The 144,179-nt window shown below is 38.8% G+C and overlaps 1 protein-coding gene and 1 long non-coding RNA gene across 2 annotated transcripts; one reads left to right on the forward strand and one right to left on the reverse strand.

The window, feature by feature from the left end:
- Positions 1–19,480: 19,480 nt before the first annotated feature.
- On the reverse strand, positions 19,481–34,940 carry DSEL (dermatan sulfate epimerase like). Its single transcript, XM_079783772.1, has 2 exons — positions 34,576–34,940; positions 19,481–33,541 (listed from the first exon to the last, which is right to left on the reverse strand). The coding sequence occupies exon 2, from the start codon at positions 32,635–32,637 to the stop codon at positions 28,999–29,001; it is 3,639 nt and encodes a 1,212-aa protein (XP_079639898.1). The 5' UTR covers positions 32,638–33,541; positions 34,576–34,940; the 3' UTR covers positions 19,481–28,998.
- A 2,081-nt stretch (positions 34,941–37,021) lies between these two features.
- Positions 37,022–55,676, forward strand: LOC307106683. Its single transcript, XR_013814142.1, has 3 exons — positions 37,022–37,062; positions 44,895–44,937; positions 55,589–55,676. It is a non-coding gene; the product is annotated as an uncharacterized lncRNA (long non-coding RNA).
- Positions 55,677–144,179: the final 88,503 nt, after the last annotated feature.

The raw sequence follows: 144,179 nt of genomic DNA on the forward strand, positions 1-144,179 counted from the left end.
ATACATATGATTGTTTTTCTTTCTATATTTTGTTTGAATATTATCCAGTGTCAGCATGGACTAAAAAAGATACAAACTCTTATTTGAGCTGCAAATAAATGGGACAGATACATTTACTTCTTTCTCTGTTCCAGGTTCCAGGGATAAATGGAGACATCTTTGGCTGCAAGGCAGTCGTACATCATATAGGTTAGTATTAAGTGCTCAGAAGCATGTACAATTCGTTTTAGCAGCACAAAGGGGAGAGCAGACAGCCAGCCTAAAGAAAACCAGAAATCAGGAATGCTTCATGCAGAAAATTGCGGACTTGGAGGAAAATTGGGAAATCTCCAGGCGGCAAAAGAGGGGAAAGAACACTCACCTTGTTAACAAAGTTAGAGAAGAAAAAGCGAACAAGCAAGCAAGCAAGCAACCTGAGAAGCCCAGGTATAGCTTACAGATAGGACCTTTACCTCACTGCCATAGCAGGATTCATTTTTTTTTATCAGAATGTCACTGTTCCTGAGGAAATTAGTTGCCATGGGAGAACTCGGCATCTATCATGATTAAACTACCTCTGATGATAGACTGATATTTTATTTGATTAACAGCCTTTAAATCACAGCTACTTCTTGATTATGTTAGGACTGTGTTATTAAATCTATCTGCAATTACCTGACACCCTGGTATATTGTCTCTAGTGTTTGCTAAGGGAGATTTTTAGTTCCTTCTCTAATTTAAAAAGCATCTGTCTAATCTTGACCATTAGCAAGTTACTGAAGAGATTTGCCTGCCTACTTGTTAATTGTAACCTCCTAAGGAGTCCTTATGAAGCCATTAATTATATCATTAAAAAGTTGCATCAATTTTTATTCCATCAGCAGATAGTTCTTCCTGTCATTTTGCTATAATTCCTGAACAACAAGCAATCATTGGTTACCTAGATATTCAGAAGAAACTGAACATAAGAACATACCTGTTACATTGGACAATATTTGTAACAGCAGCTGCTGGAACAAACACCCCAGATCAGTGGCTTCCTAGCTCACGTCACAGGCAAATGCGGTCAGGGTCTCTCCCCCAGTGGCTTTTCTTCCTTGGCTCTGCTGTCTTGAAGTCCTTTCCTTCTACTTACAAGGATCGATTCCAGTCAAGGGCTTGTGCCTTGGTTGTGGGCACATCCCTGGTAGGGGGTGTGCAGGAGGCAGCTGATTGATGTTTCTCTCTCATCGATGTTTCTCTCTATCCCTCTCCCTTCCTCTCTGTGAGAAAATCAATAAAATATATTTTTTTAAAAAAACAACAACTAGAGGCCTGTTGCAGGAAGATTCCTACAAGAATAGGGCTTCCTGCGTCTGTCTCTGCTGCCCGCCTGCTTCCTTCCCTTCTCCGCCACCCCACTTGCTTCTCTGCAGCTTCACTCCCTTCTGAAGTGCTTGGCTTCCTTCTATGCTGTCTTCAGTATTCGCTCTTCACCTGAATATGCAAAGTAACTGCCATCTTGGTTGGGTTAATTTGCATACTTGCTCCTGATTGGTTGGTGGGCATGGCTTGTGGGCGTAGCGGAGGTATGGTCAATTTGCACGTTTCTCTTTTATTAGATAAGATCTATTATGTTTGATTTTATTTCATTTGCTTAACCACAATGTGGAAAAATTAAGACTTAACCTGGAAAAATAATAGTTGATGTTTCAAGAGAAATATAGTAATCATTGGAGGAGTTACTTGATATAAGTTAAGGAAAATAGTGATATATTTATTTCATTGTACAAAGACTATCAAATTAACAAATGGTTACATAGTGGATGTATGATTATGAATGTGACTAATCATGCCAAAGAGTATTCTTAATTCTAAATAAACAAGCAAACAAATTCTTAGCTAAGGTTCAACATCTTCAGAAAACATAAGACAATACAAACCCTAACCAGCCAAATTTAACTTATTGCTACCAATAAATAACAGGCACTTATTGAGCTAGTGAAAAATATAAAAAATTATTTCAAGAACTACATAAATTCAATGCCTACGAAATAGAGTTTTAACATAAGCAAACACTGATTATACTGGTGATTTGAAATCCTCATTACAGATGGCTTCATCAAACATCAAAATTGCTTAAGCTAGTTCAAATTACGACTGTGGTTCCCACTTTCTATTCAAAATGTCTCTTCATACAGCAGAGGAAAGCAGATGTTGAATGAGAGGAGGGGTGTAAAGGAGTGTTCCCTTCTTGTGATTTGAGTGATTTTATTTTACTGTTGTGTGGTACCAGGTAAAAGGAAACTCAGAGGTCCAAAGGAAATCACTGATGATGGGATTAAGATGGGAACAAGCTCCTCTAAAGCACTTTTATATAAGTATACTTGGCATAAAAGACTATGTCAGTCAAAACTGTCCTGCTACATGACCACCATTATACTGGAGGAAAATTGCCATGCTTTGGAAGACTTGCCTTAAAGAGAAAAAAGAAAACAAAACACAACTAAAAAGAAAATAAAAATATGTTATGGTACCTAAATGTGTATTTGACTGAATACTACCTACATTAAATTTGTATTCAGAAATAGGGAAGATCAATAAAAGAAATATTTGTGTCTGAGTGAGAGAAATTGGGTTGGATGTTAGAAAGTGACTTGATCCTTGATTAAAGACTAAGTCTTAAAAAAGATGTAGGTACTCTGTATTGGAAATTGAGAATATTAAACTTAATTTAACATATGCTATATTTTTATTTTCTAAGTCAAGTACAGTGGTCTTGTTCCATACTTTCCCCAAATGTGTGCACAGAAAACATGTCATTTTTCTAAGAGGACTAGTATTGGCAAAATTATGTTTTGAAAAAAATTGGTATAATAATTGCTTTAGTGAACTGCACAGAACAAGTCAATACATATATTGAAAAGATAATATACATGTGGACTTTACTAAAATAAATGATAAAAGTGCATATTTTCAAACACATGGAAACACACACACACTATTCAATGTGCCCTTTGTATCAGTCATTTTTAGAATAGAACAGTGCAGTAGATATTAGTATTCTCATTGTACAGATAGGGAAACTATGGCCCAGAATGGCTAAGTAACTTGTCCCAAGTCATACTGCAAATAAACAAACCAAACATTAAAATTAAGATTGCTCTTTCCTCTGCACAGTGCTGCTCCAACATCACCCGCATGGACATGAACTGCATTACTCCTTCATGCTAGCCAGAGCCTTTCTTTTTGTACTTGGGGCCATTACAGGTTTGTAATTCCCACTTTATCCACACAGCCTCTCATTAGAGTAAATCTTTTGTACCTTTTTCAAAATCTGTGCCTAGTATATAGTGTCTCTATAAATATTTCCATGGTGGTTATTAAAAGAACAGAGCCCCATGTTGTAGTGGATAGGTCTTAGCTTTGCACCAGATCAGCTTGGGGTTCCTTCCCTGCCTACCATTCATTGGCTCTATGACATGGTGTAAGTTGTTTAGAATTTCTGAGGCACTCTCCTAATTTTTGAAAACAGAATAAAAATATATACCTCACTCAACTTATGAAGCTTAGATCATCTAATGTACGCAAAACCACATGCACATCAATGTGTCATGAGCATGATTTAAGTGTGGGGACCACAGAGCCAGGAAAAAACCTGAGGTATGCAGAACCACTTAGGTACATGAAAATATCTATGAGAATTTTTGTATGGCTGGACCTAAATAATATTTTATTGATACACAATCCAGTGCAATCATAATAAAGAGATTAAGAAGCAACTTAGCTGCAGTGTGTATGTACATGCGTGTACATGTGTGAGTGTGTGTATATGTGGTTGCACATGTGTGTTGCACTGATAGGAGGGTATAGATTTTATCCAACCCATACAGGAAAAAAGAACTGGGAAAAATAAGGCGGTATATGGTAGAAATAAGGATGGAAATTATAATGTATTTTATATGCTTTAGAAGTACACAACTATAACTGACAATCTCCTGTTCACAGATACTTGTCATGGAGCTTGGTTTGTCATCAATGTTGAAAGTCAAATATCCTGGGTGTAAGTTTCTCTCAGGTTCAACATTCTAGCCTCAATTTTTGAACTGATAACTGCCTTCAACTTGCTACATATGATAACATGATTTCCTGGTCATGTCTTTAATCCTGGAAAGGTTAATAATTAAATATAAAGGAAGTCCCAGATTGGAGAGGGTGCAGGCCAGGCTGAGGAACACCCCCCCTCCCATGCACGAATTTCGTGCACCGGGCCACTAGTTAAATATAAAGAAGATTGAATAAACAAATGAATTTTATTATTTAACTAGAGGCCCGATGCACAAAATTCATGCAAGAGTTAGGCCTTCGCAGCCCTGGCTGCCTCAGCCCTCGCAGCCTCGGCTTCATCCGGAAAGTCATCTGGAAGGTCATCCGGACAGTCATTCAGCTGTTCGGCCGTTCGTTCGATTTGCATATTACACTTTTATTATTATAGATGGTAGGAATAGGCAGACGATTTTAATCATTGGAATGACATGCATACATTTGGCATTGAGAAGCCTATAATATTTAATGAAGTCATTCTAGATATTCTGAAAGATCAGTCTTGAGATTTCAATCCAGCTGAATACTATCATAGCATCATGACAACAATTTGGAGAATACTGACACGGTTTAAAAAACTCCTGACTCACTGTGCTGAAATGGTTTTATTTATTAGGTGTACAAGATTTATTTAAATTTTGGGAAAGTTTTGCTTTTTTGTGTCAGCATTTGAATATTTTAAACTATAATTAAATAAACATATTATATGTGAATATACAATTTAAAGTACCTGAAGAAATAGAATTACTAAGTTATCAGTGATATGAGTAGAATAATGAGATTTTGAGTTGAATTTAAAGCTAAGCTAAAGCATTGTTATGATTGTCACTTTAATGAAACAGTGGTAATTTATCTCTCAAATAACTACAGTCTTTCTGTACATTAAAGTTTCTCTGAGAGAAAAATCACTTTGTTGAAAACCCACTTAGATAAATATTAGTTGCTTTTCATTTCTTTCCTGCCTCACTATCCAGATGTCACTGTTTCATATTAAAATTGTTTCATATTATTCTGTAACTGGATACATAAATGGTCTGTATCAACAAAACTCCATGAACCGTAAAAATAATACAACATTTTAAAATTAGTTTCCAAGGGGGCTGTGTCTAACATGATTATGTTTATGGCCCTAATATCTAATTTAATTAATTTATATAAAATGACATTAACAATTATTTTCTTGACTGAGCCATGCTGGGAACTGGCATTTCTAAAGTTAGCTGAATTTGGGTTCAGTTTGGCACATAAACGAGAACTTTGAGCTTTCTGGCACACTGGGGTGAGATGAGACAGGCAGATATTTTCTATAAGGAGACAGCAGGCTGGAGGCCAACAAAAGAATCCCATATTAAAATTTAACATTGCCTGCACCATGCTACAATTTCCCTGAAATACACCCCAAGTGTTAGGAAAAGATTGTATCACATCGTGATCTTTTATTAATGGTGCATTAGAGAATTGAGAGAAGATTCTGTCCAAGTTTAGGACAAATGAAGCAGAGAGAAAATATCAGGCTGCAGGCGTGCAGATAAGATTAGCAACTGGTATCAAGAGAACATGGAGAGGTGACAAATCACAACCGAAAACAGATAAGAATCCCAGTGGGATCCTGAGGAAATCCTGGAAAATTTATCCGAAGCTCTGGAAGGTCACCGAGATCATAGATCTTATAGGACATCAGTAGTCAAATGGCATATTTGTGCTTGAAAGAATAAGTGACTCCAGGAAGGTGGCTCTCATAAGATCATCTCATTATAGGAGCATCCTCATGCAAGCCCAAACAGCACCTAGCATGACAAAGTGGACTATTTAAATATTAGGAACATATATCTTAAAGATAGTGCTGGCATATTAAACATAGAGCTGGAGTTAGCCATCAGAGTCCTGGGCTCAAGTCCTGGATTTTCCCAATTCCATGGCATGAAACAAGTCTCTGAGCCTATATGTCATTTACTATGAACGTAGAGTATCACAACTTACGACAGGCCTGCTATTGCTCTAACAGGTTTACGTAGTCAACAAAACTGTCCTTTACAATAACCTCATGGGTCCATTACCATAACCCTTCTACATCTCCAGAAAATCGAGGGACAGTGATATTTAGAAACTGGCCTGAAATCCTGCAACTGTAGCAGCGGAATATGAACACAGGAAGTTTGGCTCCACCCAAATAGAAATGACTCCCTGCTTTTCTTGGGAAGATTTATTTATTCTTGACCTCAACAACCCTTGGCTGAGTTCCTGAAACATTCACAGTGATATGTTTTACAAAAGTCACAGCCCCATCCTTAATCTCAAAGAGCATGTCATCCCAGCAGAGAAAGGTCTCCTAACCGAGGCCTTGTTCATAGATGCCAGACTTCATTGTGAACATATTTTATAATTTGATAGATTCTGGTGTAAAGGAAAACAAGTATTACTAACAGGTTTGTAAATATTCAGATAATTTTTAATTGTTCTTCTCATTATTTTACATAGGTTAGACCAACATTCTATTTATTTAAAAATATGTAAAGCGGCTTTCATCAGAAATAGCTTTGAAACCCAAAGCTATTGAGCAGAGGTGGGTGGATGATTTGGGAAATGACTTCTTACAGGTCAGTTTACTGATATATGCCCTACTTATTTCCTGTATTTCAAAATAGTTAACATACTATGGATTTTTACCAAGTTTTCTAAAAATTTGTATTTTCAGTTCAACATGAAGGCTAATTTGTTTTTATCCACAACTGGTTCCGACATGTGGAATGAACTGGCGGATCTGTATTCCTATTGAAATGGCCAGTGTGTTGGGCGGCAGAGAGGGCTGATGCCTGGCTTCTCCTTGGGGGTTGAAGTCACCCCTCAGGGAACTGGCAGTAGCCCACCCACTAGGCCCCCAGGAGTAAGTGCTTTGATCTGTCTCCATGCCTAGAGGCCTGTAAGGGCAGGTTCCCATGTGAGGTTTCAGCACTATTTGAGACTGGATGGGACACTGTCTATATCTGGTCATAAGTATTAGGAGGCCACCTTGTCACATTCCTCCAACCTAGGCATTCTTGTTAATAAGGTGTGATTTCAGGTTCCAGCTGTTGATTCCTCTATGGCCACACTCTCTCTTTCTCTCAGAACTCAGCAGAGAAGTAAAATATATTTCCCTCCCTAAATAAAGTTGCCTCCATGTAGAGTCACTTCAGAGTTCTCACGATACTTTATAAGCACATCTATACTAATAAAAGAGTAAATGCAAATTGACCATACCTTTGTGACACCCATCAGCCAATCAGGAGTGAGTATGCAAATCAACCCAACAAAGATGGCAGGTTAATTTGCATACATAGGTGCCAAGCAGTCAGGGGCCTCTGGGTGGTGTGGGAAGGTGGAAAGGTGGCTGGGGGCCGCAGCGAAAAGGCGGCTCCAGGCGGAGCAAAGGCAGTGCCGGCAGCCAGGGGAAGGAAGGCCCATTCTTGCACGAATCTTCGTGCATTGGATCTCTAGTGTAATGTATAACTGTCATATATATGTATGTGTATAAAATACAAAAGTGTGATATGGAATAATTTCTAATCATTTCTAGTTGTGCCACCTACCAGAACAAAACAATGGAAGGACCCCTATGATAGAATCTAATAATTCATCAGCAATGTCAATGATTATATCAAAGTCTTACAGACATGATGAAATGCATGATGACAGGGATAATGGTGCCCATGTAAGACTCCAGAGCCTGTAATAAATATGTTAGGCTACATGGCAAAGGAGAATTAAGGATTCAGATAGAATTAATGTTGCTAAATAGCAGATTTGGAGATGGGAGATTATTCTGGATTATCTTGGTAGGTCCAATGAATCCCAAGGATCCTTAAAAGTGGAAGAGGCTGGCCCAGCTGGTGTGGCTCAGGGGTTGAGCGTCCGCCTATGAACCAGGAGGTCATGGTTCGATTCCTGGGTTTCAGGTTCATCCTCTGTAGGGAGCATGAGGAGACAGTCAATCAGTAACTCTTTCATCATTGATGTTTCTATCTCTCTCCCTCGCCCTTCCTCTCTGAAATCATATATATATATATATATATATATATATATATATATATATATATATATATTTTGAGTGGCCAGATTATTATGACCACCTGATGTTTGTAGGCAAATTATCCATACACTGCATCGTATGGGATATGGAAGCCGAAGGCCTGTTTGAACACCTTTGCTCTCCTCAGTTACCAAGATAAAACGTCTCCAATTTGCACAGGAACACAAGGATTGGACAGTCGAGCATTGGAAAAAAGCCATGATGAATCACGTTTCCAGTTGCATCATGCAGATGGCAGAGTGAGAATTTCATGGAAACAGCATGAAAGCATGCACCCCACATGCATGAGTACAACCCTTCAAGCTGGTGGGGCAGTGTTATGGTTTGGGGCATGTTTTCCTGGCATGATTTTGGCCCTTTAATTCATGTGGAACAACGTCTGAATAGCACAACATACCTAAGTATCATTGTTGATCAAGTTCATCCTATCATGTTGATGGCGTATCCCAGTGGAGATGGCTTCTTCTAACAAGACAATGAGCCATGCCACGGTGCTTGTATTGTGCAGGAGTGGTTTCAAGAACATGCGGGAGACTTTACCTTGCTTAGGTGGCCCCCACAATCACCAGATCTCAATCCAATTGAGCACTTGTGGGAAGAAGTTAAAAGAGCCATCAGGCAGCTGGTTCCACAACCATCAAATCTCACAGAACTGGACAGTGCTATTCATCAGGCATGGTGTCAGATTCCTCGCATCACCTTTCAACATCTCATGGAGTCATTGCCAAGAAGAATCACTGCAGTATTGAAGGCAAAAGGTGGCCCAACGAAGTACTGATGGGGTGGTCATAATAATCTGGCCACTGAGTTTGTGTGTGTGTGTGTGTGTGTGTGTGTGTGTATTAAAGTGGAAGGGGCTGGCCCAGGAAGGAGACTTGGAGAAATGGCTGTGTGAGAGGGACATGCCTCATCTTTGAGGATAAAAAATGGGGATGTGAGCCAAAGAACATGGGTGGCCTCTAGAAAAGCTTGAAAATGCAAGGAAACAAAATTCTCCCCTTGGGACTCCAGGAAGAAATGCAGATCTACCAACACCTATATTTTAGCCCAGTGAGGCCCATTTCAGACTTCTGCCCCCTAATTAAAAGATAATACATTTATTTTGTTTGAAGCCACAAAGGTTATGGAAATTTGTTACAGCAGCAGTAAGAACCATATATGTGTAAATGTACGTTCTCTCTCTCCTCTCTCTCTCCATATATACAGTGAAAATTCTTTGAAAGCACAGAAAAGGGAATACCTCATTCTGTTTGATAGATTACTGAATATTGGCCAGAAATTTTCTATCATTTTAGGTAGTATTTTATTAAGATTTTCAATTATAAGCCTCACAGTTCATAACATGTTAAAAGCTTTATATTCAAGTGCAACAATTTATAGATGGGCAATTTGTGTAACTCAGGTATGTTCTGGGTTTTTCCATTAGATGGTTTTATGTGTAAACTACATGAAACCAAAAGCAATTTGGACACATCTTTTAAAAAAATGTTTAAATGAGCAATATGATTTACAAACTCCACCAAGAACTGCCAAAAGAAGCAAGAAACATGAACACTCTTTAATGCCAGATGTGAAGCAGTTTCTTCTAGCATGAAGTCACAATACATTAGTGACTCAGCAATGTGGCAGCCAGCACTCCGGAGATTATCTCTCTAACCTGCGGAGACAGACTGAGGGAATTAATGAGGTTTGGGTGAGAGTCAACTTAAATGTCTGCACAGAAAATACTGGCATAATATTTCCTAGCAGATAGACACATTTTCAAATTTGGTAATATAAGAGATACTAATTTTCCTTTTGATTATCCCAATAAAGCATTGCCAACTGATCAGGGCACCAAATACAGTTTGCCCTGTACCAAATGTTTGAATTTTTAAAATCATCTTAGTACTTCCATACCTGGAATCACACACACACACACACACACACACACGCACATACTCTAACATCAATGAATCTTGATTTTGCATATTTGTGAAAAATTATCGCCGAAACTGGTTTGGCTCAGTGGATAGAGCGTCGGTCTGCGGACTGAAAGGTCCCAGGTTCGATTCCGGTCAAGGGCATGTACATTGGTTGCGGGCACATCCCCGGTGGGGGGTGTGCAGGAGGCAGCTGGTAGATGTATCTCTCTCATCGATGTTTCTAGCTCTCTATCCCTCTCCCTTTCTCTCTGTGAAAAATCAATAAAATATATTTAAAAAAATTATCACCAAATTCAATTTTAATACAATAGTGTGAATTTTAGTTTCCCATCAAATATCAATACCAGAAAAAAAAAAACACATAAAACCCATTTATTTTATTAAAGTATAACTTAAGTATAAATAGATTTACAAAGTTAATGGTTGGAACTCACTACTGATGAAGGACTGAAGATACATTTTAAAAACACAAAAGCTCTGACTTTATGTTAGATAAATGTGCATTCTGTAAGGTTACTTGATTTACTTTAAATTCTTTTATTTCAGTCTAGTCAGTATACCTCTCTGAGACTTGATTATGAGTACAATGAAATCAAAACACTGCGGTCAAGGTAGACATTAACCTTTATGAGTGGCATTGCCATGTGTCCAATCTAAATTTGATAAATCAACAAGCAAAACCCAAGTTCATCCATCACATTAAAAAACCTTACTGACATACATAGAATTGATTCAAAATGAGCATGTAGGAGTTAGTATGGGGATTAACATTTCACTCATAACCTTTGATTAAAGTTGAACAACTAAAAAGCTATGACTGTAATAATACTTTCTATACTAATTACCCCTATGCACAATTTCAGTGAATAATATGAATAGTTTTTGTGACACTTTTTTTTCCAGTTGTATGTTTTATCTGATTATTGAAATAAGATTGTACTGTCTATGGAGTTTAATAATAAGATTGCTCCAGTTTCATTTTTCTCTTATAGTTCATTTTTTCTGGTAATTTTATTCTTTACATTTTGTTTGATTGTATTTTACAAAAGCATATATCACTGACAATTGGAAATTAAAAAGCAAAACTATCCCTTTCCACAGATGGTTTGAGAAATACTGCCACAAAATCCACCCCATATTAAAGATAAAGGAAAGTAGCCAAGGGACGATGAATAGTTTTTTCACATAAAAATCAAGTTGTATTGTAGCTAAAGGCCCAAAGAATGTTAACAAATATCAAACTGCAACGTGAAATAGTCTTTACTTAAGTCTTATAGTGGGCTGGCTCTTAGCCCTGTCTTATTAAAAACTTAATCACTGCCTGGCCAGTGTTGCTCAGTGTTTGACCCAGGAACAAAGAGCACATGCATGAGGCACATGCATGAGTTCCTGTTTGACCCAGGAACAAAGAGCACATCAGGGCACATTCATGAGTTTCAGGCTCGATCCCCAGTAAGGAGGTGAAGATTGATGATGTTACTCTCTCATCGATGTTTCTACCTCTCTATCCCTCTCCCTTCCTCTCTCTCTAAAAATATCAATAAAAACATATTTTTTAATAAAAAACACATAATAATCAGGAGGAAGACAGATAAAGATTATGCTTTAAGATTTGTAGATAGCATCACCTGGGAGTAATAACTAAAGCACTAGAAACAAAACCAAGAGAGAAAAAATGTTTTTGACCATTGGGTTTGATATGTAGAAACCAGATAAAAAGTTGTAGAAATCAACAGAAGTCTGGTACTTTTTAAACTCAGTGATATAGTTTCAGAAAAGAAGAAATCTGTTCCTTTAAAGCAGGGGTGGGGAACTTTTTTTCTGCCAAGGGCCACTTGGATATTTATAACATCATTCCCAGGCCATAAAAAATTATCAGCTTACAAATTAGCCTGCTATATTTGGTCAAACATTTAACTAATTCACCACTAATGCCTTGGCAGGGCCAGACCAAATGATTTCTTGGGCCTTATATAGCCCTCAGGCCAGGTGTTCCCCACCCCTGCTTTACTAGTAAACAAATGAGATTTGAATTGGACATATATGCATATTGTCACTAGCAGGATGAGGTTCCCAAAAATTCTAACACAAAGCAACACTCTTTTTGCAAAATAGGAGGTTAAGATGGGTATCAGGGTAATTCTGGCCTCATAAAATGAGTTTGGGAGTGTTCCCTCATATTCTATTTTTTGGAAGAGTTTGAGAAGGATTAGTGTTAATTTTTCTTTAAATGTTTATTAGAATTCCCCAGTGAAACCATCTGGTCCTGGGCTTTACTTTGGGAGGTGGTTGATTACTGATTCCATCCTCTTACTCATTATTGGTCTGTTCAGATGTTATATTTCTGCATGATTCAGTCTTAGGAGGTTGTATGTTTTTACAAATATATCTATTTCTTCTAGGTTGTCCAATCTGTAGGTGTATAACTGTTCCTAGTAATCTCTTACAATGCTTTGCATTTCTATGGTGTCAATTATAATTTCTCCTCTTTCATTTCTGCTTTTATTTATTGGAATCTGTTTTTTCTTGGTAAGTCTAGCTAAAAGTTTGTCAATTTTGTTTATCTTTTCTAAGAATGAACTTTTCGTTTTGTCAATATTTTCTGTTGTTTTTCCATTTTCTATGTTATTATTTTTGCACTAATCTTTATGTTTACCTCATCCTGAAAATTTGGGCTTAATTTATTTCTCTTTTCCTAGTTCTTTAAGATGTAACATTAGGTTGTTTATTTGAAATATTTCTTTTTTATTAATGTTGTCATTTAGCTATAAGCTTTCCTTTTAGAACTGCTTTTGGTGCATCCCATGAGGTTTTAAATGTTTATGTGTTCCATTTTCACTTGTATCAAGATAGTTAGTGCTATATCCCGTTTGATTTTTTCTTTCATCAATTGTTATTTCGGCAGTGTGTTCTTTCATTTCCCCCCATTTGTGAATTTCCTATTTCCTCCTGCTATTGATTTCTAGTTGTCTGTTTGGCTCAGCCAGGTGTTCCCCACCCCTGCTTTACTAGTAAACAAATGAGTAGATTTGAATTGGACATATATGCATATTGTCACTAGCAGGATGAGATGGGCAGAGCCACTGGCTGTGAGCAGGAATGCAGTCGGCCCAGACCAGAGCACTGATTGCTGAGCTCGTCTATCTGGTCCCCACTTGTCAAGCCTCACAGATTCTTCCAGCGATCCCCATAAGGCAAAAGCCAACGTGGCTTCCTAGGAAGCATCCCACAATGCTGGGAAAACTAGAAATCCACTTTGGGTTTTTCATTGGAGAATCCATGGGCCCAGGGGTCCTCTGGGTGTGGAAATGTGCCAGGCTTAGGGACCAGTAATGCAGTCAGAGTGAACCTACTCCTCTTACCTTTCTTGTGCTGTCCTCCAAAGTCTCTGGAATTGATGGAGGAGGGGGCGTTTCAAGCACACCCTGCATTCTGGGATTTTCGTAATAGTGTCCTGTCTATGGATTGTTGCTACTTGTTCTTCCTGTGAGAGAGACTGAACTCAGGGACTAGCTGTTTTTGAGGATTGATTTGTGATACCCTGTAGTTGAGGCTCAAGACACAAATCTGGGGGGGGGGGGGGACTTTTTATGTGAAGTGGCTTGCTGCCTTGTGGGCTAAAATTGCCCAACATGAGAAGGTGCTCAAGTCCAAAGCTGGTGGCAGCTCTTTTGGCTAAACTAGAGCAGGAGCCAGAGCCAGGACACCTGGTTCTGGTGTCACAGCTGCCTCCAAAGGCCACCATATTCTCTCATCAACTTTTAGTACAAAACCACTTTCATTCAATTAAGAAAAAACATGAATGCTTTTACTGCAAGTTGCAAATTTCAATCTGGTTATCACAGCCTCATAGTCATAGCTGGAAAGTGAGTTACATACTACAAAGTCTTATAAAATAACATTTCATTGACTATAAGTGACTCCATAAGCACCATTAGCAAGGAGCTTAGGTTAATCTTCATTGAAATATTTGGGCAAAATATTATTTGGTCAATATTAATCTGTGCTCAGGAAGGGATGCATAAATTTTAAATTATTCGATTTTGGAGTGACTTTTACATGAACATGAATGTTTTAAAAAAGAAATAAGAAACAAAAGTGGCGAAGTCAGCAATGAGACCTAGGACTCATCCTCTTCTGCATTGTGTCCCTGTCCTGCACTGACAGTGAGACAGTACTTTCAAAGATGTTTCTTTGACAGAAGTCTGTTTGAATAGGTCGCATCTCCATGCCCATGGTCCCTAGGCTGTGAATAGTTATCATTAGCATATCAAAAACCTTCCAAAGTGTTTGGAAGATTTTGTTTCTTTTATCTGCAGGTTTTCTCTGGAAGAAGCTAGTAAGGATGTATCCTGGGATATGAGTTTTATTTCAAGGTTATTGAAGTATCACAGAAGTGCAGTCAAGTGGAAATCTGGTGAATAATATCCAGAGGGCACTGCTAGCAAGATACTGCAAGAGTCTCAGGAAACTTGAGAAATGATGATAAACATTTTAAATTCAGTTTATCGTGGGGATAGAACATATATTTTGAAAGACAAACCAACACTGGTCCAAGTTTAATGATAAGTTGTAGATTTGTAACCTTCCAATTCACAATGTATACCTACCATTTTGCAGTAATAAGCTAGCACATTCAAGAGAGATTTTGAAACAGATAAAATAAAATTTATATTCAAGACCATTTAGGATATTCATGTGTTTTGGTTTAATAGTAAGCATCAGGGTAACTGTCAGGATATTTTCACCTACTGAATTTATCATTCACAATGTACTGTTAAAAGATAAACTGAGAGATATTAAGAATTTTGAGTTTACTTGAGCAAAATATCGATATGAATTGGGCAGCATTCAATCTAGCAGATAGAAGGAAGCTCTGGAATGCTGTACAAAATAAAAGGCTTCTATAGGCAGAAGGGAACAGGACAAGGAAGTTATACTCAGCAAAAATAAAAAGCAGGTTGGTTATATGAGGTCACTTTCCATGAGGGATGGCAGGGGTCTATCAGGCAGACGACCTAACTCGTGCTGATCAGGTGATTCCTGACTGACTGTTTCCCATTCCGTTTCTGGGCGAGCAGAAACTATAATTAAGATTCAGTTTGGTAATATGGGGTTTAGCACAAGTGACTACTTTGGGCCTGTTGTCTTGTTTTTAACATTACCTAGGTATTATTTTCTGCGGAGCCATACTAGGTGATCATAAAGATTCATTCCAACTCTGAAACTGTTTCTTTCTCCTTGAATACTGCCCATTATTTACTCTTGTCTAAATTGAAAACTCCTAACCAGATAAAGCCGCCTTAAGGTATACTAACTGAAAAGAACATACTTCACTAAAAAATACAAATGAATAAGTGAACGTACATGTTTTCATCACCCAGATTAAGAAAGTAAATATTATTTTATCTTGGAATTTCTGATGTGCCCCTAAGCAAGTTGGTCTTAGTGTCTAAAACTTAGCCATAAATGTGCACACTTACTCTTTGGAAGAACAAGAACACCATCATGGTCACACTAATGTTAGAAAGTCGGAGCAGGGAAAACCACAGAAAAGGAAACCATAGAAAAGCAGGATGAAATTCTGCAGATAAAGTCTGGTCAAATTTCTGGCAGCTCCAGGAAGTAGGATAGCATGCAGCAGACTCCAGGCACTGCAGATAAGGCTAAGAGAAGGAACATTTCATCTGCTGATGACAACAGGAAAGCAGAGTTTGAAGTTTGGGTTACATCAAGTCAACCTTCTAAAACACAAGGGTAAATAAACATCCCTGTAAACTTAATTCTGGGAGAATAGAAGGAAACTTACATTTGAAGAATTAATGGACAAAATTTCCCTCAATTTGGTAAAAGGCATACATTTACAGATTTAAGAACTTCATCAGTGTTAAGCAGAAAAAAATACAAAGAAAACAACCTGTAGACACATCATAACCAAACTGTTGACAATCAAGCTTAAAAAGAACATCTCCAAAGTGGAGATTTTTAAAAAAATACCAACACTTTAAAAGTAAATGTCAGCAATGATATGAATACCTGATGACTTTTCATCAGACACAATAGAATGCAGAAGATATTATAATAACATTTCAAAAGCCAAGAATATTTTCAACCTAGACTTCTATATCCAGTAAAGTTAAAGCAAAATGAAAATATTATCCAATGACAGAGTGAGAGACAGAGAATGCTTTGTCAGTACTTCTGTACTATAAGAAATTCTAAGCAAGTCCTCTAGACTGCAGAGAAATTAGTAATAATATACATATTATGAGCTAACTTTACCTAATTGACAATTTTACCTAATAGTATTAACATATTAAATCTTTCCAAATTTACAGAATATATTTATCAAGTTAGATCATATTTTAGGCATAAAAGAATCCCTAGTGAATCCTCTCCAACCACAATGAAATTAAATAATAAATTCAATAAGAGGATAGAGAGGAAAATTCTAAATATTTGAAAACTTAACACACACTTCTAAATATCCTATGGTTAAACAGTGACTAGTAAGAAAATAATAAAAAATATCTAAGAGCCTAAAAGCACTTGGCCTAGCCATATATGGGTCTGTTGCAATGGACCCCTCTTAAAAGCAGCTCACATAGTGTACTCAGGAGTAAACAACCTACACCTGAGGAGAATTCACTGCCATCCATTCTTTGTCATTGCCATCCATTCTATATGGGAAGCGAGGACAGTAGGAGAATCCTATCCTAAGAACAGAATGTGGAATAGTAAGTCCAGAGGGACAGTGGTTGAAAACTGTAATTCTGATATACTACATCCTCTTTTCTTTACAGCACATGTGTCTTAGACAATAACTACAACCCAGCTCATTGTCTAATTTGATGCTGGTGCTTACTTTGCTTCCTTTTGACCATTGGATGGGCTAAGGGATTAGATTGGGTTGTTTTCTGGCCATTTTAATTTTCTAGATGTTTCCTGGAATAATCTGGATCACTTTCCTTATTACTAGTTCACTTTAGCCATAATTGTCATTTTATAAGTGGTCATTGAAAGAAGGGAGAAAGAAATTAAATGTGTTCCTACTTCTATAATTTATAAAAAGAAAACTCTCAAAGTAAGTCTAATTATCAAATCTCTAAATAACTTCCTCCAAAATTTATGTTTCAGCTTAATTGAATAGATTTACTTGGAACTTAATTTGAACTGAATGGTCAATATCAAGTGCTGAATGAAAAGTTGTTCACATTTTTAAGCTTTTAATGATTATTGCTATTTATTTTTCATGGAAGTTCTGTAAACAGAAGCATTGTTTAATACCACCATTTTAAAAATTGAGAACATGCTATTAAAAAAAAAACACCCTCATTTCAAGTTGTTTTCATAATTATTGAGATGAACAGTTAATTTGCTTATAGGCATTTTACTACAGTTTCTAAATTTTATATCTAATCACCATAGGGTGAAAATACTTTGTTTATTAAAGTCCCTATATTGAATCCTCTGAGAATACTTAGGCCCTTAAATATTGAGAATATTTTATTGAGTTTTTAATTTGTTTCTTCTATTATTTTAAAACCATTATTCTAACAATGGATAGCACTGATAATCCTAAAAAAACAAAAACTCTCACCTGATATTTCAACCCAGAGGAAACCACTATTTACATTTGACCCATAATAATGTTTCTGTCTTTCCCTCTCTGAAATCAATAAAAATATATATTTTAAAAATGAGGTCATTTATAGTTATTTTCTAATTAAATAATAGGAAAAAAATTGTCTCAGGGTTGTCCTAATAAGCTACTACACATGTTCATTGATATGTTTTTTGCATCTGTTGGAATATTTTTTAATGTTAATTTTAGGGTGGTTTTTATTTTGTTTTTAAAATACATTTTTATTGATTTCAGAGAGGAAAGGAGAGAGATAGAAACATCAATGATGGGAGAGAATCATTGATCAGCTGCCCCCTGCACGCCTCCTGTTGGGGATCAAGCCTGCAACCTAAGCATGTGCCCTGACCAGGAACAGGGAATTGAACCGTGACCTCCTGCTTTATAGGTCTACACTCAACCACTGAGCCATGCCAGGTGGACTGGAAGTTTTTTATCTTGATATTATAATTAATGCCATAATGAACATACTTACATGTACATCTTTCCACATTTTTTCTTTTTTGTTTTCCTAGTGGGTAAGATGTTTGAAATAGAAATTCTGGACCAAAGAAAATCTTTGGTGGTGAAAAATAGGATTTTAAAAATATCTGGCAAATATCCAAATTATTTTTAATAAAGAATAGAGTACACTTATATTACAAAAGCTATTGCCATTTATTTACTTTTTGCTATATTTATCGATATCTCTTTTCTTTTTTGTTGGTTTATAAACTAAGATACAATACTGATATTTTGTTCATTTGAATTTATATGATTAATAATGAGATTGATAGTGTTTATATTTTTTGATCAATTGTATTTTTTGAGTTTTGGATTGTTCTTTATACAGAAACTACATTCTACTCCCTATTGTATAAACAAACAAACAAAAGAAACAGTGTTAACATAACCTAAGGTTAACATAAGTGGGTGCCTATTGACTTAAGATATATGCTGGACACACTGTGATAACAGTTGATTTCCTTACTCAGAGATGCCAGGACGTTTGTGAAAGTTAAGTGACGCATAACCCCTCCCTCTTCGTCAACTTTTGAAAGTAGAGAGGCCTTGAAAGTTGGTTCAGCATGATTCTGCAAGCCATATGTGCAAAAAAGGATGAGGCCCAGCATGTTTGGCTCAGTGGATAGAGCGTTGGCCTGCGGACTGAAGGTTCCCAGGTTCGATTTCCGGTCAGGTCACATGCCCAGGTTGCAGGCTCGATCTGGCGGGGGCCTGCAGGAGGCAGCCTATCACTGATTCTCTCTCATCATTGAGGTTTCTATCTCCCTTTCCCTTTCCTTCTTCTCTGAAATCAATAAAAATATATCTTGAAAAAAAAAAAAAGGATGAGAAAATACCTGAAATAAAATTGCCTTCAGAGGGAGTTTCAGGCTGCTAAGTCAGGTTCAGCAGAAATAACTAATAGGTTTTTCAGGGGGTGGGGATGGGTGGTTTGTGCTTAATATGTACCTAATATAGATCACTTTTCTAGACATAATAACAATGGTCTAGTAGGTTGTGCTTTTGAGAATAAAATTTAAGAAAGAAAAAAAAAAAAGGATGGCCTAAAATGAACTGGCTCTTTGTGTATGGGTCACCAATGTGACCTGCACAGAAATAGTATAAGCATGGGATTCTAGCCCCTATACACAAGTGTCATTTGTTGAGTTGGGCAGGACTAGTCATCTATAGTGACACTTTATACCAGTGAGAAGCACATTTTGGCCACATCAGATTATTGCTCTTTCTTCAGTTTATGTTTGGAAGTAGTCCTAAAAGCTTTTGACTAAGTCTCAAGGAATTGTAGACTTCTTATTTTCTTTCCTGTATTTCTTTGTCCCCCCATTTATTAGTAGAGGTAGGACAGACTTTAGGGAGAAATAATTTGGAGCTTAAGATACTAAATGTAAATAAAAGGAAAGTAATAGCATTGTGTTTTAAATGTCCTTTGGCTTCTTTTTCAGTTTCTAGCTAATTGTCATTCCCACTCACAAAAAGTAACCAGCACTGACACTGGCCATTAGACTATGCCATTCCTTCATCATCCACCTGTGTGTAGTCCTTCTCCACTTCACTTATTCTTAAGGATTTCATCTCCTGGTTCACTGTTTTCCTCCACTTCTGCCATTATCATTTGTAATCTCAATATCCATCCAATGTCCTAGTTTGCTTGCAATAATTCCAGAATTAATATATAGTTTAAATAATTATTTTCAATGCTCTTTTAATCTCACAATTATACTAGATATATCTTTGGATCACATTGTACATGGGTGATCCTTCCAATAACCAGATGTCTTTATTGACTCACTTCCTGTATCAGGTGCCAGCCAGTGACCCTCAATCTATGCTCCATGCATGTGGGGGGGGGGGGGGTCCTGAGACATTTTCACAGGGTCTGTGAAACCTTTTTATAGTATTGCAAAACATTTTATTTTAACTCTCTTTCCCGACCCCCCCACCCCCCCACCCCCCCACACAATTCTCAGATTTTCCAGAAGCAGATATGAAAGTCCAGGTGTAGTCTAACAGCCAAACATTTAAGATCATTTGTAAAAAGGTAAAACAGTGACACTCTTTCACAACTGTTGTGCTTTTAGAAAATATAGTCATTTTTAACAGATAATAATGCTCTGCCATATCATGCTATCATGGCATTACTGGTGTCATTTTAAAAATAAACCTATAAATGAGTATTTAAAAATCCTCAGTTCTGAGGTAGAATATATTAAATATTGCCTTCATGCATATAAAGCAAAAAGGTTTGTGAGCACTCAAGAATTTTTAAGAGTATAAAGTGTTCCCAAAAGAGTTTTAGAATTGCTGCCCTAGATTTATTAGCAATAATTGTAATGCCTCAATAATCTCAAATCCATGGATCATATTCTTTGAGCATTGTTTCCTTCCCATATTCTTGCCAGGGAGGATGTCCACTCCAACAGTCTTTGGTGCCACTAGAATCTAAATCCTTTATAACAGTGTCTCCTGGGTTTCTCATGAGCCTCTTTTCTCTCTGTACTGAGTACCTGCAAACAACTGTTCTCACACGCTTTTCTTCTGTCATCTCGCAATCAAACAACAACCATCTGGTCAATCCAGCTTCCCATTTCTTTCACACCCATATGGATACAGCTGAACAAGCAGCGATGAACCAGGGGGTGGGGAAGATGGGAAATAAGAGGGGCAGCAGAATGCCTTTTCAGCAAATTTAGGTCAATAAATGTGGAAAATTTAAAAAGGACAAATTCTTTAAAAACATAACTTACCAAAAATAGGCTTCAAATTAAATAGGCGAGCTAAATAAAATAAGCCTATCACCATCAAATTGTACACATAGTCAAAATATTCACACACAAAAACACACAACAGTCAGCTGGTTTTAAAAGTGAGTTGTAACAAACATTCTAGTATTAGATCACTCCAATCTTACACAAACACTTCTACAGAATAGAAAAATAGAACATCAGCAACTTATTTTATGTGAAAGATATATTGACTTCAAAATTAGACCAGTACAGTATGAGAAAATGACAAATGTTGATGTAAACATCTTCAGTTGATTATTAACAAACTCAATCTAGCTACATACACAAATATAATGATTCACTCTCAGGCTGATTTTATCATAGCCAACCAAGTTTGATTTAATCTCAAAATAAAATATTTTTTTCCTATAATACAGATAATATTTTCACACTAACAGATATAGGCAAATAAACATACAACTATCACAATAAATGCATCAGAAGCACTGAATAAATCCTATCATACATTGATGATAAAAAGTCATTTATCAAAGCAGGACTAGAAAGGAGTATCACCTCCAGATAAGGTGAGTCTATGAAATACACATTGCATCCATTGCTCAGTGGTGAAATCTGGAAGCACTGCATTCATGTGGGAACTGTGCAAGAACACTCACTATTACCAAATCCTTTCAGTATTTTACAGGAGGTCCTAACAAATGCAGTAAGAACATTAAAAAGTTATTGGTAAAAGGAAGGAAATACCATAATTCTCATAAATTACAGTTGCAAAAACATTTATTTCAAAAGAATTTACAAGTCAATTATTAAATTAGTAAGAAGAATTAATAAGGTACAATACAAATACACACAAATCAAATATATTTTCTATATACAATTGAACGTATAATTAACAAATGTCATCTACTGTAATAACAATATAAAGTGCTCAGAGACATCTATCAAAGGATTAATAAGTTTAAATAGGAGAAACATACCATGCTCATGAACAGAGATTAATTAATGTAAAGAGGTCAATTCTCTCAAAATTGATTTAATGCATTAACAATGAACATGTATTGTACTTTGTTTGTAAGCTTTGAGAAACTGTGCAAACTAAGTCTAAAATGCACTTGGAAGAACAAAGGCTTAAGAAAAAATGAGGAAAAAGAAAATAAAAAGACTTGCCTTGCCAGATTTCAAGGCTAACAAAATGACTATAGTAATTAAGACAGTGTGGTATTGTCAGTGGCATTATCAAATTTGCCAGTGGAATAAAGTAGAGAGCTCAGAAATAGACTCATACAAAATAGACAGCCTGATATGTTGTAGTGATAGCATCGAAAGGTAGTGGGAAAGAAAGGGGTTTCAATTTTTTCAGTCTAGGAAAACAGGTTTATTCATAAGGAAAAAAAAATCAGAATCAACACAACAATTAATATAAAGCAGATTAAATCCTAAAATATTAAAAGATAAAAATCTATGGCAGATAGACTCTAAAATGACCCCCATTGTTACACCTGGTATTCATGATTTCATGTAATCCCTTGGGTGTGAGGACTTGTGACTTGCTTCTAACCAAAGCTGATTGGGTGTCACTTCCAATTGAGCAGCATTGTTAGTAGTTTCTCTACTGATTCACTTCCATCCTGGCTTTCATGAAGTAAACTGTCATATGGAGAAGCCCATGTGGTCATGACTGAGGGTGGTCTTCAGCCAAAGGCTAGAAAAGAACTAAGGCTTTTAGTCCAAGAACCCACAAGGAACTGAATCTTGCCAATAACCATAGAGCTGGGAAGCAGATGCTTCTCCAGGTGAGTGTCAGATGCCAGCCAGCAACCTGATGGCAGCCTTGTGAAAGACCCACAGGAACTCTGAGATAATCAGTGTGTGTTGTTTTAAGCCATTAAGTTTGTGGTAATTTTGTTATACAGCAATAGACATCCAATAAAAGTATTAAGAGGTTTAGAGGAAAATAGAGGAGGCTATTTTTAGTGCCAAGACTCTGGAAAAGATTCTTTAATGAGACAAAAAAAAAAAAACCACTATAAATAATAAAAGAAAACACTGACATATTTGCTTACATTCAAATTAAGGACACCTGTGCAGCAAAATAGATTACACAAATTGTAGTACAAAGATCATGAAAATAGAAGCCAAAAAGTTATTCACAGCACATATAACCAAAAAATGTCTATTATTATTAATATATGATAAACTTCAATGAATTAATAAGAAAAAATGAACTTGAAAAATGGATAAAAGACACGAACATGGACTTCATTTCACAAAATACAGATGGAAAACAATAAGGACTATACATGTGCATGTGCTCATGCTCAGGTGCATATAGGCTATATGTCATTAATAATCAGAGAAGTGCAAATGAAAACAAAAATGTGACACCCAGAGAGGAAAGTATTAAAAACGCTGAAACTGTCAAGTACAAGAGGACATCGGGAACAACAGAAACTTTCCTATGATGGCTGGAGTGCCAATTTGTACAGACAATCTGAGAAATAATACCTTGGCATCGTCTAGAATAGCCGAGGGTGTGCTTTCAGCCCTGGATACATATACTAGGGAGGAGGCTGGGGCAGGAGTGGGTACGAAGGTTCCGGGTACAAACAAAACACAGAACATTCTTATATATCAAACATACTTGAGAATTTTTTATACAATGTTGGAATTTGCAAAAATTAGAAATATTCCCCAAATCCATCAACAGGATAAATGATACAGTATGGAATATTCAGAAAGTGGCATATGCATATAATGGAACACTACCATGTTGAAAATAAGTGGCCACCTACAAAATCAACATGCATCAGACAAAATTTTGGGCAAAGCAAAGCAAGTTGCACAATAATATATGCAGTATGTTACTGTTTACAAGAAGTTACAAAACATGAAAATAATCTACAATATGTTGATAAGGAGAGACATGTGTGGTGGCGCTATAAAGACAATCCAGGGAAGGGTAAATAGAAAATGCAGGATAAACATTCACCTCTGGGGTACTTGGTGGAAATAGGAGAATGTGATCATGGGAAGTCAGAATTAATTGTGCATTTCTCGGAGTAGAGGACATGTATACATGTTCATTTTAGTATCTTTTAGATCTTTTATGCCTGGCACCAGATTATAGAATATGTGAGTATATGAATTCTGATGCTAAGTCCCACCTCTGGCCACAGAAACTGATCAGTATCACAGAGGAGGGCTTCTCTCTTCCCAGGTGGGGTCAACATGTTAATGGAACCTATTTTGCATATCCATAATGCCTATGGTTTGATAAACGGGCGCAGCAGAGCAGGCACACTCCAGAATCAACACAACAGTGTTTTCTAATTCACATACAGTGAGCCATAGCAGGATGTGGACAGCAATATCCAAGAAAAACCAATCATAGCAAAGGAATCCCTGTCTATCAAGAGTATGAGCCCCACTCTCACAGGTCTGTGGCACTTGGTCCCAATGCAGAGGGTACTTTTCATTGGGAGGCTGAGTTTCTGGCTGGAGGCTCTGGGATTTGCTCCTGGGACCTCTTCTACAGCCAAGGGAGACAGAAAGCATCCAAGCGTACAAAGCACCAAGCAGAGGATAACATTCTTTTAGTCCAACCCAAATTATATGTGTGAATGACATGTGAGTTAACAGGAAAAACATTATTGTATATAGATTAATTTTTATTAAATGTGCTGGGGAAGTTGAGTGAGAGGCAATAGGAAGAGGGCACATGTCAGTGCTTCTGTTCTGTTTGCATGTCTCTGTGGCAATCAATGGCAGGTGCCATGACAACTAGAGTCAAAGCCTAAATAAGAAAAGAATAGGTGGTGATCTTTATTCAAATTTACCAAAAAAACTCCCTCTTTAAACTACTCTTTCCTCATAACCGCAGTTTCAGAAATAAACCGTGTCAACTACAGCACATAAAAGATTTTCTGATGCCTCTCATCCAGTGGTCATCTCTACCTGCCTGCCTCTCTTCTCCTTGATAAATTTTGAAGTCTCTAGAGATTGCCAGTTCCTTACAGAGTAGGGTCATAGTCCACCAATTTTTGTGGACTATGACCCTACTCTCTGTGCAAGTAATTAACTGAACACACACATTACCTTGATTAGTTCTTCCCTCATACTAATCAATACCTGGACATAGCCAAAAAAGTATGGTAAACAATGAATTAATTGTAAACTCACTCAACATTATTTCACAAAGCATATTCCCCATAGAGATAATATGGGTTTCAAATTTATCTGTAAAATAAGTACCACATTGAGTTCTTTTGAGGATTGTAATGAGATACATGAAAACTTATGGTTCAATTTGTAGCACATATTGAGACTAATTCATGATATATGCTACATCTCTTTAAAAAAAAATCTTCCCTGTGCCAACCTCATGCATCACTGACTTAGAATATCTCAAGCAACCTGCAAGAACCTCTTTTTAGATTCTAAAAAGATTTAGAAAGATCATACTGGAAGATCTTTCCAGTGGCAGGAGGGACAGATCGAGAGCACAAGTACATGATATAGGGATGTTCTTGCCATTTAGTAAGTTGGGAAGATGTATGCAGAAGACAGTGCAAGTCAGAGACAGAACTTGGAAGTAAATTAGAAGAGTAGAGGCAAGGCTTGCCCACCCTTGAATGGTGCAAGTTTAGCGGCTGAAAGTGTAGGACTATATGTCAATATGCACCTGCATCTCCCATTGTCTGCCTTCTCAGCTCCAGACAGAATCCTAACAGTTACCCAAGACCTAAAGAAGAGGGCTATTACAAATTCTCCCAACCACAGTCAACTTGCTTTTAGCTTTTTATTTACCTAGTAAGAGAGGATTCTTATTATACAGGTAGTTCTAATAAACTAGTTTATGATCAAACATAGCAATTTTTAAATCATTGTTAATACTGACTCATAGAAAATTGAATATGATATACTTTATATATCAGAACTGTGTAGGATCTGTGATAATGCACCCCAAACTCTACTGATAAATGACATAAATTACAAGTGGCCAAAAGGAGGGGTACCATGTCCACAGAAGAAGCAATTAAAACATACTTGTGTGTGTGGAGTTCTTGTTTGAATATATTCGCTGAGGGTGATGTGGCCAGTCCTCTTCCATGCCTGGGAATTTGACATAACCATCCCATTCTTGCCAGTCATTTATTACTTCTTCCTGTCTAAAACGTCGATCAAATGTCTAATATATGGGGCCTAGGCCTAATATGTATGCATTCTTGTGTCATCTGCTTAAAACTTGTGCCTCTCCAGGTTTCCATAAATTAAGCTGCATAGATTTACCTTTTTTTCTTTTGAACAGATTCTCCCATTTCCTATCCTTCCTGGAATTTTTATTACAGTAAATTCAACTCTGGGTAGAGCACATTCCATCCAAAATGAGTAATTAACATTATTTCACTTTGGAAAAACAGATTATTATCTCTATATTTACTTATGTTACTTGTGTCAGCAAAACACATTCTTTCAAAGTTTCAAGACTTAATTGCTCTTATTTTAATAAGAGCTTTTATCTCAACTGGGCTGAAGTTTGGGGAAGTTAATGAAGGGATTGAATTTACAGAGAGGACATTTTGTTTCCTTTGGAAGAGTCACATAGTGATCATTGCTGCTTTATTTTTAAGATGATAAGAGTAAGTGTAGAGTCTGGTTGAATTTTTTCCTATGTAACACCCTTAAGAGTGTAGGACCTGGGTGTTTGGGGAGAGTCAGTCACCTTAGGTATTGAGATGACAAGGCAGGGGTCCCCAAGTATGAACATATGAACATATGCATGCATGTTCAATGCCTCTCCACATAGAATATTCCTTACAGGAGAAGCTGCAAATAGGTCTTCCCCTTCAGCAAACTTTCCCTTGGGGCAGGAGTGGGTGAGTTCAGGGACAGGAAAATTCACCTTGACATTGCTGGAAAGGAGGAGGTGCAAGTTAGGATACACTGTGAAGCTCATTTTATTAACCACATCACTTTCATTAGCTATCAATAACATGTTCCCACATTCATTCACAGAACTACTCTTTTTCATTTTCCCCTTCTTTCCTCCACATAATGAATGAACCTGGCTCTCTTCTGCCCATGGGCACATTTCTATAAAATTTTAGAAGGCAGTAGTATAGCCTCCATTCTCTTATTTGTTACCTCCACACATGTCTAATTCTTACCTTGATCAGACCTAATATTACTGCCAACCCAAAGCCTTTTTATTGGATCTCATTTGAGATCCCACATCCTGGGAATTGAAAGCAAACAGTGAGACTCTGACCAATTATGAAAATAGTGTTAACATCTGTGTAGCAATTTTACATGCCTGTTGATAACCCTCAAATAGGAAGGTTATTGTCTTCCTCGGCAATAACAGTGTAGATTCAGGTCTTCAGTTGCCCTCTCAACCTATGTTAATATGACTTTCATTCATTTTGACATTGTAGAGAAAAAGTCACGGGAGCTCCGGGAAGAAAGTGGATATAAGCAGAGTAGGAGTGGCCTGCATTCATTCACACTATATGGGGGAAAATGACAGCCAAGTGAGGCTTCGCTGGAATGGAACATATCCACAGCTTTATCACTCTACAGGCACATTCTGACACAATAACAAACTACTGAGAAAGAACCACTTTTATCTAGGTCAGAATAACAGACTCCCAAGTGTTAGAGAGCTTGGGGGGAACGACAGTTTGCACCATCAGGAAGAAGACTGCAATCTGCACAGAGATTTCATCAAGTCTCCACGCTGCCTAATAGTTTTCATCCAGTACATTGTAATTACTCCACTGGCTTCTACTGGCACAGCATTTGGATTTCAGTGCCTACCAAAAGAAAATGAACCGCATTCGATGACGACTACATTTATAATAAGATGCAGATGGTAAAGGAAACAGATGCTTCTGACATCATCCCCCATTTGTCCACACTGGCAGTCTGTAAACTCATTCAAAGGATGCGAGACAAGTCAGGCAGTTTTCCAATTCTGCTTCCAGTCTAAAAAAAAAACAAAATGCAGCCTGTGGTGGCCCAGCTTCCTTTGAGTCATACGGTGATAATTCCACAAAGAGAAGTTTCATTCTAAGTCTGCATTAGGTTTTAATGCAAAATTAATCATCAGGGGGGAAAATCCCCGAAAATACAGGGAGTTTAGCCATCAGTAAATGCGACTGATTTTGCACGACAGTGACAAAAAAAAAAAAAAAAAAAAAAAAAAAAGGACAGGATGGGAGTGGTGTGATGCTAGCAGCTGTGGCTTCAAGGAGGCAATACAAAGAAAGGAGTTTTACACAGACAAGCAGGTCGAAAATACTCCACCAGCCCTTGGCACCCAGATTATGCAAAGACTGATTCCATTACTTCAAAGTAGAAAACATTAAGGAGGCTGTTTAGGTCAGTTTCTGACCTGCAAAAAACCATATTCCTTCTGTATGTCCATCTGTATTTTATAGAAGGAACCCTATAGTTCAGATAGAAGTTTTCACCATTTCCCCAGTGATATCACTAAACATTAGACACAGTAAAGGATTTATTTTCTTGTGCAGGATAAACATGTTAGAAGACCTTTTATAAAAAGCTAAGGAACTCCTGTAGTCCATCTTGAAAGCAAGAGATGCTTGGGTAAAACAACAACTGAAGGTATTGAGCAGTCTTTGAGGTTCCAGGACACATCAGCACAGTTGCAGATGAAGAGAGTTAAGACAAAAACTTTAAAAATCTTCCTATCTTTCCTGACCACAATAGAACTTCATCCGCACCTCTGTAGTGGAAGCACTTTAGCAGAAAACAATTCAGAAACAAAGGCAAGAAAGTATTAACAAAATAATTAAATCGTGCTCCGCCAAATACGGTGTCTACTTTTAAAATAATCTCTGTGCAAGTAATTAACTGAACACACACATTCTCTCCTCCCTCTCTCTCTCTCTTTCACACACACACACACACACACACACACACACACACACACACAAACACACACAGTACAAGAATAAACAAACTCTTCTAATCCATGTCCACAAACTGGGTTGGAAAGTATTAGTGCAAATTTCTGCTGACCTGCAGCACTCAGTCCATAAACTTTGGATATCCTAGACGGTCCATCAGTGTCCAGCAGATGTTTTCAATCTGTTTAATTTTATCTCTAGGCAAGTTTTGTTTCCAAACATTAGTATTACTTGGCGATATTTCCCCTTCATAGGGAAGATTGAAAAGGTTCGTGGAAGTGGCAAACAATATTTGGTTTAAACTAGCAGGAGACAAAGGGATGCCAAGGAAGGCAAAAATCCTTTCAGTGGTTTTCTGGGGGAAATGCACAATATCTTCAAACTTGATCAGCTGGTAGCTGGTAGGTAGCAAATCTGCGTTTATTCTCAGGGCTGCTGCTGTGTGTGCCAGCCACAAATGAGACAACAGGGAGACTGCGTTAGACTTGGGTTTTGATAATTCTTTCCTTAATGATTCATACTCCGGAGCATAGCCCAAATTTAAGCTACATCTGCCTCTACCTCCCTCTACTTTAAACAGTTTAGCTAAGCGTTCTGGTATATTCTTCAGAGAGTAAAGATTTGGTTTGCTACTGTAGAGCATTGAATAAATCCACGCCCGAGGGTCCCTTACTACATACAATGCCCTCAGCGAAGATCCCAAAACTTCCTGAAAAAAATGAAGCTTTAAAGTCCAGCTCCCACTGCTTAGACTGAGCACAGGCCGTGCGCTCGGGAAATAAACCAGGTGTCTCCTCAAAGCCCTAATGTATTCAGCATCTCTATCAAAGGCGCCTTTCATTCTACTTCTTTGTTCCGACAAAGACTCTCTCCTTTTCGGTTTTCTTTTCTTGTCCTTATTCACTGTAAAATATTGGGCCAGTTTACCCCTACTGGATTCATGCAGATGGATGTTTTGCAAATGCAGTTTTGTATCTTGGACTAAAGACTGCAACCAGCCTCGGAGCAGACGGAAATGCACACTGTGGATATCTGATGCCTTCCATTCGCAGGCGTCTACAAAGGAGTCGATTTCAAATTCTGTTTCAGGGATATCAATGTATGCGGTGGGAACCCTGATGTAGAGGAAATCACTACTGTTGAAAAATAGCTGTTTGAGAATTTCAGCTCCCGAACCAGGAAGTGAGGTAACGACAACATCGGGACGATCAACGTGGTGCCCTTGGGAAGACACAGACTTGGCGCTGGCCTCCATCTCCGTCCTTGCCCATTTTGCACAGATGGGCTGAGTGCAAGTGCTCCACACATCCAGGAGCTCGATAAACCACAAGACAACAACAAGTATCAGGACCCATCGCATTAGCTTTCGAAAAGAAAGGTAAAACCGCCACTGAAAAGTTAAAATCAGCAAGCTAATGCACAAAATCAACCCAATTGCTATATTAAATTTAAACCCAAAGGGGAAAATAACTTTTTCCTGTCTTACGGGCCTTACTATGGCTTGAGAGCCCAAACCAAATCGGGTGATTTGGCCCTGATCAGCCACATTGGCAAAGCCACCAAATCCCAGGTAATTGAATCTTGTGTTCAGGTTGTAGTAGTCAGTTACAATGGAGACCACATGTTCAGTATTGTTGACGTTGAGAGAAATCTGAAGTCCAGAGTTGGAATTATCAGTAAATCTGCAGCTGGAAACATTGACATATGGCCCATAAAAGACATACGCAATTCTGGTGATCGTGGATTCCATCTGAAATGTAACGTTAACAAACTGGGTCCACCGTTTCTTAAATTCAGCAGCTTGCTCTGCTTCCTGTATACTAGCAACGGGGCTACTGCCATGGTGATCAAACCAAAACATTTTGTAGTGTGCATCCCACACGTCCATCATGGCGCCGTTATACTTGTTCATAAACCTGTAGGGGATGTACTTAAAATCAATATCCAGGTTATGAAAGAAGGCACTGACAGATTTTATCGGGGAATCATCTTGCTTCTCAATGTGATCGACAACTAGCAAAGTTTGAGAATTTAGGAGAAGCAGAGCACGATACACGCTTTTCAGTTTCATTGCTGAAGAGTAAGCAGACACTGCCTCCCCACTCACAAAGATCATTTCCCCATGTTGAGAGGCAGTAATGATTTCCCCTGCTGCGTCACCAACCTCCTCACTGGTCCACTTGAGCCACTGTGCACATTCTCCCAGTTGACCTTCCCAGGGCTTGTTACACTGGCTCGTGGGTGATGGCGCAAACACCAATACGTTGTTAAGGTGGCTCAACTTGGGTCCATAGAGAGCTTCGGAAACAAATACTTGCCCATTGGGAGCAAAAGTAAATGAGTTCTGATCTGGATGCTCATGTCCTGGGTTAAAGCTTCTCCACCCATCAATCCAGGAGTATGGCTGAAAGTGAACTATGTCATACACAGCTCGACCACCTAGTTTCCCAGATTTAAAAGACACAAAGGTATTGGTCTGGGTATTTGGCAACCCAGCCCCATAAGTGACAACACCCCAGTTAGGGAATGTGTGCATTTTTGCAGTACCATATTCAGCAGGAGGCTGTGGGGTGAGCTGGGGATCATACCAGATGTATTCAGTGTGAAGAGTGCTCCACCTCTGGGCAGTGGAGGGGACCATTGGTCCATCTTTAGGTCGGTGCCTTCTAATTTGCTGAGCTAACCAATTCCCAGCTCCATTCTTTAAGATGAACTTATCCAAGAAAACCAACTGGCTCTCTGGACCATAAAACCAATTATAATTGGAATCTGCTATACCCACAGTTCTTTGGAAGCCCGGTAAAAGGGTGGCATAATAGAACCAAAAGTGCATTTTTAACCAGTTATTATCCAAGTTGTTGATATTAAAATGGCGCTGGGCCAGGAAAACATACTGTGTGACTGATTTAGCTGTGTAGCTTCCATACGCCACACCTTCATCCAAAGAACCATCGACAATATGATTCAAGAGAAACATGGTCTTTTCCATCACATCTACTACAACTTGTTTCCATAAATTTACTTTAGATTCTTTTTCCACCCCCGTCACCAAAGCCCCGGTGAGCAGTGCTATCATATTAGTAGCTTGGTGGTTATGAAGAAGTTGTTTGCCCCATGAGCGGACCTTGGAATACTCATACATTTCCTCGGTCACCACCCATATTTTTTCCAGGTATTTTTGTCTTCGATGATCATCTAGTAAGTTATATAAAAAGTCAAAGGCAGTGGCAAAGCCTGTTAAGGAATGGCCAACCGGGACCTCATCCCCTGGTGCATTCTCAACTAGCCAGTCTTTGTAGCCAACCATCCTGTCCATATATTCCAAGACAAATTCAAAGGCAACTTTGTCTTCTGGGCATAACAAACAGTACAATGCTAAAGGAGGCAGGTTGTTACCATAAATTTCATTCCACTTGGCAGCAAAGTCAGCATGCTTGGGTGGAGGTAGGTAGTATGTTGGGTTGGACAGCATAACTGTCACTGCGCTTCTGAGAGCTCTGAAAAGGTGCACATGGCTCGTGCGAGACTTTTGTCTCATTGCTTGGATTTCTCCCGCATCGAAATACAAACTTGGATGAAGCATACTTTTCTTCAGCTTTTGGTTGGATCTGAAATCTTGCACTTTCTGTGTCTTAAACTGATCTATGTCGTCTGCAAAAACTGCCCAGTCAGAGTAATTGCTTAGAGATTCCTCAAAAGTAGAGAAAGCAAACATCACTAATGCTAAAAATAAGAAATGTCCTGTAAACATTAGCGCCATGATCCATCAGGGATCCTTTCCTCAGGCAATCATGTCAAACAGAGCGCTCAATGTGGCTCCCATCTGCTCAGGATAAAACACCCATTTAAGGCCTTGATAAAACAAAGACTATATAAATCGCTTATGCTGTGAAATCCAGCTGATCGTTGGCTCCTTCAAAGCAAATACCATTGCCAAAAAGAGAAACCTTACACTGTATATCTGTGTCTCTAACACAGTTTTGCTTCCAACAAAACTTCAAGGAATGTTAAATCCTCTAGTTTTTCCATATCACAGAGCAAACAGTGATATAGAGAGTCAAACATACTATGACTTTAGGATTTATTTCCTTTGCATAAACTTCACATGAAGTATCAAAACACACATTGTTTTAAAAGAAAAACAAAAGGGAAGAAAAAAAAGCACTCCGAACTCCAAATTAAGCCATTCTTAGCATAGGAAACCATCGCCGGAAATAAAGTCCCCAGACGGGAGTGATGCCCTTGTGTGTGTGTCTACCCAAAGAAAGTGACGAAGTACCGAAATCCTTGGGGTGGACTCGGTTGTTTTTCTTCTCAACTTTTTACATTTCTGGCTTTGAGAATTTTTTCTTCTTCGGTTTTGGGAGAAAAACATTCTCAACAAGTGTCCAAAGCCCTACCTGGTTTTAAAAATCTCAAAATTCCTGCCCTCATTTCAAATCTGTCTTTTTCAGGCCTTCTTGCTTATCAGCCTATTATGCCCCAGAGGAAGCATTTCCGTGTCTTCTTTTATCAGCTTCATCTGTACAGCTAGAAAAATCTAATCTCTTCAGCCACCCAGGTACATCTCTTCCAATCATGAAGTAACCACCAGCTGGGAAAGAACACTCCCCTTTCACCAACAATGACGGCTCTTTTCTGTTCCTTTTTCATGACATTCCTTTCTGGGAGGGGGAAAAAAAAAAAAAACACACAAAGAAATTCTCTGAGGCTACAGGCATGCTGGGAGTGGATATAAACTGATATCGCAATTCGTGTACTGGACAGAAATTTTGGAATCACAATAAAATCTGTTATTAAATACAATATAAGTTAATTCAAGTGATTCTTTTTTTTATTACTATTATACTTTTAAATGCACACATTAGGATAACAAAGAATAGTGGCAGATGACAAGCAGCTACAAGATATAACTTTGCCAGACGGTATTTATTTTAACTGTGGCTGGCTTTAGCCATTTTAAAATGTTTTAAGGGGGTGAGGGGTAGTGAAGGGTGGAGGGGGTTCTAGTGTATGGTGACTAAGGGAAGGAGATTTGACTTTGGGTGTTGGGCACACCAGCCAATATACAGATGATGTATCATAGAATTGTACACTTGAAACCTATATAGCTTTATTAAGCCATGTCACCCCAATAGATTTAATTTAAAATGTAAAATAAATAAAATGTTTTTATTCAAATGCAGTTTACCCAGTGAGTCCTGCTATGATTCTTGTTGTTTCAGGCACAAACGACTCAGTGATAAAAAGCAAAAGTTGCAAGGACCTTTTTAGATTCTGGTTGAGGGTTTAGCTTTCATGGGATCAGAAGGTGCCCCTGTAAGGGACCAGTCACTTTCCTCAAAGGAGAAATCATGACAATGTGTGGGAGCAAAGAAGGGCAGGCAGTTCCGCTCCCACCTCTCACCTGTAGCCTCGTTTCCCGTCCTCGTAAGGAACCAGCAGAGGGAGCTCACACCCAGACTTAAGGAGTCCCTGCGAGTCTTCGGATGGGAAGAACCTACCCAAGTTTCAGTCCTGGACAAGTCTCCCCTCCGTGGGAAACGTTAAACCGAGGAGTTTTCCTGCTCGGCCCCGCCTGTTGCATTTTTTAAATACGCTCCCTACCAACCTGCCGCCCCCATCCTGCGCTTCCCGCTCCCCGAACTCTGCCGGTGGTTTGGGGACAGAAGACCCCTCAATGGTCAAGTCCACTCACCTTCGCAGATCCGGACAGGGTCCTCCGGCAGCGCTGGGCCCACTGCGGCGGAGGTGGGGAGTTCGAGAGAACTGCTGCGCGCAGGAGGCCTGGCCGTGCGGCTCCGCGCAGGGTCCCCTGAGCCCCGGACCCCGGGCCCCGCGCTCCCGGAGCTCCAACAGGCTGCAGCCCCGCGCCGGTCCCCCGCCCCGCGCGGACACGCTTGCCCTCGGGGAACGCCGGACGTTCCCGGGCCGCCCGGGACCGCGGGAGGCAGGTCCGCGCGCGCGGAGGGCGCTCGCGGGGACGCCGTGTCCAGCGGGGCGCCGGCGTCCCCAAGCCGCGATGCCCGAAGCCGCCGCCGCCGCCGCCGCTCCTCCGTGCCAGCTCCGGCCGCGCGGCCCGGGGAGGGCGAGAGACAGCTACGCGGGCCGGGGGCGGGGCGGGACCAGACAGGGGCGGAGCCTGGGCGGGACCTGGGGCTGGGGGGGGGCGGGGGAGAGTCGAGTCTGGGATGGGCGGGGCCTCGGGCCGGGGCGGGGCCAGAGGGACTGGGTGATGGGGATGCGGGGCTGGGGCGGGACCGGAGCCGGAGACGTCGGGGCCGGGGCGGAGCCGAGCGCTCTCCTATCCTATCCGGAGGGGCTCGGGGCCCGCGCGTTCCCGGCTGCCGGGGCTGCCGGGCGCTCCGGGACCACGGGATCTCCAAGCCGGGACTTGCGGGTGTGTGAGCGTCTGAAGTTCTCGCCCGCCTGCCGAGTCCCTTTGGTGATGGGGCGAGGACCACTGTAACGGGGCTGGGGGTGGGAGAAAGATGGAGGAAGCTCTGGGCAGGAGGACAAATGGGAGAAGCGGGGGCTGGTGGGGTGCGGCGGTGGGTGTCTGCCATCACCCTGTAGGAAGAGCGAGGGCTGAGGCGGGGAGGGATGACAGGCAGTCTGGCTGAAGTTGCTGGCATAGAGGAAAGCAAAATCAGTGTACCAGAGTAATATGAGAGTGACTTCAGGGGCACAGATGCTAAAGATCAGGGGCAACCAAAAAAAAATTCATTAGCTTTATGGATTGAAATAATTTCTCCGGCAGCATAAATATGGAAAGGTGTGTGACAAACAGGTGGAAGGAGCCTCTTTCTTATTAAAGAAATGGAAACTGGAGTAAAGACCGAAAACGGAGTCCCTTGGTTACTATGACACGAATTGCAGTTCTAGGGTTAGGAAATCCTAAGGCAGCTGTGAATCCTGTCGTACTCGACCTATTGAACTTCTCACAGGTATCTGAGGTTATATTTCCGTGTAAGCCAACCCGAGACCTGACCTCAACTATCACAAATAACAGCAATAATAAGAACACAGGGAAATATGAAGGGTTGCAAATGAACAAGCCCATCCCACTAAAAACAAACAAACAAAAAAAAAAAACAACGAGTGTCTTGCTTAGATCACTTCCTGGTAAAACCAAACAGGAGACCATTGCTAAGAGAATAAATTTCAATAATTTACCTTGGAGGTGAAAAGTGGCCTCTACTTTCTCATCCTTCTATTTTGTCACCTGGGGGACCCCACCACAGTCCAAATGGTCCAAGTTGCTTTTGCTTTAGCATTTGATAACGATGCTTATCCTGTTCCTCCATGCACACATCATCTGCCCAACCACCCTCACTTACTAGTTGAAATTTGTCTGTTGAGATTCTTTTAATCATTCTCGTCTTAGCTCGGATGCTTAAATTCCTCTCTAAATACCTCCTAGGTTCCCTAACCAGAATGAGTCACTCAAGCACTTCGTGATTTGGGTCTATAGTCAGCCCTTAGAGCATTCGTTTTATGTTTAATATTTACCTGACTGACTCCTGTGCTCTGTGCAAAGCTCCTTCAATGTCCAAGCAGTCACCCATCCCCTCTGTAAGCGCTGTATCTGTGTTTGAAATGAGTTGAACCTTTAACAGTGGGCTCCACGTGGAGCATGGTCTCCTCCACTGACATTCATTCTGAAGCATGAGTCTTCCTCTGAACTCCAGAAACAGAACTTCCTGAGAAAGTCTGGCTTGTCCCCCTATGTGGCCCACGATTCAGGAAGATGACTCATGGCTTCCAACCTCGGTTATGGGAGAGCATAGAGCTGGGGGAACGAGGAGCTCAACTGCAGAGATTCCTATAATTTTCTGCAAAGAGGTGCTTTGGAAACTGCCTAGGAATTAGTGCTATAAACAGAGTGAGTAAGTATGCAGACCTTTTCAGAACAAAATGTGTGGATGGCGTTCTTTTATCCTGTGGATCCCAAGTTTCCCATGACACTAAGGCAAGGTGAATCATGGAGATTATTATGAGCACTAACATCTGGCAGGAGAATGTTTTAACTTCCACCCAATCTTTTTTTCAGATTTATTAACATCAATATGTACATTTTCACTTTACAGATGAATGGATTCAGGTACAGACATTGTGGCCTTTGGTTTTGCCCCTTGCATGGGTGCTGAAGCTGTGGGATGCAGCTAACGTCCAGCATCTTCAGGTGAGCTTTTAGGCTAATTCACATTAAGCAGCAACGTCTCCCAGTTATAAGTGTGTTGAAATAAAACAGGAGCTACAGTTGACCAATGCTAATCACAGGCAGAAAGGGTGGGTGGCAAATGGCACTATGAAAAATGAAGGAGGTCCCAGCCAGGCAGCTCAGAAGGTTGGAGCATCGTCCCTATATACCAAGGTTTGATCCTGGGTCACAAGAAGTAACCAATGAATGCATAAATAGGTGGAACAACAAATTCATATTTCTCTCTCTCTCTCTCTCTTTCCCTCTTTAAAATCAACAAATAAAAATTAAAAAAAAAAAGAAAAATGAAGAGAATCTTGTTTTCTGGAAACTAAAAATGGATAGCTGTGATTATTTATTGCTCCTTCAACATGTGAAGATGATACAAAGTTAGTTATAAATAATGCATCTAACCGTAGAAGGGATGAGCTATATGTTATGTTATTGTACATTAAAAACCTTTATGAGTGTGGCAAGAGACACATACACCAACAGCTGCTAAATTCAGAATCCTGGAGCAGTATCTTATTTTATGTAAAAGAAGAACAGTACAGTCTATTGCTCTGGGGAGTTTCTGCTATATACAAAGACCTTAAATCTACATGAAATTTTACTCGTGATTTCAAAGCACTTATGAAAATCTGGTTTTTTTATTTGCATATCTTTCAACCAAACTACCAGCCACACCACTTAAAACAGAGATGACACTTTCTAGACTAGATTTCCCAAGGCAGGGCCTGCTTCCCTCCCTCTCTCCCTTTCTTCCTCCCCCTCATTCTTCTTTTTAATTCTTTAACAGCTAGACCAGAGCCTAGCACTTTCTGTTGAGTATATGTTGAATATTGAATATGGATTGTCACCCTTATTTTATGGCAGAAGAGGAAAAAAAGTCATAAACCTCTAAAGAGCAGAATCAGGAGCTCATTCTCTCCCAACCATGCTCAGAAGCTTGTTTCCATAGGATCGGTGGTTGGAGCTGTGTCTTGGGGTGACTTCATTCAAGTGCCACCTAAGACTAGAACGTCAGCCAACACGATAAGGAGAATTTCTGCAAGAATTCTGTGTCTTAAGATAGATAACTTCAAGTTCTGAGCCTCAGAGCCTAAGATATATACCCCATTGTCTTATAGAGGGATAAAGTGCAAGCAATTAAAACAAACCAAGACACTACATGACGTCCCTTGACTGAAATCTTTTGTCGATGATCTGTTGTATTGATTACCTCTTAATAATCGGGGCAAAGATGTCCAAGAACTGACTGCGGTTCATCCAGCAACTGAGCACGTGCAGATCTCTAGCGCACGGGCTTGCAGAGAACGCAGGCGTGTGAATCTGCGGGTGATCTCATTAGTCCTCCCTTTGCCCGGCCCTTCCTTCATACGGTTTTGGCTGAGAGCTCAGATACAGATTTCCTGAACCAATTACAAGACGAGAGGTGTATTATAGTGATCCACGAGCTCTGTTAAAACCAGTGTTTGCCCCAGCATTTGGGGAGAGAGCAGTGACAGTACAGAAACAGACACCAAACTTAAGCTGCAAGGTTTTTTTTTTTTGCACAATTGACCAGCACTCATCAGCCACACCGATAACAAAGACAAAACCACAGACTCAAAGCAGGCAGCAGAATGTGGAAATACTCTTTCTGCAATTGCTTTGAATGCACAACATCTCAAAGTGACAGGGATTTTGCCGGCAGAGCTGCTAATGAAGATGTGGCTGGGAGTCTTCCTTTAGTTTGTTTTTCCAGCTCTACAGGAGCCTGTCTGACAGTAACCGGATTTTTAAAACTTTTAAAATGCCAAAGCCAAGCTGTGAGGACAGAAGTTTCCCCAGAAGTCCACTACTAGGTGTACCAGTTAATAATGCGGATTTTTTTCAATGGATGGAGTTACACATACGTTGATATGTATGCGATTTGATGTGTATGCTATTTTGTTGTATTGACAACAAGCTTCAAAACTTCATATGCCAAATTTTATGAAGGTGTTAACATCATAGATATTTTTATGCTTAAAAATGTTGAATTTCGTGCCAAAAAAAAAAAAAAAGAGCATTTGCGGGAAGTTTTAATTCATTACTTTATTTTGAAGAAAAGTGCTGCTGAAAGTTACTGTATACTTCGGGAAGCTTATAGTGAACATGCTCCATCTCAAAAAATACTTGTGAACACTGGTTTAAATGCTTTAAAAGTGATGATTTCGATGTGAAAGACAAAGAACGTCCAGGTCAACTGAAAAAGTTTGAAGACCAACAGTTACAAGCATTATTGGATGAAGATGCGTGTCAAACTCAAAAACAACTTGAAAGATTAAACGTTGCTCAGCAAACAATTTTCGATCATTTACAAGCAATGGGAAAGATTTTAAAGGAAGGAAAATGGGTGCCACAACAACTGAACGAAAGACAAATGGAAAACCGAAAAGTCATCAGTAAATGTTGCTTCAATGGCATGAAAGAAAGTCTTTTTTTGCAACGAATTGTGACTGATGATGAAAAGTGGATTTATTTTGAGAATCCCAAATGCACAAAATCATGGGTTGATCCAGGTCAACCATCAACGTCGACTGCAAGGCCAAATCGCTTCGGAAAGAAGACAATGCTCTGTGTTTGGTGGGATCAGGAAGGTGTGGTGTATTATGAGCTTCTAAAACCAGGTGAAACCATTAATACTGATTGCTACCAACAACAAATAATTTGAACCACACTTTGATCATAAAATGACCAGAATATGCCAGAAGACACGGCAAAGTAATTTTGCTTCATGATGACGCACCATCACACACTTCAAAACCAGTTAAAGACACGTTAAATGATCTTGCCTGGGAAGTATTAACCTACCCGCTGTATTCACCAGATGTTGCTCCTTCAGATTACCACTTGTTCTGATGGATGGTACACACACTTTCTGAGCAACACTTCAAAATGTATGAAGAAGCAGAAAATTGGGTCTCTGAATGGTTTGCCTCAAAACAAGGAAAGTTCTATTGGGGCGGTATCCACAAATTACCTGAAAGATGGGGGAAATGTGTAGCTAGCGATGGACATAACTTTGAATAAAGCACTTTTGAGGTTTCTCTTGAAATTATCATGTTTTCTTTGATTACAAAATCTGCATTATTCACCAGTACACCTAGTAAAACCTTGTATTTTTAAATGGGAAGCATTATTACTACCACATCTGCTTGTATACAGTTTTGCTCTTACCCTGAAAGACAATTTTAGACAAAGGGAAACTGACAAGGGGAGTAGAGATGGGGCTCTTTCTCTGTCCCCTCCCTGTCTTATCCCAGGTTCTCAATCCCAAACCCCAGGGACGTTTGGCTCCTCAGAAAACATTTAACAGTGGAGAATGTGTTGATTGTCTCAGCTAGGGCATGGGGGACTGAAGGCATGTGGTGGGCAGAGCCAAGGATGCCATTAAACATCCTCCAGCCCCATCCCTACCCCCAAGCAAAGAATTATCCAGCCCAGGATGTCAATACTGCTGAGTTTGAAAAACCCTGCCTTAGCCCACTGATTCTAAAAATCGATGATATGTGAATTGTTGATAATTGTTTGAAGCAAGTCCTGAGGGCTTTCAGTCACCATTTTGTGGTTAGTCCCTGAGCTGCTCTTATTCATGTATTTACACCTGGCTTTCCGTTGTTTATCAGGTACTGGGTCCACATCTCTTTGCTTGGTCAAAGACACTCCTAACACCAGCTATTTCGCCTCATCTAAGAGCCTGGGCTAGGCTACCAGGCACAACTGGCAATAAATCAATTACTACAGAACAGTTTGGGAAGAAGTGACTTTAAGGTGATCAGGAATGCCCTTCTGATGTTAAAAAAAAGCAAACCCCTTCACACACAGGCAAACACATCCACGCACACACAGGCACACCTCGACCGCCTCTATTGTCAGAATTCTCTCCTGTAGGACAATATTTTCACATTAAAACCCTTGGACCATCAGTATAAAAAAAAGCCCAGTGTTTTGATAAAAATGTCAATTTCTCAAATGGATTAATACTCCGGGTGTGTATAACCCAGTAGTCTGCATCATTCCAGTGCTCCTCAGATGCATGCCACTTTGGACAGTCACTGTTCAAAGACAAGGACTTTCATTCTTTTCCTCTTCCATACACATGGCGGGGAGGGGGGGGGGGATGTGTCTGAGGGACCACTTGGCAATGTGACAGAAACATCCTCAGGCTAGCAGGAGCCCAGGGACCATTGAGGGAAAGGAGTTTATGTTCCAGAATAATCCAGAGACATATGGGGAAGGACTCTGCAGCTAGTTTCATTATTCTCCATGCTGATTGTTGGCTCACACATGAGAGAGTGAGATAAATAGGATTTATAAAATAGAGGAGAGAAAATTTGATACAGTCTGGGCACAGTGGAATTTGTATTTCACATTTCTGGGGGCAAATTGATTAAGTGGACGTCAGCAGAGGAGTTTGTCCTGGGTCCCTAAGGGGCCAACGCACAGTTCTTTAGGAATTCCCCAGAAAACAGTGAGAGTTTAGTTGAGGAGCAGAGGTGACAGGCTGTCTTTGTACAATGTCAGTCAATAACCTGTCCTTGGTGCTGTCACTTAAATGAGATCAAGCCCACACCCCATTCTTCCATAGCCATCCTCACTGGAAAGCCTTTGGGAAGTTAGGTTCCTCCCTCCCTCCATCCCAGCCCAGGAGACTTCTCCCCCTGCTTCTGAGCATTGACTTCAAGCTTCTCTTGCCTTGAGGATCAGCTTTACCAGATCATCCTGGGGATATGACTGAACTTGGCACCCTCAGCACAGGTGTATATTGCCTTGACTCTATCATCAGGCAGAAAGCAAGTATCCTTTTTTGGATTCCAAATTCAAAGTCTCAGGAGAGAAAGAATGATTGCACAGCATGGTCAAGGTTCCATCATGACTCACACAGGGATGGAAAGTAGTTCAGGGTCAAATAGTTCAAACGTTGCTACAGGGGCTGACATTAGTGGGTTTGGAGTACCAATCATCATAAGAGAACAGAGCTGGCTAGTACCTAAATTTTATCTACCATGAAATGATAGACACCAAAGGGTGGGCTCCTCTGAGAGGAGTGTAGTAAGCAGTGCACTGGATGGTGGGTGGAGGTTAAGGTGAAGGTGGGACAGGAAGAGGGAAGGAGGGGGCTGGTACACATCATTCAAAAATACCCAGCGTTGCATGCTGACTCCTCTTCCTTATCAGTCTTTGGAAATTATTCCTATGACAGAAATTACTAAATTTACCTAATTATAAGAATCACCTAGAAGGGGTTGTTAAAAGTATACAATGTGAGACTGGAGACCCTACCTTAGATTTACAGAGGTAGAATGGGAATGGGGATACAAAGAATTCATATTTTTAAATGTCATTTTGATTATGCAAAATTGGACAATTGCCTTCAGAGAGATAACCTATTTAACATATTACCAGCTGCTTACAATAGAACATAAATTAGTTTTAGATCTAGAAATCGAGTTTGATAGGGAGAGAGGCGAGGAATAAAGGTATACTTGAGTGGTTATAGAGCTGTGCTATACAATATGGCAGCCACATGTGGCTAGTGAGAATTAAATAAAATTAAAGTTCAGTTCCCTAATTGCACTAACCACATTCCCAGTGTTCAGTAGCTACTAGTGACAGCTATAACATTGAGCAGCACAAATAGAGAGCACCCCCAATGTTGCAAAAAGTTCTATTGGGCAACATTGTAGAAGCCGCTAGCCAAGAACAGAGAAAGATGCCACAATAGTCATTTCTGGGGTCCCCAGGGCCTATGCAGAGGAGGTAGGTGACTATTGTGTTGATGATGATGTTGATATATTAATGCTAATGATAGTAGCTGACACTTATTAAGCATGTATTAGCTGCAAAAAGCTTTCTGGTGTAACCCTCTGAACAACCTACACTCTAACCATGGTACAACACTGTCTCACTAGGTACTGGATGTGGGTGAAGTCAGCCAGTTGACTGTTGTCATGTGGAATATAGGGTCCCGGGTAGCCAGATAGTCTGATCTTTTCCAAAGAAAGACAGAATTCTGGACTGTGTGTGTGTGTAAATAACCTGATTTTTACAAATGGCTTAATCTTTTTTGAAAACACTGTGAAGTCCAAATAAAACATGTCTGTGAGATGGATTTAGCTCATAAATGGCAAGGTTTTCACTTTTGATTTAGAAGCTGAAAATTAATTTCCTGATTTTACTTTAGCCCAACCCCACCCCAGGAATTCAACTTCCATTTTAATGCTGGAGAGAAAAGTACCATTCTTTCTTATCTTAAGTTATCTACTGCTATAACCCTTCTCAGACTGGAATAGTCAAAGACTAATGATGTATTCAAACAATCATATTTATATCTACAGAAATGTATTACACTTTATTCCCTTCATTTTTTCAATAAATATTCATTAAACGTTCAGTAGCACACTGTGCAGGGCAGTGTGGGAAACCTCTATGGGGGAAAATATTCCTAGTCAAATGGAGCTTATAATGCTCTGGACAGAAAACGCATAATAAAAAGACAGAATAAGTATGAGTTATTAATTCATTTGTTTTCTGTATTTTAATCATTACTTTATGAGATTTAAATGTCTTTGAAGGATCCTCCATATTTTGCTGTCCATTCTTTTCAAAAGCGCATTTAAATTGAGGAAGATGAGAGATTGGTAATGACTCAGGAATGGGAAAGTGGATAGGAATCTTGATGTTGTAAGAGATCTCCAGGATGTGTGGGTTTCTGCAGAGCTGAGCCCCCTCTGTTGTAATATCCGGAGGGAGCCAGGCAAGGAGCGAGCTGGCTGACTTCTGCGGAAAGAATCCTGGAACTTGTCTTGCTGACCTGTTTCTAGACTTTCCAGCACAGCCAGCCAGAGACTTCCTATAGACACTGAGGGAATTCAAAATCAACTGACGTGGTCCTTCAGCTATTGGTCTGGGGACCCTTGGGGATGAGAAGGAGCTCTTTTCCCTGTAGCGGGATGCCAAGCAGACCAGTGAGAAGGTCCAGTGCGGAAGAACAGGTTGTGTTGTTGCATACACTGCATCCTGGGCCAGAGCTTTTTAATAGAGGTCTCAGTCAAACCCAAAATACAAGATGGAAATCCTCTCTCATTGGTAATCCTTTTAAACATAATACAGAGAAAAGAAGTGGACAGAATCATGTTTCCTACAATGTCCTTGATGATAAGGATCACCAAGGACACTTAATTCCTCTACTGGAAATGCAGATTAAGGGGCTGGGGTGAAATCAGGAATTTGATGTTCTTGGTAGTCACCAGGGACTTTTAGAAGAAAAAAAAAAAGAGTAGAAGGAGAAAGAGTGGTTCTCTCCTGGTAATGGTATGACTCACCTAGTGCTCATGGCTACCCACCGAGACTTTGGAATAGAAGGTCCCGAGTTTGAGTCCAAGCTCTGAGGCTATGTTATAAACTGCTGTGAGACACGGGGCCAGTTACATAGCTTTTCTACATATAGATGCCCTCATCTGTAAAAAATGGGGTTGTAGCATTACTAACTGCACAGGGAAGTTGAGTTCAAATGACAAGACGCAAGGAAAGCCCTCAATGCTGAACTTGGGTGATTCTCAAGCAAACCTTTTTATAGTTAAAAAGCAATGTTATGTACTTTGTCTCCTTTCATTCTTCTAGCAATCATGTGAACAATATATGATAAAGTCAATGTCATATACTAAAACACCGAGGAAGAGAAAATGTCATATCTGAGGTGTCCAGCAACTTGCTTTCTGAATTGATCTAATTTTAAAGACAGAATATTTTAAGCCAACATCTCATCCATTTCCCTAATTTTACAGATGAAGAATCTGAGGCCCAGTGAAGGAAACAAATATTTTCAAGGTGAGAGACAGACAGACCAACAGCTGGGACCAGAGCCCAGGTTTTTGTAGACAGATCTGCAGTCTTACCATTGCATTGTTGAGGATGTCAAATTCAATGACAGGTATTTTAAATTTGTTTATTTTGATATTAAAAAAAATAACTTCCTAAATAACTATTCTGTGTGCATCTTCAGATAAAGCAGTTTACACTTTATACAGTTTAATTTTGCACCAAAATTCTTTCAGAAACCTTTACAAAACAGGTTTCTGTCTCCACCAGAAGTTCTTTTTTAATCAGAATCTTGATAAGGCATAATAGCTTGCATATCAAGTTTACCAATAAAATTTTGAGAACTGGCTAATTGAACTCGTAAGTCTTTGAGCCTAGATATTGTGTATTTTTTTTCTTGTATTCAGAACAGTTCCAGCCAGAATTTTAAGCACACTTTTTACTCAGTTAACTCTTATGAAATTGAACTGTGGTGGAATCAGACTATGGTAAAATGTTTTGATTATATAAAAATCTGTGAAGCACATGTATGGATGAGTCATTTCCAAAGATATCATTTACAAAATTTGAACTGAATTAGAAGCGCAATTCTCTGGCCAGATATATGTGTCTGTCTGGAGAATATATATATCTATATATATACTAGAGGCCCGGTGCACAAATTCCTGCACAGGTGGGGTACAGCTGGCCCAGCCCCAATCAGGGCGGATTGGGGCTGGGCCTGTTGGGAGGAGGAGATGGCAGGAAGTTGGCCGGCAGACCCTTCCCCTGAATGGGGTGGGGGAGGCCAATCGGGGGTCAGCAGCCCAAGGAGGTTGGGCGGCCAGCCCCACCCCCAATTGGTGTGTGTGGGGGGGTGATCAGGGTGGTGCTGGCTGGGGGGAGGGGCCTCAGGCAGTTGGCTGGCCAGCCCTGCCCCTGATTGGGGTGGGGGGTGATCTGGAGTGGAGCTGGGTGGGGGGAGGAGCTTCAAGAGGTTGGCTGGCCAACCCCACCCCCTATTGGAGTGGGGGGGCAATCAGGGGCGGGGCCAGCCATGGGGAGGGGTTGTGGGCTGATCAGGGTGGTGGGGGCCCATTGGGGGAGTGGCCGGCCAGGGGGAAGGGCTTAGGGGGGAGTGGCTGGCTGCCCCACCCTTGATAGAGTAGGAGAGGCCAATCAGGAGCGGGGACAGATGGGGGAGGGGCCACAGGAGGTTGGTCAGCTGGCCCCACCACCTGATAGGGCCAGTTCGCTGGCTGCAGTGAGCGTCATAGAGACTGGTCGTTCCGGTGGTTACAGCATTCCCGTCGCTGGCTTTTTATATGTATAAATATGAGAGAGAGATTGGAGAAAATTAGCCTTCAGACAAATGGAATCTGGTCTGGTCTAAGAGAGATGGGAGAAAAGTCCAAATATCATGCCAAGTCTAAAGAATGTTAGCTTGGATATTACTTATCTATTGATGCACAACAAATTATTCCCAAACTTGGCAACAAAACCAAATGTGTGTTTATTTTCCCTAGTAATTTCTGAGGATTAACAGCTGGGAACAGCTAAGCAGGATGGATCTTGCCAGGATCTCTCAGGAGGCTGTTGTCAAATGTCTGTGTTTTAACCACAGTATCTTGGGTGAGGTGTGGTGAGGCCAGGCTTGGATCAAGAGAGAGAATGGGTGCAGGCCAGTGTGGCTCTGTTGGTTCATCTCTTATACCAGTGGTGGGTTCAATTCATGGTCAGGTCACATACCCAGGTTTTGGATTCCATCTCCAGTTGGGGCATGTGTGGGAGTCAACCTAACCTCTCTCTCTCTCTCTCTGTCCTCTGTCTCTTTCTCTCTCTCTCTCTAACCCTTTCTCTTAAAAAAATTCAATAAAAGCATATCCTTGGGTGAGGATTAAAACATTTTTAAAAATTAAGTTAAAACTCATGTAGATTCGCTTTTATTGTTTCCATTAAAATCAATTTAAATGCCATCCTTAATGTTATTCAAAGTCAGCGTGTATACTATTTACACATAGATTTAATATTGCTCCTTGTCCTTAATTAGTTCACCCTCTAAAGGGATGGGAACCAACTTAACCGATATGAAGACCACCAAAGTTTTAACTTGAGCAAAGGAAGTTGCCTTGCAGTAAATTATCATCGGAGCCCCTGCCAGGACCTAGTACCTTGTGTTGAGGGGCATCTGGATCATGATTTAGAGCTAAGGCTGTGGGATTCTTTCCACAGTAAGGTCAAGAGAATGGAACAAGAGGTCACCTGTGAAGTGTTAATTTTGAAATTATTTTCCACGTACCGGTTTGTACTCTTCTTTTGGCAACTTATAAATGTGCTCTTATTTTTTTTTGTAGCGGAGTAAGGGAAAGTAACCACAGCAAGAGCCTCAGGGAAATAGGGAGCCTCTTTCTGAACTTTGCTGTTAGTTGTAGAGTTTCCAAGTCTCCTGAAGTAAAGGTAGATTCTTATCCTTCTCCCCTCAAACCGTTTCTCTGTTATAAAGTAATTTAAAATCAGGGATTGAAAACTTCTTAAAGATATAATTTAAAAAGAAAGCCTTAGACAACTTAAAAATGGATCCAAATGATCACTTTTTTTTTCCATTCATTTAGTTAACTCAATTTCTATTATTCTTCTCAGAAGCCATTATCTTTGCACTTCAGACTTGTGCTATGAATAGTATTATTCAATGTGCTTTTAATTTGGACTCACTTTTGCTTCTTAAGTCTGTATTATTTTCTAAAGTATGAGACTCAGTGTGGTTCAAAAGCCTCAAATATTTTATTCCAGTTTTTTAACATTGCTATTTAAAAATGTTAAACCTTTTTTGTATTATATAATCAAAAGACTGCAGCAAAGGTAAAAAAGACCACAATTTCCTAATTTTCTACACATATATTATTTTTCGATATAAAAGACTTGTTAATCTGTAATTTAATCAGATCACGTGACCTTTATGCTGTTGATTTAATTGCATCACTTTGCCCTTCTGAAGATCTAAGAATTTTGGATACTGGTAAAATTAAATAAACTTTTAAAAGTCAAGTGAATTAGAAACAAATTAAACAATGATTTAGAGACCCTTGAGGAAAACTGCATCCACCCATAAATATGTATTTTTTAAATTAATCAAACTCTTTACTTTTAAGATAACCATCTTATTCTGCAACCATATAGAATATTTGGAAGCTAAAGAAAAGAGCTTTGTGTAAGTAGATTTAGTTTTTAAAAAGTGTTTCTGTATAGTTCCACTGTTTGGATGTTGTTATGTAACTATTGCTTTCAAAACTTTGCACAGTTAAAAAAAACTTAAAGAAAAATAGTCTAAAGTTAAATGTATAAAGTATGATTTTTTATTATTTATAAATTTATAAGTATAAATTTATAAAAATTAAATGTATAAAACTAAATTTATGAAGATTATGTTTTTCCTAATCAAAAATTAATATTCTATAAATATTTTATATTCAATCTATTGTTAAATAATATAAAAATATTTAAAAATCAGGTTTTATGTCACTATTATTTAGAATCTTTTACTTCACAAAAAAAAAAAGTTGACATATTCCAGTTGCCTCACATGCTAAGACCTTGTTGTAGGGTGTATAGAAAAATGCAGCTGTATGGGAAGTATTTCATGAGCTTCATAGGAAACTGGAATTTTATTCAAGATACCATGACGATCTGAACTTAAGACTTACTGACAATTCTGACCTTCATTTACTGGTTTTCTGCCATTATTAGTCTGTGCCTCTTAAACTATCAACTAACTCAGTCACTCTGTAATGGCTTAGGCTTACCTGATCTTGAACTTCCCACCCCTAGATGTCACTGAGGCAGTCTGTTTGGGGAGCTCTATAGCCAGTGTTCGCATGAATGTTCTTTACTAACCATGCTGGCCAGTCAGCTGTCAGCAAGTGAACAGAGGTCTGTGGTCAAAACGTGACTTGTCTGAGAGCCAACTTGGAAGAGGCCTGGATAAGCAAACTGATTCTTGACCCTGAAATTTTAGAACAGGAAGGGACCTTAGTGATAATGTTAGCTAACTGCTAATTTTGCCCTGGGGAAGTGATCACTGTTTCACTTGCTGACCATATCATCTTCATAGAATTCAAAGTCTAAACTAATTCTCTTCCCAAGGCTGCATTTGCAATGGAAAGTAGAAAAAGAGATTACGACTAATGTGTTTCTGTATAGATCCATAGACACGGATGCATGGAACAGACTGAAATTTCTCATGGGCAGGGGGGTGGGGGGTGGGGGCAAGGAGTAGGGGGAGACAGTGGTAAGAGCTTAAACAAAGAACTCATATACATATATGTATAACTAATGGACACAGACAATAGTTTGTTAAAGGCCTGGGGTGGGGCAGGGGCTGGGAGGAGGAGGGTAAAAGGGGTGGGGGTGGGGGGGACATCTGCAATACAACAATAAAATTAAATTTAAAATAATTTCTTAAAAAGAGATTATGAAAAATAGAGAAGTTTAGGAATAATAGCAGCAGTAGATTTTTAACTAAGCATTTGTTAGGATTGAAGGAGAACCAGTACATATATGAGGTAAAGACTACCTCACAGTTAGACATTGGAGTAAGGGCAGCAGCAAAGGAAGGAAGGACTCAGACCTTGAGACACACTCGGATTCAGCTCAAGGCCAGTGTGCTCCTGAGCAAAGCACTGGAATCGCTCATAATGCCATCTGTAGCCTTGCCCAGTTAATGCTATTAGGGGTAATAGAAGTAAATCTATTATAGGAAATTGTTCCTTTGGAGCTAATTGAATTCTAAAGGGAGGTCATGCTAATGATTACGATTTATGAGATTCCAGAATCATTGTGAAGTTGGTAATATTTTTTATAGCAGATCCATTTCTGAGCTAGTCAAATCAATTTGCTGAGTGAGATTAAAGAAGGAATGGGAAAGGAGAAAAATTGCCATTGGATGTACATAGCAGTATTTATTTCTCTTTTTTAATATAACACCAGGACATCTGTATGAAAGGAGAAAAAAGTGAAGAACACACTGGCAATTTTGCATCAACAATGTTAATTTTATAGTTCTTTTTTCCCCCACCAAATTGAATAGATGTTTTAGTATTCTGGGAAGCTGTCTGTGTAACAATATATATTCTAGTCAGATCAGTTCAAACAAAGCTCTAGTCCATGCAGATTTTTAATGTGGTGGCAAAAGGGTGTGTAACTGAGTTGCTTTAACAATTATTTATTGCATGGAAAAGATGTTATCAATAGCATGGTAGATATGTTTTCAATAGAGTTAAGAGATACCCAAAATGAGTAAGTCCTGGTTACTGTCCTTGAAAAAGTCACAGTATATTCAAGAAAGAGAAATATAAACAAATAATTACACTATGTGGAAATAGTGCTGTATTACCAAGCTAGACCTAAAGTGCTGAATTAACCATTGTATTTTGGGATTGAATCTACACATTATGCCTGAGGATGAAGGATGCAAAGTTAGCAAATACATTTTAGTAGCTAACTGACATTGGTAGTAGCTTCTCAGCATTTATGAGCACAGTAATAGAGTCTACCAAATGATGAATTCATAGATAAAATCCATAATCACTGCCAGAGAAATTAGAAAACACAGCCCCAAACTGAAAATCATTCCTAAGGAAAGGCTCTGGATCAGGCAAACAAATGCAGAGATAAAGAAAAATATAATAAAAATTTATTATTTTGAGACAGAAATTGAACATGCGTGACTTATTCACTCATTTACTCATTCATTTCTTATTTATTTAATGTCAATAAAGTACTTTAGAGACATCACATACTTTCAGGAGTGAGACAAATAATTAAATGTTCTAAGGTGTAAGAATACCTACTCCATAAAATTATATTATTTTTCAAACACTTTGCTGTCCAAACTGAACAGGCAATATTTGACCAGGGAGCTGGCCAAATTTTTATCATCTGATACAGAATCTAAAAGGTTAAATAATATAAATGTTACAAAAATGTAAATCTAACAAAAGGCCATATATAAAGAATCTACTTGGTTTTTTTAAATGACAATAAAGAGAAGGCATTGACCTTGGTCAGTGTAAGAAGCGTTAGAAAAAGTTGGGAGTGTCCACATGCATGTTGACAATGACATCAGATTGTGTGTTGAAACATATTCTGGGGAATAGCAGATAAGAATATGAGCTTAAATGCAAATGTCTAATTTCCTCCCTCCTGAGACTTTATTAAAATTTTTAGAAACAAAACTTTTTTAAAACACAAGGTCAGGGAAACTAGAGAAAAGATAAGGGGAAACACAATTTTGAAATCTGAAAAATAGATGACTTATCAGACTTGAGGAAGCTATCCTGTAACTCTCAGTGCTGATATTTTTTATTTTTATTTTTTAAAATATATTTTTATTGATTTCAGAGAGGAAGGAAGAGGGAGAGAGAGATAGAAACATCAATGATGAGAGAAAATCATTGATCAGCTGCCTCCTGCACAGCTCACACTGGGGATCAAGACCACAACCCGGGCATGTGCCCTGACCAGGAATCAAACCCTGACCTCCTGGTTCATAGATTGACGCTCAACCACTGAGCAACACTGGCTGAGTAGTGCTGATATATTTTTTTAAGTGAAAAAAAATCTAAAGTCTCAGGGAAAAATAACATTTAGGTTTTTAAAAGATGCAAATATCATGGTAGAACATAGTGCGATGGGAATAAATGACCATATGTGACCTCACATGAGTTATTTACCTCCCTCAGTTTTCTCAACAGTGGAAATAGATGGAGCCATCCAAAATTATTCAAGGTAATTATGTGTGCTAAAGCCCAAACACAAGATTACCGATAATGTTGGCAAAGAGTATGCATTATATACATGTTAGTTCCCTTCTCTGACCCCTTAGGATCAATTAATAGCTGCTACACCTATTATAGTAGATTAATCGATGTACATGCTAGGATAACATAAAGAGGACATGGGTCAAAAAGTACATGAGATAGATCATTTCTCCTGACCACATGCAAAAGGGAAAAGACTGCAGGATACTCAAGGCCTGGTTTTCCTCTCAATGAACTGTCATTTTTGGCAAGTCACATAGTTTCCTCTCCTGAGAAGCGAAGCGTTTGGGTCACCTGACGCCAAAGTCCCTTCCAGCTTTATGGAATTATACTGATTAATAATAAAGACAGATTTCTCTATAGATGCTTGGATTTACTTCTTAGCACATGAAGGTATAATTTAATTCTTATGTTTATGTTATATTCCTTAAAACCTGATTTTGGTTTTATGAGATTTTCAAAATCAAATTTACATAATGTAGCTCAGAAGTACATAATCCATCTGTTATTCTGATCTAGCCTGAATTTTTTTTAGAAGTCCTCATTTTTCATACTTTTTATCTAGTAATATCACCTTATGGTCACTGTAATGATTTTCTCAAGTTTCTTGCACAGGGACATCATGAGAAATATAATGGAAGTTACTGCTCTCTCCTCATGCATTCAAGTAACTCCCCAATATTCACCCTGCCTCACCGTTAGGGACAGCCTTGCTTTCCTCCTCAGCAAGCACTTTAACTCCCTGTTTGACCTCTTTTAAACACTTTCTGCATCTGCCCTCATCTTTATGTCCCTTCCTTTGGGTCCAGGGCCATCTTCCTTTTAGGATAAACCATTACCTGTGTCCCTGCTCGCTCACATCTCCTATGGGACTTTATTAGTTACCACCTCTCTCCAGTGGGGCACAGTAACGAGTTTACGAACTCAGGTTCAAAGTCAGCCTCTACCACTACTTGCTCTGCAAACTTGGGCATGTTATTTAGAATCTCGTGCTTCTTTTTCCACAGCTGTGGAGTATGATAAAAAGAAAACTTCCCTAGTAGGCTAGTTGGTAAACATTAAATGAGATACTTGTAAAGTACTTAGAAGAAAGCCTCCATGAATATTGACTATAATTTTACCTTTGACCTCTCCCTCTCTCCCAGATTTGTAACCTGGACATGTCAGCATAGAACCTGTTCCACCATAAGTCATGTCTTTGCCTTTCGTTTCTTTTGGGGAAGCTTCCCCAGTTACTCCTTTTATTCTACATCTACTAGTAAGCTTCTGAAGAGTTGATGTTTGCTGGCTTTGTGATAGATTTATCACAGAGACCTACTGATTTTACTACCTATTTCTAAAATGAGTCCTCTCCTCCCTCAGTGCCTGTGCTAATGCATGTTTCTATGATCCCTCACCTGCTCTATGCCAAGAACCTCATACTTGCTGGGAATAGAAGTGCAATTTCATCCTAAAGAAATATATAATTTAGTAAAAGAAAAAAAAAGTGTATTAAGAAGATAAAAATATGGCCAGACATATCTACAATGTTAGCTTTAAAAAAAAAAAAAAGAAATATACAGCTTGAGGACCTTTTATTACTAGGCTAGAGGCCTGGTGCACGGATTCATGCACTGGTGGGGTCCCTCGGCCTGGCCTGTGCCCTCTCATAATCTGGGACCCCTTGGGGGATGTCAGATAGCCAGTTTTGGTCTGATCCCCACAGGCCCGATCCAGATAGGAGGGAGCCGGATTCTATGTGTTGAGCATCTGTCCCCTGGTGGTCAGGGCGCATCAGAGTGACGGGTCGACTGGTCGTCCAATCGTTCAGTAGACAGGTCACTTAGGCTTTTATATATGTAGATAATTTTGAAAAACAAGCACGATGACAGATGCAAATGCTGGAAAGCATTCCATCTTACTTGTTTATTTATTGAGCCAGGAGGCAAACATGGCTGGATAGTCTGAGAGTACTTTTCATTAGAGAGACATAGTGCTTCCAAACATTTTAATGCAATTTGCCCTGAAAACTTAAATTTTAATTTCATTGTTCTACATCCCATGATGTTTATTTAATTTTGTTACCAAATAAATGGGATATTTATTTATTTAATAAACATCCCATTTATTTGGTAACAAAATATATTTACTGTTATGACTGTTTGCCATAGTATATAATGCAGAATACAGAAAGTCTTCACCAGAAGATTAACCAACAGATCAATGTTATAATTTTATTAATAGTTCTGTTGTGAAGAATAATTTTAATTGATTTTTTAAATTATGTATCTTTATAACATTAATGGCTGCTTTAATGTCAGATGCACATTTGGTTTTCCTCGTCTTGAACTTTATTTAAATATCTTTTTAGAATCCTCATCGTGTTATTTCTGTTTTTATAGATTAACAAAAAAATTCCTAAAATTAGTGTTCTCTGTTGGATCGCTCTGTTTTCTCCACCCATGCATTAAGCCTTTGAAATATAAATTTATCTTCTAATGCTTTAGTGAAATGGCACTGTTGTAGTAATTAAGTCATTTAGATTATCCTTTCTTGGGTAATATGAGGCCCCCTCTCCCTGTTCTTATCCTGTCTATCCTCTTATTACTTTTTGAATTCTTCATGTTGGTTTATTTTATTCATCAGTTTATTTTGTTCATTAGATTCCACATATGAGTGAGATCATGTGATACTTTTCTTTCTCTGACGGGCTTATTTCGCTTAGTATAATACTCTCTAGGTCCCTCCATGCTGTCTCAAAGAGTAAAAGACCCTTCTTTATTACTGCTGCATAGTATTCCCTGGTGTAGATGTACCACAGCTTCTTTATCCACTCATTTACTGATGGGCACTTGGGCTGTTTCCAGATCTTGGCTATTGTAAATAGCGCTGCTATGGATATAGAGGTGCATATGTTTTTGGTGTTTTAAAAAAGATACTTTTAGAGCACTTTTAGGTTTACAGAAAAATGGAGAGGAAGGCCCAGAGATTTCCCATATACCCACTGCCCCAAACATGAGCAGCCTTCTCTGCTCTTAGCATCTTTTATTAGAGTTGCTCAATTTTTGATAAACCTGCATTGACTCATCATTATCGCTCAAGTCCATAGTTTACCTTAGGGCTCCCTCTTGGTGGTGTATATTCTATGGGTTTTGACAAATGTATGACATGTATCCATCATTATAGCATCATATAGAATAGTTTCACTGCTTTAAAAATCCTCTGTGTTCTACCTCTTCATTCTCCTCCCAGCCCCACCTCAATAGCCAATGATCTTTTTACTCTCTCCATAGACCTGCCTTTTCCAGAATGTCATATTGGAATGATAGAGCATATAGTGTTTTTGGTTTGACTTTTTTTACTTAGTAACATGCATTTTAGGTTCCTCGATATCTCTTCATGGCTTGAAAGCTCATCTCTTTTTGGTGCTAAATAATATATCACTATCTGAATGTACCACAGTTTATTTATCCATTGACCTACTGAAGTTACATCTTGGTTGCTTCCAAATTTTAGCAGTAATGCATAAAGCTGATGTAAACATCCATATGCAGGTGTTTGTGTGAATATAAGTCTTCAACCCCTTTGAGTAAATAACAAAGAGTGCAATTCCTGGTGCACATGGTAAAAGTGTGCTTAGTTTTGTAAGAAACTACCAAACTCCAAAGTGGTTGTACCATTTTGCTTTCCCACTAACAATAACTGAGAGTTCCTATTGCTCCACATCCTCACCAGCATTTGGTGTTCTCAGCACTCCAGATTTCTGCCATTCTAATAGGTGTGTTAGAGGTATCTTGTCATTTTAATTTGCATTGCCTTGATGACATATGATGTAGAGTATATATTATCTTTTCTATTAAACCTGTTATTATCTCTGTACATTCTAGAGTTAGAGATTTACTTCAAGGAATTCTAAAGGAGTATCCATCCTGAGAGTAGCTCTCAGCATTCAGGAGTATAACAAGAGCAGACCAGGTATGAATTTCTGTTGGGTACATTATATGTCACAGTATAAAACTTTGAAATGATTTTATTTAGTGTAGGTTTCAGTAATGCATAAGAAATAATTTAGAGCCAGCACACAAGCATTAATTTTAAGCAGAATATTTAAAGCTAGTGTACCAGATGGAAATGAATATGCTCTATTTTTATTTTATATTTTGTAAATAAAAAAACTCATATATCTATATATCTGAGTTCCCTAATAAAAGGGAAACATTTCTATTGACACACAATTTGCCTAATGTACACAGAAATCTGTGTCAAGAGACTAAATTTAGAATATGATATATCAGAAAATATCCTCAGTAGTTAACTATCATCTTCATTCTTTTTTTTCCCCCTCTAGCTTATGCAGTTGTTCAGAAAGAAAAAAAAAATAACATTTTGGCCAGGATCACTGCCCATGTTGATTGGAATTGTCACATGTTGTAATTGCCCTCTCTATGTTCCAAACAGCAATAAAATTTCAAAGTCATCTATGACTTTATGTCAATGAATATTGTATTTCCTCTGTTTACAAAGGTGCTATTTTTCTGCCTTTAATTTCTCTTGAGTTAAGTGCAATTGTCTCAAAGTCCCCAAATCTGTCATTTTTCAAATTTTGCTCAGTAAATTTTGCAGTTTAAAAGTTATTTTGTTTGCAAGTTTGAGAGCAAGATGCTATTTCTCAACGCCCAGAATTCTTGATCACATATGGTTCTAGCTGGATACATTTGAGTTTTCAATTAGGTATGTAGGCATAGTAAATTATGCATTTATATTACCTGTAATGCTGAATATCTGCACCTTGAGATAATGGTTAGCCCCTGGTGATAATTACACAACAGATGGTTCTTCCTGAAGCAGAACAACACATATCATGCAATTTAGCCATGAAGAAAATGAAGAGCGAGGCTATAAAAATAAATGGAGATAGGCAACTGATTAAGTGCAGAGCGTAGCAATATGATGCGTCAGACACAAGCAAACATTCATTTTTCCTCCTGTAAATTTGGTTGATTTTCATAGCAACATCATCAGTAAGGATTTAAACAAACCCATTCTGGTTGTGTCTATCTTCATATGCAATGTGTACTTGTGAAAAATCAAATATTTGTTTAATCTAATTTTGCCAGTTTTCAAAATATGATCTTAACTATTTTAGGTTACTGAAACATAACCAATACCTTTTTAATGGAGGGGACTCAAAAGATCTTTCTTTTACCTGAAAATGTTAAATTTTCAGGTAAAAGCTCTTTTTATCAGCTTTATTGAGAAATAATTCACATACCATAAAATTTACCAAAGTATCCAATTTTATAGTTTTCAGTAGTTTTTATGTTCAACACCCCAAAAGGGAGCTTGAACATTAGTAGTCACTCCTCATGCCCCAGAACCATTCAACACTTTTCCCTTCCCATCTATAGACAAGCAATCTCTATAGATTTGCCTATTTTATACTGCATATAAATGCAATCATACAATATGGGCTCTTTTTAAACTAACTTCTTTAACTCAGCATAATACTTTCAACTTTTATTCATGTTATGGCATGAATCACTGCCTCATTTATTTTTATGGATGAATAATTCTCCAATGTATGGATAGACCCAACTTTGTGTATTACTTAGTTGATGGACAATTTTGGCTATTATGAATAGTACTCATATGAACATTAGTGTACAAGTTTTTGTGTGGACATAGTTTTCATTTCTTTTGGGTACTAGCTAAGGATAGAACTGCTGACTCTTATGGTATCTCTAGTTTAAAATTTTGAGGAAGTGCCAATATTTTTTCCCCAAAAGCCTCTGCATCATTTTCTATTCTCACCAGTAGTGTTATGAGTGTTCCATTTTGCTCTTATCCTTGCCAACACTTGTTGTTGACTGTCTTGTGGATTTTCGCCATCCTAGTGAGTGTGAAGTGGTTTGACTTTGCATTTCCCTAATGACTAATTGAACATATTTCCATGTACTTTTATATATTGTGATTATTTGTATAACTTCTTTAGGCAACTCTCTTCAAATGCTTTGCCCATGTTTTAATTAAGTTATTTGTCTTTCTGTTGCTGAGTGTTTGTAAGAGTTCTTTGCATATTTCAGGTACAAGTCCCTTATCAGATATATGAAGGCAAATATTTCCTTTATCCTGTATGCTATCTTTGCACTTTTCTGATGATATTCTTTAAAGACATTATATTCGATAATTTTGGTGAAGCAAAATTATCTATCCTTTCTTTTCTTCTTGCTTAAGTCTTTTGGTGTAGTTTCCATGAAACCACCATCTAACGTATGCCCACAAAGATTGCTCCTTTGTTTTGGTGTAGTTTCCATGAAACCACCATCTAACGTATGCCCACAAAGATTGCTCCTTTGTTTTGGTGTAGTTTCCATGAAACCACCATCTAACGTATGCCCACAAAGATTGCTCCTTTGTTTTGGTGTAGTTTCCATGAAACCACCATCTAACGTATGCCCACAAAGATTGCTCCTTTGTTTTCTTTCTAAGAATTGTGTGATTCAGCTCTTATGCTAAGTCAGTGATCCATTTTGAGTTAATTTTAAAGTACAGCGGGAGGTAGGAGGTCTAACTTCATTCTTTTTCATGTGGCTATCACATTATCTCAGCACCATTGTTAAAAGCACACTCCCTCTTGAATTGACCATTGCATCGTGATATATAGAACTATGAGGTTCTCACATAAGAGTTTATATAGTGAGATTAGAACCTAAGTAGAAAATATGGTGGCTGTGCCCAGTGTTGGCCTTTTTCTTCCCAGATCCAGTCCTTTCCTCACTTTTTTTTTTTAATTGCAACAGAGCTAAGCCTTAGCAATTATGCTGCCCAACTTCGTAGGCCCCCATGGCTAAGTATAGTCAAAGGCAGCAACGGACCATAACAGGGGAGGAAAGGACCAGATTCCACTCAGTCCTGGGCAGCATCTCTGGCTGCAGTTACATTTCCTTTATGTTCCAGGTGTTGATGGACCAAGTGCCCGATTCCCATTTCTTCTTGGTCCTATAAGACTGGCACCACTCCTTTAGTCTAGTATAACTTTGTCTTTCCTGCCCAGGGATGGCAGTGGCTTCTTCCTTTTGTTAATCTCTAGGTAACCTCCTTGTCCCTAATTTGGAGTTTTAGTTCTTCTATGTAATCAATACCTGGTACTGAATTCCTCTGTATAAAGTTCAAGGCCATCCTTATATATGGATAAAATTAAGTCCTATGGAACCAAGTTTATGAGTCTAAAATTCTAAAGTCAAGCCCCCCTTAGCACCTACATTCATTATATTCAACGCTATTAAGTAATTATATTACTAAGTAATTATGAGCACATTAAAAATATACAGTTGAAGGTCACAGACCTTCCAGGCCTGCTTCATTTGACAGTTTACTGGACATGTGTTTTGTAAGTGAACATTATATTGAATACTAAATATGCAAATTATTTTTTTAATCATTGTTCATTTGGTTAATAAGCTCAGAAGAGATAAGGAAATATCTCTTCTAGGGATACAGCTCTTCAGTTTAACATATATATTTTTTTACTTAATAGGAGTATGTGTATCAACTTTAATATGCACATTTTTCATGTCAAAATGTGCTGGTTTTATTATTAATAAAATTATATTTTATTATGATATGTACATAATATATAAATGTATGGAAGAAATAGGAACTTCACATGATATTGTTAACATAAAAAAAACCACATTGAAACCTGTAAAGAATTTTTGGAGTTATTTGAGCCAAACTGTCGACATATGCCAAGAAGCAGAATGTCAGGTCAGCATGTGAGCCCTTTCGTCCACACTATTTAGTTATGAAATTTATTACAAGTTTAATATAAGGTATACAGTGATTTTCTTCATTTTTACTAATTTAATGTATTTACTTCTCTTTTCAATTGTTTAATTTTCATTTTTACATTTAATTTCTATATTATCTTAGAAACATAAAAATACCAAAAAAATTTTTTTCTCTATAAAATTATTTTAGGTTAATATTTTTTGTAAAAATTATGAAAGGGAATGGTGATTATTATAATTATTATCATAAAATCTGTGACCTTAATTTGATATTAGAATTCAAAATATAAAATTACAGCTTTTTCTTAAGGCTATAAATTTTAATACAGGGGCACAATTACTTTTTCTATTTTATTTTTCAATCTTAGTTGACATACAATATTATTTTATATTAGTTTCAGGTGTACAGCACAGTGGTTAGACATATTTATAACTTACGAATCTTTCTTTTTCCCCCAGTAATTCTTTTGTAGATAACAGTAGGCAGCCTCAAAAAATAATCATTGACAATTGCTTTGCAAAAATTGTTCTTAGAAACATTTTCATTACAAGTGTTTTTAAACACTCCTCTACATGCATTGCAGAATGGGTATAACAACTGACTATTCATTCAATACTTCATTCAATTTATACCTCTAGAAATATATTAGGAAAAAGAATAATTTAGAAAAAAAAGAAGTTTGTTTTTAATTCCCCCATCAACCTACATAACTAAGATTTAAAGAAACTTTTTTTTTCCAAAAAACATTTAAACCTATTTGATTTTATACCTTTAAATATAACCATTAAAATATACCATCAAAAGAAACTTAGCAGCAAGTCTTGCTGGTATTTTCCCACTGGAATATAAGTGTAACAATAATGATACATTTGAAAGCCACTATCTTTTTTTTTTAATGGATCAAATGATCATTTTGCATTTGAACTTGCAGTTGATTAGAAATGCATTCAACTGTTCATTTGGTGAATAAGCTCAGAAGAGATCAGGAAATAACTGCTTTAAAAGCACTAGTAGTGGTTTCATTGAACTCAATAACAGGTTTATAAACCATTAATTTTATAACTCAATCACATCTTACAAGATGCTCAAAGATTTTAAAGAAGTGTGACCACTGCATTTAGGAAATATCTGATCCCACCTCTGCCACCACATGGCTACTTTCCCTCCATCAAATCATCCCCCTGCCCCCCTCGATTCCCTTACCTTAAGTGAAAGATTGAACAACAAATTTAATTTTTTTCCTAATTTGAATCCTTTTATATCCCACTAGACTTAGCTGTGCTAAAAAGTTATTGGTTAAAGAAATCTCTGAAGCAGAGACTCTTCAGGTGATTTTCTAAGCTAGATTCTTAAATTCATCCATTTAATTTATCCATAGACCCACCTGAGTAAAATCTATACTCCTGACTTTTCTGCTTCCACTTTTCCCATTGTGTGGTATCACACTAGGAGCAACATGTCTCCTTTTGTTATTTTTAACTAGATTTTTTTGACTCTCCACTTAAGCCTCAGATGGAAATTCTTACTCTGACTAGAAATGTTTTACTATTTATCTTTCACTCTGCTTAGAATAGTTGTAATTACATTTTGAGCTCTTGGACTTTCAAAAATATTTACTAATCACCAAATATGTCTGAGGCACTAGCGACAAAATTTAAAAACAAAATAGTGATAGTTTTTTTGGTATCATGAGCTTAAAGCCTAATATTTGTGTAATAAATGGTACTTGGAAGCTATGATACCTACTCTAGAAGTCAAAGACTAGAGGAGTGATGTCCTTGAGGAGTGATAATTGAGCTAAATTCTAAAGGAAAAAGAGGAACTAACTAGAGAAAAAGGGGGAGAAGTCATTCCAGGAAGAGGAAGTGAAGGGCAGAAGGTCAAGAACTTCAGTGCCTTGTGTGGCAACAGCACAAAAATAAGGACAGCTGCACACATTATGATGCCACTAAAGGCAAGAACCTTGAGGGTCTCATAGGACATGTTTAATATTTGGGTCTGTAAGAGCAGAGAAAGTGATCAGGTAGGGAGATACTGGCTGATGCTTGAACTTGCCAAAAATCAGCCTTACTGAATTAGAATGGGTGTGTGAGGGTTTTCCACTGTCCGGGTGGGAAATCATGGTAACTTGACTAGAATAGGACAGTTTACATGGATGTATGGAGAGCAATTCTAGGAAGAAAAATTTATAGACAGAGAAGAAACTATCAAGGCCCCTTTGATAAAGTCCTTCTTGTGACTCATTGTCTCTAGATGGGACGGCAAACGTTTGTTTAGGGAACATGAATTCTTCTCATCTCCCTGTGAATTGTCTTACTTTCCTTTGAGGTCCCAGATCTTGACCTCCTCCATAATCCGGATTGACATCTATACCTCATTTTACATTACTGTCTTTGGAATTTTCATGCTTCTGTGAATTCCCCGTGCATACACATTACACTTGATTTTCTCCTGTTAATCTACCTTATTTTATTTTAATGCAACCAGCCATAAAAACCAAGAGAGAAACGGGAATTCTCCCTTCCCCCACATCTTTAAATTGAGTATCTCATTACTGTTCTAACCAAGCTAGAATAGCTTAAGGGTGAACTCCTCTCTTAGCTTTTTCTCTCATGCCCTCCTGAAACTGACTACTTATGAATGTCACCTCCTTTATCCTGTACATCTACCAGTTCTTCCGAAATATTTTTCCATAAAATTATTTTTTAAATTTAAATATTCTTTCACAGAGCAATCCTATTATTTTATCCAGAATTCCTCTCAGAATTATGCTTCCAAAGAAGCAAAAGTCCAGGACACGTGGATAATACTTATACGAATGTTAATCATAGCGTTATCTGTAGAGGTAAACAATTGAAAATGATAAGGATTTATTAATAAATTTGTTTAATAAATGTAGCCCATTCCGACAATGGAAATTTAAGTAGTCATTACAATCAGTGCCTTGAACTATTCAGCTGACAGGGCTATGGAGGTGGGGGTGGCATTCCATGATGTATTAAGTGAGAAAAACAAGAGGTAGCAAACTGTATATACAGTATATTCTCACAGTTACACACAATGAAAAAAATAACCTTATACACAAGCTGGTCAGTACATTTGTGTATGTGTTTGCACGAGTACTGGAGAAGATGCCAAAGGCCATAGCAAAAATGTGTGTGTGTGTGTGTGTGTTTAATTGATTAGAAGTTTGGCGGGAACCAGGGCAGCTTCAGAGAGGCAGGTGGTGGGAAAGATGAAAAGAAGGCAGTTCTGACTTTAGACTTTTCCTGTAGTTCCCACAGTATCTAGCACACAGAAAAATGGTGCAGGAATACAGAGCATCGTATTTAGGTTAACTGTGGAGTGGGAGAATTCTATCCACAGTATTCTAAATGTGTGCATGTCCGTTATGCACGTAGGGAAGTACTCCCTGGTGACAAGGATAAATGTAGACTGATTTTATTTTAAAATAGAAATAGTCTAAAATGTATTTTTATATCTTGGTTCGAATTTGGCATCTATAATGAATTATTTTCTAGAGAAAAATAATATTACAGCTCGGCCAAATAATTTAGTTGTGGAAAAGAAACCCCTTAGGGACCAATTAGCTTTGCCCTGTTGGATGGTGGAAAATTATACCATGAGGCTGGGACAGTCCTGACTTCCTCACCAATATTGGGCACAGGGGACAGTTGGTGAGAGCATAAGCCTTGGCACCAATCCTTCGCCATGAGATGAAGAGGAGGAGGAAGGAGAGACAGAGAAAGGGAAATCAAAGCAGCCCACCATGATGAGGCTCAGGGTGAATGACTATGGAGTGCTTCAGGTGTGCCAACCAGAGTCTTCGAGAGACAAACGTATGTTATTTCATTTTACCTCCCAAATAAAAGTGGGAGTGGATGCTATTCTCTTACCTATTTTTGTAGATGAAGAGACAGACTGTTTAGTGTAAGTAACTTGCCATACTTCACAGTCAGTAAGGACTAGAACAGGTTCCCAGGCTGCTGATTCTAAAATCTGTGAATTTGACCACTACGCCATCTGATACTTCCTATATCCCTTTTGTGTGTTTTCTGAGCTGCTCCTATAAATTTTTAAACTAGTTTATTGGATTTTTGAAGTTTATGGCTTTGGATTTTTTCAATGGTCCCAAAACTATGTTCTACACCCTCCTCCCTCACCCCCAGCAATAACTACTCTCAATGTTTTGAGATATATATTCTTTCTCTCTCTCTCTCTCTCTCTCTCTCTCTCTCTCTCTCTCTCTCTCTCTCTTTTTCCCTCTCTCTCTCTCTCCCTCAGTTGTAAGTGGTTAGAGTTGATAGGTTTTCCACAGAACTAGTTCTCACCCTGCAGGAAGCCAGTCCCCAGAGGTCTGGAGGAACTATGGATACGTGATGGAGACCTGTACTGCTAGGACAGACAGCTCTGTAGGGAAGGAGGGAAGGACCTTGGTGGTCAGGGGACTGTATGAGATCACGTGGTGGGGGTGGCAGTTGACACCAGCATGTGGGAGAAAAGGATTTTGGGTAAACAGAGGAGCCACAGTCTTCTGCATGCTTCCCAAAGGTTAACTTTCACTCGTATGCAGACTGGATCTTCACCTACTATTAAGCTACTGAGTTGACAAACCCAAACTTGAAAACAAGTGGAGAAAACTGAACAGTATCTCTGTCAAGGAGTCCTTTGGGTACATTTTGAGGTTTAGAATTTCCATATGAAGAAGAGGGGAAATCTACCTTTTTTTCTCATACCACTCCATCCAGTCTTAAGGAAATTTATGCAGAAAGATGTCTTCTTTTTTCCCTCCTTGGAAAGTCAAGTGATGGTTTGATGATTTGATTATTTGACTGTGGATGGTGGGCACACAATGGAATATACAGATTCTGTATCATAGAAATGTACACTTGAAACCTATATGACCCTATTAACTAATGTCACCCCAACAAATTTAATAAAAAAGAAAGTCAGATGACAAAACACTGCAATTAAGGCTTTTAAATCCTTGTTCAAAAGCAATAATTAATTTCAAAAGATCAAATATGACCCTTGTATCAAACTTCTCAGTGGCATAATAATACATCACTTTTATCTCTCAGGAACATCACAGTTCTTTTGACAGACTTTGTTACTTCTTTAAAAAAAAGTTCTTTGGGGCATCAGTTTAGTTGTTAGTTAATTGTCATTTTGACTATTTTTCTCTTTTAGTCCCACCTCCATTCACTTGTAAAATGTCATTTGGTTAACATCCACAATGTCACTCATTCATCTCCCAGTGACTCTTCTTCTTCCTTGCAGAAACTCGGGGCGGGGGGGAAAGGGGGGCCACAGTATCCTCCCTCCCACTGTCCTCTCTGTCTCCATCTTTTCCTATTCTAAGCCTACATTCCCAGAGCTGGCTGCCAGATTAATTTCCTGAAGAGCATGAATTATTATACCACTTCCTTGTTCAAAAATATTTAATGTCTCCCCATTGCCTATAGAATGATGCCCATATATATTAGTCATTCTTGTGTGCTGTACTCTGAACCCAAAACCCCATTTAAATGGTTTTCTCATTATTTGCACTTATACAGCACAGACACTGGTCCTACTGAACTATAAGCTATTTAGAATTGAAAGTAAAATTTCCCTGTCTGTGTGCTTTTACTCCTGCTGTTCTTTTTGTCTGGGGTATCTGTTTTTCTTTTGCTTAAACTGTAATGCAAACTCTTCCTTCTCTCTAGCTCAAATGTCATATTTAACATGAACTTTAATTTACATTTCTAAACTGAAAAGACAGTCTCCTCCTTTGCATTCCCCTGTGCCTCAATCCTGACTCTCTCTAGTGCATAGATCTAGCATTATAAGTAGCCTCTATTCCTGTATACATTATTCAGAAGTGTATTGTAACTTCTTATGTTCATATATTATAACCTGAGAGCTGGAAGAAAATGCCATTTACATATCTGCTTTATTCCTTAGGATCCCAAGCAACAAATTTATTGTGCATGTAATCAGTCAGTGTTTGGTGAGAAACTGGATTAATCAAGCAGGTGAATACACCTCCTTGTAACTACACAGTATGCCAAATCATTTAATTGATGCAAAGAAAACCAATTTGCACCAGTTTTTATACAAAAGACAAAAACCAAAAAGTCTACACTTCCATTATCACTCTACTAGGTTTTCTTTTTTTTTTTATTCACCTGAGGTTATGTTTTGTTTGTTTGTTTGTTTGTTTTTGTTTGTTTGTTTTTTAGAGAGAAAGGGAGAGGCAGAGACACACAGACAGAGAAAGAAAGAAATTGGATGTGAGAGAGAAACATCAATTGGTTTCCTCCTGGATGTTCCTCAACTGGGGATCGAACCCACAACTTTTTTTATTTTTTATTGATTTTTTACAGAGAGGAAAGGAGAGGGATAGAGAGCCAGAAACAGCGATGAGAGAGAAACATCGACTAGCTGCCTCCTGCATACCCTCTACTGGGAATGTGTCCGTAACCAGGGTACATGCCCTTGACTGGAATCGAACCCGGGACCCTTCAGTCCGCAGGCCAACGCTCTATCCACTGAGCTAAACCGGTTAGCGCCCCACAACTTTTTGATGTATAGGACAGGATGATGCTCCAACCAGCTGAGCCACCGGCCAGGGCTTTACTAGTTTTTCTGATCATTGGTCCTGGAAGAAAATCACATCAAACAGGACCTAAGAGCTCTTACTTCAGCCTTTTGCTTCCATAGCTGATTGGATGAAGTTCAAGACCACATTCCGGTGTGACTGAAATCACTGCTAACAGAACGGCCACCCGGCACTGGTGGCTCTCATGAGTGTGACATTTGATGTTCCTGAGTCCAGTCCATTATTTCATTATGACTTAACCAAATTTGTGTCTTACACACATACCACATTCTTGCCTTGGTTTGGAACCTGTAGGCCTGCTTTCTATTTCTGTTTTTGCTTTTAGTTTGAATTTTTTTAAATAGGAATAGAAGTGATTAGCATTGAGCGAGGCAGATATTAACACCTCCAAGAGGACAGTTCCCTCATTTGGAACTAGAGAACTGGGTGAGAATTTGCTTTGGAGTTTGCTTTACTCATTTGCACCATCACTTCTCCGAATCTAAGGTCCTGGTGAAGAGAGAAATAAATGTAAACAAAGGGGATAGAGAGTTGGAAGACAAGTTTGAGGAATAGAGAGCTGCAATTATATGTGGGGCTGAATCCTGGCAGAACCATTTTTTCATAAATAGCTTAGTTTCTTTTTCAGTCAATGGGGATATTTACTGGCCCTGATCTATGTCTTCTGCGTCATGGGAGACTGAAGAAAATTCTGTGTTATGGGAGACTGAAGAAAATTCTGGAATTATTGGAAACGTTCCAGGTATTGTTACTCTTCCTCAAGGTTGGATTTTGTCCCAGTCCAGTGATTACTGAACATTTCTCTCGTGCACCTGGGACAAGAGCAAAAGATCACCTGAAGCCTTCTGTCTTGCGTCTTTTCCTCCTTTCTCTCCCCCTCCCTTTTGCTATCCATTTAAATTTGTGTACCCAGTACTTTGCTGCTCACAGGGCACATAAAATGAATGCGATACCCTTTGATTTTAAAAATTACAGCCTGGAAGGGAAAAATAACCTCCTAGCTCATTACCTGGTAAAAATAAGTTACAGTTAGGCCGTGGCATCTCAGTTGAAGGTGTTGTCTAAGAAACAATCCCGAGAGGCTTGAGCTCATTTACCAAGTGAGAACAATGGGAGAATGTGAGAGCCCAAGGTTTCTCCCCAGCTGAGGTTACAGCAAGATCACTTGGGATATATATATATATATATGACATTTGTATATATATTTGGAATATATGCATACTAGTGCCGAGTAGCTCGCTGCTGCTTACCTCAGCTGGCTGCGGGGCCCACAGCCACTCATAGCTCTCCACCGAAGTAGCTCACTGCTCCGCCCTCCTGTAGCTCTCTGGGGCTCCTAGCTTGCCGCCCTGCCCTCCTGCTGTTTGATCATTACGGGTCACAGCATAACAACCATTTGCATATTACCTCTTTATTATATAGGATTATCTGTATGGATAGATGTGGAATCTTATACTTTTATATATACATGCACTTTCATATGTGTATGTGTGTGTGTGTGTGTGTGTGTGTGTGTGTGTGTGTGTGTGTGTATACAAGAGAAGTAGCAGATCTGGGCAAATAATACCATCAGATAAGAGTTGCATTTGCAATTGATACTCTCATAGTAAACCATTTTAAAATGTCATATCTGTGCAAAGTCTGTTATTATAACAAATCAACTGTGGTGATAAGTATTTAAAAAGGTGAGTTGCCATTGAAGATAGAAATTCCCTTGCTCTGTTTCAAATTACAGAGGATCCTGGGAGGAAATGCACCATTAAAAATGTATGTTAGAACCCTGTGTTTTGATTTCCAAAAATAGATGCTGACACTGTTATTGAGTTAGGAGAAATTTTATACTACAATGAATTACACTTCTAATCAGAGACTTCTTTGTTAGTTTCTTTAATTTTTTAAAAGTTTAATTACGTGATGACTCTTAATCTTTCTGTACATAATGAAATATATTTTCTTCCTCCTATTCTAATTCAACTATCTTTTTTTGTTCTTGGTGAAAAATACTTCCAGAATTCACACTTCAGGGGGACTTGAGACTATCCTGCCTGCATCTTTTTCACCCACTTATTGTTAGCAATGATTAGACCACAGGAATAGGTCTTTCTTCATTGTCACCCACAGGCTTCTTACAAACTGGGATATATATGAAATAAAATGACCTCAATCAGAGAAGGACTACTGTTTAATACAGGGCATATTACTGCATTATCCATATTCAATTTGACTTTTTTACCTCATTTTTATTTATATGTAACTCATAAATTTATGACCTTCTACAATGAGTAATATTGTACCATGTTATTAATATTAATACATTTACTTATATTTTGTTTAAGCTTTGTATTATTCTTATAAAATACCAATTACACTGAATTTCTTAATTTAGTTAATTTCCATTCCCAATCCTTTTCTAGTTCTTGATAGCATAAGCAAGGAGATTCTGAACCCAACATATGTAACCAAAACATGCTACGACTTGCCAAAATGAATATGTCATCAGGCTGGAATTCGGCTGCTGTGGCCAAGATCTGTACTCTGTTTATATGACATAATTTCCTTTTATGATTTCATATTCACTCTTCTGTTTTTTCTTAAACCATGCAAGTAGGTTGTTTTTTTAAATTAATTTTCAGGAAAAGGAATTTAATTCTTCCTCTAATTGAGTTTAGGTTTTTGCTATAAATTTGACGTATTGCTTTCCAAAAAGACATCTGCTTGATTAATTCAGCTTACATTTTGTATATTATAGGACAGGTGTTCCCATGACTACTGGAACAGAGAAGAAAATCTCTATCAAAAAGGTAAATTATTTAATTTATTCTCATATTTCTTAGTGGAATCTTAGCAAAATTTTGTTTCATGAAGCCCAACATATAATTACTTATCTCACTATAAAAAGTTGCTAACATTTTTTAATGCAAATAACTTTTTACATTTATATTGTCTAAGTTGCACTATTACTGTACATTTATTTTTTAAGTATATACACACATTTTACAATAAATTTTATATTTGAACAAATGTTTCTCTTGGCATAACATAATGATTTTTAAAGTAATTATTATAGTTAAAAATGTTATCAAAACTAAAATAGTTTTTTGAACATAAGCCCCTTTTTTATATATAATAATGAATATGAGTGTGTCTTTAAAACCAGTTAAATTTGAAACATGCTTCTCCCATATTAATCTCTCTGATTAGCTTTCTTCATTATTCATTGTGGGGCAAAAGTAGGTTTTACAGTCATTCATATGGAAAATAATGCAATAATGAATGAATAATAATACAAGAATAAACTCTGTGTTTATCATACTCACAACTATAAATGTACTTTTGCCCCACCCTGTATTTTTATTGTAATCACTTTGCAATAATACTGAAATTTTGCAAATACTCAGAGAAAAATCATAATTTGCTTGACCTAGATAACTTTTCAAAAGTATTTGACCAAGAATCATGTAACTACCACTATTTGTTTTAATCCCCAAGTGGAATTAAATAGCACTAAAGTCATGTTGCTGTGTTCCTTGGAGTGTTTAAAATTGTATTCATTTTTGTATATATGTGCATAGGTATACTGTGTATATATATATATATATATATATATATATATATATATACTGTATATATATATATTTATACACACACACACACACACACATATATATACACACACACACATACATCTGAGTATGTGCACTTACTTATTTTACTGTTTAAATTAATATATATGATAAGATAAGCAACAAAACATTAAAAAAAGATTCCTGACTAACAGTATGTATCATAATCATGATTTCAATTACATTCTTTGAGATATGCCAGCTATTCAAATTACTTATTTCCTTACAGAGGACAAATCCAAATGCTCTATTTAGGACTGTGTATTGTAAAATCTAAAATTTTCAGTGTTGCTGTGGCAACTTTGAGCCTCACAGAGCCCAAAAGACTTAGCCAAGAGTCCCCTGCTATCACCTGATCTGCTCCCCACTCAGCAGGAAGGTCTCTCCATCAGCTAGTTTCCCAGCAGCTGGACCACCTGCATCCCACCCAGTCCTCAACCAAATGGGTTTCACGCCCCATTTTGCTCACAAGATTATTTAAACCAAGCAATTTTAACCTCCTGAGAGAACCAAAGGTTACCACCTCTTCTTGTTACTACAAAGCCTGACTCCCCAGCCCTTGATGATTCATTTTGCTCCCAAGTATAACCCTCCCTGGCCCTGGATAGTAGGTGGTGCCCTCCTTTCTGGGCTGTGAGGCTGTGTGATGAATAAGCCACTACCGATCTCAACTGTCCAAAGTCAAATGTTGTAAGTTTGTCTATCTCATATTATTTAGGGTTCGGGATCACTCCTTCACCGATGGGGTGAATAGAAGATGATCAGAACAGACTGGTAAATAAGCCTCTGCATATTTTTGAAAACTTACGCCTGAATAGAGGGCCACCTTACCTGTTCAAGGAAGTGAAGCAAAGGCTCAAAGATAATCCTAAGGTTGCCCCCCCATCTGGCATGACTACCCATACAATACAGTCTCAGTACAGACTGGATGGTCAAAGTCTTGAATTTCTATACTTTGAAACATAAACACAAAATACTTTATCTGAAAAAGTGTAATGTAGGTTGATATTAATTACCTGTCATCACCATACAGGTCATCTCATTGAAGTACTCATTGACTATTTAAATTAGAGCCAATCAGATAGCCTGAGAACTCTCTCAAGGCAGTCGAGGCGCACAGTCAAGCTCTATGTAATTAAATGTGATCACTTGATTTACAGGGTTGCTGGCTATGCCAGCTAAATTTTGGAGGATGTACAAAACGATGATTAATTCATTTTGGAATAATTGATCAGGAGCCATTTTCATTTCCTACAACAATTTATATTATAGGTGTTGGGGAAAATAAATAAAAAGAAACCTGCCAAACCAGTAAATCCTGTCTACAAAGGTAAAAAAGAATTAAACCATTTTATTATCGAATAACCGTTAAACTAGACTGTGATACACACAACAGGAAATCTGATAAAGAGATTGCAAAGACAGAAAGTAATTTCATCCTTTTATATAGCCAGACAGGTACAACCCATTACAAACATGTTCTCAAGATAAATGACGTTATCATCAAGTATGACAAATGGACAGCACCACTAGGTACACATAGTTCATTCTAGGTTCACCTGGCAATTGGGGTTGCTACCTGTGTTACCTACTTGTTTTTACCCAAAGGAAAAATGAAATGTCTCTCATATCTATGGAAAGCAAGTCCTTGGGACTTGGAACCAGATGCCTAGTTGAATCCCCACAGAGACAGGCAGAATGGGGCTTTGTCTTCCTTGATGTTTACATTTCAAAGAGATGGCTCCAAGGCCCATAAGGAAAAGCATTCCTGGGTTATAAAACAAGCAAGAGGCTTATTTAGCTTTCTGAAAAGGGTTACATGCACCTTCAAGGGATGGAGAAAGAATTTACAATTTCTACACATTTTCTAAAGAAAATTCTCTGAGCGAATGGAGAGGGTTGGAAAGTCTCCCTTTTATCACCAGGGAAAATTCTATGCTTTAAAAATGTATTAACCTTTGTATAGGGCAAAACAATGATATGGTTTCTTTTTGCCATGTCTCGAGTATAATAGAGGTGAATGCTTTATCTTTTTTATAGTAGATGGCAGAGGGGGGTCACACAATTAAAGTGCTATCCAATCAGATAAGATAGGTGACAGATCCCCCTTGCCATCTGGGAATTGTTATCTGCTTTCCCAAGATATTATTTCTTCCAACTCTGAACTTGGTAAAAGCCTTTAGGTATAGTTTCAGTCTAATTATAAATATCACCAGATAATCCTGGTCCCATGCAATTCACTGTGTAACTGAACTTTGGCTGTTGTTAGGAAGGTTAGTCTAGATCATACCAGTGCTGAAATCCCAGTAGCTGAAAACCACTTAGTTTCTTCTAGTTCATGTTCCATGTCCATTGCAGGTCAGCTCAGGGGATCGGTTCTACATGGGCACTGGGGAACTCAAGATCATGGCGACCACACAATATTGTAAGTGCACTATTTGGAATACGTGGTCTCCTTATTTGTGGGTCAGAAGAGATAATAAGGAAAGGATCACCTGTCTGCTCTGAAACTATCTGGCTTAGATGTGAGCACATGACTCTGGCCACAGGCCACTGGCTGACACTTGCTCTGTGGCCTCACCTGACGTCTGGCTGGGCAGTATGGTAGCCTGGATGTTGGATCTGCCCAACCCCCTCTCAGTTGCCTTTCTAAGAGCTGCCCAGCCTTGTCCAGCATCCAGCCTCCTTCCCTACAGCAGCCTGTATGCAGTGACTGCTTGATGAGGGTGAGGGGAAAAGGTCCAAGCTGTTTGATTATTCCAATTCTGCCATCTCTGAAGAACCATCACAGCTCCAGAGCCTCACAGGGTGGCTGAGGCCATGAGCATCTCCTCTGTGGACCCTTTCACCCCTTCACTACAGGAACCCATCCCAAGGTACATTTCCCAACAAACTGTGTGCAAGCCAATCTTTGAGGCAGAGTCTGCTCCCCAGGGAGCTTGACCCCATCTATATTACAATCATCAGAGTGCTTCTTAAAAATGCAAATGACTGGCCTTGATCCCAGGCCTGCAGAATTAATATCGAGGGGTGGAGGCTGGAATCCGCATTATTAAAAATCACCCCAGAAAAGTATTTTCCTCATTCAAGTGACACTAGCAATGACAGTTGCAATTACTTTGATTATATACAAAATTGAAGAGTTGAAGGGGGTGGGGAGGTGCTCGGAGAATTAAAAAACCTCTTGCAGGCTCTCCTGTCAAAGTCATTTATGCTAAAATAGAAGATGTCTACAAGTGAACTCAGTGAGTAATAAACAAGCTACTTGCAGAAATAAAGATTTTAAATCTACAGACATGAAATGCAGGACTGTTATCAATTCTATGAGCCACGTTAGCATATGTGAAAATAGTTTTATATCTCACACCCCTGGTGCCTGAAATGTCTCACGGTAGCCACTTCCCTTCCTCAGTGAGCTTCAGAAACTGTGAACCTGAATGGCCAAATGGCCACTGCTGAGCTGAGTCAAATCAGCTTTTGAAGCCATTACTTGACCCTGAGACTGACATTATCAAAGTGGATATGTAACCAAACTCTTTCTTTCACATTAGAGATAAATTAGTTTTTCCATCCTTTTTCTTCTTGTTCAGATCTAAATGGGAACTCCAAATGTTCTTTCTTATTTTATCAAGAATGAACCCCTTGCCCTAGCCAGTTTGGCTCAGTGGAAAGAGCATTGAAGAGTCCCAGATTCAATTCTAGTCAAGGGCATGTACCTCAGTTGCTGGCTTGTCCCTGGCCTGGACCCTGTTGGGGGCTTGTGGAGGAGGCAAACAATCTATGTGTTTTTCTCACATCAATGTTTCTCTTTGTCTTTCCCTTTCTCTTCCCCCCTCTCTAAAAATCAATGGGGAAAAAACATATTCTTAGGTGGTGATTTAAAAAAAAAATGAATGAACCTCTTAATACAGTCAATAATACTGCCACAACTATGTATGTATAACACTTTGTAAAGTGTATGATTATCCAAACACTATGCTGTACACCTGAAACCAAAACAAAATTATTCTGAAAGTAAACTGTAATTAAAAAATAAAAATAGAAATATATTTTTTAAATTAACCTCTTAATGATACACACAAGAAAATTAGAAAATGATAGAACAGAGAATTAAAAGATGTGGGGGGAAGGAGGATTAACCACTTAGGCACTTAGGCACTGTCTTGCTAAGACATGTAGAATGAAGCAAAAGGAAAAAGTGTATGCCTCCTAAACTTTTATCAATCCTCCCATATTTTAAAGCCAAATGACCCCTACAATTAACAGACACACCTACATAAAGACCCACAGTGCTTGTGCAATCTGTTTGTACCCCATTGTTGATGCTGTAACCCTGCCTGGCCTGCTCCAGGGATTACGGGCTAATTTGAAGTGTTCCCCTTGAACACTAGGACAAGCTCAAGTGACTTCCCATTGCGCCATCACTCTAGTTGTTAAAACCAACAAATGACCCATTTCAGTTCAAAATTTTCTCATTGATTTTGAGTTTAAATGTTATATGACACTAGTAGCCCTGCACACGAATCCGTGCGCCAGTAGCTCTCTGCGGGGCCTGGCTGCTCTGCACCCACTGCCCAGAGACTCTCCGCGGTCCAGAGGCCCATCCGCGGCTGAGCGAGGAATGCTTGCCTCATCGCCGGTGCAACGACGCAAGGGTTCCACACCCCGGCCTGGCCAGAGGCCCATCTGCGGCCGGGCACAAGAGGCCCTCTGCAGCCAGGGTGGAATGCTTGCCTCATTGCTACGGCGATGAAGCAAGCATTCCGCCAGGCCGCTCACGCTGCCCGCTCTCAGCAGCTGCTCCTCCCCCCGGGACTGGGCGCCACCATCTTTGTGATGGAGTGATAGTTAATTTGCATATTACCCTTTTATTAGCTAAGATTATTATTTTCTGATTACTGTGTTTTCTGACAGCCCCTAAAAGTATGTATCTGAGAGGAGTGGCTTTCTCCCTTCTCTCATCCTGATCTCAGCTTTTCCACAAGGGATCATTGCTTTTATACACTGGTACTCTCTCAGTTATACATGTGAGCACCCTCTAATTTCTGGCATTTGCCTTATTTACAAACCACAGTGAAGTCTTAGAAAGGACACTGAACTAGGAATAAGAAAATCTGGGTAATGTGTTTGCTCTGGAACTTTTTATCTGTGTGAACTTGGAAAACCATAGACTCATTTAGATTTAGTGTTGTTTTTTTTAATTTATAAAATGGGAATAATTATAGTTTGTGTATTACCCTCAGAGTATTGTTGGAGAATTAGATTAGTTAAGGTGTGTAAAAGCATTCACAATAATGACATTGATATGTGCTTGTTATTTATATTTGTTGGGAACATGTTTGATGAAGGTGTGCATGGAAGAAACATATCCCTGCTACATGGCCAGTGGTTGCTAACTGAAATGTCATCTTCATTATTTCTTCCTCTTTTAAATCCATATGTTCCAATTCTCATGTCTGCAGACCAATAAAAGCTAAGATTTGTGTGCCAGTACTGGAGGCAAGTTTCTGAGAGCGCGCTTCCCTAACCACATATGTCGCCACCTGGAAACTTGTTAGAAATGCAGACTCCCAGACAGCATGGCTTGGGCCAGCAATGTGAGTTTCAGAAGCGCATGATTCAGATGCGTCCCAGTGTTTGAGAACCACTGGGCTGGAAAGGGAGGAAGGAGACTCCCACTGCCACTCTGTCTTCAGAGCTAGAACTTTGATTTTGTTGTTCAGAATTCTCACAAAATTACTCTCTGCCTTTACGTTTAATCATTCACTTCCAGGCCACATCTTGTTTCTTCTATTTTCTTTTTATCTTTACTGAGATATAATTAACAATTAAAATTGTAGGATAGTGAAGGTGTGCAACATGATGAATTGATGGAGGTATATGTTATGAAAGGATTCCCCCTGTTTTATTTTTACTATCCTGTCATTTAATGGTCTGCTTTTTTCCTGTGAAAATGGTTGTTACACAGCAATCACCCAGAGCATTTGGGTAAAAGTAATGATTCCTGGCTTCTGTCTAGAAATAGGAACCTTTGGCAGGAACACCTAAACTGGTCTCAATGAAGTCATTCCTGCACGGCCATTTGAATCATGCAGTTAATAGAGTGAGTTTTTAAAAAGTACACAACAACTGCTGTACACAGCTACAACTTAATTAGCTGTTACTCATCAATGCTTACTCAATGCCTGGTTTTGCTTAATGTGCTTATTCCATAAGAATTTAAATTCTCATTGACAGGATTAGCAGGTTAAACATGGAAGATTAAATACAAGCTATTATGTTTCCTTCCTCCCCCCAAATCCACTGAAACTAAATGAGTGAACAACAGAGACATAATCCCATAGGAAAAAGAGAAATGAAGATGTGGAAACTTTGGATTTTGGAGTATCGATGACAGCTTTTCTTCATAACTGCAGTTCAGAACCATGAGAGACAGTAATAGGGTGGGATCAGCTTTCTTATGGGGAAAAAAAGAAAAAAGCTGTGTTGGAGAAGAGGTGTTAGGAGTGCAGTGAAAACAGCTAGCTCAGTGTCCTTTGAGTAGAAAGGGACACGCAGAGGGCAAACACAGCTCGGGGAAACTCACCAGGCCCCCCAGCCAGCAGACAGAAGTGGGTCCTCTCTGCAGTCAGGAAGAAGGGCTGGCCAAGCACCCCCATCAGATAACTCACATCCTCTTCCGAGGGAGAAGTGAGGCGGCCCACAAGGGAACTGTGTTGTAGCTCTAATGGGGAGGGCCCACTGAGGAAACACTTACTCCAGGGATATGTTGTCTTGGCTCTAACCCATTGGGTTTAACTTTGATCTGATGTCTTCAGGTGACTTTGTCCCTCATGATAGGAAGTGGATGGTGGGTCAAAACAGTTCTGCTTCTACCTTTCACGAGGTGGGTCCATCCAAAGCGATCTTCCTAAGATAATGGGTGAATGACTAGATTTTGCTCACAAAAGGCTCTGAAATAGGTCAGGGGAGCACGTTAAATACACAAAATGCACATTAATTCCAAGGCCACTTCTTTTTCAGGCTGAAATTTCACTCACTGTTCTGTTTCCAAATGACATCCAGCCCTATGGCCAATAGCATCCAAGTAGTGAGGGTGTTTATGGAATAAAAAGCCAACAACATAAAAATGTCCCATATTTGAACATAAGCTCCCTCTGTTATCAGATTCTGAAGTTGTGGCTCAAGTCCAAAGATCAAATTTCCATGTATGAACCATTTTTTCTTGAAGGGCCATGGTCCTGAATTGCACTGCAGAAGATAAAGAAATTTGGATTTTCATCTCTTACATATCATTAAAACCAGTGGGCTTCTAGCACATTCTGTGTTCAATGATATCACATCAATGAAATCATCAAAAGTGGGAATGTTGACTGGATGGAAATCATCAAATGTTATAAATCAGACACTTTTGTTTGTTTTTCCTCTACAACAGTAAGTTGACCACACAATTAATTAATACAACTATATTATGATCCAAACATAAATTTCCTTGCTGGTAAGGGGGTGGACTGCACGATAGTCTATTCACTGTAAAAGCAAAAGACAGATACAAGGTTTTAAAAAGGCATTTTTATAGCTGTTTCCTGTTGTTACTAGCTACAGGTGAGGAAAGAGATGAAATTCTCTCCCACAGTGGGGTAGCGGAATGTCTTTCTCAAGCCATAGTTGTAGGCCAGGAAAAGGGCAGCTGGCAGGTAGCCCCACAGACAGCGCGGGAGAATGAAGGCAGGAACAGGAGAGTGGCCAAAGTGAGTGTCTCATTCCCAGTAGCCCGACATTTTTACAAACTCCTGGAGTTCAACTTATCTCCTCCCCTTGAATTGGTCCTTCTATAACTTCATCTCTTTCATTTCCCACACGCTGAAGCATTTCCGACTATGGAAAAGTCACAATACTAGGGATTTCTTTTGCTGCCTTAAGAAATGTGTTCTGAACCCAGCAGGCTCCAGCATGGGCATCCTTGAGAGCTTTACGCAACTGTAATATTGCTTCTTGTGAGAAAAGATTTTCAAATCAAATCCGACCATTAGAAGATTAAAATATTGGGGACTTTTAGGACCCTGTGAAAAAAATACCTAGTACAATCCTCAAGGCCTATGGCCCACAGAGTATTAGTTTTGAGGCGCATTGAAAGGAAGAAGGGGTGCTGAGTGAAACTCCGTTAATTCTTCTAGCAGGTGTTACACAGGGTGGGACAAAAGTGGGCTTACAGTTGTGAATATTCGAAATGCAGCGCTTATTCTTATATTATCATTTATTAATTATTTTCCATACAAATAACTGTGAACCTACTTTTGCCCCACCCTGTATATTGTAAAAAAGCCACAACAAATAAAACTTTGCAATATAAGTTAAAGTTGAAGACTTCATGAACTGCACCACCCTTCTGTATATTATGTAAACAAGAGTTGCATTTTACCAGGATCTGGCAAAACAATGTTTCCACATCACTCAGCTGCTGCCACTGTGCAGAATGTTATGTTGCTTTTAGTGTAGTGGGGAAACGTGTTTAAAACACCCTGTAGACAGAAGGCATCTCCTATGGATCTGTGCCCAATTTTTAGATTAATGGTGGGGACACCCTGGTGTATGTGGGCATGTGCATTTGTCTATTTACAGATTGGGAACAGGTAAATATTATGTAACTACTGCTTTCATACTACATATATGATTGGAAATGGCCCATGCCTTCATGGATTGTGTATGACCATAGTACACTCATGCAGGGCAGTTTCTATAAAGGAGAAGAAAGTACTAATTGTTCTTATTAGTTCTTTGATTTTTTTTTTTTAATCTTTGGGTGTTCTGAAATGTAAGGTAGTCTGGAGACTTAAAGTGGGTTCTACTTAGAAGACATGTAAAATATTATTTATCTAGTGGTTATCACACTTTATCTTGTAAGAAAATCCTCTTCCCTGTTTTCATTTCTTAAGCAGAAGTTCATTTTGTGAAACTGATCATCAGAACTTTCCTCCTTGAAGCAAAACGAGGACTCTGTGGATTTAGCCGCCCATCACCCAGCTTCCCCAGGAGCCTTGGGCAGCTCCTTTTCCTTCCACTCCTCCTGCCCCTCTCTGGGGTCTCAAGACTTGGGACTTACAATCTACAGATCTAGGAAAATCTCAGTTTAGGAATGGAGAAACTGAAACTTAATGAAGCAAGAAAATAAATAGGGAATTTAAAAAAATTTTTTCTTTGCTCATTGCTTTTTCTCCTGCTATGGATTCTCATATATTTTGGGGGTACAGGATACTGGGGACAAAGTTATTTGACTGAGATCACTGCTTACGGTAGCCTTAACATTCCCCTCAGCTGCACTAAACTTTATACAGATTTCTTTCTGACTAAAACTTACCATTGTAAATTCTTTCTCTGCCCCCTTAGAGATATAAATCTGTTTAAAAGCCTCCTCCTGCCAGTTTTCAATTCAGAAATATCTTTCGTAAGGACCTGAGAGCCATCCATTTGAAGAGCCTAACTTCAGAGGGCTTCTTGCTCTTAAGTTGTAAAAGGACCTCCTGTCATAAAGATATTTAAAAAGTTTACTTTCTCTTTGGGAAAAGCCAGTTAGCAAACACACTGGCGTGGGATAACCCTCCAGCCCTTAGGTGTTAGTGGAATTGAATTTGGACTCAGCATTGACCTCTCTCCTCTATTGCAATAGCCTTGAATAAAGTCTTCTTTACCTGTTTAACTTTGGTGCAAATTTAAAGCTTGATTCTGCTACTTCACTTAAAATTCTTTTATCTATCATCTATCTGTTTATTTACTTATATTTATTATGTATTGATTTTGGATGTACAGCTTAGTGGTTAGATAATCATATACTTTACATATTGTTCCCCTGATATTTCCAGTACCCTCATCTGGCACCATACATATTTATCACCATATTATTGACTATATTGCCTATACCTTACTTATTTCCCTGTGACTATTTTGTAACCACTAATTTGTGCTTCTTAGTCCCTTCACCTCTTTCATCCAATGCCCCAACCCCTCTCCCCTCTGGCAATCACCAGTTCTCTCTCTGTATCTATGAGTCTGCATCAATTTTTGTCCTTTAGATTCTAATCTTATAGCTATATAAAATTAGATCTATAAAATGGGGGTTCTAATAGTGTCTAATTTCAGAGGTGTTCTGATAATCAAATGAAATAACACATGAAATGTCTTTAGCACAGTGCCGGCTCATAGGAAGTACTAGCAATTATAATAAGATAGTGTCCCCAAATAATTTGATTATCAGAATTCTTTCTCCTTTCATTGCTGTGCTAACATTTCAGGTTCATTATTCAATTAAGCACATTCCTCACTATTTAGGGATATTTAGCTACGTTGTGAATTAATCTTTTCACCTCTCATGTTAGACTTTGCCCACACATGGCTCTTTTACGGACAATTAGCGCTTCTCTGTTTGGGTTACCTCTGCCAGCTTATTAACACCTCCCCAAAGGAGACCAAGGGATGAGAAAGATATAAAACCCTAAAACAAAATTGCCTATATTGCTTTTGAGAAAAATGATTCTGAGAAATGTAATGTTGAGGTTTCTGTCTCTTGATACATTTCTAGCTTTTTTCCCTGTTAGCTCCTGACTAGTCTAGTGGCTTGTTGGCTCTAGATAGATAACAGATATATATAATTCTGGTAATCAAATTATTTGGGGACACTATCTTATTATAATTGCTAGTACTTACTATGAGCCAGGCACTGTGCTAAAGACATTTCATGTAATATATATATATATATATATATATATATATATATATATATATATATATATATATATATAACTTACTTTTAGTTGGGAAGTGAGGGTTTTTTTGGGACTCCCTCTCACTTGAGAAATTTAATTCATTACTGAAACCTTTCCGAACTATAGAATTCATCTCTAAAATAAACCAAAAAGTTGAATAAATAAATATGCATGTTTAATGAGTTCATTTCAACTGGGCCTAATGGAGCACAAATAAAGAGCTATTTTTTTTTTAACATTGCCGAAGTTCAAACTCTTTGCTTCCAGGTTTGAAAAGCCATAGTAATGCACAGATAGACTTTATGTGGCTTTATTAAAACTGCATTTTAGTGATAACATTTTATATTTGTTGACATTTTTAAAAATAGTAGCTTAAAAATCCATTTACACTTTGATGTTTTTTATTGTTTCAAGACCTGCTAGAAATGCTGTTAGCCAACACCTGTTGAGTGTAGGTTAATTAGATCTACTGGCATCAACAGGGAGATTAAGATCCTGCAAATTATTGCAGTGCTCTCTGCATCCCATCTTTAACTCCTTATTTGAGTTTTAATGGAAAAGACTGCCTATCAGAGATTAGGAATGAAGAATAAGTAGTCTGTTTTACCATCATTATTTTTTTCTGCCTTCAGAAATATAAAAAATACATCAAAAATACATCCAAGAAATGTTTTTGGACACTGTTTTGCCTTTTGATCCTTTCTAGTCAAAGACTTATATTAAAGTACATTTCAGTTGGTTGTGCTGGTAAGATTTTTAAAAAACATGCTATACAAGATAAGTGGGGGAGGAGGGAATGGCATTGAAAAACAATACATTTCCTGACACATTGAATACCGTTTAAAAGAGCAGCTGATTCTTCGGTCTACCTGGTGGGTCCTCAGATGGTGTCTCAGTGATGAGATGTAGATCTTCAAGGAGCTTGGATAGGAGTGTAGAAGTGTCCCCTCCTTTTCTGGGAGTTCTTAAAACTGATATTCCAGTTCTTAAAGCAAAAGGGACTTAACAGTGTTTTTTAGGCCATATCTTTTCTGGAGACCCTTAATGCTCTTAGATTGTCTTAGGAAAACACTGTGATGACTAAATTCCAGTTGTTTATTAGCATGTGAATAATACAGTGGGAAAATATGGGTATAGTGAGCCAAAGACTCTTTTGCTTAAAAATAAACCAAAAATGTGCCTATTACAACATGTTACACAAAAGCCTCATTGGTCTCTGTGAAGTCTTAAGCAAGTCTTTGTGGGAGGAAAGAATATATTCTTCTTGAGCTATGGTTTTAGAACCACTCAGGCTTGGAGGGTATAATTAAAGGTTTTTCTCTCGCTGGTGTCAGTCAGAGCTGGGCTCCTAATGGAACATAGACTTGAATTCTCTATGGAGGTAAAATAGTAACTGGCTAAAATGTATAACGTGATCAACTTATTTTACATGAAAAAATGCTCAACATTACTAATCATCAGAGAGATGCAACATAAAACCATAATGAGATACTACTTCAGACCTGTCAGAATGGCTACTGTCAATAAATACACAAATAACAAGTGTTGTCAAAGATGTGGAGGAAAGGGAACCCTCATGAACTGTCTGTGTGAATGCAGATTGGTACAGCCACTGTGGAAAGCAGTATGGAATTATCTCAAAAAATTAAAAATGGAACTGCCTTATAACCCAGTGATTCCACTTCTGAGATGTGGAAAGACTAAATTGAAAGAATATATGCACCCTTATGTTCATTGCAGCAGTATTTACAATAACCATGATTTGGAAGCAGCCAAAGTGCCCATCAGTAAATGAGTGAATAAAAAAGCTGTGGTAGCTGAAACCGGTTTGGCTCAGTGGATAGAGCGTCAGCCTATGGACTGAAAGATCCCAGGTTCGATTCCGGTCAAGGGCATGTACCTTGGTTGCGGGCACATCCCCAGTAGGGGGTGTGCAGGAGGCAGCTGATCGATGTTTCTAACTCTCTATCCCTCTCCCTTCCTCTCTATAAAAAATCAATAAAATATTAAAAAAAAAAAGCTGTGGTAAATTTACACAATGAAATACTACTTGGCTGTAAAATAAGAAGGTAATCTTACCTTTTGTGACAATATGGATGAACCTGGAGAATATTATGCTAAGTGAAATAAGCCAGTCAAAGAAAGACAAGTACATATGATCTCACTCACATGTGGACTATAATGAACAAAATGAACTAACAAGCAAAATAGAGACAGACTCATAGATAGACATCTATTGGAGCTGGGGAGGGGAAAGCAGGGCTGGGTTTGGGGGTGGTAGAAAGATTGAACAACAATAACAACAAAAATAGAAAAAAACTCATGGACATGAACAGCAGTGTGATGATTGCTGGGAGGGAAGAGGTTAGGCAGTGGATGGAAGAAGGTATAGTGGTGATAAATGTTGGTAGAGAGACTTGACTTGGGGTGATGAACACACAATGCAATCTACAGATGATGTGTTGTAGAATTGTGCACATGAAACCTGTATAATTTTGTTAACCAGTGTCACCTCAATAAATTCAATAAAAAGGAAAAGACTGAAGTTGCTAAAGGAAAATGATATACTAATTAATTAAATTTGATTGAGCTTCAACAATAAAAATATTTTAAAAAGACTTGTTAAAAGTTACCATAATGAAAAACCATGATTGGTCACTTCTGATCTGACAATCAGCTAATGTTTTAGATCACAGACACATATATTTTGAATATAACTATAAATATCAAAGTATTATGTAATATATAGGAGTGTCATAATATCCCTTTGCAATCTAATTTTTTTGTGATTGCATATATTACTTATAGATAACAATATCCAGCATTCCATTTACAAATATGATAGCATAAATTCTGTAGTACTGAAAGTATTTAAAATCACATCCATTGGTACTTTTATTTAAAGAAATCTTCTTGCCGAAACCGGTTTGGCTCAGTGGATAGAGCGTCGGCCTGCGGACTCAAGAGTCCCAGGTTCGATTCCGGTCAAGAGCATGTACCTTGGTTGCGGGCACATCCCCAGTAAGGGGTGTGCAGGAGGCAGCTGATTGATGTTTCTCTCTCATCGATGTTTCTAACCCTCTATCCCTCTCTCTTCCTCTCTGTAAAAAATCAATAAAATATATTAAAAATAATAATAATAAAAAATAAAGTAATCTTCTATATACTTTCTTCAACATTTTGAATTGTTTATTTTTGTTCCTAGAATTATGCTTATAATAAATTATCTAATAGTCCAAAGAGATAGGAGTGAATGAAATAAAGAAAAAAGGTAGATGACGAGCCTTATTAAAAATATCATTTGTCTTTCTAAAAACACTATTAAAAATGTCTTCATTCTGTTATAGTTATATTTCCCTGTTTTATTATCTCATTTGTATTTTTATGAGCCTAACTCTTAAATGTATAGGGTGTCCCAAAAAATGTATACACATACATTTTTCCATAGCTCAATTAATGGTTTCTTTCTTTTCAGATTTAACCCATTGGAATTAATAATTATTCAAAGTGTGCATACATTGTTTTGGGACATCCTGTATATTCTTCATCTCTATCAAATTCCCAAATATATATTTATAAGAATTAACACAAACTTCTACAAATGTGAAGGGTACTACAAAGTAAGTTTTATTCAAACTTAATTTGTAAATCTCACCCAGGACTTTTTTTCCATTAATTTTAAATAAAGGGTCCACCATTTTTTTTTAATCACAGATAGCCTTGGAGGGATCTTTGATTCCCCTTCTCCAGCATCCTCAAAATCTACTTTGTAAGTGATCAGATTCCTTGCTACATTATTAACTCTTTTGTCTCATTTGTTATTTGACCTGAGCTATGGTGACAGTCCTCCGTGTAATTCATAGTCTGGACCAAACTGGCCCTTAGTGCTGACTGCCAATGCTGCTCTATTTCCTGATCCCACTTCACCTTTACTATCTCCTCGATACGGAATCACTTCTCCTCTCCTCTTACGTCCCCAAACCATTGACCCATCCTCACTTCTAGGTCCTGAGTGGGTCTCCTGTTTCAGCTCATAAATTTTCTCCTCCTTCTCTATCTTTGCTAAAGGTCAGTAGTGCTTCCGTAAGGCTAGCCCTCCATTTGTGCACCAGATCCTTTCTCCACGAAAAGACAGTGCTCTAGAATTCTCTCTTATTTCTGCCGTGCAATCAGATTGTCCTTCATGAACATGTCTGTCCATAAAACACTTCAGTAAATTCTACTTCCCTAAGAAACAAATAAAAGATTCCCTCTTGACCCAAGTCCTCTCAAGCTATTTCCCTATTCTCTGCAAAACTTTAAGTTTGTGTTTGCTGTCTCCAATTTATTTCCTTCCATCTTTATTTAAAATGATGACTTAATTCATTGTGTAATCATTATATTAGTGGGAATAAAATAACAGGAAATGCAATTAATAATTATTTAAGTTCTGTGTAAACTTGGACTGTCTCATGCAAATGATACATGCTGAATCTTTTAAAAAATCTACTTTAATGATGCTTAATCCTCATTATTCTCCCAAATTGCTCTTGTCCAAGTCAACAGAAGCCTCTATTTTGCTAAGTTCAATGATTCATTCTCCAGTTGTCTTCTCACTCGACCCTCAGCAGAATTTGACACACCGGATCACTCTTTTCTCCTGGAAGCATTTTCTTCACTATGCTCCCAGGACACCAGCTCACTTGGTTTTCCTCCTCACTGGGTGGTCATTGCTTCACCTCTCTGCCTGTTCTTCACCTCCCTGACTGCGTTAGTCTTGGAGTGCACCTACCAGTAGACACCGTTCTTGAGCCTTCTCTCATTTCTGTCTACCTTCACTCCCCTGGTGAGCTCTTCTGGTCCCATGGCTTTAATTGACATAATTAGGTTAATTAACCCTACATTTAAATCTCCAGCTTGTCCTTCTTCTTTGAAGTCCAGACACCTTAATCTACTTACCCAACATTTCAACTTGGATTTTTAGTAGACATATAAAACAAATGGCCAAAACCAGATTCTGATCTTTGTACCCCAAATCTGCTCTCACTGTAGACTTCCCAATTTTAGTTCCTGACAATTCCATCCTTCCAATTGTTCAGGCCAAATCATAGATTTGTCTCTGGCATCACTCTTTCTTATATATCCTGTATCTGCCCACTCCATTCCAAAACTCAATTTTTTAAAAAAAAATTTACTCTTTTAACCATTGTGCTTATAACATTCTAATGTATCTCTTTTATTATGATTATTTTATTACTAGAAGCCCGATGCATGAAATTCAGGCAAAAGTAGGCCTTCCTTCCCCTGGCTGCTGGCATCGTCTTTCCTCTGCCATCCCGGACCCAGGCTTGCTTCCCTCTGGCTGCCAGCAGGAACCTGGGACATGGGCTGGCTTTGCTCTGGCTGCCAGCAGGCACCCGGGACCCAGGCTTCCCTCTGGCACCAGCTTTGTCCAGAATTGCGGTACAGAAGGACATCCGGTCATTTAGCATATTACCCTTTTATTATTATAGATTTGTGTTATACTTACATATTATATGTTATTTTAAGTTATTATTATATAAATTACTATTGTACAATTAATCATTTAGTATTATTATACTGACTATCTAGCTCCACAAATATATGAGATCTCTGAGGATATTTTAGATTTGTTCATTGCCCTATTTTTAGGGTTAGAACACTCCCTAACATAAAGTTGCCACTCAATAAATAATTGTTCAAAATGTGTAGATGGATTAATAAAATTATTCCCCATCACTATTTTTAAAAAAATATATTTTATTGATTTTTTACAGAGAGGAAGAGAGAGGGATAGAGAGTTAGAAACATCGATGAGAGAGAAACATCGATCAGCTGCCTCTTGCACACCCCCTACTGGGGATGTGCCCGCAACCAAGGTACATGCCCTTGACTGGAATCGAACCTGGGACCCTTGAGTCCGCAGGCCGACGCTCTATCCACTGAGCCAAACCGGTTTCGGCTCCCCATCATTATTATTCATAAAACTTAATTTATCCTTTTTCTCATATAATAAATTTGTTTAAATAAAAAATCTGATCAAATTTCTCTCCTACTAGCAACTAAAAATGAGGCACAAACTCTTTAGCCTGCAAAGAGAGTTAGTTTTTAAATATGTAAGTACCCATTTAAAATTCTGATCTTACCTCTGTTTCTATATTCAGCACATATACATTTCTATATGTCCACAAACATATCTGGTATTTTTTTTTTTGCTTTGGCTCATGTTGCTTTTTTTGTTTTTCCTATATAATGACTTACCTCTATTTTTTCTTGTTGTCAGACAGTCTCCACATTTCCTAATATTTCCTCTAACCAAGCATTCATTAGAAATAGCCTCACCTTCCCCTTTATTCCCAAAGTAAGGCTTTTGCATACATTATATAACATATGTGACAGCACCCTTTGAATTAGAATCATTTTTATATGTGCTCTTCTGTGCATTAGATTGCATAGATCTATCATTGAATTTAATTGTCTCTACCTTTATTCTAAATCTCCCACTTTGCCTACTGCACTGTTTCATACAAAAAGCTCCAGAAACATTTGTGACATGTAAATATATCAAGATCTGATGGATTTAATTAATATCTATTCAAAGCTCTTTTTTTTTTAGTTCCAGTGACACTGAATTACAGGTTGTGAGGCATAAAGCTGGAATAGTCTTACATTTTTAATCTCAGCAGAATGTGTTTCCCATAAGTAATTTTAAAAGTATAGTATTTTCAAATCCAAGTTACATAAAAAGGACCTTGCTTTTTTTTTTTTTTTTTTAAGAATTAGATGCCCTAGCCAGTTTGGCTCACTGGATAGAGCATTGGCCTATGGACCAAAGGGTCCTGGGTTCGATTCCAGCAAGAGCACATAACTCAGTTGCAGACTCCTCCCCTGCCTGGGCCCTGGTAGGAGATCCTGCAGGAGGAAACCAATCGATGTGTTTTTCGCACATGGATGTTTCCTCTCTCTTCCCCTCTCTCTAAAAATCAATGGAAAAATATCTTCCAGTGAGAATTAAAAAAAATAAAAGTATTAGATACTTGGGTCCACAAAATTATTTTGAAAATTTTTTTTATGAAAGGGCACAAAACAGATGGTGTCATGGAGTGTCATTTGCCACTTCTCAGGGCAGAAATGCAGCGGTGCTCCAAAGCTTTGCTGCATTCACCAGGAATTGGTGCCACGCCAAGCACAAATGCTTTAGGGTAGCGGTTTTAAACTTTTTTAATTTATTTCATGGCACACATGTACTGATTGATATCCTAGGTCCTAAGTTTGGTTCTAATGCTTCTCTCTCTGCTGTATAAAGCAAGCCATTTGCCCTCTTGACCTCCACTTCCTTACGTGTAGAATAATGGAATTAGGTTAGATGAACCTATGACTTCTGCTAGGCTCTGAAATACCAACATTTTCTGATAAAGATAACCTTCCTTATTTTATTGAAAGAAAATCCCTGGATCAGTCTGTAATTAGAAACTGGGCGGTCTTATACTTGATGGCTTTGACGTTGAAAACCTTTGTGCAGGATATCTATAAAACAAATGTTCAACTCCCCTCTGGTACAAAGTTAGCAGAGAGCAAATCTTTTATTAGTTTGCCTCATAAATTTTCTTTGTGAATTTCACCCCATTTTATTCTGGGTATTTAGTGAAAGTCAAGTTTCAGCAGATAAGCTCATGGCTCCCTCAGCGGTTTCTCATTTGTGGATCTGTGATGGAATACGCACTTGACCTACGTTTATCTCTGTATGTAGCTCAGCTTCAACATGGGCTGCACAACCGTTCCTGACTCCCAGAGCTCCCAGATCTAACTACTGACACGTCTTCCCACTGGTAAGGAAACTTGCCTGGGCACCTGCACCAGGAGCGCTGGTCAGATGTCCTCAGGTGTGTGGCCCATGGAGCACAGTCCCCATTACACTTTGATGTGAGATGAATGGACATTACTTTCTGAACACCTTGTAATGAAAAGAAAAATCTGTAAGTTCTGCAACTTGCCAGAATGTCTAACATTTATAAAAGATAATACAGTTTATTCATTATTTATAATAGAAAGCGAATGGTGCCATAAAGTAATAATCAAAATTACATAGCACCATCACAGCCACACATTTTTATGAAACAAGTGTGAGTTGGGATTCCCCCTTTCCACTGCTATAGTCTGTGCATGTTGAGGAGGGGGCACTGGGAGGGGGATGGTTAACCAGCTACCACATCAATCTTGATTCTATCTGGACCAGAGTATTAACTGCTGAGCATCCTTTAACTTGCTGAGGAATGCACAAAATGTCTTCTTTTCCATTTCCAAATTAAACAGTTTGTATTGCAAGCCATAAAATATATAAAAAGCAGTAATAAGCATGTAATATGGAAATGGTCTTGACTATTGTTTTTTATACATTTAGGATAAAAAAAAATTTGATGTCTTTAGCCACCAGACCAACCAGATTCACAGCGATATATAGAGGAAGGTTGAATGTTGTCGTTTGAGATTTGAAAACCTTAGAGAGGTGCAGTTGGGACATGAACATCACAGGGTTATTTTTACCTCAGTGACAGCATCGGGCGGAATAGGGTGGCAGTATAGTGTGACAGGGGCACAGACGACCCTTTTTCCCACCTCTCCCCACTCCAAAACACAAGTGACCTATCTCCTGACTCAAGAGCCAAATATGGGTATGAGTCAGGCATGTCTGGTTATGTGAGGTATGTTAGTTGTAATTTCCTTGGCAGAGGAGGGATTTAGTTCTACACTCCTCTCCTTCAAAGTTATTATTAATTAATTAAATGTTACAGTCCTTTAGGCCAAATTCAAAGAGCAATGTCTAAGAGTTACTGCAAACACCATGAAATTTAGCTCATGGCCATCTCAAACAGCTTACATGAAAGCCTCCTTTCCTTTTGACACTGTTTTCCATTAAAATTCATGTGTGGAGAAAGGCATTAAAATGTTTGTGGTTTTTCTAAATGGAAATACGACTAGGGCATGATCTCAGTTCTGGAAGAAACTACTCTAAGATTCTGGAAAAGTCATAAAAGCTCATTTCCCTTGCTCTTTTCCTCTAGTAAAGAAAGGAGGGGCAGACAAAATTTTCAAAAGTGGTAACAAAAATCTTTTCATTCTTAGCAAATTTTAAAAATATCCTTTTCTCCTGTAAAATATTTCTATAAAGGTGGCTTAACCATATACCTCTAAGGTTTAAAAAAAAATCCCAAGATATCTTTTTAAAGCCTCTGGTGAAATCCCCACTATTTAACCATGCTCACATCACTTTCAAAGCTCTTCCATAAACAATTCTTGATGAGTAATAATTCCCAAGAAAAGTAAATGTGTTTCTTAGTAATTCATTAGTGTAAATATCATTCACTTCGTTGACATATCAGTTCACTCCGTGTCTCTGATTATCTATGTATAGCATTTACTAGTGAAATTACAGGCTAGCTCTCCGTGTGTTTGTGTGTGTGTGTGTGTGTGTCTGTGTGTGTGTGTGTGTGTGTGTGTGTTTATGCTCCCCTATGTTTACAGATGATAGTAAACAATTTTAGATAAATTAGTGGCTGGGGGCCAGGTGGAATGCAATGATGGATCACTAAAAGAACTACCCCAGAAGAGGCAACCAGAGGTATGATGAAAGATAAATACATATTAATGCACCCTTCAAAGTACCTTACTCCGGGAGCATTCACAGAATTGTTTTCCGCTACAGCGGTTTTATGGTGCTTTGACTTGTAGCTAACTGCACAGTCACTTAGTGCTTGGGACAGCTGTTCTTTCTTTGTGAAAATGTTTGGATCCCCAGGAGAAGCTCAAATTGAAAAGTTTATTTACATCACTGAGATAAACCCTTTGTAAAGTAAACAGGGAAAAGAATCCACAATCTACGGTATTATTATATTTACTACCAGGCCTTATTTATTTAACATGGGGATCAAAATATAGATTCCCTTGCAATTATTATTGTTTGCCATTCTGAAATAATGCCCATTTTTCTTTAATTGGGAAGCACATGTCATATTGATTTATTAGGGAGAAATGTCTGCCCAGAATCTTAAAGTGCCTTAAGTTATGTTTCTAGTAGAAAACAGAGCTTCTACATGTCTATCTGCTAACTATTCCCAGAAACTTGGAAAATTAGTAAGAGAAAGTCTAAGTCAGAAATGAATATTTTATAGACAGGCAGCCAACTAAGAGTAATGCCAAATGAGATAATTTTGCTATTTTTCTTCCTCCTTTGGAATCATTGAATAACTCAAAATGTACTAACACTAAAGACTTCTGCATCTAACTTCATTTTAGCTTTCAATCACATTATCTTAGCTTGTATTTCACTTCAATACATTTTTATCAGAGTGCAATATTTTGGTTAGATATATAACCTTGCATTTTAAGAATTACAGACAAAATGGAGAAGGAAAAATGCCTCTAAGCTACACAGTCTTTGCTTTTGTTGGATGTGACACAATTTGCAAACAATCCAAATGACTCATATTTAGACTGCTGAAACACTAAATCAATCTCTCTCTCTCTCTCTCTCTCTCTCTCTCTCTCTCTCTCTCTCTCCATACACACATTCTCTCTCATTATCTTCCCATCTTTCTTTTTCTTTTCCTTCTTTCTAAGTCCTCTCATACTCATAAATTATTTTCACCCAAAAAATACTCACAGTGTCTGAGTAAATACACAGATACATGACAAGAGAGTCAAGGAGTCAATCAGAGAGAATAAGAAGCACTATAAATCTTAGAAGAGTTACACCTGTAAGATTATTACATTGTCCTTTAAAACTATTTTTGTCAGATTGTTTTTATGAAGTTTTAAATTTTGTATTTTGTTTCTAATTCTTTTGGGAACAATTCTTCAATCTCTATATATGAACTTTAGTTTCCCAAGTTATTTTTGTATAAAGTTGAAGACAGTTGTTAAAATTCAAATAAGTTTTGATAAAATACTATGCTTAAAATTTCCTTAATTGATCTGCTAATTCCACTACATTTAATTACTATTATGTCCACTCCAGGCTTGGGATCGCCAACTCTGCCAAACCTACTTACAGTCAAGTCAGCTATACTAGTAGCCAATCCTCTTCTTCTTCTTCTCTTTTTTTTAAACTGCATATAAATCCCAGATTGGTTCCTTATAACAAAATGCTAATTACAACTGTGGTTACAGAAAATCTTTCATAGATCATTCTGAATCTGGTAAAATTTATTTTTGGAATCCTAAGACTGCCTATAAAACCAATTAAGTGCTTATTTTCTCCTGTTAGTTTTATAATGTACTAAAGTCCAGAAGTTTTAAACTAAAAATGTAAGCATTTGTCTTTAGATTGGTAGCACTAGTCAACTTTTCTAGGTGAGAAGCAAAGTAAAAAGAACATGAAATGGTTTAGAACCATAATTAAGAATTTGGTAAAATGGGAAATTCCTTAACCTTCTCAATAGTAACAATTTTAGACTCAGATTAATCAAATCTGGGATCAACCAAAAAACATTTTGAGTTTACTTTCTACATTTAATTCAACAAATAGAGATCCTGTGTTCTAGGATCTCTGCTAAAAATAAGGGACCTTATTTAAAGGGACCTTATTTAAAGACCTTTGATATGTTAAAAAAAATGCATACAAACAGAGCATCACAGGTGGAATAGCATCATGGAGAAACTAAACTCTAAGTTAAAATGTGTTCCTAAAGAGAGAAAGAATGAGAGTATAAAAGAGTATAAGGGATCTCATGGACAAGGAGAATTAATGAAAGATGAATAATGGAACACACTTTCATAAACATTGCCAGGCAGAAGAAATCAGTATAAATTTGGAGCGATGTGATATTAATGTGATTTTATATTGTTTTCTTTTTTAGTATATATATATAAAAAAATCTGAACTACTAACAGTAGGTACCATTGATGATGGAATAATTAGAGTAGCATTATCAGTAATTTTGATCATTATTATAACCAGAAAAAAAACCACTATTATCTTTCCATAGCTGCTTTAAATTATTTTTTTAATTTTATTGGTAATAGCTAAGTGAATTTGGGAGCTTTTTATAAGCCAAATTATAATAAAAATAACACTTGTGTCTATTTGGTCAAAATAGCATTTATGTCAAAATAGAGTTTGATGTTCATGGAAACCAAATAGAAAACTATGACCTTTTGACTTGCTGAGAGACAGGTAGTTCTCTTTACCTGGAAAATACTGAACTCAGTCTGTACTCTCCTCATTTGAAAAACTAATGTGTGTCATTTTATTTATTTATTTATTTATTTATTTATTTATTTATTTACTAATTCAGCATTATTAAAGAGAGAGAGAGAGAGAGAGAGAAAGAGAGAGAGAGAGAGAGAGAGGGAGAGAGAGAGAGAGAGAGAGAGAAGAAACTCTGTAGAATGTGCTGGGCAAAGAATGCCCCCCCACACACACACACACAAAGATGTCCACATCCTAATCCCCAGAATCTATGAATATGATACGTGACATGGCCAAAGAGAATGAAGGCTGTAGATGGAATTAAGATCGCTAATCAGCTGACAGTGAGATGGGAACTTTATCCTGGATGATCCCTGCAGGCCCAATTTTATCATGAATCCTTAAAGTTCAAGAGGAGGGAACAGTGTGAATGAGAGATGGTGATGTGAGCAGCAGAGGGGTTGAGCAAGGGGATGGGTCAGCACTTCAAGCTAGTCCAATTTGTACAGGTTTTTCGTGTTGTGATTACACCATCTGTGTTCACTAATTGTGCCCATTGACTTAGGATCCTGCCTTCCCACAGGGACTAGGAAAAAGGGGCTCTGTTTCCCTTGATGCTCACATTTAATGGGATAATTCCTGGGTCCTTCAGGAAGACATTTCTAGGTTGTAAAGGGGTCAAGAGCCATTAAAAAATAGTTAGGAACAAAGAAAAATGTATAATATTTGTAAAATAAATGCTTAGATTCAGGATCCCCTACAGTTTGGTCAACCTGAGGGAAACATAGTGGCCATCTGGTCTATTGTTAGTAGATTCTCCAGATTCTCTGCTGCACATGGAATGCAAGCAATGTCCATTAATAGGTCCTCATGAAGAATTCAATGCCTTTTTATTTACCCACAATATTCATCTTGACATCTTAAGCTTGAAGGTAAAATGAAAAAGAAAGTGAGAGTTCTGGGTTTCTCTATTGTTCAAGATATCATTTCAAAATAGTAGAAGTACTGGCGATCTCACAGACAGAAACTGCACACAGTCTATGCTTCATATGAAATGAAGTTTAAATTCATCTGTGAAACAATGTGCTGAGGTAAGAAAAATAGATGAGACAAAATGCAGAGCAATCACCAACCTCCGACTGCCCACAGTGATCACAAACCTGGTGGAGTTATTGTTTCTTTCTGAATTTGAAATATGTCATATGACTCGTACAAGAGAAGGCATTACTTAAAAAGATGCCTATGTTGGTGGAATTCTATGATATTTTATTTGGCATGTGGAGAAGAGAATAAAGACTCCAATTCTTGAATTATGTGGAAATCATAGAGCAAAGCACTAAAGAAATTGAATTTCAGTGTTATAAATCCAAGGTCTGAGTCCCACCTGTATCTGATACTATTCTGTGAAATTGGGCAAATGAATTAAACCCACTGTTTCTCATTTTTTATCTGTAAAATGGAGATAATTTTGACTCCATCTGGTCACTTTGATTTATTCCCAGTGAACTTGCAGCAATGCAAAGAATTCTGACTTGCACTTCAGTGCCTTTGCATTTGCTATTCTCTGTCTAACCTCTCTTACCCGACACCCACATGTTCACTCCCTAAGTTCCTAAACGCCTTTATTAAAATGTTGCTGCTTAGAGACACCTTTTCTTATGGCATTATATAAAATGTAAACCATACTCCTCAACTTCCTGTCCTCTTTGGCTGATTTGTTTGTTTTTACCACATAATTATCAGGTAAGGGAGAAAAGAATACTTTTCACTCTGCCCTTTTAGGTTCCTGGCTGAAACCCCTCCTGTAATAAAAAACAAATAAACAGGAGAAAACAATCAGAAATTTAATAACATGTATACTTTCTGTATACATGGGGCATAACCAGGAAAACTAAGTAAATGCCCCAAATAACCCAATCTACCACCTTAAATACCATCCCCCAGATAAAGACACACACACACACAAAAAGATGGTGGTGAAGGGAGACAGTTATGGGAGGTGATCAGAGAAAGCACAGTAAACCAAAATAAGGTTGTCATGCAGATTGAGGTCAATGCCTTCTCCATTGATATCAGTTTCTGGATATTGTCTTTCTACTCTTCCTTATGTAGAGAAAGAGACACCCTTACAAATTAGGATTTCTCTAATAAATGTAAACATCTCTTTCAAAAGGGTAATTACTACTCAGTTTTCAGAGCTTCTCCTCCATCTTCTCTTTCTTAAAATAACCATCTCAAGATAATCCTCGTGCCAAAGAGGCATATTTTAGGGTGGTATATTCTGCTTCCCTTCAACTATCTAACATACAATGTGTTTTATATATTTATTCTGTTAATTGTTTCTTCCCACTAGAACATAAATTTCCTATTGAAAGGATTTTTGTTAATTTGTTCTCTGTAGTATCCTCAGCATTTGGAACAGTGCCTGATAATTATAGGTACTCATCCAATAATTGCTAAATGAATACATCCTTCAAGAGTTATACTTGTCATTAATTGCTCTCTCAGAAACCAGACATCCAGGGCTTGTGAATGTTGTCCTGTCTGAGTATTTTATTTTTCTGTTGCAACATCAGTTGAAATAAATTGATAGTTTAACTTGAAAGGTGATTTGTCTGAAAGCTAACAGAAAATCACTATAGTTCTTGCAAAACATGCCTTGCCCACTTGGCTGAATCTTCATTATTATCATGATATCCATCACCTCATACTTCTTGTACTGTTTGTACTACCTGTCTGACCCTAAGAGACAGTTAAGTGTCAGACACTGGAGCCTATCTATTACCATGTGTCAATAAACTTCCTGAAATCCTTCTATTTTAAACTGATGGCAATTCCATCAACATACTCATATAGATAATGGGACTCTATAAAATACCACCATGACCTGCAGCAACAATAACACAAAAAGATGAAGTATTAATCACTATATTCAACTACATTATTTGTTGGACATCAATACCAGCAGGAAACCAGTAGATCTAATACCATATTGGAGCTAACTTAAGCCAGCATTCCAGTGCTCAAGGAACACCATTCCTGTCTTCATCCCATATACATACAGGTCTTCTTACTCTCATGTCTTCTCATTTTATTCTCTTCACTTCTGCTCCATTTTAAATTTATCCAATGTGGACAGAAGGAGAGACAGTGAATAGGAATTTCAGCTCTTGGCTTTTTATCTTCTATATTCCTCTTGAATCCATTTGCATAGTCTGGCCCAAGATAGAAACTTGCATATTTCTCAGGCACTGCTCCTACTTAATTTTATTTTCATTCCAACCAGGATTTTTAAAGGTGTGTAGCAGACACGGACATTTAATTCTGCAGCAAGAGACAAAGTTTGCCAACTTGTTAATCAAGGGAAGATTTCAGAAGTTAACCAGGGAGAAGTAAAAGTTGGTATCCTCTTATGGAAAGGGTCTGAAATAAACAAGGGCTCTAGGACCTCTGAATGAAGGTTAGGGAAGAATCTGACTACAGCTAGGAACAATTTCTTTTTTGGCAGAATATAACACTAGGTTCACATGAACACATGAAAAAAAAGCGAATAATCAAATTCTTACATAACCTCACCATAAAATATGGCAATGTAGGGGAGGCAGATTTTTACCTCTACCTTCTTAGGGTATTTTGGTTGTGCATGAAAATTAAAAGAACATAAGACAGATCAATAGGAGGAAAGCATAAAAATTTATGTAAGTTAAACCCTAAATGTTTATACTAGGTTGAATTAGAGACAATTATGGGAAAGACAATTTTCGTCTTTTATCTGGAAAGCTATTTAATATAAATATACCAGGAGGCTAAAGGGAGATAAAAATTAACAAGGTCTGTTTGTACAAAATTCTTTTGGCTTAGACTCTCTGTAGAAGAATGTTTTGTGTTGTTTTCCTGATGCAGGAGGGCATCTTCACATGAGAGTGTTTATCTCCTGTTTCAGGAAGAAAAGGTGAGATTAGAGCACTCTTCTTGCATCTGCTGTTTTTTAAGTGCCTTTAGCTCAAAGTCATCCTTATGCCAAGTTGGCACATTTTGGGGGTGGTATATTCTACTACCCTTCATCAACAATAATAGTCATATATAAAACTTTTAAATCAAGAGTTATCAAGTGCCTTCTACATCCATATAAAATCTTATTGATGTGTACTCTTGAAATGTTTTATTTGCAATCTGTAGATTCCACATGCCCCAACCAAAAACAAAACAATACAAAAATAGTTTTTAAATACCTTGAGTGAGTTTTACTATTAATTAAACCTCAATTAATTTAATTTTAAAGCAAGCTAATGAAATAACATAATCTCACAGTAGAGTGAGATAAATGAAAATAAAATATACCTGTTTTCAAGTACCTCATGAGGTTGGAACAAAGCCAGATTATATTTTTTAAAAGTCTGTAGAATAGTTGATTCTAAAGCAATGGTTTTCAAATGAAGAAAAGCTAGATTCCCTCCCTCATTAAACCCTATATTAGCCCTAATCTAAGAAACATGGAAACCTAGCAGCTCTGAGAGAAACATCTCCCCCAGTAAACACATGTACTCATCATAAATATTGATATATAAATTTGAAATCCAAGGGCTTGATAGAACACGTGTTGAAAGCCATGGTTCTAAACCAGTCTTCTTTCTTACTTGATGAAAGAACCAATATTCTTTTAAAGCCACCATAAGATTATGAGACTATCAAACAGTCTTCAGGAATATGTGCATAAGGAGTTGTAGAAGGTCTGTAGCCTTTGGCCATTTGCTTTGAGTGTGAGAGTCTTACACCTGCTACAAAGAGCCTTTCTCAGGTGTCAGGTGTCAAGTTAAGAGGGTCAAGTCTTTCCTATAAACACATTCCAAGGCAACTAATTAGATGCCTGCCTGATCCTTGGGGCATACTCTCTAAAAGTTGTAATTCTGAAGTTTGTCCTCATTTTTGTTGGTATATTCCCATTCTGGTCCCTTAAAATTATGACATTTTAAGTCAAAGTGTGTACTAATCATCTAAAGCTAAATATGCCATAAAAAAAACAAAACTTGGCATCCCTCTAAGTTAACTAAGTTAAACAATGGGCAGAGAATAGTGAAGGGATTGGATTATGCCAACCCAAAATACACATTTTTGGCATAAAGATTTTTTTGAGATGGTTATATTTAAGAAATAGCAGACATAGCAAAAGCTCTGAAAACTGATTTGAAGTTACCCTTTTGGAAGAGACACTTACATTTCTAAGGGAAATCTCTATTTGTAAGGGCATCGGAGTTCAAAATAGTGTTCCCGTAATGGTAAAATGTGCAGAAGTTTCTTCAAATAGAACTGGAACACTTTGTTTTTTAATGTCAAATCTGAAATGGCATTAATTGAGATATAAAGTGAACCCTGTAAAGTATACAAATGCCTTATCTCTGCAAACAAATTTTTAATACTGATGTTTGTTTAAAATATAAATTTTTCTTTCTAAATAGCTCATGGCAGGGACGGGGCATGCAAATTATGTACATGTACGGTGATTTAGTGTGCTGTCCAGTCCTCTATTGTGATCTTGGGAATTTTAAGAATTATTGACATTTCTTTATATCAAATTAAAATGACTCTCAGAAAAAAATAAATACATCAGAGCTTATTTCCTCCAAGATCCTTTGCCACCCTTGATCCTGGTCCTCTGCTTTCAATCTTCCTGAGACAGGACCACAACACCCTAGAAGGTAATAGATAACTTTGATTATTATTTTTTTATTTTTTATTTTTATTGATTTCAGAGAGGAAGAGGAAGAGAGGGGGAGAGGGAGAGGGAGAGGGAGAGGGAGAGGGAGAGGGAGAGGGAGAGGGAGAGGGAGAGGGAGAGGGAGAGGGAGAGGGAGAGGGAGAGGGATAGGGAGAGGGAGATAGAAACATCAATGATGAGAAAGAACCATTGATCGGATGCCTCCTACACACTTCTCACTGGAGCTCTAGACCTCAACCAGGGCATGGGGCCTGACCAGGAATCAAACTGTGACCTCCTGATTTATTGATCGATACTCAACCACTGAGCTACACCAGCTGGGCTGATTATTTGTGTGTTTTGTTTTGTTTAATATCATTCCCCTCTTGAATCAGAAATTTACCGTAGTTATTCTTCTTTAGCAAGAAAAAATAAAACAAAATTCCCTTACCATGGTAGCCCTTCAGATATTCAGATAAGCATTCAGATATCTACCAATGTTTCAGCTATCACTCTGTGAAATACATCACCCTTTCTGCTTTCAGTGAAGGAAGATCCAGCAGACTCAAGGAAAGCTTCTCGTGTATATATTATACATGATAGGGGGGCCTTACCAGGAAAAGCTGGGGCCACTGGATGTTTGTCTTTTTGTTTGTTTTTATCATAAAGAGTCCTCTGCAAGGCCTGGCAAACATTTGTTCACCAAACATCTGCTCTTCTCATCTTCCTGTAAATTGTCTTCCTCCCTTTGAAGCCCCAGGCCCCACCCCATGTCCTCAGCTCCACAGGGCCTTGCTGGACAGCCTTGGAGTCTCGGATTTTATGGGGCTCACATACATTCCAAATTAGTTTTTCTCCTGTTAATTTTTTTTGTTTGTTTTTGTTTTGTTTGTTTGTTTTTGTCAGTTTAGTGATGAGACCAGCCAAAGAACCTAGAAGGGAAGAATGGAATGTTTTTCTATGCTATTCCAGGTGTGATAAGATCTATGCACAATCCCTTTGGAAGGCTATGAGTTTGATAGTTGCTGGCACAGAACACTCCTCCAGACATGAAATGAATTCTAGCTTTCTCCAAGCCAGGTCAGCATTAACAGTTACTACTGTGAAAATGGTGTTCCCCATCCTGTGTTAGGACAGTTGATTTTTATATCAGATGCACCCTTATTACCTGAAATTTGTTGCTTTCTGGTCTTTGACCCATTGATTCACTCATTAACTTGACACACATTTATTGATTACCTTTACTGAATGTGCTCAGATCAGAGGAGCCAGGCCATAGTAGTGAGCAAGAAAATCACCGTCCTTGCTCTGTAGCAATGCATTTTTATTGGGTGGGGATGGCTTTTAATAAATTTACATGATACATCATTCAACTCAAATTCAATTCAAATATCACTGCCACAGTGACATGGAGGATGGGGTAAGGACCTTTGACAAGGAGATCAAGAAGTTCTTCTAGGTCTTGAAGTGATATTGGAGAAAATGTATTCCAGCAGCAGTGAGCATTCCAATCAGAGGCCCTGAGGCCATAAGGAGCACAGTGACTTTGAGTAATTGAAAGGAGGCTATTGTGACTTGTGTTTGAAAGCTTGTGAAGCTGGCAGGCTCACAAACTCCTGTTGAGTTTTGTGACTGTAATTAGAGCAGAGGAAGACCTAGCCTAAAAGCAATTGTGGGGTGAGGGTGGGGAGGGGCCTGAATGAGTTGAAGCTGAAGAGTAAAAAGATCTGATTTGCATTTTACACACACACCTCTGACCTCTACCACAGGCTGACATGGGCCTATTGGTCCAGGCAGGCTCCCGCCCCTAGTGAAATTTCATACTGTTCCCATGCATGCTTGCTGTATTTCTGTGCTGGAAGAGGTTTTACCAGTCTCTGTTATCCTATATAATAAAGAGGTAATATGCAAATTGACCATCACTCCAACACACAAGACAGCCGCCCCCATGTGGTCAAAGATGGCCGCCCCTATGTGGACACAAGATGGCCACCACAAGATGGCCAGCAGTGGAGGGCAGCTAGGGGTGACCAGGCCAGCAGGGGAGGGCAGTTGGGAGGGATCAGGCCTGCAGGGGAGAGCAGTTGTTGGGACCAGGCCTGCAGGGGAGGACAGTGAGGGGTGACCAGGCAGGCAGGGGAGGGTAGTTACGGGCAATTGGGCCAGCAGGGGAGGGCAGTTAGGGGCGACCAGGCTGACAAGGGAGGGAAGTTAGGGGTGACCAGGCCAGCATGGGAGGGCAGTTGGGGGTGACCAGGCCTCCAGGGGATGGCAGTTAAGGGTGACCAGGCCAGCAGGGGAGGGCAGTTAGGGGCAATTGGGCCGGCAGGGGAGCAGTTAGGCATTGATCAGGCCAGCAGGGGAGTGGTTAGGGGGTGATCAGGCTGGCAGGAAGAAGCGGTTAGGGGCAATCAGGCAGGCAGGCAGGTGAGCAGTTGGGAGCCAGCAGTCCTGGATTGTGAGAGGGATCCCAGATTGGAGAAGGTGCAGGCTGGGCTGAGGGACCACCCCCCACCCCCTGTGCATGAATTTCATGCACCGGGCCTCTAGTGCTGTGATAAATTTGTGAGCCTAAACAGAAGCTCACAATTTTTAGTTCCCTTCTATTTTGTCAATTTAAAGAGTTTATGGCATCTTGGGTTAGAGCTAAATTATTTTTCATGTTTTCATGGAAGCTAATGAAAAACTTCTGCATGTTTATTGTTTTGTCTTTCTGACTTATTAACTATTTCAGGTTATGGCCCATACAGTGAGGCAGATGTTTGGAAGTGCTAGCTCCTACTAGCCAGGATTTGTGTTTTGATGTCTTGAGTATTTCTGCCCCTTTCAGAAAAAGGACATACCTAGTCTAGCCCTCTGGTTCCAGGAAGAGGATGAGGCACACGTGGAGCAGAGCTGCGCCAGGAGAGACCACCAGGAGTAGAGACCCTATGTGACCAGCAGACAGATAAGTAGGCCCTTCAGAGATGAGCAGAGATACTAGCACCAACCTTCAAGTGCCTGAGAGTGAATGTTTATTATTTTCCTTTACTGAATTTTGTAACAGTTCATTTTTACAGCAATAGTTACCTGATACTTAGTGGGTGAGGACCATGTATTCCAAATGATGAAGAATTACCCATCTATGCACCAGTAACACCCAAGAAAGATATTGCCTCCCACCTATAAAAGAGGGGTAAGGAAGAGAAGGTTTCCCTGATAATTAGTAGTTCAGACTGGAATTCCATAAGATATATAATTTGCAGTTTGCATATATGATCTTTGCTTAGGAATTAGTTACTGAGATTTTTTCCAAACAAAGGCACCTAATTCAAGTATCTAAAAGCTCAGGCCAAACTCTAAAGAGGAAAAAAAATCACACACATTTCACTGTTGTTTCCAGTTACTCACTTACTTGCCAATAATCATTTGGGCTTAAGAAGAGACATAGGTTTAGTGTTGTGCAACTGTAATGCCATAAATAAATTGCTATGAGAGTGATCAGGGTGAAGTTCCTGGCAACCAAGTGTTGCTATGGGTATTCTGTGCTCTCAGAAAAGTTAAGGACCCAGGAAGGGATTGTATTTTGCCCAACAGAAGGTCAGTGGTAGAGCCAGACTCATTGCAGAACTGGCCCCATCTTGCTTATTGTGTGTCTTTGGTCTTAAAGAGTCTTTTGAAGACAGTGTTAACTAAGACCTCTTAAGTGTTTTTAATATTAAGATATAATAAAAAGAATATGAGATCCTCACAATTGAAAAGAGAGAAGCGATATGCACATTATTATTCTTGCCACTTTAGAGGCCATATCTTATAGGTTGCTTCTGCCTAACTGAGGGGAACCTGGTTTTTCAGCTCTGCGGGGTCGGCAATTTCATGTAGCATAGATTGATTTTGTTTCCTCAAGTGCCCTGTTTTTCCATTCATACTAAACAGATTTATGCCAGAGGAGTAAATGGATTAAAAGACAATGGAGACATAGCTGCCAAGCCAACTGGAATTAATCACATCAATGGTCCATTCATTTTTGTCCAGTATGGAAATAATATGTGGGAAACCAAAGCAAGACAAAAAGATAGCTTGATTAATATAAAATAGAACTAATACAGTAAATGCTTACTAGTGCCATTCAGTGTTTTAATGCTCAATCTATATTTATCTAACCCAGTGATGGCGAACCTATGACACGCGTGTCAGCACTGACACGCGTAGCCATTTCTGATGACACGCGGCCGCTGAGGCAGCCGCATGCCGAGGATGAAACATTTGCTGCTCCTGAGGATGAAACATTTGCGAAATAATGTTTTTTCCTCAAAGTGACACACTACCAGAGTTATGCTCAGTTTTTTGGCGAAGTTTGACCCACCAAGCTCAAAAGGTTGCCCATCTCTGATCTAACCAATCCCCATACCAAAGCTACGATAGAGAGATTGCTATTATCCCTAAAAACGAGGAAGTTAAGGTGCGGTCTGATTGAATATTTGTTCTTTGTCACAGAGCTAGCAAGTGTCAGAGCTAGGACTTGAACCAATGAGACAGATTCCAGAATCAACCCTTTATTAAGAGTTAGTTGATGCAGAGAGTTGTTGAATCAGGTTAGGCCAACTATTTTTAGTAGGTCTTTATCTCCACCAAGGTGATGTATGATGTGACGGTAACTGCTAGTTGCTTAGTCACTACCCATTCTGACATTAAGAAAACCGGGTTTTCTCTGGGGGTAACCATGTGCCTAGCTGCAACACTCTGTCCCCAGATTTCTTTGCAGCATGGTGGCCATGTGACACCTTTTGACCAATGAGAATTCAATCTATGTGCTGGGCATTTTTCAGAAAATTTTGATTTCCTTCTTAGCTTCCTTTTCCCACCTGAAATATAGAAGTAAAACTGCAGATGGAAAAGACATCTTAAGAAAACTAGGATAAAAACCACATAGTCAGAATGACATAGATGGAGGACAGAGTGATCTGTGACATTAATGGCAGGATAGGGCTGATGGAGTTGTCTTTTCCAATTTCTTCTTGACTGCCATGTAAAAAAAAGTAGGTAACACTCAGTTTAGTTATGTCTCTACAGACAGATAGTGTCGGCCCCCCTCACTTGACTGTGAGGAGTTCGAACTCTGCTTGTTTTATTATCTTTGTTCCCCCAGAGTCTAATACACAGCCAGGCAAATAGTAATTGCTCAACAACATTTCCAATTTGTATTAAATGGAGACTGCCACAAAAAGAGAATACTCCCACCAATATGTGGTCACTGGGAAGGACACAGCTTCTGCAAATAGATGGAGCTATTGCTAGGATCACATACTGTCACCTTGAAGGGCCATAGTCATTGAGAGAGCAACAAGGAAGGCCTGTTAGCAAGAGGATGTGCCAAATGGAGGAGCTGCCCATGGGGGTTTAAGTGGGAGTACCATTTTTGTGTCAGGCCGGGCAGTGTTATTATTCAGGATTTTCCAGGCAACTTCACAATTTCAAAAGCAGTCACAATTTGTCATTTCGAGGGAGAGCGCAGATCCTTAATCTTTCAAGATATTTCATATTGATGCAGAGTAAGGAGAACCACACTTGATTTTGTGACTAACTTGCTCTAGGCACTTTTCTTGCATCGTCTCATTTGATCCCCACAGGGCGCATTGTATGCATCTCAGTTTATTGACTGGGAGCTTGAGGCTCCAAGTGTCAAGGTCATACATACAGCCGGTAAGGAGTATCTTGATGCTAAACTGAGGCTTTATGGGAAGCCCGCAGCCTGCACCAGTTGGCCTCGGCCCTCACAGTTTACCTCATGATAAACTGGAGGACCACACACCCCAGACATGGACTCATGACAACGTAAAGACCCACCTGCAAGATATCCGTCAATGCTCTGCTTGATGTAGGGGCAAGGGACGCTGCACAGATGATGTGTGTGCTCATCCCCTTGCACTGACCACAGGTGTGACCAGCTACTTTAGAGGTACCGCTGGATTGAAGGGAATCATGTTTTATTCAACAAAACATAGTCTTTTGTAATATAGAGACTCATTGAGAGTAGTGGTAATTTTTCCCCAGATAAACTCTAGAATGATTTTCTAATATTTAATTGTTTCCATCTTTTAATTTGACTACAGGTACCATTTATTCTGATTTTGTTTCATAGTTTATAGATGTCTCTAACTTTACATTCATAATTTGAATATTTTTCTCAAGCTGTGCTTAGGTAGGCAGTTCTCCATCCTTTTCTGACCACATTTGGGACTTTTCTACTCACTTGAAGACTTAGTCTGGCCCCAGACACTAGGTAAATCCTGACCTTAGGGAGAGAGAAAATGATCGACAGTATTGCTCAGAGGACTTCACCGTAAAGTTCCTATGGCCATGAACTGTCAAAAATAGGGGACCCAAGTTCTTCATCTAGGAGACCCTCAGATTCTTCAGGTCTCTTCTAACTTTTGTTCTTCTGGTGATTGATTCTTGTCTAGTTTTGTTTATTTATATATTTGATTCATTATTGTGTGTGCACCTTGCAGGACTATGGATCTTTCCTGTCTATTTTCCATCCCCTGACAGGTGCCCAGGGCCCTGTTATGAGCTGACAGAGTACCCAGTCACACCGTTTGCTCACTGGCTTGTATCTCTCAGCCCGCCTGCTCTGAGATTCTCCATTGCTCTGCTCTGTCTACCTGTCAAGTCCCCTCTTTCCTTGTATTAAACTTTTCAAGATAATTAAGCACCAAACCCAGAAATACGGCACAAATATTAAAGGTTGGGACATGAAACCAAAGCAGGGTTCAGCAGCAGCAGTGTCTCAAAGTCTTGCTCTAGCAGGAATCTCGGCTTTTGTTTATTTCATACTCCCTGCTTCTACCTCACAAAAAGACAGAAGCATAAAGTAAATTGAAAACTCCATTAAGGGAACACAGCACCTGAGGGAAACCACAGCTTTGAAGAACAGAGGAGAGGCCATCGACGTCCATCTTGCTGACCCCTTTCGGATGATCGGTGCTGCACTTTATCCGAGGACTATCTTGAGGATACCGGAGAAACATTCACTTCGCACGCTGACCTAGGGAGTTGGGGGTAGGAAATCAGCGATAAAACCTAACAACAGTTTTTCCCAAGGAGAGCATAAAGGTACACATAAAATGAGATATAATCCAACAGGGAGACCCAGGGAAGGAGCTTGGAAATAATTGAGGCTAAACTGAAAGGGGGGAAATAGTACCTCAAGAAGAAACATTATTGTTGATACAAATAAAAACCAATTAAAATTAAAAAATGAACAAATTACTAAATAGAATAAAATATGTTGGGGTTGTCAAATAGCAGGTTAAATATATGTTATTGGTGGGGGGATGGGTGAGGAGGGTACAGGCTCAGTTGAACTCTCCTAAAAAGGTCACTGCTAATTCAGCATTACATTCAATGCACAGAGAAGCACAGAATGCGAGAAAATGGAAAGTGTTTCAAGATGATAAAAGTTTGGACATGGTTGCTAGAAAATCCCATTTTGTTTTTTTAATTTTATATATATATATATATATATATATATATATATATATATATATTCCTCTTCTAATCTTTTTTTTAAGTGAATATATATTGCTGGCTCAGTAGAAACCTAAGTTTCCTTAGAGATCACATTGAAATTCTATATATGAAAAACACATTTTTGTGAATAGCACACATCTCCTTTCACGATATTCATGCCAAAATTCATCACAACATGAAAAAAAATTGGCTGACTTCTGTGTATTTTACAACAGGCTGCATTTGCAAGCACATTTTCACGGCCTCATTCTTGGAAGAACGGCATTTCTCTTCAACAAATATGATCTGGCAGAAATGTTCTTAGAATCTTAATTTAAGAGGTGTAGAAAAGAGGCACAGGCAGTCCGGTTAAGTGACAATAAGAAAACAATTCTGGCTAGATAGGGAAATGAAATCTCAAATTCTTGGCTTCTTGCCCAGGTTCTGAAGGCTCATGCATTTTAGAACAAAATTAAAGAAACATCATTTAAATAAGTGTTATACTAAAAACTATCCTTGGGCAGAGGATTAGGACTCTCTGGCTTCAACACTAACTAGGGGGTGTGCCCCTGCACAAGTTACCTGTCTTCCCTCCTCTGAGAGTTCAGCGGGGTTACCTCTGAACACCTCGTGGGTTGAAAATGGTTCCTCGCCTTTCATTCCCACTGGAACTATCAACTGCAAGTCTCGATTGCTATTAATATTCTTATTTAATAGCTATTTCTTTGCAATTATTTTCCCTCTATCCTTATTCCGATTTAATTTCTCTCTATCCCAAATAGTGGTGCCATATTCAACTCTTCCAGTACTGTTATTATGGTATAAGTTCTTTATTAATTAAACATTTAATAATTTCCTAGTCCCAAGTGTTGAAATACAAAGGATATCAACGTTGCTTTTCAAAAGCACTCCCCCACTGTTCTTATATTTCATCATTCCTACACATGAATAGACTTAGTGTCCAGTTCTCTTTACTCTTTGTTTCTTGAATATACAACCCATTTGTTAAAATTCTTGATGAGGCGTCTTCAATCTTCACCTCCTGTTGAGTTTTCCTTTTTAATTTGTCTATCCGAGTCTTCTTTGTCCTTCAGTACTTTGTTGGAAACTCTCCTAAGTGCCAATTTCTCATCACACAAATGCTTTTTCTGAGCTCTGTGAGCATTTTTTAATATATTTCATTCAAAGGTGTAATTATGTTTTACCTTGTGGCATATTATTATTTTATTGTTATTCAGATTCCTTTCCATTGAATAAAAGCTCTGCTTTTCAAAACTTTTGGGAAATAATGTATTCCATTAAGCTAAACTTTCTGGCTAACTGGAGATTCCCCCCTTTTTGCCTTAACCTTTTCTTATTTTAACTATTGTGGATCGAAAATAGATAATATACAGGGCGTCCCAAAATATGTATACACACTTTGAATAATCATATAAAGACAATGCTTATTAAAATACATTTTATTTTCAAAATGTAATAGAATCAGCTGTTAAAGTGTATATACATTTTTCTTATGTTTCCATGAATTCTAAAATAAAAAATGATTATTGATTAATTTTCTTGGTGGCTTCGTATAACAGCTATTGATAAAAGTTTTCTAGTATTATAAGGTTGCCTAAAATTATGATACTGACTGATAAATATTTGTCTGCCATGTAATTTTATTTGTTTCCATTGTAAATTTTTATTGGTAGTGTGCGTTTTTATAGCAATCTTTCTCATCACCACTAATTTGCTAAGAACTTGATAATCAGATATCCATACTTATTGTTTGCCTAAGCACCATGACTATAGTGTATTCCTGTCACTAGAACTAGGACACATGGTAAGCAATGAATCTATATTTGTTGGGGTGGTGGGGAAGCAGACTGCAGAGAGAATAATGAGAATTGATTCTTAAAAATGAAATTCAAGGTGCATCATGGGTCTGATAAGTATGGAGTGTACATTGGAAAAACCATTTTGCTACTGAAAAAGAAAATGTACCATCCCCTTTGGCTTTGGTTGGCTAAACGTGTGACTTTCACTTATAACCCCTCTGAGTCAGAGGGTTATTCTAACACCATCTGCTCTGTCTGCTTAACTCATGGGGTGTTGTGATGAGCAGATAAAATAATTCACGTGAATGTCCTCTGGAAAAGAAAACATTATATAAATGTAAGATATTCAGGCAGGGAGACTGAATAGCTCATTGTATTATCATAGACTATGACATTTGATAACATAAATAGCACTTGTACTATCAAACATTGTATATGAAAAGATCAGCAGTGCCATGCAAGATTTTTTCCCCAAATTTGGAAACATTAGGTAACTTCACTGAACAAAATAGAAAACCTGACAAAATGCATATTTATTGTTCTGGTGATATATAATCCCGCTGTTGACAGAAAAGGACACACCGACTGGGAAGCTGACAGGACTCAGATATAAAGTATATGTTGCAATCACGTAAAACAGAAAGAGATTTATGCAAAAAAATCTCATTCTCCTGACACGACTGATAAGAAGGAAGGAAAACCTGAACAAATAGATAAGGACTCTGGTTTGGAATAACCCAGCTAAGTCACAGTGACAGTCGAAATGGGAAAAGCATCGTCCAAAAAGATGATTTCAGCTGAATGATGATGTATTTTGCAGAGATTTGGCATTAATAGGAGCAAATGCAACAGTCTGAGTCATTTTTTGAAGAAAACAGTATTAGTGTGAAAAGAGAATGCATGTCCTTTAAAATAAATCCAAATGCATGGAACAAAGCACGCCTGTGTCACTGACTACGTCTCAGCAACACTGAATTATGTTCATGCTGAAAATGCAGGTTTCTGAGACGTCAATTTCAAGGTGCTGGATTAAAACTTAATGTGGTAGATTGAAAGCGCAAATGAGCTGGGCTCAGTTCCTGAGGTCGCCTGGCTTCAGGTTGCCTCGCGTAATTGTCATGCAGATTCTTCATCTGCACAATGAAAAAACTGAACTCTTGTTACATGCATGATCTTGTAAGCAGTCAGAAGGTTAAGAAGTGAAGGGAGCCTGAGACCACTTTAATCTATAATGAGGATTAACATATTAGTTATGTGGATACAGAGCAGGCTAAGTGAGCTCCTGGAGCAGATGTAGGTTTTCAGCATCAGAGACAGGGGTGCTCTGGAAAGCCTGCAGGGAGGTGAGGAGGGTGTTTGTGACCGCATGAACTCAAAACGATGGGTAGCTCTGGTCAATGTAGCTTAGTTGGTTGGGTGTTGTTCCATGCACAGAAAGGTTTCCAGTTCAATTCCCCATCTGGGCACATGCCTGGGTTGAGGACTTGATCCCTGGTTGGGGAGTGGGGGGATGGGCGGGGGGCGGGGGAGGCAGCCAATCAATGTTTTACTCTCACATGGTTGTTTCTCTTCCTCCCCATTCCCCTCTCTCTCTAAAATCAATAAAAACAAAACAAAAGGTAAATATCCCCGGAAACTTCAGGCAATGAGGGCAAAGAATGTGGGGAATAGTTTTCTACACATCTTGAAAGATGGGGTGACTTGGGTAGTGTGTGTAGGTGAATGCATAGGGGAGCAGCTGTATTTTTTCACCTCACCAACATAACTAGGAGGAGTACTAGAATGTTCTGCTGTTTTTTCTTGGTTGGTTGAGCCAATCTTTGCTAACTAGGCTCTCGGGAAAGAGTGTCGATAAAACCCAATGTGCAGAAAGAAAATACATAACAGACTTTCTCTACCTGTCCTAGTCAGGGCAGCAGGTGTGCAATCGGTGCCTAATCCAGCAGCAGCCTCTCTCTTTTGATGGCAACCAAGCAGACATTTGTGGAAACTGCAGCTGAAACTGATGAAACAAACAAATAAACACTTTCTGAAGGCATGACAAAACAAAGCAAACTTAACAAGATTGAAATCTTTATTTGGGGTATTTAAAATCCATGCCACAGCCTAGGATGGATGCAGCAATAAGAGGACAGCATCCATACATGAATTAAATAACAGAGAAGGAGTTTTTGTTTTGTTTTATTTTTATTATTTTTTACATGGAACTATTGGTTAGCCTCACCCAGGGGAGTTTTTCTCACTTAAGACTTTCAGGGAGAAACATAGGAGTTACTTTCCAATATATTATGACCTCCTCACTGTTAAACTTTTTCCCTACCATTCATAATTTTACTGAGAGAGAGAGGTTGAGAGACAGACAGACAGACAGATTCAGAGAGATGCAGAGAGATTCAGAGAGAGGTACCCTCCATAAGAAACTCACCTGAGAGAAAATGTCATTGAAACAATGGCACAATTTGTATGCATTGTGAAGAAATATCTCAGCATAACACTAAGGATCTCAGAGAATGGCAGGCTGAAGGAGATTATGAGACTAGCAACAAACTCCTCTATAATCTCTAAGCCTAGAGTTCTTCTTATTCTAGAAGTCATTAATTTAGGGTGGGGGTGTACATCAGCAAATGAATGCTTATAAATCTCTCCCAGAAACAAATATGTTTTATGTGTTTTGGGTATATATGAACTATGTCTATATCTCTATATTATTGTAGTTATACCTTTAGAGTAAACCCCGATTTTTCGGACCTCAATGTAATGCTCTTTGGATTTAACAGACAAAATTTATGGTCCATATGTCATATTTGAAAATTAACACCTGTTGATTTTAAAATGCTTTTAACCAAGATTTGCTTATAATTAGGTTAGCAGGTTATTTTGTTGTTGTTGTTGTTGTTATTATTCACTGTTATTTTTCACAAATTTTAGTGAATAGGCCTTTAGAAAAAATTGTAGTAATTTCACCCACATAAGTAAATATTACATATCTACAACTATAGTCTAAATTTAAATCCAAGAGTCAGCACTCATAAATAACGTTCAGCTAATGATTAGCAGTGCTCACAGATCATAGTGCACTGTGGGCTGTAATTGGCCTGGCATGGCTTTCTGCAGCTGTTTTAACACATGCTGGCCAATGTTGCATGTGCACTAAGCCACGCCCCAGCCATGTGCATTTGTTTACTTATGGTGCAGGCATTTACAGTTTATAATTACTGTAACACATATAGAAAACCTTTGTGAAATTAAACTTTTCATACAAGTTAATTTTAATTACAAAAACATGACTACGTAAGTAAAAATAGGTAAATTAAATTGGTAAAGCCGAAAGTCATCTATAATAACAAAAGTATAATATACTAATTAGACCGGACCTCCTTTCCGGATGAAGCCGGGGCTGTGAGGGAAGCCAGAGGGAAGCCAGTGCTGTCAGCTGGGGGAAGGAAGGCCTACTCTTGCATGAATTTCGTGCATTGAGCCTCTAGTTATACAATAAAGTAGGTTTTCCAATTTTGCTATTACACAGTACCACAGACAGGGTGGCTTATTAACAGCATAAATTTATTTCTCATGTTTCTGGAGGCTGCAGGTCCAAGATCCAAGGGGCTGGCAGATTCAGCATCTGGTGAGAGCCCCCTTCCTGGTTCTCTCTTCTCCAAACTTTGTTTGTATTACAAAACATATGTAATTGTACCATATGTATAGCATTTTCTTAGTTTGTCTATAATTTTGTTAGTTGATTAATAGAATATATGTAGTTTACATATAGATATGTCTATTAATGGACAGTATGATTCCATTTATCCTTTGGGTTTCTTTATTAAATCCCAAATTTAGACTCTTTGAGCTATGCTAAAGTGAATAAAGTGGGCAGCATCTGAAAATTGTCACAGATTTTCATACCTATAATGGGAAGAGGAATACATATACAGCATGTTTTTGCTGGATTTTGTATTTTACTAGGTATGATGCATTATTGCACAGGCCCAAAGAATCACTGTTTTGCCAGTTTGAACAGCTGAATGAAAAGTATCAACTCAGTCAATAGCCACAAGAGTCAAACCAATTGTGTGTTTTGTTTTTTTATTCAGAGTGGGTGTCATTCCAGAGAAATAGTTTTTAAGGCTAGATCATAAATTCTGTTTTTTTATTTGTTTACAAGAGATGCATTTATTTTTTAATATATTTTTTGTTGATTTCAGAGGAAGGGAGAGGGAGAGATATAGAAATATCAGTGATGATAATCATTGATTGGCCCCCACTGGGTATCAAGCCCACAACCCAGGCTTGTATCCTTGACTGGAATCGAACCCAAAACCCTTCAGTCCGCAGGCCGACTCTCTACCCACTGAGACAGACCAGCTAGGGCCAGTTATTTATTTTTAATAAAGAAATGTATTGTTTTGTTGTTGAAAGTATTACAGATGTCCCTTTCTCCCCCAATCGGCCCCTTCCTCCCCACTCCTGCCCCTCCCCAGGCCTTCACCATACTATTGTCTGTGTCCAGGGGTTATGCATATATGCATATAAGTTCTTTGGTTAATCTCTTCCTGCCTCCCACCCCTACCTTCCCTCTGAGATTCCTCAGTCTGTTGCATGCTTCCAAGCCTCTGGATCTCTTTTATTAGTCAATTTATTTTGTTCATTAGATTCCACATATAAGTGCGATCCTGTGATATATGTATTTCTCTTAAAACTAATCAACTAGTGATGTCCTATTCAGCCTTTACTAGACTATATAGTATAATATATAGGGTAATGTGTAGATTATGATCAAGCAAAATAACCCTAATAACCACTTCTGTTGTTTTCCTTAGGTTTGAGAATAAACCTTTAAAACTTGTTTATCTGTAGGATTCAGCTACTCTCAACAGAAATACATTCCTAACAGAACTTTTCCTTTTCTGTGTCCCATTAAATTAGCAAAACACAAGAAAAATGCTAATTAACTTCAAAGACATGGAAAACAACATTATCTGTGTTTAAAAGGACAGTGCACTTGAACAAATGAAATAACTCCAAGTTTATTTTACTCTATTTATATTCTTTCCAGTCAATAAGCAAGATCATTTTGCAGAACATGTACTCCAGATAAAACCCAAATTCCTTGGGTACAATTAAAGATACATAGTAGGCTGACCCTCAGCATTCTGCGTGAATTCTCTGGGCAGCAAATCACCTCTGTGAAGCAAGGGGACAGTGAGTCAGACTGCAGTAAAGACTGTGGGGCTATGCCTGATGAAAACACAATGAAATAGGGGTGAAAGGAAAGTGTCAATACAATGTGAATCGAGAAATGATGAGTAGAATTAGTATAGTCATATACTCATAAGTCATCATTTTACCAAGGCTTGTGAAAGCCTGTTTTTGAGATGGCTTGTGAACCCTTTGTAAGAATCACTGATGGTGAACCAACTTATTAAAGTAAGAACCCATCTATTCTGGGTAAGTCAGACATTGACGTCTTCCTGGCTCTTATAAAGAATGTTGAATAGAGTTCTTTTCGCACCTCTATAGAGTTAGACTATGAAAGCAAGCTGACTTAGACATTTAAAAGCCATTGGTGCATTCCTGGTGTGAAGGAAGAGCCAACTGTAGATTGAGGTTAAAGATTTAACACATTGGAACAAACCAAAGCTGAGCAAGAAGACAGAGACTAAAGATTGAAACAGATATTTACAAGTTATAACAGATAAACAAGTCAAAAAGCAAACAAGGTAGTAAACCAATCCTTAAATTCAGTCAAGGATGTATGAGTGTCTTGCTGACATGTGGATTCCATTAGGGTTCTATAATCCCATCACCAGAGATCATCATCCTCTGTGTCCTCAAGTGACAATATTTTAAACCTAGTGTCTGACTCTGATCATAAAAGTGAACAAGTAAACTTAATACCTTAAGAATATGTATCCTGAGAGGGATATTTAACAAATATCTGAGAGTATGTTCAGCAATTATGTAATAAGTCCTAGTCAATACTTCTGATTATCTACAGGTGAAAATTTTTCCCCGCTTGTAAATAACTCACTGAGGAAATGTAAGAAATACTTCAGGAACATTATGACTTTACCACCTGGTCATATTATAACATTTTGGATTAGAAACATTTATTCCAGAAAAAGGAAATATTCATTTTTTTTGGAAAAACTAACTGTTGACTTTTCTACAAGTACCTTATTGACCTACAGTTGGAGTTAATGAAAATGTCTAACTAAGGTGCTTCCTAAAAGAGAATCAGCATGATTTATTCCAAAAAATTCTGGCAATTTGTTAATTGTTTTTGCGCCTCAAAGATTGATTTCAAACCCAAGGATGTTGTACTAGTACTAAAATTGGCTATGGGTTATGGGAAGGGGACTCAATAAATGTGCTAAGATTTATTTCCATAATTATGTTGGTTGAATTTGACCCAAGATAGCTCATGAAATTGAGTCCCCTAATGGAGTGTAGAAGATTTTGTTCCCTTAAGGAAATTCTTTTGACCATTTCTAGGAATTAGTAAAACTGGGAATCTGGCCAAATTTGATTAGTTAGCCCAGTTATGATGTCAGTACATTGTAGCCAGTCAGTAAACCAATGAAAGACAGTGTGGTATGCTGGAAGGAACATGGGGATAGATGATCATTGCAAGTTACTCAACCTCTGTAAGCCTCAGTTTCCTCCTGTGTGCAATGGAGGTAACACTGCTTGTACAATGTGGTAGGCACAGGGCATGTAAAAGCCCTCAATACATTGGGGACCCATTGGAGACCCATTGAAACAGCTGTGCTTTAGAGTCACTTGGGAGAGCTTTTTAAACACACCTTTGCCCAGGCTCTACCCCAGACCAATTATAACATAACTAGAAGCCCGGTGTACAAAATTTGTGCACGTGTGGGGTCCCTAGGCCTCGCTGGCAATCAGGGCCAATCAGGGCCAGGCCAATCAGGGCCCAAAGACTGATCAGGGCCCAAAGGCCCTGGCGGGGTTGGGAGAGGAGGTGATGGTAGCCAGGCCGGGTGTGGAAGGAACAGATGCCAGATGCTGATGCTGCCCTCAGCGCCCCACCACTCTACAGTTCCCTGCCTCGCCCCCCTCCTTCCCTCAGTGTTGCACCACCACCAGGGGCCTGCTGGCCATGGGAGGGCTGGGAGGAGGGCCAGGGAAGGTTTCAATCCCCAGTTTGGAACGTACAGGAGGCAGCCAATCAATGATTCTCTATCATCATTGATGTTTCTATCTCTATTTCCCTCTCTGAAATCAATCAAATATAATGTATATTTTTAAAATGAAAGTTTTTTTTAGAGGAAGAAAGGTAGGGCAAGGGAGCTATTGACAGGGGGGCATTTGAGATCTTGCTCTCATTTCAGATAGGACAACATAAGATGATCCTCAGGGGGTGACAGGTGAGGAGTTGCAGTGGGTGGAGCAGGGCACTGCGGGCTGAGGAATGGGCTGTAATAACTGAGAATATCAGTGACAGTGACACAGAGAGTGTGTTGGGGCCATCGCTGGGATCATTCATCCCCAAGAGGTTTTGATTCCAGATGGGAGGAGAAAGATGGAGATCAGCAGGCCTTTCTTAGCCTAGAAGGTGACGTGGGCAGCAGGAGCGGACTGCCCTGCTTCCCTACAAATGTAAACATGCAGTGTAACTGCACATGGACGTCAGTCACATGGCCAAATCAGTGCCCAGCCAGCACTGGTAGCTGTGTCCTGCCACTCTCTGGCTGTGCTGTGGCGCTATTGGCTAGGGGGGAGAGGGGGATGAATCCACATCCCCAAGCGCACACAGTATGTGAAGGGGTAGGCAGGAAGCCAGAAGCTGGAAGGCGGAGATGACGTGGCGCTATTGGCCAGGGAGGCTGAAGCCATGGCCCCAAGTGCACATAGTATAGGAAGGGGTGGGTAGGAAGCCAGAAGCTGGAAGTCAGAGCTGAGGCGGCCCAGCAGTGCTGCATCTGCCATGGATGGGGAGCAGCTGTTGGTGCGACTGGCTTTGGAATCAGAGGGGCTGACCTTCCTGCACGTCACCAGTGAGTCCCTGCGAGCCCACGGTGCACCAGCCAGGCCAGGCAGGGCCTGGGGAGGCCTTTCCCACCTGAAGCCATTCTTCCCAGGGTGGCAGCATCAGCCATTTTTTTGTTTTTTCATGTGTGTTTTTCCCCCCCCCCAATTATTTTTTTATTGGAAAGCAAGCTCTGGGCTTGCGGTTCCTGGGATCCCTGGGCCACAGCATGTGCCTCCAGGCTTCACTGAGCCCCCCTCCCCCTCCCCCTGCATTGAGTGTCTGGCCCCTGGTAGTCAGTGCACATCATAGTGACTGATCTGCTGGTCATTCTGGTCGTTACACCATTATGGTCGCTGGGCTTTTACTATATAGGATGCCTAGGAACCAGTGACTTTTCAGTACCTAGAACTTTCAAAAGTGTGCTGGGTAATTCTAACGAGCAGCCACCATCTACCTTAGGAAGGGATTTCACCTGTAACTTAAAGGAATCAAAGGGCTCATCACCCTAGTAGTTCTCCAATGCCAGTCTATACACTTTGGCATCAGAATCTCTTCGGAAGCACATTAAGTGTATACACTCTCTCAGCTCTCTTCAGTTACTAAATTAGAACCTTCATGGGATTGCCTTTAAGCCTGTACTGTTTACAAGGTCCCCAAGTAATTCTGCTGAGTCATAGCTAAACACCACCCAGGCAAAATGAGTTTCCCTGCCTATTCTCATCTTACAAATGAGCAAAGGGAGATCCAGAGGGCAAAAATGATTTGTTCCAGGTCACCTAGCAATTAATGACAGAGTCATAACAACCCAATTCTCCAGGCTCTCAGTCCAGTTCTATTGCTAATACATTGTTATTTATACTGTTGTGTTGATTTAGATTAAAAAATAAGATTTGTAAAACCAACTCCTGAGTGCATTAATATGGGGCTTGCACGTGAGCACAATGGTTGGGGGGAAAAATTGAGTCCTTGATAGTCAACAAAGTTTAAATTGCTGAAAAAACAGCAAAACAAAACAAATAGTACTGCTTCAGAGTTGCAAATTAGCAAATTCTTCTGAATCAGCCTTCAACTTCACTGGGTTTCCAAGGAAAAATTTGAAAAGACCAAATCACATCACTTTTTCTTCCCCTTCTTTGCTGAACAATAATTCTCCGTAATATCTGGATTTGCCAGGTGCAGTGATAAGGTTACAATAAAGGCAGTTGAGATCTCCTTTTAGTGATCAAAAAGACAAAGTCTTTTGTTTCTTTGAGATCAGCCCATCACACCCTGCAGCCAGCTCTGCTAGGAAGATTGACAGATTGCCTCATTCAGACAGGCTGTTGAAGAGATAGCCTAATAGCCAGTGTATATCAAATCATTTTCAGACAGCAAGAGAGAATGGAGTGTGATTGTTGGCACCTACTGCAATTTGCATTCATGTCACATCTGAAGGTGCATAGGAGTGAAGATCGGGACATTCAAGATCAGAAGTAATGGCTGGCTGAAGTGTTTGGGGAGGAGAGACCAGAAAATTTTATGTTTATATATCATTTTACCCTATATCCTCTGCTAGGTGAAGGATAATACATATAGTGTCACCAAAAATGTACACACATACTTTGAATAACTATAAAGGCAGTGTTTATTAAAATACATTTCATTTTCAAAATTGAGTGATCAGCTGTTAAAGTGTGTATACATTTTTTGGGACACCCTGTATTTAACTATCTTTAGGCTGCACCAGAGTTACTTGAACCAGTTTGTTCTCACAAAGAAATATGAGGAACACACTTCTAGTGTAAGAAGACAAACAAACAAAATCATCTCACCAGACAGAAGGAAAAATTAGAATTTCATCCAAGTTAATTCATTGCTTTGTCTAAATTACTGCTAGAGAGATGCCATTTGGAGATATAAAGCCTGGACTAGACAGCTCTAGATTTACAAAGATGAACTCAGGAAACTTTTTTAGTATACACCGGCTTTCTCACAAAAAGATTGCAGACTTGGACTATATAATTATCTCACCTCAAAATAATTGAGTATTTTTTGTTAATGACTGATTTATTTTTTACATCAATTATGAGATGCTCAATTTACTTCACTTAGAAATATCTCAATGCAATAGAGAGCTGTATTTAAATTTTATGATAGACTTATTGAAACATGAAAGCATAAAATGAGTCAATGTGTGACTTAAAGGCTTCATTCATAAAATAAATATAAAGAAACATATTTAGAAATATACATATATATATGTATACATATATATTAATAGCCTGGGGGAAAAAGAAGATGGCAAACTAAATATACAGTATATATACATTATTCTTAAGTAATTAAGTTGGATTAATGAGGCAATTAATTAAAGAATAGAAAACTAAATTTAAAAACACACTTCTTTATTAAGCATGCCTAAAGGACTGCCATCTAAAAAGTGACAATATTTTTTCCTGGGAATTCTGTGTCACTACTACTAGATATGTTCCAGTGGTGGGGGAAAAGATAAACAAATTCAATTCTATAAACATATAAGATCTGTATTACCCTTGTGCTGAATTTTTTTCCTTGAAGCAGTAACAGTTATGAATTTGTAATGAGTTGAGAAAAAGCTTTTTCTACTTTTGATGCCAATATATTTTAGAATTGGAACTCAGATGCACAAAATAGAAGACAGAAGATTTCAATATTTTGATTCCCCACCCCACAAAAAAAAGTTTATCAATTTGTTTTGCCCAAGAACTGCTAATCATAAAACCTGTAAAATTTCATGAGACAAGGAAGAAATGGGTGCTATATTGAGATCATATATCTGTTTTGACTGTTATTAAACTTTACTGTATTAACAAAAATAACAAAGATTCCTCTTCCGGGATGGGATGGGGCTGGCTAGTCCTACCTCGCCACCCACACATCACACCTCAGGTGAAGAAGAAGCTCACTTTAGGAAGATTGTTCCAACTCTGCTGCTCTTCTCACACCAAAGATCTGCATTCTTCCACTCTTTCCCTCTCTCCCTTAAAAGTCATTGCATACAAGGGATGTTTTAGATGGTAGGCATACCTATGTGAATTCAATAGGCTAGAAAACGGTGTGTTTAACAGAATTTCTGATTCTTTCCAGAGACTTTGAGGTTTGAGAGCAATGTTAAATCAAAGGGGCAATAAAGTTCTAAAGCACTTCAATTTTATTAGTGCATTGCATCAAAATTCTGTGTGAAAAATCAAAGTTTATCGGGCAAAAATGCCATTAATCTTAGTGAAGCAGCTCAGAGGAGGAAGATTATAATGTTTTCTTTAAATTAGCTTTTTTAATGACCATTTTGAGCCTGTAAGTGCTGATTCTATATTATAATTGGTCAAAATCTGCTTAAAGAAACAAACAAACAAAAACCAGATAAATTAGCTGAGACTTGAAAGTAATTCCATATGCATTTTGTTACTGATGTCTGGTCTAAAATTTTTCCATTGCAGAAGGTAAAAATCTGGAACTTTTGCAGTATCTCTCTAGATGTGAAATGCAGAAATCACCTTGGAAAAGCAATAGGGTAGTGAATATATTACTTACAAGGTACAAGGCCAATAAAACATTTTCATGTATAGCACGAGTACCCTATATAATAAAGAGGTAATATGCAAATTAACCATCATGCCATCACAAGATGGCTGCGCCCACAGTGTAGGCAGGGTTCCCATAACGAGCAATCAATAGGGACCTGAGGCTGTCTGGAGCCAGGCTGGAGCGGGGGACTGAGGCTGTGCCCCCTGCCCAGTGGAACTTGACTGGGGACCTCAGGCCATGCCTCCCACCTGGCGGGGATTGACAGGGGACCTCAAAGCATGACCCCTGCCCCGGTGCTGGGCTGGGGGATCTCAGGCCGTGCCCTTTGCCCTGGACTGGGGGACCTGAGGCCACACCCCCAACCCCGGCACTAGGCCAGGAGACCTCAGGCCGCACCCCCACCCCAGTGCTGGGCCAGGGGACCTGAGGGTGCACCAGGGGACCTGAGGCTGTGTCCCCCACCTGGTGTGCACCAGGGGACCTGAGGCTGTGCCCCCTCGCCCAGCGGGGCTTAACAGGGGTGGGGCCGGCCAGGTCTGGATCTTGCCCAGTGGGGATGGGGCCAGCCGGGTCTGGGTCTTGCGCGATTTTGAGGTGCGTGCAGGAACTTGACTCTGGGTCCTGTGGCGTGCCCCAGACTCTGACAGGAGGAAGATTTTCATATGCATTTTACTAATTTTCTTTCATATCTGACACTCCTATTATAGAGAAGGACAAATAGCAATATTACAATATTTCCTCTAATTAATTCCCTTTTAATGTGCATGAATTTTGTGCACTGGGCCACTAGTTTTAAATATTTCTTTAACACACATTGTCTCACTCTTTCTTTATTTTGCATTGATTATTGTCTCACTTTACTTATAAAATGAAAACCATAATGTATGTTCTCAGATGTTCCTGTTAGGTGGTTCACATCCAATCCCATATCAAATGAACTCTTATCATCGCCTGTCCTTTCCCATATTGCCAATAAACAAAACAATATGCACCCAGACCTATATATTAGCATTTCAGTGCATTCGATGCTGATATTCGTCAGAATTATCTCTTTCCAGAAATTAGACCAGAGGGTAATTCCACATTTATATACTAACTAGAAGCCCAGTGCATGAGATTCGTGCACTCGGGGGAGGGGAGTGTCCCTCAGTCTGGCCTGCACCCTCTCGCAGTCCTAGAGCCCTTGGGGGATGTCCACTTAGCACTGCTGTGGAGGCAGGAGAGGCTCCTGCCACCACTGCTGCACTCGCCAGCCATGAGCCCGGCTTCTGGCTGAGCGGCACTCCCCCTGTGGGAGTGCACTGACCACCAGGGGGCAGCTCCTGTGTAGAGCATCAGTGCGTGTCATAGTGACTGGTCATTCTGCCATTCGGTCGATTTGCATTGTTAGCCTTTTATTATATAGGATCACAGACCCATGGTAAGGGAACCTGCATTGTTGAAGACACGTGAGATTGAAATAAAAACAACCTTGCTTGGAATGCTAGTCCTGCCACTTACTGACTGGGACTTCTCACGCTCACTTTTTTTTTGCCTTGAACTCTACTATTTTCTTTCTTTTTTATATATATATATATATTTTTATTGATTTTATTACAGAGAGGAAGAGAGAGGGATAGAGAGTTAGAAACATCGATGATAGAGAAACATCGACCAGCTGCCTCTTGCACACCCCCTACTGGGGATGTGCCTGCAACCAAGGTACATGCCATTGACCGGAATCGAACCTGGGACCTTTCACTCCGCAGGCTGACGCTCTATCCACTGAACCAAACCGGTTTCGGCTTGAACTCTACTATTTTCAATGTTAATAGGAATTCTACCACTAATACACAAAAAATGTTTAGTGTGGCATGACTATGTTCCAGACAGAAAACTAAACTCTGGGAGGCATCAATGTGCAGGAGAGTTAAACCCACCAGCTGCACACATTTACGATTAGAGGAAGACTCAGACAATCATAGAAGTTTTACAAGGGGAATTTATAAATATGGGAGTTTGGAGTAGGCCCAAGTGACATTGTTTTCTGAGGAAAGGAAATAGTTCCACAAGACAAAAAGTATATTAAAGCTGAGACTTGAAAGAATGAAAAAAGATAATTAGGAGATTAGAACTTTGAGTAGGAGATAATGTCTCCATCTGATGAATATAAGTGTGGCAAATTCGAGGTATAAGAAGGAATAAATATATCCAGTTTAGTTTGTGTACAGAATTTTTAAAAAGATGGGAATATATTGGAATGAAGAGAAATACGTTCCTTTTATAGTTCTTATGAGGATTAGGTATAATGTCTAAAAAATATCTACCATGTAATAAGACTGCATAAGTTAATTAAGATGGTCATTACACAATCTATTGCATGAAATTAGGATTTAAACTAGAATTTTAATATAATTTTGGAAAATCTATATAACTAAAGACCATTTAAACCCACTTTAATTTAATACTGTGACTCTAAACCAATATAAATCTACTTAATATCTGTATTAACTAAAATAACAATGTAAACTCATTTCTAACTTGGACTCACATTCCTCTGGAAAAAAGGATTTTAAAAAAGGATGAATGAATTTAAAAGCTAATATAATACTGCAGAATTCAAATAACTCATTTTACCAATATGTGACTAAAATAATTTAATTGTTTTCATGAATTTCTTGGAGCAAATGTCATTATAATTATCATTTATGTGAAAACGAGAGATTAGAGCTGTCAGTGGGTGCCATGTGAGGGAACAAGCAAATAAACAAATATGCAATTTCCAATGCAACTAAATTATATAATAGAGCTAATCTGAAATTTTTAAGTGCCCATTTTAAAAAAATCCAATATAAATGAACAAAACTACAAGCTTCTCCTGCAGACGATTGATTTGAGTTTCTAATCTGTCTCCATCTCTGTGGCATAGCACAGGGAGCACATCTGTAGATTGATTTGCTGAGTTTCACAAAGTACTAGCACTGACTGTCATTGGAAACAAATTTAACAATTCCCTTTTGCATTGTAACATCCCTTCTGTTTTTCTCTTTCCCAGCCCAACTATTAAAAAACACTCCACACGGTTCTTGTAACATTTTGAAGGTGTTTATAAAGCTATTAACAATCCTTTCAAATTTCTCCCTCTAAAGTGATTCACTTTTACGCTTCCTTTGGAAAACAATATTTCACATTCAATTTTATTGCCAACAAAACATCAACACTAGCTTAGGCTTTTATAATAATTAGAACCCAAATTACTTTGAATGTTATTAAATTAAAGAATTTTAGAAGAACTGGATTACTAAACCAGAATCTATTTTTAATTCCAAACCCAAAAGAACATCATTAAATCTAAGATGGCATTGAAGATAAAATGACTGTCGATGGATGATTCAACATTTCATAAATTTTAGTTGGCTTATTTTTACATTAAAAGTAGTATAAGAAAAAGAAGTGAAATAATTGAATAGATTGTTTTCTTACTTGCATTGTAAAATATTAAAGTAAAAAGGATTGAAAAGATTAAAGACAGGCAAAATAATAGTATTTCAGAAAAACTGTATCATTTAAACATGAGGAAGTATGACTTTAAGAAATTAACCTACTGGGGGGAGGAACCAAGATGGCGGCATAGGTAAACACCTGAACCTGCTGCTGTGCACAACCATATCAAAACTACAACTAAAAGACAAAACAGATATCATCCAGAACCACGGGAAGGCTGGCTGAGTGGAAGTTATACAAATAGAAGGAAAGAGAAAAGCACACTGAGACTGGGAGGAGGTGGGGAGGTGCAGAAGTGAAGTGCAGAGGTATGGAGGCGTGCGTGCGGAAAGGGCTGGCAACTGAGTACGCTGTTATCTTTTTCAATCTGGAGGGAGATATAAACTCCCGACTGCTCTGAACTCCAGTTCCGGGTGAGACTCTGGGGACCCAGACTCATATGGGGAGAAACTGGACTGTCTGGCATCAGGCCAGAACATGAGGGCGGCTTTCTATCAGAGGTACTTGCAGCAATCATTGTTCCTGCATGGTGCCACGGGACACAGAGACCCAGGGACTTCTTTGGGGCAGGGCTGATGGTCAGCCATTGTTGTTTGCTCCACCCTGGTGATTCCCTGAGACCCCGCTCCACCCAATTTACAACTCCACCCAAGCTGTGCACAGAGGCTTTTGCATATGAATGACCTGGCCTTTTGCAATCTAAAACCTAACAACTGCAGCTGGGCCAGAGAGCCCTAGAGCCTCCAAAAGAAGGCCCAAGGCTGGACAGCAGCTTGCATTGCTTCACAGCTGGGACTCAACTGGGCACCTCCAAACCCCAAACAAAGAGGAGGAATCTTCAGGTCTCTCTGTAGCTCCTGCTGGGTGGCCTCAGGCAGTGGCTGACTTTGCACCTCCTTGGAGATCCAAGAGCCAGTGTATCCAATGGTCAGAGTGAGACCATCCAGATTACAACTCTTCACATCCATAAGAGACACACTCAGAGGGCAGACTCAGTGAGTGCCAAAGCCCCACTGAAGCAAATCTTGCCCCATAAGGGTGTCTCCAGCACAGAAGTTATCCCATTGTAGACACAACTGATCCTCACAGCCAAATGACCTAGAGGTCAATTCCTCCCAGTGATACCAACAGAATCAAGGTTTAACTACAACAAGACTGTGCACACAGCCCACAAAGGGGTGCACCAAGAGTGTCCACCTCAGGTAATTAGGGAGGCTGAGCCACTGGGCCCTATAGGACACCTAGCACACAAAACCACTCTATCAACACAGGGAAGCAGCCAAAATGCGGAGACAAAGAAACAGGGCAGCAAACTACTGGATATAGAGTTCAAAACCACGGTTATAAGGTTACTCAAGAATCTTTTAGAAACCGCCGAGAAATTTAGTGAGACCTTGAAGGATATGAAGGACCAACTAGAAATTAAGCATACACTGATTGAAATAAAGAATAATATACAGAAATCCAACATCAGACTAGAGTATCCCAAGAATCAAGTCAAAGATTTGAAATGTGAAGAAACAAAAACACCCATCCAGAAAAGCAAAAAGAAAAAAGAATCCAAAAATATGAAGATAGTGTAAGGACCCTCTGGGACAACTTCAAGTGTACCAACATCCGAATTATGGGGGTGCCAGAAGAAGAGAGAGAGCAAGATATTGAAAATCTATTTGAAGAAATAATGACAGAAAACTTCCCCACCTGGTGAAAGAAATAGACTTACAAGTTCAGGAAGCACAGAGAACCCCAAACAAAAGGAATCCAAAGAGGACCACACCAAGACACATCATAATTAAAATGCCAAGGGCAAAAGAAAAAGAGAGAATCTTAAAAGCAGCAAGAGAAAAACAGTTAGTTACCTACAAGGGCGTATCCATACGATTGTCAGCTGATTTCTCTGAAACTATTCAGGCCAGAAGGGAGTGGCAAGAAATATTCAAAGTGATGAATAGCAATAACCTACAACCAAGATTACTCTACCCAGCAAAGCTATCATTTAGAATTGAAGGTCAGATAAAGAGCTTCACAGATAAGAAAAAGCTAAAGGAGTTCATCACCGCCAAACCAGTATTATATGAAATGCTAAAGAGTATTCTTTAAGAAGAGGGAGAAGAAGAAAAAGGTAAAGATAAAAATTATGAACAACAAAGTGACAACAAATACATATCTATCAACAAGTGAATAAAAAATCTGACGAACAGAATAAACTGGTGAATATAATAGAATCAGGGGCATAGAAAGGGAATAGACTGACAATTCTTGGGGGGGGGTGGGGAACGGGGTGTGGGGTGCGGGAAGAGACTGGACAAAAATCGTACACCTATGGATGAAGACAGTAGGGGGGGGGTAAGGGCAGGGGGGGGGGTACCGGGTGGAGGGGAGATATGGGGAGAAAAAAGAGGAACAACTGTAATAATCTGAACAATAAAGATTTATTTTAAAAGAAGAAATTAACCTACTTCCAAAATTAACCTACTTCCTATTTCTATAAGACCAATAATGATTAAAATCTTAACTAAACCTGCTCAAAATATTGCCATCAGTAAACAGAGTGATCAATTTGATATCTAAGATGTTTTTAACCCCCAAAGTAAACCTAAGCCTATATACATATCTATATACTCATATATTCAATAATTTTGAAATCAGATAATGAATAATTTGAGTCAACAGAAATGCTTTGGGGTTCAGACTATATAAATTTGTTCTTTCCCATCTTTTGTGTGTGAGACCTTTTAAAAACATTTTTCTTTGGAAATAATTTAAAACTTACTGAAAATTTGCAAATAATAAATATAGCTAAGCACTGGAATTTGTGTGACTCAGAGGAAATAAGTAGATAGGAATTTCAAAGTAAGGAAAGGTAGACAAAAAAGTAGTGAGGAGGAGGAGAGAATGAGAATCCAGAGAGAATCATGCGGGCTATTTCTAAAATTGTGAGGCCCAAGTTTTGTTTCATTTTGTTGTTTTTTGGTGTTTTGTTTTGTTTTTACTAGAAAACTACCAAGTTAATGGAAATTTAACTTTTTTAGATTTTTTATACTATACTTCATTTTTGAGATTTGGTTGCCTCTTCAGTAAAGATTTTTATCTTGCTTTGGTTATACTTCGAATGAAGACAGTTGATCCCTCATTGGCCCTCCTATGAAGGCTCCAGCTGCAGGAGCACTGAGCCAATTTGTTAATTTCAAACCTACTCCTTCTACCTGAGACAGAAAGTTCCCAGAGCCTCCTACTCACACTTTTCTATGGACAACTGGCCTTGGCATCTCCGTGGATTTTGCTGGAATGAAGTTATGCGACTCTTCCCTAGACAAAGGTCATACGGATCAACAAAGCTGACATGCACAATTAGCAAAGCAACAGTAGATAATAGTCCCTCAAAGGGAATAATACTCAATTCTTTTCTAGTTCCTACATCTAATATGGCACTGCGTTGTGCTCCTGTGTTCAGTAATTCCCACTAGACAATGGATTTCCTGAGGACAGAGACTGTGCCCTATATGGGTTTGTGCCCTTTCAGTAGCAAGAGCTTTCCCTATAGCGCATAGAACCTGGGGAAAGTTTATACTGTACGCTTTCTGCCTTCACCACTCCTGATATTTTGGTAAAGATTATAGTGAACTGAAACAGGTGTCACAGATGGATTTGAAGACAAACAAAGCAAGATAAAAACAACTGGGAAGGAGGAGATTGTGGAAAGGCCAATTGTTAAGTGCATGGCCCCTTGCCATTGTCATTTGAGAGGATGGTATTTGTGGTGTAGAGCAGTCAAACTAAAAAGAAGCAAAATCCAGATGTAACTATTTCTTTTCCTTTCTCAAATGCTTGCAACTTAACATCCCACAAAACTCAGAGGATAGAGCAATAGACCTGATTTATCATCTCCCAGTGTCTTTAATACCTGCTGCCTTGTAGTGAATTATTGTGGTGTGAAGCGCATGCATGTGTGTGTGTGTGTGTGTTTAGCAGTTTGAGTTGTTTATTTCTATTTAACATAATTTCTCTTAAGACAAAAAAATTAGACATAAAGAATTGACATAAATGTTCAGAATTGTGGATTTATGAAATAATTCTGAAATCTCCAAAGAGCAATTCAATATACTCATTTGTGCTAAAAGACAGGTAATTTTTCATTTGACATATTAGTTGGGATGCTGCATACTTGTACTCAGGGGGTACATTTATCATAAAAGATAGTGTGAATGGAAATCCCTGGGTTAGTACAACATGGTAGCCCTAGGGTTTTCAATAGAGCCAATAAATAGCACTTCTTTTTCCTGTCTGAATTATGAACTAATTGCTAAATAAGAAGCAAACAAACTAAATAGTCAATAGATAGCTAATGAAAATTATCACTCTTGTAACTTCTGAAAGCTAAGATATAGAATGTAACTCAGGGCAGAGTTGATACTAAGAATATTTAACAATTCTAAGCCAAAGGCTTGGGTCACCCAAATGGTAGTATCCAAGCATAGTAGCTGTACGGTCATACTGGGCATGCCTGTTGAACATCATCTCTATGTCAGAATGGCATTGCTCAGTCATACCCACCAGAAAAGTAAAGTAAGACAAGCCCCCTACCGTGGTCAGTGTGGCTCAGTTTTTAGAGGGTTGGCCCATGCACCAAAGGGTCATGGATTTGATTCCCAGTCAAGGGCATATACCGGGTTGCAGGTTTGATCCCCAGACCCATCTGGGGTGCATGTGGGAGGCAACCAGTCAATGTGTCTCTCACATCTCCCTCTCTCTCTCCCTCCCTCCCTTTCTTTCCTTCTTTCCTTCCCACCCTCTCACTATCTATAAAAATCAATGGAAAAAGAATATCCTCAGGTGAGGATAAAAAGAAAAAAAAAAAAAAGACAAGCCCCCTGAAGAAAGTTTACAAAACAGACACATCTTACCCAGTTACATATTGGTCCTTGTGGAATCAGATGGAGAAACAGATCAAATAATTCCTTCCTCTATATCCAGCCCCTCCCAGGCTGCTCAGGACTCTGGAGAAATTAACTCCACCCAGCCAAGAAGGAGGACCACCGACTTTGATCAAACAATCATGATCAAGCCTTATCTATGAGAGGAATAAAGGCTGAGACATGAGCTTAGAAAGGCTTAAGAAACATCCTGCATCTAGAAAGGAATGTCAGGAGAGGGTAGGAAAGTATTCCTTCCTAAAAATATCCAAATTCTCATCTTTAATGCTAGGACATATCTACAGCCTGGATGAAATAAACATAAAAGCTAGGGAAAAACTAATCCAAAGGAATGGAACATTGACCATAACTATACTTGGCATGTTCTATTGCTTGGACATTGATTTGAAATGAACACAAATATTCTTTTAAAAAGATTAAATTATAGCAATTTTATCCATTACTAGAGTCCCTAAAATGTTGCATAGATATCCTAATATATAAAAGGCCAGGGTTGTAACCACTGATCACCACCAAAGGCTGACCAACCTGGAAGTCCTTCAGTCAGTGCTGGGTTGCTGTGGCGACCCAGCACAGACTGCCCCACTGCAGCCTGGCAACCTAGCACTGACTACCCAGGGGACTAAGACCCAGAGAGAGAGGCAGGGTCTGATCCACAGCCTCAGTGGCAACTGTTGATCAATACTTGCCTCTCTCTTTCTCTCCCTCTTTCTTTCTGAGCTTCACCAGCAGCCAGGCTTTTCTTTCTCTCCTGACCTCTGCCAGGGCTGCTATTCAGCCCCACCTCTCTGATCAGGCCCAGAGATAGGCCTGGAGATACTGACTGGCATAGGAACTGACCAATCAGAACCAAATGTGGGTGCTATGAAGAACCAATGGCTGTCTAGGAGGCAGAGCTTTTGACACTGACTGGAATGGACATCGACCAATCAGAACAAAATGTGGGTGCTGTGGGGAGCCAATGGCTGCCTAGGAGGCGGAGCTTCTGACGCTGACTGGCATAGAAACCGACCAATCAAAACCAAATCTGGGTGCTGTGGGGAGCCAATGGCTGCCTAAGAGGCAGAGCTTTTGATGCTGGCATAGAAACCGACCAATCAGAACCAAATTGGCCAGCAGAGGAGGGCAGTTGCGGGGGAGATCAGGCCAGTACGGGAGGGCAGTTGGGGGTGACCAGGCCTACAGTGGAGAACAGTTGGGGGCGATCAGGCCAGCAGGGGAGGGCAGTTAGAGGTGACCAGGCTGGCAGGGGAGGGCAGTTAGGGGCGACCAGGCTGGCAGGGGAGGGCAGTTAGGTGATACCAGGCTTGGAGAGGAGGGCAGTTGGGGGCGACATGGCTGGCAGGGAAGGGCAGTTAGCAGTGACCGGGCCGGCAAGGGAGGGCAGTTAGCGGTGACCGGGCTGGCAAGGGAGGGCAGTTAAGGGCAATTGGGCCCACAGGGGAGCAGTTAGGCATCAATCAGGCTGGCAGAGGAGTGGTTAGGGGGTGATCAGGCTGGCAGGGAGAAATGGTTAGGGGCAATCAGGCAGGCAGGCAAGTGGTTGGGAGCCAGCAATCCTGGATTGTGAGAGGGATGTCTGACTGCCCATTTAGGCCCAATCCCACCGGCCTGATACCTTGCAGGCCTGGTCCCTCCCTACTGCCCTCCCCTGGTGGCACTGTATTGAGTAATTTACATATATTTATCCTTTAATACTTGTAATTATTGTATAAGGTAGATATGGTTGTTGTTCCATCTTATAGAACATGAAGTACATTTTCATAGATCCCTCAGTAATTTTAGGTGGAAAAGTTGTTACCCAATGGGGCATAGATAGCAATTCTTAAACCACTATATCTGTATTCTGAAATTAAACAATTACATAAAGGGATTAAGGATGATGAAAGCCAGACCTCTATGTTGGAATGGGAGATAACAGATAATCTGGGGAAGAGGTTGGAATGATCCCATGGTTATGGATTAGAGTTGAATGAATAAGTATGAGCTCATGCTTAGCTTAATACACATTTAGATGGCTATATATAGACACATTTCAAGATAATAGTATACATATAGGTCAGTCTACAGACATATATCACCCAGTTCTTGGTTTGTCATACTATTTTCCCAGAGTAGGAATTAGGACTCTTTGACGATATGACTGACTCTACGACTAGTCAGGGAACATATGAGAAAATGTTGTAGTCCCAGAGTGGGAAAGTTCTCCAAAGAAATAAAACCTTGCAATAATATCAGCAGGGCACAAGACACAATGAAAGATTACCAATACTCAAAGCTGGAACCATTTGAACACACAATAAATAAACTATAATTGGATTTTAACTGACAATGTTTAATAAATATCCCAACATCAAGACTGATCCTACAAAGGAAGGTTTCAACTGTGGGATGACGGGGGTCATACTTCCCTTGAGCATAACTAGAAAGAACACAAAAACAGAACAGAACTCCCTCGCTCTCTCCTGTCCATGTTCCCTCTCACCCTGTTGATTTTAGTGTCTCAAATCAGCTTCTTTACAAAGCAGAGCTTCAGCCTGCCAGGTGTTTTCACTTCTAATGATTGTTTTCCTTGTGAAGTAAAAGCCAAGATCGCCTACTGAGAGAGAGGTGATTTAGGAAATATAAATGAATTAACAGGACTAAAATTAAGAAGAACTGCTCTGGAGAAAATAATGGAGATGAGACTTTTGAACACTATTGAAGGTTGAGTGAGAGTAGAGGCAGTTATTTATAATGAGACTCATTTTCAGTATCATGTTTGTAATTATGTTTCTAAACTATTCAAAAGTAATCTCTAAAGTCTTTATTTAAAAAGTAAGATATGCCCTTTTGCTCCATTCTGACATGCTTCCAACTATAAAAGGCGCATGTCTTTTATAGTCATTTTAGCAACTGCTTTTCACCCATTCATTCAATAAATGTTCTGTGATCTCATGTAGCTTATGTTCTAGTGAAGTGGGGGAGTTGCTAATAAATAAGTAATTATGATATATTTCAGAGGATGATCGCTTCTATTGACAAATATGACGCAGGCAGGAATACAGGAAGTGAGGAGGCTGTGTTTTCCCATTGTACATAGGTTGATAAATTAGATATTAAAATAGTAGCTTGGGGGCAAAACCTAAAGAAGGCGAGACAGCAGGAATGCCTATTATCAGGGAGACAAATACCTGGGCACAAAAGAGCAAAGAATCCTGTGAAGCTGAAGTGGAGTGTGCAAAAGAAGGGAACAGATGAGTCAGAGCGATTATGAGGGTTCAAATATGTAGGGCTTTAGGAGCCATCACAAAGACCTGACTTTTAGTCTTAATGAGTTGGAAAACCATGGGAGGGTTTTGAGCAGACAGACAACATAGTCTGACATGTTTTTTAAAAGATCACTCCAGCTTCTGTATTAAAAATAGACTGCAGGAAAGAAGAAAGCAGGGATATTACCTGGAGCACTATTTTAAAAAAATAGACAAGAAATATTTGTAGCTTGGTCCAGGGTGGTAGCAGCAGAGGGGATTGTTAGAGTTGGTTGATAGAAGAATGCAATTACCTTTGGTTTTGGACTAAGCATCTGGTATAGAGATGCTATTATCTGGGGAGACTTTGGATTGGGGTGATTAATTCAATTAAAACATTTTTTGAGATGCTTATTGTCCAAGTAGAGACATTGAGTTTACTCTTGCATATTTGAGCCTAAAGTGAAAGAATGAAACCCAGGCACTAGATATAAATTTGGAAAATGTTGGAATATAAATTAAAGCAATGAGATGGAGAAAGATAACCAATAGAGTAAGTGTATATAGAAAGTAAGTAGACCTGGGGCATTCCAAAGGTAGGGATAAAGGAGTAACAGGTAAAGAAGACTTAGATAGATCAGTGGAGATATAGGGGCAAAATCACAACGGTGGGGTATTTTGGAACATAAGAAAGAGTTTCTGAGAAGACTGAGAGCTCATGGCTTCAAACACTACCTATAGGTCAAATAACATGAGGAATCAATGGTTTAGCAAGGTGAAAGTCACAACATCTTTTTTGAGAAATTTTGGTTGAATGGTCAGATAAAATTTTGGTTAAAGTGGATTAAAGAGAAAGTGGGATGAGAGGAATTGAAGACAGTGAGTCTAGGTCAGCCTTCTTAGAAGTTTTGCAGCATTAGGAAAGTTTCTGAAGAGAGGTGTGGGGATCCAAGGACTTTTTTTATCGAGTAGAGATGTTATAACACATTTGCTGGTGAAGGTAATGATTCAGTTGACTGAAAATCTGATGATGCATGACATAATGAGCCAGATTTCTGGAATTACATACTTGGAAACGTGGGAGGGGATGGTATGTAGTGCACAAGCTTAATTGTAGACAGTGGCAGAAAAGACATCTAGAAGCATAGGATTAACAGCGGAATTCGTGGCTGGAGAGCCTGCAGGTGGGAATTGTGCTGAGAGGAGCCTAGATATGTTCTCTTCTGATTGTCCTGTTTTCTCAGTGAAGCAGGAAACAGTCACATGAGAATAAGCTTAGGGGAGGAGGTGTTAGGTATTTGAATAGAGAAGCAAAGCATCAGATCATCATCCAGGAGACTGGAGAATCAATACGCTAGGAAAGGATAAAATAATGATGGAAACGTTAGTAGCTTTTGGAAAAAAAAACACAAAAAAAAACTCTCCCATGCTAAGAATGTGTCAAACATGAAACTTTAGAATCACACAAAAAAAGGATGTAGACTCAAGTGAGTATGGCAATGCTTACTCTCAAATATTCTGCGCTCTGCATCCTTCTAGATTTACAGCCTCTGCACTTTATTTTTTAATCAGAAGCTGATGGCAGCCTGTAAATTAAGCTCTCAAAAGTTTCAGTTTTGAGTCTGGTGTGTATTGGAGGACCCTGACACATTCTTCCAGTGTGGTAGTATTGTTTTATTGATTAGTTCATATTTGTGATTTAAACATGCATTCACAAGCTTACAAAATCTCTGGGTACCAAAGGGGTGAGTTGCTACTGATTCCAGTTGGTGACAGCAGAGGTCTTAGATACACACATGTGAACAGGGATGTTCTAGTGAAGGTCCCAGGGAAGCTCAGTGAGCGTGGGACCATTTGGCAAATGGACAATGACCAGATTAACCGGAAGTGATGCAGGTTAATATTTGTGTTGCAAGCAAATTATTATAACTCCAAGAAAAACATATAAAAGAGGAAGAGTTGGACTTGATTCTTTTTGCACTCTTCCTTCTACTGCTAACATCTTAGAAGAATATTTTAGTGTCTACACATAACTGCGCTATTTATAAGTGATTGCAAACTGTTCTAAAAGGAATATGTTCTTGAAGTCACTTTAAAGTATCTTTTCAACAAGTTATGCAAATTTATTATAGAATTTGTCTTCCTAGACATTTTAGTATTATTTTAGCAATTTCATATATTGTCTGCTTGAATAGGGACACATTTCTATGTCTCAACTGTGTTTTCTGGTTGTGCAATGCAGTCATCAAAATTTACTTTTCACTTGTGTTAATAGTGTTGGGAATTAAATAAATTGCTCAACTTTTACCATTTAATTTTTAAATACATAATAATAAAATGTAAAAATAAAAAGCATATGGAATATATACGTCTTAGTCCATTGGGGTTGCTAAGAGAACAAATGCTGCAGACCAGATGGCTTCAATAGCAAGCATGTATATCTCACCGTTCTGGAGATAAGGAAGTCCAAGGTCAAGAGGCTGGCAAATCTGATATCTGGTGAGGTTCTGCTTCCTGGTTCTCATAGATGACCAAATTTCCATTCACTTGTGAAAACGTCATCTTAATTTGTTCCCAGGAACTAAATGACCTTGTTTATAAGAAACCGCTCCCAGATCATCTGTCAGCTCCAAACTTTATCAGCCTGTTGCAGGACTCTTGCTGGGAATAATTTGCCTTTCTGTCTTCCAGTGCTAATATTTGAGAGACAGAGTCCTTTCAGATTCTTTAAAGTTTCAGTTAATCCTTTTTATTTTCTCTTCTGGGGAAGCTTGCAAAAACCTTTCATTGCTCACAGTATTCTAAAACTGTACCACATGACATGGTTCACTGGGCTGAATCCTCAGAGCCTTTGCTAGTGGAGACATGCAGGACACCAGGCCCCGATTCCAACAGCCATGCAGTCATAGGCTTGCACATTCCAGTGGGAGAAGAAACATTTCATCACTGCTCATTGCGGACATGCATCCACCAAAGCTAGCCAGCATTTTTGAAAGTCATAACAACACAGCAATTATAAGTTGTAGTGGAGCGGTCAGAAAATCTCAGTATTTGTGTAGAACAGACCAGAGTGCTAAGGGAAATCAGAGACAGGAAGTTGTTCTGTTAAGGTTTGGAAGGCAGCCATGGACAGCCAACTCCAGAAGGATTACTTCCCAGACATACAGGGAAGTCCCAGGGTCCTTCTTTCCTGTAAATGTCCTCAACTTGATTCATTCTGGGGGCCTGATTTACACAATTCTCCACAGGAGGTTGGAGAACATGAGAGAGAATAACCTGAGTGCATGTATTCAGAGCATTTCTTTCTTGCATAAGAATAACCAGAAAGCTTAATTAACAATAGTAAGTTATTGTTATTAGCAGAATGAGGTCTGAGACAAGAATGGTGGGTAGCTTTCATAGGTAATAAAATGTAGAAAAGTATACATTGTCTGTACTGTCGAAACAAGTCAAGATGAAGTGAGTACAGTGAGTCACCTGTCCATGTGAGAACTAGGTTGCCTTCAGGAAGTTTTCTCTGTAAGGCATGTCCTTCAGCTAGTGGGTTAGTGAGGATTCTTGTTGGCCAGTATCACAAGCCAGATCTCACTAAAGTGAGGGAAGAAATGGAATTTGTTGTCAGGATTGTGCCTGGCTCAAAAAATTGGGGAGAGTAGGAGACCTAAGCCTGGAGGGAACAGAGTGAGAAACCCAGTCCGATGTCATGGCACTAAGCGAGTCTATTGATGCTGCTGGGACCAAATGACACACCAGGGCTGGCCCCGTGGACTTTGGCAGCTTGAGGAGCTTGGATAAAAAATGAATAATGGGAAGTTTAAATTGTGCTTTTCGTTATATAAGCAAGGAATTATTAGGGAAGGGAAGCAAAGAAGAGGAGAGGAAAGAAGGAGTGGTAGATTTTAAAATCCTCTACCTCTTGCAATTAGCTCGTTTGTCATCACACACCAACTTTATTGAGCCGGATCTGAGGTAGAGGCTGTTTGTGACCACAGGCATGTGAGTAGGGTAATATCTTGGTCTTCAGTACACTTACACGCTAGTGTGAGATAATGGTCTATGAACATATGTACAGCTATGTGGCAAGTGCTATAACTGAGGCTTAAAAAATATCATATAAGGACTTAGAAAATATTCCTAAGGCTTTTGAGAATTTATGAAAGAGGTGTATGTGTGACGTATACATTTAGCATTTGCTCATGCAGTTGAAATTGGCAGTAAGTAAAGTGAGTATTCAACTCAAGGGGGGAAAAGAACGTAACAGTCCCATGAAGGACCAGTAATATGAATACAACATGATTTTTTGTTTAGTCTTTTGTTTCTTAAAAAATAACCAGCTTAAAATAATTAATGTGTTTTTAAGGCATATTTTGGGGTGGCAAACTCTGTTTTCCCTCACAACTTACAAAAGAAAAAGCATATCTCTCACATCATCATGTTAGTAGAGCATAAAAACCTCTGGGAATCAACAAACTTACAGTTTAATGCTTGGTCAGGAGAGCCTTATTTAATAAAGACACTGCATCTGTTCAAGACCATCTTATGAATATTCCTATGAAAGGCAAGCCACAGCTTTGAAAATTGAGCATTTTAGCCCACTGAAATAATCTGAGTTTAGTTTTACAGAATGGGGTGAAATGAGTGAAAAAGTTTATTTAGTTCCAACCTCTTTCATTGTCAAGGGTTGACATGGTTACTGGTGGCAAGTCCCAAGAGAACAACAAAGGATGGCCATGGCACAGGAGGTGGCAATGCCTCAGTTTCCCTAAACTCACAGACAGGCTCTGCTTTCTATCTCAGAATGAGAATGTTGGAGAATCGCAAAATGATGTTGAGAAATATCAGTCTGCCAAAAAGTTCCTTTCTTGCAGCTCGGTAATGAGAAATAGCTTGGAGAGTATGTTCATTCAACTTATGATTAATTCCATGTCGCAACTGCACATATTTTATGGCATAAAGAAAAGATGAAACATTCCGCCTTATTTCCGATAGCCAGTGTTGCAGTTTTGAAAATTTAATATGTGTTAGTCATGTCATTGTTTTATACTTTCTAGAAGATTTATTCAGATGTGAGAAGAAACAAGTTCCACTAATTTTTTTTAAGTTATTGGGCAGTGATTAGTTTATTGTATAGTGACGAGTACATGTAGGGCAATTTGAAAAGGTGGCTTGCAGCTGGCCAGCCATGTGTATAGAAAGGAACAAAAAAAATGGATATACAGGTAAATAATCAAGAAACCTCTGCTACCTGGTCTTTGCCCAAATTTACCTTTTGGCTGAGTCCTTCCCTGTTCACCTTTATTTAAAGGTAACCTTCTCCTCTGCTCTCTATTTGTTTGGCTGCCTTCTCCTACAAGAATATGAGCTTTGTGAAGGCAGCAACTTTGCTGGCCCCAAAAACAGTGGCTAAAATGAACACAAATAGGTCATTAGAACAGATGAATCATTTTTAAATAAACAGGAAAAATACCAAAGTACTGTCTCAAAACAAGAGTTTAGCAGCCCCAATTTTTTTTTCTATTTGTAACAGATAATTTTTATCTAAATGGAAAATATTCTATGGTTTCAAAAAAAATGGCAATCTAATAAAGTTACAAGAGTATGAATTACAAACATAACAAAAATAACAAAAATTATACTACAGGCTACTTAAGTAATGAGTAACAAAGACATAATAAGCACACTCCTAAAAGACTCAGAGAAAACTAATTATGAAACAGGAAGGAAGGCACCTTGGATCATTTACACATCTCCAGTAATGTGGGATGTGAGTCACCTCGGAGCGTAGGATGGCATCGGACTGATGAGTGATACGTGAACCATGGTAACTTTTAAAAAATATGGGGACTAAATGGATTTTCTGCCAGCATCACTCTGTATTTATAATTTTCTTGAAACCTGGATAATTGGTTCCTAGCATCTCCTCAGAGATAACAGAATCTGTTTCAATCTTACTTACCTTTGATCTTGCCTGAATATGTAGACAGTTCATCTTCTGAAAAGGTGAGTGGCTTATGAATTCATGCCAGAGGAATGTGATTAACTATGAACCAGCTCAAAGGCAGGTTTTCAGATAAAATTTTAACATATAATTCAGAGCACTTACCCATGTTGGAACTATGCCATTCATCTATGAGCATTTTCTGTTGTAGTTAGAATTAATTCAGCTATTAGCCTTCTCTTTAGTAATATAGGTAGTTTGGGTCTGAAACTTTAACATCTTTGCCTTACAGGGATAACCTTCGCCTTTCAATAGTGTCACTTATCAAGTTCAAAGAGTACCTATCAATAAATTAATTTTATGATCAAAATGACATGAATAAATTGCAAAGCTTGAGTGAGAAAATTTAAAATAATATCTAGATTTTTTTTTGTTTTTTTCAGATAGGAACAATTTTTTACAACCCTAGTCTTAAATGATGTGGAACCTTCCCTAAGCCTTTCAGTTGTTTCTAAAGAATTAATGGTTTTCCAGCCATCCCATTATATTCTCAGTTTAGCAATGCTAATGGAATTATAAATACTGTGAGGTAGTAAAATAATGAATAAAACATTAACCGTCAAAGAATACTTATTGTAGCCAATTTGACGGTGACTCACAATTCTCATCTATTGGAGCTGGGCAATATTACTAGGAAGTATTTTAGAATATTCCAAAAGTCAGATGTTTAAGCTAAAAAGGAGAAAAATGTCATAGAATCACCCTCCTCATCCTCCTCATTATTTCTCAAACTTTTGAAAATCATCATTGCTAAATCTGAGACACCCTGGGTTTGTGTGCATTCACAGATAGAAGTCCACATGCAAAGGTGACTATACGAAAGTCTATTTTTCCTTGATGATTCTGAAATTTGGCTATGCATGCACACCATTTAGAGTTTTGTTTGCTGGTTGTATTATTATTGATTTCAGGCTCCATCTCCATATATTGGGAGTCAGGAAGCTTAAAAGGAGCTGGGAAAGAAATATCTATTAAAAACTGGTGAGCCCTAGCCAGGCTCAGCAGAGAGCTTCAGACTGTGAACCATAGGGTCCCAGGTTCGATTCCGGTCAAGGGCACGTACCTCGGTTTCAGGCTCCTCCCTGGCCGGGCCATGGTTGGGGCACATACAGGAGGCAACCAATCGATGTGTCTCTCTCACATTGATGTTTCTCTCTGTCTTTCCCTCTCTCTTCTACTCTCCCTAAAAATCAATGGGAAAATATCCTCGGGTAAGGGTTAACAAAACAAAACACACACACACACACACACACACACACACACACACACACACACACACAGAGACACAAACAAAAAAACTTGTGAGAAGATTCTGTCACAGTTTTGGGAACCACTAAGGTGACTAAGCGAACACGGCCTCTGCAACTCTCATCTGAGTTACTTCTGGGTGTGAATTACACCATGATCATTTGCACGTGTGGATTTGAGACAAACAGCAAGGAATGAGAGCATGTGGGTTCACCTCAAAACGTTAAGGTCACTAACTATGCAAGAACTGCTTTCATTGACCAATAAGATACTAGATTCTTTGCTCATTTGGCTCAATGGTGTCTGATGACTGCCTCCAAAATGATCCAAATTACCCTGGATGCTGCAAATCTGCAGATTTTACTCTTTTCCTGATTGCTCGTCTTCTAAATTATATAGGGGGAAGCCAAGAGGGGTGAACATATGCCTTCTTTAGAATTTCAAATTACTGTTTAATATTTTCTCAATGGCTGCTGTAGCCATAATTCCAGATAATTGTTTTGCGTTTAAATTGATACTAAATGAGCTTTTTTATTTGTGCCAAATTTATATCATAATGTACAATAGTGATGTTATGAAGACTGCATGTTTTCTCAGCAACTACAATGAAAATAGTTTCTCGTCTGCAGTCATTGTCTTCACTGCCCGTTGCCCCCCAAATTTCAATTTGGAAGTATGTATAACCCAAGAAAATAGAACAGCACAAATACCTGTACCTTGACAAAGGCAGGGCTCAGGTTGCATCCAGGCCAGCCAAACTTGCCAGGGTTCTCTTTACTCCAAGCAAAATGCACGGGGAAACCCACTCCCACTTTTACCTGCTCTTCCCGGGATACCTGGCTGTGCTTTCGGGCAGTTAGGATCTCCTCAATTTGGGATACTTGCTTTGACTATTGTTTTCTTGGTTCTCCAGTTCATGAATCCGTTTCTCAGTTCCCCATTTTTCCTTACATAGTGTGATTGGTGTGGTCTTGCTACTGTTAGTGGTTTGGCACTACCCACCTCTGCTCACCAAACACACACACCTCACATTTGGAGTTTGTGAACAATGTCCTTTCATGGAATTGATTGGCTGTGGGTTAGGTCCTATATTGTTGTTCTGGTTGCTTTATATACATTTGTGGAAGGTCTGGTTTGGAATAATTCAAAAGGATGCTGCTGCTCCCACTGCCATCTTATCGGATTTATGACGGGTGGCATTTCTCTCTGATGGTTACATGCTTGTTTCAAATCTCAGGCGATCAAAGAATAAGATCAAATATTTGTTTCATCTTTCTTTAACTCTTCGCTGAGGTTCAGTTTTAAGATAAAAGCTGAATCTTACATATATGAGATCACACACCAGAAAAAGAATACACAGAGACAAACACCATAAAATACATTTTATTCCTTATATCTAGACAATTTTAGTTCTAAGCTATTTCTAAAGCTTAAAAATTCAGGGCCACCTCATGGAAAATTAGCTTTGAATTTCATCAAATGATATTTTTTTAAATAATAGATTTTTTAAATAGCTCCCACTAATTTAACTAGTTGACAATAATGGAATATAGTACTATAGAGAAAACCTGTGATTCAAAGGTGCTAATGCATTATCTTGAGTGTCTTGCATTTATTAGAAGATTTAAATGGTGGAAGGGGACCCTGAGTCAGCAGGCATATGTTACAGTCAATTGAAGCAATGCTTACATTTCAGATCTGTCTCCAGGAAATGCAGAAAATTACTTAAAGTTAGCTGAGAAGAATAAATGAATCCTTGATGAAAGGGGCATTTCTAAGGAAAGTGAAATCCCAGAACAAATTACAGTGCAGGGAGCATGGCGGGGTGTTTCTCATTTCTCATTTCACTTACTCTTTCTTCCACATTTTTTTTTTAACCAAAGTAAAAGGATTTAGGGGAAAAAAAGATAAAAACAACCTCAAAGAAAAATCTTAAAAATTACAACCCAAAGTGTAGATATCAAGAGGGTTCTATGGAAAATATTTTCCAAGCTGGCCTTAATTATGTCTTGGCTGCTACCTGACCACTCTTTCTTTCTTTTGTGTTTCAGACTGGAGTTCCCCTAATCGCTCAGAATTATATCTAAGAACTGTCTGCCTACGTGTAGGCCTTCCTTTCCCTTCCCAATTCAACAACACGCTACTGTCAGATTCACCCTTTCCATGTTGTCACCTTTCTAAGTTATAAATATTGAATTATTAATACATTCAAAAAATTTAACAATAGCCTGGTGATTTGAACATCCTGCAAAAAAGAGCTTTTAATCTTCAGAGAAAGAGAGAAAAAAAGTCATCTGGAAAGTACAACTGTGTGTCTCCGTGCCATATAGAGGGAGCAAATGCGACTGGTGAGCTAGTGAGAGCTTGTGAATAGAAGAATAAGAGAATAAAAAGATGTAAAAATATCATGGCTTTTTTTTTTAATGATGGAAACTATTTCAGTGTCCATAAAATGTGGTGTATATAATGTGAATAAAATATTTCATTTCGCACCATGCATGTTTACCCAAAGAAAAACAAAATGCCCTTTACTTCAAGATATCTTTGTATCCAAAGTTCAAAACCTGCTGGGTGCAAACATTTTTCTTATTATTTTTGAAACTCAAGAAGTTGTGGGGGGCGGGGAACACACAAAAAACCCCGATGCATTTTTCAAATAGCACTTCCAGGTTGTTTTCTTTCACCGGGGCTTTCCATCTCTTTCAACATGGACATGGAATAACATCTATATTTGGAAATGAGAAAAGAGGGGGGGGGGGAAACCAAGGCATTAATGTGGCTAAACTTTAACATCCTAAGCAAAAGCATAAATCTAGGGATAGTTCTAGAATTTTTGGGACTGAAGCTCATAAAAATCAGGGATCTCTTTACGAAAAGTAATACAACATATGGAGATAAAATTAGATACAAAATGAGTATATGTTTAAAATAGAGAAGACATTAAGAAAAAAATGTATAAAAGCAGACAACCCAATTCTGAGTATATACATGTATAATTAGATATACCTTTATATAATCTTTTTCTTTTATTTTTTACTGCATATATTGGATTACCTCTTCTTATGAATCCCTTTGAAAGTATAATTTTCTATTAAAATAACCCAGTTTTTACTTTTAGCATAATGGATTAAACATGTTTTTTAAAAATTGTTGTTGCTGAAATTAATTAAACTCGTGATCTCTTTAATATTTTTCCCCTGGACACATATTATAATTCCTAAACAGATTTTAATGTTTTTCTAGATAAATGTCATGTATATCAATGACCCTTTTAAATATCTTTTATGAAGTTGCTAACTGATGACTCTCACACACTGCAGCCTCCACACCCCAATACCTCTTCATCACTCCTCATCCTCCCTATCAAGTCACCTGAGATCCCCGCACCCTGAAGACCACAGGAAGATCACAGAGAGGATCGTGGTAGGACTAGCAAGAGCTCTGCTACCTTAGGGTACAATGAAAAGCTTTCAAGAGTCCAGAACCAGGGCTTCTGTTGGTCACTGATATTGTTAAGAGTAGGTAGCTAGATAGACATGAGCTGGGATGGATGGCTAAGATCAAGGGGAAGACGTGGGAGATTTGACAAACAAGAATTAACTAAAAGTTAGCAGACCCCAGAGTGAGGAAGGGGGAGACTAAAAAACTCCTCCAGGATGTGGTCTGACAGGCAGCTTAACATCTGGGTGGGGCAGCCTTAAAAACTGAGGAGGTTTTGTTGTTGTTGTTGTTGTTGCTGTTTTCATTTGTTTATTTGTTTTGTTTTTTGTTTGTTTTGTTTTGTGTGTTTTTTTGCACAACCCAACTCCAGGGTATAAACTTTCCAATGCCCAAACCAGTGGGGCACTTGGTTCAGCTTTGGCCAACTAAGCTGCCCAGGGGTACTATACCTGAGTGTATTTCCTTTTCTTTCAAATAGATTCTTGCATGCTTTGCTGCTATTTGGTACTGTCTCTTGTTTGAATTCCTTCCAATAAGCAAGACAAGAACCAGGGCACAGAGACACCTCTAACAACATGACCATGGAGAAGGAGTATACTTAAATCTATCCTCTGTCCCCAAAGAAGGTAGAAGTGGAGAGGCTGTAATCGTTCTGGAAAGGGACTCCCAAAAGCAGAAGTTTTGCCCCTCCCCGCCTTGACTCCCACCCAGAGCATCTTAAGGAAGGGCAGTCACACTCAAAGCAGTTTATTGATCTCAGCTGAGTAGGGTCTTGCTGTCAGTGTTAACCACTTCCCTAGATCCTACTCCAAGCTCGAGACTGCCCATCCTGGTGATAACCTGCACAGCAGCTGCTTTACTCTGTACAAACTTTAATAATTTAACAGAATTGAATTAAACTATCAGGTGTTTGTATGGAGATCTATACTATTTAGTAGTCTAAACAACTAATATATAGGTGTAGAGGGCCCCCTGGGAAGACACATGGACATTCTTTAGATTGCTGAGCCCAAGATATTTGACAGAGTCATATTAGTTGCACCCCGCCCCAGGAGTGCGGAGGTGTTGTCATTTCCTGGCTTACCTTTGTCTAGGTTCCGGAAGAGGGCTTTGAGATGTGGAACCAGTCTAGCACCAGAAAAGAGGAAATGAAATAGACCTGGGCCCTCCCAAGCTCCTTTAATCTTAAGTTTTCCAGTGAACCCCCCTTGTATATGGGAGTATAAATAAATGTGCTGCGTGGCTCAGGGAGTCGTCTGTCTCTCCAGCAGAGGAGGTCAGCGACCCACCCGGGACCCAGCTTGCATCTACTTCTGTGTCTCTTTATTTCTTTATTTCTCAATCCCTGGACGCCTCTATCAAGAACCAGTTTCATCTCTCTCCGTGCTGGCCACGGAAAAGGGAGATCCCCGCCGCATCAGGCCCCCGCATATAGGTCTAAAAATCCACCAGCTCAAAGAAAATAGAAGGTTATTCCCTGCTGCAATTCTAGTCCAGGCTGGGTGCTGCTGGTTGAGGGAGAGTCTTCTCCACCTGGTCACTCAGGGACCCAGGCCATGGTGTCCCTGCCATTTTCAACTGATTATTTCTAAGGCTTCTAGAGTCATTACAGTTCCAGCCTGCACAAAGCTGGTAAAGAGCATGGCCAAGGGTGTCTGAGGAGTTTTCTGGGTTCTGTTGGAGAGTAATGGTGTTCCCACTATTGAAAACATAGTTATACGGATGTCATTGTTTAATCGAAAGAAAACCTGGATGATGTGGTCTAGCCATGCATTCAAGAAGCAGAGAAAATGCTTTGGGTAGACAGCAGTCTCCGAAGATATTTCTGAGAAGTTATTTTTAGCCTCTATAATCATTTTTTCGTGTGTACTTGAAAGAGTAAACCTATTTAAATTATAACAAAGAAGATGCCAAATTACAATCAGTACAGTTTACCTTCAGTATATACTTTTGAGATGCCTCTCTTTAGATATTTCCTGAATGAATACTGCATTTTTAATATCTATCTTTTTTGCTTATTTTACTCAGCCACAAAATAATGTAATCATGTTTCTTGAGTTTATGTTTTTTTCTTCTTAATTCAATTAGCCTTTTGAAGCCATGAGCATTTTTTTTCCTCTATGTCCCTAATGTCAAAGATTGAGGCAAACAATAATAATATCTAAGTGTAACTGAACTATTCAGAGCTGCTTCTTTTTATTTTTCAAAGAGAAAATCAGATCAGTGATTTAAGAGCTATCTATAATCCTTCCATGTGGTTATGAACTTAAGTGGCATAGACGTCTCTAATCATCATAGGGTGGGCTTGCATGATGAAAACACTAATTTTTGCTGATATGTTGTTAATCGAGGATTAAATCACAATGCAGCACAACTAATTTTGTCATTAAAAGAAACAGAAATAACTGCACCATAGAAAGGAGCCTAAGCCATTCAGCTGAACAATTTATCTTGTAGCTTTGTAATGGGTCCTGTGATCATGACTAGGACAGCATAGCACACAGAGATAATGATAATATTTTGCAGGATCCTGGTGTCCGTGGCAAGGCCCTTTGTGTCCACTCCAAGTCTGGCCTAACTGCCAGGCAGTTTGAATAGCCAACATTTAAGAAGGCTAAATGGGAACTTGTAGTCTAGAGA

The sequence above is a fragment of the Cnephaeus nilssonii genome, assembly GCF_951640355.1.
Source record: "Cnephaeus nilssonii genome assembly, chromosome: 11".
Lineage (NCBI taxonomy): Eukaryota > Metazoa > Chordata > Mammalia > Chiroptera > Vespertilionidae > Cnephaeus > Cnephaeus nilssonii.

Excerpts from the sequence above, each read along its gene's own strand:
- DSEL (XM_079783772.1), bottom strand. The coding sequence starts at position 32,637 with ATGGCGCTAATGTTTACAGGACATTTCTTATTTTTAGCATTAGTGATG.